The sequence below is a fragment of the Mya arenaria genome, chromosome 7 (genome assembly GCF_026914265.1).
Source record: "Mya arenaria isolate MELC-2E11 chromosome 7, ASM2691426v1".
In the NCBI taxonomy this organism is placed as follows: Eukaryota; Metazoa; Mollusca; class Bivalvia; order Myida; family Myidae; genus Mya; species Mya arenaria.
The window spans coordinates 99,342-226,623 of record NC_069128.1 but is presented as its reverse complement, the minus strand read 5'-3'; the positions used below and the strand labels follow the sequence as shown (position 1 = coordinate 226,623).

Here is a 127,282-nt window from a genome sequence, read left to right as displayed (position 1 = left end):
ATATGGTCATTTGATAAACTACAGTGCTTTAGAATGTGTCCCCGAGCTATTACTACCAGTATAAAGATATATGGTCATTTGATAAACTACAGTGCTTTAGAATGTGTCCCCCAGCTATGATCACCAGTATAAAGATATATGGTCATTTGATAAACTACAGTGCTTTAGAATGTGTCCCCGAGCTATGACTACCTGTATAAAGATATATGGTCATTTGATAAACTACAGTGCTTTAGAACGTGTCCCCCAGCTATGACCACCTGTATAAAGATATATGGTCATTTGATAAACTACAGTGCTTTAGAACGTGTCCCCGAGCTATGACTACCTGTATAAAGATATATGGTCATTTGATAAACTACAGTGCTTTAGAACGTGTCCCCCAGCTATGATCACCAGCATAAAGATATATGGTCATTTGATAAACTACAGTGCTTTAGAACGTGTAACCCAGCTATGATCACCAGCATAAAGATATATGGTCATTTGATAAACTACAGTGCTTTAGAACGTGTCCCCCAGCTATGACCACCAGCATACAGATATATGGTCATTTGATAAACTACAGTGCTTTAGAACGTGTCCCCCAGCTATGACTACCAGTATAAAGATATATGGTCATTTGATAAACTACAGTGCTTTAGAACGTGTCCCCCAGCTATGACCACCAGCATAGAGATATATGGTCATTTGATAAACTACAGTGCTTTAGAACGTGTCCCCGAGCTATGACCACCAGTATAGAGATATATGGTCATTTGATAAACTACAGTGCTTTAGAACGTGTCCCCCAGATATGACCACCTGTATAGAGATATATGGTCATTTGATAAACTACAGTGCTTTAGAACGTGTCCCCCAGCTATGACCACCTGTATAAAGATATATGGTCATTTGATAAACTACAGTGCTTTAGAACGTGTCCCGTAGCTATGACTACCTGTATAAAGATATATGGTCATTTGATAAACTACAGTGCTTTAGAACGTGTCCCCCAGCTATGATCACCAGAATAAAGATATATGGTCATTTGATAAACTACAGTGCTTTAGAACGTGTCCCCCAGCTATGATCACCAGCATAAAGATATATGGTCATTTGATAAACTACAGTGCTTTAGAATGTGTCCCCCAGATATGATCACCAGTATAAAGATATATGGTCATTTGATAAACTACAGTGCTTTAGAATGTGTCCCCGAGCTATGACTACCTGTATAAAGATATATGGTCATTTGATAAACTACAGTGCTTTAGAATGTGTCCCCCAGCTATGACCACCTGTATAAAGATATATGGTCATTTGATAAACTACAGTGCTTTAGAACGTGTCCCCGAGCTATGACTACCTGTATAAAGATATATGGTCATTTGATAAACTACAGTGCTTTAGAACGTGTCCCCCAGCTATGATCACCAGCATAAAGATATATGGTCATTTGATAAACTACAGTGCTTTAGAACGTGTAACCCAGCTATGATCACCAGCATAAAGATATATGGTCATTTGATAAACTACAGTGCTTTAGAACGTGTCCCCCAGCTATGACCACCAGCATAGAGATATATGGTCATTTGATAAACTACAGTGCTTTAGAACGTGTCCCCCAGCTATGACTACCAGTATAAAGATATATGGTCATTTGATAAACTACAGTGCTTTAGAACGTGTCCCCCAGCTATGACCACCAGCATAGAGATATATGGTCATTTGATAAACTACAGTGCTTTAGAACGTGTCCCAAAGCTATTACTACCAGTATAAAGATATATGGTCATTTGATAAACTACAGTGCTTTAGAACGTGTTCCCCAGCTATGACTACCTGTATAAAGATATATGGTCATTTGATAAACTACAGTGCTTTAGAACGTGTCCCCGAGCTATTACTACCAGTATAAAGATATATGGTCATTTGATAAACTACAGTGCTTTAGAATGTGTCCCCAGCTATGATCACCAGTATAAAGATATATGGTCATTTGATAAACTACAGTGCTTTAGAATGTGTCCCCGAGCTATGACTACCTGTATAAAGATATATGGTCATTTGATAAACTACAGTGCTTTAGAACGTGTCCACCAGCTATGATCACCTGTATAAAGATATATGGTCATTTGATAAACTACAGTGCTTTAGAACGTGTCCCCCAGCTATGATCACCAGTATAAAGATATATGGTCATTTGATAAACTACAGTGCTTTAGAACGTGTAACCCAGCTATGATCACCAGCATAAAGATATATAATGGTCATTTGATAAACTACAGTGCTTTAGAACGTGTCCCCCAGCTATGACCACCAGCATAGAGATATATGGTCATTTGATAAACTACAGTGCTTTAGAATGTGTCCCCCAGCTATGACTACCAGTATAAAGATATATGGTCATTTGATAAACTACAGTGCTTTAGAACGTGTCCCAAAGCTATTACTACCAGTATAAAGATATATGGTCATTTGATAAACTACAGTGCTTTAGAACGTGTTCCCCAGCTATGATCACCAGTATAGAGATATATGGTCATTTGATAAACTACAGTGCTTTAGAATGTGTCCCCGAGCTATTACTACCAGTATAAAGATATATGGTCATTTGATAAACTACAGTGCTTTAGAATGTGTCCCCCAGCTATGATCACCAGTATAAAGATATATGGTCATTTGATAAACTACAGTGCTTTAGAATGTGTCCCCGAGCTATGACTACCTGTATAAAGATATATGGTCATTTGATAAACTACAGTGCTTTAGAACGTGTCCCCCAGCTATGACCACCTGTATAAAGATATATGGTCATTTGATAAACTACAGTGCTTTAGAACGTGTCCCCGGGCTATGACTACCTGTATAAAGATATATGGTCATTTGATAAACTACAGTGCTTTAGAACGTGTCCCCCAGCTATGATCACCAGCATAAAGATATATGGTCATTTGATAAACTACAGTGCTTTAGAACGTGTAACCCAGCTATGATCACCAGCATAAAGATATATGGTCATTTGATAAACTACAGTGCTTAAGAACGTGTCCCCCAGCTATGACCACCAGCATAGAGATATATGGTCATTTGATAAACTACAGTGCTTTAGAATGTGTCCCCCAGCTATGACTACCAGCATAAAGATATATGGTCATTTGATAAACTACAGTGCTTTAGAACGTGTCCCCCAGCTATGACCACCAGCATAGAGATATATGGTCATTTGATAAACTACAGTGCTTTAGAACGTGTCCCCGAGCTATGACCACCAGTATAGAGATATATGGTCATTTGATAAACTACAGTGCTTTAGAACGTGTCCCCCAGATATGACCACCTGTATAGAGATATATGGTCATTTGATAAACTACAGTGCTTTAGAACGTGTCCCCCAGCTATGACCACCTGTATAAAGATATATGGTCATTTGATAAACTACAGTGCTTTAGAACGTGTCCCCGAGCTATGACTACCTGTATAAAGATATATGGTCATTTGATAAACTACAGTGCTTTAGAACGTGTCCCCCAGCTTTGATCACCAGCATAAAGATATATGGTCATTTGATAAACTACAGTGCTTTAGAACGTGTCCCCCAGCTATGATCACCAGCATAGAGATATATGGTCATTTGATAAACTACAGTGCTTTAGAATGTGTCCCCCAGCTATGATCACCAGTATAAAGATATATGGTCATTTGATAAACTACAGTGCTTTAGAATGTGTCCCCGAGCTATGACTACCTGTATAAAGATATATGGTCATTTGATAAACTACAGTGCTTTAGAACGTGTCCCCCAGCTATGACCACCTGTATAAAGATATATGGTCATTTGATAAACTACAGTGCTTTAGAACGTGTCCCCGAGCTATGACTACCTGTATAAAGATATATGGTCATTTGATAAACTACAGTGCTTTAGAACGTGTCCCCCAGCTATGATCACCAGCATAAAGATATATGGTCATTTGATAAACTACAGTGCTTTAAAACGTGTAACCCAGCTATGATCACCAGCATAAAGATATATGGTCATTTGATAAACTACAGTGCTTTAGAACGTGTCCCCCAGCTATGACCACCAGCAAAGAGATATATGGTCATTTGATAAACTACAGTGCTTTAGAATGTGTCCCCCAGCTATGACTACCAGTATAAAGATATATGGTCATTTGATAAACTACAGTGCTTTAGAACGTGTCCCCCAGCTATGACCACCAGCATAGAGATATATGGTCATTTGATAAACTACAGTGCTCTAGAACGTGTCCAAAAGCTATTACTACCAGTATAAAGATATATGGTCATTTGATAAACTACAGTGCTTTAGAACGTGTTCCCCAGCTATGATCACCAGTATAGAGATATATGGTCATTTGATAAACTACAGTGCTTTAGAACGTGTCCCCGAGCTATTACTACCAGTATAAAGATATATGGTCATTTGATAAACTACAGTGCTTTAGAATGTGTCCCCCAGCTATGATCACCAGTATAAAGATATATGGTCATTTGATAAACTACAGTGCTTTAGAATGTGTCCCCGAGCTATGACTACCTGTATAAAGATATATGGTCATTTGATAAACTACAGTGCTTTAGAACGTGTCCACCAGCTATGATCACCTGTATAAAGATATATGGTCATTTGATAAACTACAGTGCTTTAGAACGTGTCCCCCAGCTATGACCACCAGTATAAAGATATATGTTCATTTGATAAACTACAGTGCTTTAGAACGTGTCCCCCAGCTATGACCACCAGTATAAAGACATATGGTCATTTGATAAACTACAGTGCTTTAGAACGTGTCCCCCAGCTATGACCACCAGTATAAAGATATATGGTCAACTGTTAAACTACAGTGCTTTAGAACGTGTCCCCCAGCTATGACCACCAGCATAGAGATATATGGTCATTTGATAAACTACAGTGCTTTTGAACGTGTTCCAAAGCAATGATTGCTACAGTCATATGATTTACAGTCAAAACACTTCAAAACGTAATGGATGTCTTAAATTTCAGTGTCAAAGTTGGATGCTTTTCATGATGAACATAAATAAAGGATTGATAGGTATTAAAATTAAAGGCATGGACCTTTGTTTACACCTTCTAAAATACTAGGCACAATAATGCGATTATAGGGAACTTTCGCCTATTCAAAAACCGTTAAAGACTCAGAAGCAGCTGTTTATATGGAGTACTAAAATACTAAATTATACTGTATTAGCTAAATCTAAATCAAAGATAAAGTACAGACTACAGTGTAGATCTTCCTTTATTTCTTAATTGTTTGATTTACCCAAATTATTTCATAAAATAATCATGGGAAAATGTGGCAACTACTTACATTATTATTTTATATAAACACAATCAAAATTGAGTTCATTTTGACAAGAGAAATTTATGATAAACATTGTCAACCTTAAAACATTGTCAACCTTAATACTTTGCTGCAAAGGCAAATTTTTCTATTTACACAAATATCTATGACGTAAATAGACCATCCAAGCACCTGCTGAAATCCGTACTGTCGTTTATCTGGCAATACTACAATCCGTACTGTACCTTAGGCTGAAAGTCGCTATCGCCAGTATCGGTTGTTTACATACGGGCGCTTCATTCATGTATTATGCAAATGATCGATTCCGAAGCTGGCTACGAACGGCTACGAACTGTGGCGGGTAATTCGAAAGTTGATATCTTTGATCTCCAAAATATCAACAAATGCGAGTTTTCTTTATAAAAAATTGAAATGTAACATCAAATGAATATGATATGAACTAGTATATCATAAAATTTTAATTTTATTTATGCTCACGTATTTTTCTAATTACCGCTGAACGTATAACTTTAAGGACCACCTAAAATCGGCGTAACTACATATGCATTTAAATATGAGTGTAGGGTCCTGCATTCTAACAAACTCATAAGTGATTGCATATTCAGTCATATAAAGTGAGTGAATGGAATCAAATCTATGTGACTAAAAAATGTACTAACACCTTTGTATAAAAAGGTCTTCAACAAAGCTACGATTATATAAACTAAAGACAACCGTTCTAAGTCTCTGTAAAACTGGAAATAAAGATTAATGACCGGGGACCAGTGATTATACAATGGAAATATCTAGATCTGTTGGGGGGAATTTGGATCATTGGCATCAAAGTCTGGATCTAAGAAGTCTTAGAGGAATGACCTGCCCGACCTGCCCTCTCCCGATGAAATCAACAAAGAATAAAGTTGACTGCTTAAATAATACTAACTGTTACATAAACGAACAGCACTACTAATATAATTCCATACAAATACATTTAATGTTGTTATTTTATTTGTTAAATATATGCAATTTTATGCCAAACAAAATTCCTTATGTCTTTGCACATTTTTCAATCTTTATGACGGTACGTTCGTGACACGAGAGAGACACAATCTCTTGGGAATTAGCAGCACTCATAAATTATCCCAAAAGCCAATCAACGCCCCTTGTTCGTGTGTCGCGACGCTACACGCCAATCAGAAGGCGAAGTGCTCGGCAATTCTCTTAAGTTATTTAAACTACCACCTCCACACCTCCTGTAATTTTATGATTTTTATGTCTGATCTCTTAATTCGTTCATTTTTGCATTCTTTGGATGGGAGATTATGTCCATCCACATATGTTCTTTCAAGAAATCCTTTTTTTTTTATACATAACAACATTTATGGCATTTTAAACAAAATGCCAGTTTTTCATTCAACCTGTGCTTTTTTCTATCACTCAATACTAGTTCGACTATGCCTGTGTATATGTAAGGACCGTGACCTTGGACAAAACATTAATTAATTTACAAATTGTCAAATAATTCAAAATCATTCTTCAAATACAGAGGCACAAGATAACAACGATTATAAAATATCCACAACTTCAAAATCAGTAAAACGATAAACAACTTATTACCGATATTTACTTCAGAATTTGTTTTAACATACACATGGGTTTTTTTATCAAAAAAGATATGATATCGAACTCTAGCTGTACAATAAATATATACTACATCTTGGACTTCTTTTCCTGGACCCTCTTCATCGTCACTTGTTGGATTTTATTTTCTGGTTTACACCTAATGGCCCTGGAGTTTCTGGATCAGGGATGCTATGGAAATAAACATCGGTAGTGTTCTTGCAGGAAACTTGCAATGTGCAGTTATTCTGCACTACCGACTAGTATCAAATAAAATATTACACTGAGATCGGATGGAACAAATTCAGCTACCATGTGTTCGTTGGAGGAGTTGCTATGGAAGCTTAGCAGTTTTCTACATGCATAAATGAAAATGGAAAATAATCTTAAAATAGAGATACAAATTAGAGGAGAGTATTCGATTTGACGTCACTGGCAGCATTCCTTGAGGTAGTGAGTAACTAAGTGTGACCATCTCTTCTCCCAGAAATAAAAAATAGGCTTTACATTTGATATTTGGTATACCGTGTACCCCATCTTCCTTAGTAAATGTGGTTATATCAGTTTAAAATGGTGGATTTGTTTTGGTAAATTCTGTACATAATCTTATTTCATATTGCTATTTAGCGGGGAAGGGTTTTGAAAGAGTCCCACGCCCTTATCCGCTAGTGCCAGTAAAAGGATATTAAACATATATGAAAACAGATCAGAGAACGTTTGATCAATTTAAAGATCTAGCAGTATGTAGTCCTCAACATGGCATCAGCAACAGGTATACGCTGCCTTTGTGCATTTGATGCTGTCGTTTTGGTACGGTAATTTAAATTCTCAAGAAGAATTCGGAAACATTTGCAAAAAGTCGTGAAAAGATGCTTAATAGTGTTCTAACAATATTTCACCCCATAGTCACATAAAAATGTCAGAATTACTCATATAATCAATTCTTACACATTAAAAAAACTACAATTTTCTTTTGTTTGAAAAATCTCCAAGATAGTTCTCAAACAGTCGTCCAAAGAGAATGGGGAAGCGACAAAAACGACCTGTGGGGTAATGCTGTATTAAGCAGAAAGTCTTCAGTTTGAGATATCACCAGGTTTGGAATTAATACAACATGTATCACATTAATGACTTTCTCCAGCCTTGAAATTGTCCAAGTGAGTATTTCATGTAAGTATGGTAGAGAAGTTATGCATAAAATACAGACAAATGCACCGTTTCAGCCTACATTAGGCAGTATTTTGGCGAAATATTCACCCGAAGACGCACATTTAATGTTATCAATCGTCCAGACTGTTCGCCTACGTTAATTTTCTTATCTTTAAACCGTTTGTCCGCTTTTTTAAGTAGTTTTTTTTCCCGTGCACTTTCTGTTGGTTTCTTTCTCGGCATTTTGAAAGCATGGAATACCGAATGTATCGCCTGTATCTGCACATGCGAAAAGTTTTCAAGTTCAAAAAAATAAGAAATATAACGTTAACAACATTACATGGGCCTATCCATTTCTTTTTCAAACCGACTTGTATTCGTTTTACATATATGGCATTTTATTACTACCAAAATCGCTTGGGTAACTCTTCAAAATCTCCGATTTGAATAAATATCAACTTTTGTGAAGGCTGCAAGCTATTGACTTAGTTATAGCACATCAAACGGTTTTTCATAATTTATTTTAGATAGGGAAATGTTTTCCTTAAAACGTGCAATTAAACATACCGTGAACGAGTATGTATACCCATTGTATATAAATAGATATGTACGTATTGTAAAATACTGGTTCAAACTTAAGAAAAATGACAATATAATTACTCAATCTGTCATAGAAGACGCAATGTTAGATATTGATAACAATCAGGATTATTGGTTCAATAAGGTTAAGAACCTTCTCACCAGATATGGCTTTTATTATGTATGGTGTAATGATACACAGCTAAACGAAAACCAGTTCATTTGTATTTTTAAACAGCGTCTAATAGACGAATATTTAAACGTGCATGCAGATAACCAAAAATGGTTATTATTTCAATGATAATATTTTGTTTTATGTTGGGTGTACATATGCTCGAAGGACATTATGGTTAATAATATTGTTACAATAGTTTAAGCCCGGAATTATAGATATTCTGTTTTTCCCCAAGCTAATCCTCGGAGTCCGGTTAAAACTAGATTATAACAAAAATGTACATACGCTTCTTCGGATGAAATAGAGTCAATGGTCTAATACATAGATTTCAATAGCATGAAATTCACCTTTTATTTGTAATGGCATGTTATGTGAATTCCTTGCTTTATATTTTGTATAAGTTTGTGTAACACATTTCACTCATATGAGTATATAGAACGGGGAAAAATACTATACATCAAAGGGGAATTATCTGGAGTTCATTCTTTCGAATGACATTTTCAAAACAAACAATTAAGCTTAAGGTTAATTTTTCAAAACTCGGCATTTTTGTTGTCATCAAGGGAGATTACTGCGTAGGAGGTTTACAAACATAAAGGATATTTTAATAGTACCGTGTAGCCTTCATCTATTTGATATCAATCGGAACACCTCGGCCTGTATCTATCTCGGAGATGGCCGAGTTGTTATGATTGAGTTTGTATTTAAAATCAAAATTTTCAAAATGATAAGCAGGGCTATTATAATTTAAGGTTTCATTATCAATTAAAGTGTAAAATTTTATAAAACAAACTAAACTTCATATTTTATCATGCAACGTGGAAACTATTGAAAGCATTGATCTGCAATTTATGAACTAGTCCCTAAGTTGGAATATTTCTAAAGTAATATCAAATATAGTCGGTGCCCTTCTGGGCGCCGACTAATGAAATCAAATTACAATCGACTATCAAATAATCAAAGCTTCATTTAACATGAAACCTGCTGATAAATAACAAACTCGAAAGCACGTGGCAGTAACCAAGCAACTACCTCGGCCGAAGTAACTATCAAATTCGCGAGGTGTTTATGTGGTATTCATCATGAGTTTTATGACGTAAAATGAGTTGATTAGCTTTGATTATAACATTATAAATTATTAAGACTGAGCAAAAATGAATGAAAAAGTGAAGTTGCCATATGACGAATTATATATTAAGTGGACAATTATGTCAAATAACAGAAGGTGGGTGACATATAATAGGAAATTTACATATTATGAAAACAGTTTGATACGACTATTCGGATATTATTCGAATACTTGATACGAATATCCGGATACCGATTTGGTATCCGGTTTCCATCCCTAGTTCGTATGTTAAATGTGAAATCTACCCAAGGTTACCGATGTGGCAGCATGTACCTTTTTGCTTTTACAGCCAATACTTGTATTTAAGTGATCAAATGACATTGACATGAAATCTATTTATATGACGAATATTTTAAATTTAGGTCACTTTTGTATAAATTCTGCACAAATAGCTGCGCAATGCGACGTGTTAACGATATATTTGCTAGTGCGCATGTGCAAGCGGTTTCAAAGCGTAACAACGAACCGTTTGACATTTTTGTGTTTTCTGCTGCGGATAGGAGATGGCTTTTTCGTGAACATAACCTGACTCCAGATTGGAAAGGTATTGTGATAGTTAGATAAAACGTTGTGAAACTTTGTTTTCAGTTATGTTATAGTACAAGGTCATTTTTGGAAATCATATGCACTGTTGTTGTTTTACATTGAAGTTGCAAACGTATAACATACTGGCATTGCTAAAATTGACCTTGACCTAGTAGAAGTGAAGCCCGTTACCCATTTTAAGTTGAAAATGTGGAAAAATGGTGTATGTATCTTTTCTGTAAAATAAGTTTATAGAGAAGTCAAATCCGTGTACCTTATTAAGAACGTAGATAGGTCTGTATTTACCACTAATTGCAAAACATTGTATGAGCATGGAATCATGTTTCATATTATAATTTGTATGTATCTATTTTGTGTCTTACAATATATACTTTGATGTGTAAGGTGATTAGTTTTAAATGTTTAAATCAAATATTATACAAACATTATCGGAAATATTTGGCTATAATTGGAAGCTCAACAAGAATTTTAACCATTAAATTTCGGCCATACAAACATACAGATTCATTTTAACACGTTATGAATGTTCTTTTTCCTAACAATGGTTAACGGTGGCCAAGCGTACATTTAATAATGATTAATTTATATATTCAATTCTTGTACATGCTTATTTCTCGATATTATGTACACTTAACGCATGTAGGTAAAATTGTTCAGCAGTTGTAATATCAGTATGAGACATTACTGACATTTATGATTTATGCAGGTGTTTTCGAACGCAGAATCTATTGAACTTTACATTAGGTATAATAATATAGTTTTTACTACATCATAACATTCTATCTCATCCCGAAACCTACCTCTAGTCCATAAAGGACCACATGCCTCTTTCCTGACCCTCTCTGTTTTTACATCGAAAATGATCCAACTTAAATAGGATAAATATGACAGCTTTAATACCCAAAGCATACACGTATTAGTAATTAACATGACAATTTATGAATAACTGTGCATTTGTACCAGGTCGGCTGTCAACCACTTCCTCATTCATTGACAATCAAATATGCCCTACAATATTTACTAAAGGTTCAGTATGAAGATATAGATATCCATTTAATAAAAGCTAATTTTACCCTAACTAATATAATTATATTACACACATATTTGTATGTGGAGCATTCTGTAGCTAACAGCATGTAGAGCAGATCTGACGGTAAAAAACAAACAATCTAGTACATATACTAGAAGCCTAAAAATCGTGCTATACAAAAGGAGTGATTGTGTACATTCAAGATTTAAAATCTTCAATTGCAAATATATTACTGATAAATATTTCAGTTCTGTAAATGATTCAATTTAGCAACAGGATATGGAAAAATGTTACAAAGTTGTTTTTGTTATTGAAATATGACATTAAATTTACTAAAACACATGTAATACAACACTAGTAAAATTGATCTAAAAACAGGAAAAAAGCTTTTTAACATAATTGTTTCGTTGTCAGTATATGCCTTAATTGTGTCCAAGCTATTTAGAAATGACACTTAATAGCTAAAACATGATATACAGCTTATAATTCGAACAACAAAATCGGTAATAAGGTAACAAAAGAGTTAGCATAAACAGTAGAAAATCGAGCAAGTAATGTTGTACGATTTAGATTAGGATATATCTGTATATGTATAATTTGGTGTACATGTTTTGAGAAATGATATTATGATATGATAAATAATATAAAATACAACATATTTATTAAAACTTGATAATGGTCCCTTTAACACACCGCGTTAATCATATAGTAAATAATAGTAATATGATATTTTCGGTCTAATGATTTGTGTGTACAAACTGCTGTCATCGGTGCAGCAATACTTCTTCACAAAAGTTAGTATGATAGTGTTAGCGATTCTGCTGAGGCCAAGGTAGTTCTAGCCAGTGTTCATAGTCCTGAAATTCAACGTGCGTAATAGTATCGTCGTGGCGTCGGAATAATATACGGCCATTCCTGGTCCAGATGGACTTAATCTTGAGATCGTCACTGATACATATATTCCTTTGTCCAAGTGTCTTTTGTGTCGCATCACACTATATTTGGTTAATCTCGGCACAAGTTTTGCTTGGCCTTTCGTATTCATTATCAGCTGTTTAATGTTTAATGAACGCTTTCTATTATGTTAAGTATACTTAATTTCGTCAGCTAATTGAAATTTGGTCAAGGACGAGGTTTTTATGATTCAATGTCAATTGTAATATATATGTATCCTACTGTAGAATATATATTAGTAAGTCTACTTGAAAACTCAGTGGCAATATTTTTATGGAACTGTGACATACTTTATTTACATTCTGTTACATTTTTATTGTCGGTTAGCATACCTCGTTTAGCGGAAGTTATTAATGATAGTAATCGCAGCTCTGTTCCTGGTCAATACTTGGGAAATTGCAATAAAAATGATACATTCAACATTTTTCCACACAAGATACAAATGAAAATCTGCAATATTGAAATGTTAAGGCAATAACTCGGACCAAGAAATAAATTATTGTATTTCTTGGTGTTCTGCTGTTTTACTTGAATCAGCTGAACCAATTAAAGTCGTATAAGCGTAAGTCTTTTGTACAGTAGACAAACATCGCTTTAAAAAAATACTGTCTTCGTGACACTAATTTTCGAAGTTCTGTATTCTTGGACTGCCATTCCTTGTAAAGCTATACTATACTTTTTATGTCTGGTTGAAATCTTTTTTGATGATAATGCAACAAATGATAGACACACGTCGTTTTACCGAATGCTTACATAGATAAAGTAGTTTTAATTATACTAAGCTTTGATAGATGCTGTTACCATATCACATGCGCCTTCTATACTAAACCCTGTGCTGGTCTTGGTGGAGGTGGTGGTGGCGGCGGTGATTTAAGAAAACCTTTTACTAATCCTTTCTTACCCATTCTGTAAATATAACGACCCGACTATAACCGGAAACATTTTTTTCAAATGACCTCACAATAACGCGGGAAAAGATCGACCACTTGAAATCACTTCTAATGTAAAAATTAAACACTTATGGCAACACTAGATTTAAAATATATAAATTAACACTTTCTAAAATGTTGATTTATATTTACAAACAATAACAAGATCAACAGATTTCAAGTAATATATTGTTATGCGATGAATTCCGATCCGAACATATCCGAAGATGTTGCGTTTGCAGATTGATAAACGCAATTGCCGTGTATCATGCAATGATTGCATACTATATTTTAATCATTGTATCAATGTTAGTTTCAAATGTGTAAACTGGGGCATTTAAAAAAAAGAGAACCATACAGCAAATAACAACAACGCTTGCCTGTATATTTTCATTCGAATAAGAGGTATGTATAACTGAGTTTTTTACACAAGCCAGGACCTTGCTGAACTTAAACATATAACCTCTGGGTTTTTTAGTTATGGTCAGGAGTAAAGTTGTACAGGCCGACAACGATGCTAAGGCTTTAACAAAACGAATTTATTATTTGAAAGTATTCTTTGACAACTAATAATCAGCTAAAGACATCTCCACTAGTTTGAAATTTGTTTGCAAGTGTTGTCAAATCAGTAAGATTCCAGTGAAGTAGTGCATTTGTGGTGAACTGTGAACACCTTTTGAAGCTTGATATTTTCAATCTGGCGTAAATCATGGATTGTGTGGTAGAATTATTAACTCTGAATGATTACTGCATCTTGAAACTTAAATGTAGAACTCTGTACCCTGAAACACCCATGAAGAATTTTGCAGACGGAAACATGAATGTAGATTTTGCACTCTGCGTCATTAGTGTAGAATTTTGTAACTAGACACGTTGATGAAGAAAATTGCACCCTTCATCATTAGGGTAGAAATTTTTACCCTGCATGTAGAAATTTGCACCCTGAATGATCAGTGTAGAATGTTGCACCCTGCATCATTAGTGTAGAAGTTTGCACCTTGCATCATTAGTGTAGAATTTACACCCTGCATCATTAGTGAAGAAGTTTCACCCTGCATCAATAGTGTAAAAGTTTACACCCTGCATTATTAGTGTAGAAGTTTGCACCCTGCATCATGAGTGTTAAAGTTTGCACCTTTATTTATTAGTGTAGAATGTTGCAACCTGCATCATTAGTGTAGAAGTTTGCACTCTGCATTATTAGTGTATAAGTTTGCACCCTGCATCATTAGTGTAGACGTTTGTACCCTGCATTATAAGTGTTGAAGTTTGCGCCCTGCATTGTTAGTGAAGAACTTTGCATGTAGAATTTACACCCTGCATGTAGAAGTTTGCACCATGCATGAAGAAGTTTGCACCATACATTATTAGTGTAGAAGTTTGCACCCTGCATGTAGAAGTTTGCACCATGCATGTAGAAGTTTGCACCCTGCATTATAAGTGTAGAATTTTTCACCCTGCATTATTAGTGTAAAAGTTTGCACACGGACACAATAATGTAAAATATTAGACCCTGACACATCAGTGTAGAATATTGTGCTCTGACACATTTATGTAGACTTTTGCACTCTCAAATATGTATGTATAATTTTGCACCGTGACACATTAATGTAGACTAATGTGCTCTGACATATATAAGTAGAATTATGCACACAGACATATTAATTTAGAATATTGCGCCCTGCATCATTAGTGTATATTGCACCCTGATACATCAATGTAGAAACTTGCGCCCTGTATCATTTATGTAGAATTTTGCACCCTGACATATTAATGTAGAATATTGCGCCCTGCATGAATATTGCATATTGCACCCTGACATATTAACGTAGAAGCTTGCGTCCTGCATCTTAAGTCTATAATTTATCACCGTGACGCATTAAAGTAGAATTTTACATCCTGAAATATAATGAAGAAATTGTACGCTGTATCATTTTTTTAGAATTGTGCCCGCTAAAACTTAGATGTGGGAGTTTGCACCGGATAACATAAATGTAGAATTTGCATTCTGAAACATTTATTTAGCAACTTCAACATGAGCATAGCAAGCGGATACCAACATAACTTTAATGAAAAACGAAGTGACATCAATCAACACATACTTTGACCAGAATGACAAAGTTATGCACATGACTCTAACCACTATCACCAGTAAGACTTATAACGAATACGTGAAAAGCTTCTAAGGCGCGCATTGACCTTGACGTGAAAGAAAGAAACCTAGGGCTTTGGCCACATTAATATCTTAATTCGATCACTTATCCAAACTAATTTCAAAATCCCAATATGAATTACAAAGGTATGGACAGGAAACAGCTTATACATACAAACCTTAACACATATATAATGAACTTCACTTTGTGATGTGTGAGTATAACAAAACTCTGCCCAATTATAGTCTTTCGAACTACAAGTGCACACAAGTATTAGAATTGCATTATATATTTCATCATCAAATATTAATGCCTTGCATATATAGTAAAAAGAATCATGATAATGCGTACTATAATTACTGCATTACCAGTAAGTGTCCTTGCATAAAAACCTTTTATGCAAATCAAATATCCTACAGCACGACCACTAGAACCTTTGGCAACGTTGTTAACATCCTGTACTGAAATAGGAGATGACAATTTACAACTTGTAACTTATAACTCGTTATGATTGGACATTTTGTTTAGAAAATTTAACCGTTTCGTTCTTACAGTACAGAGCACCTGCAGCTTTTGTACAATACAACTTTTAATTGACGAAGGGCCACAAATAGACTTGATTAAATCTTAACGAAAAGAATGAAAAGACAAAAAAAGGTCTATGTTGCCTTCAATTTATTGTTTTGTGCCTACGTCTTAATGATACTATTTAAAATTGAAATGACATCAGGATTGGAATTTCAAGTTTCTGTACACTTTGCTTATTGATCTTGTTTTGTAAAAGTGAATAATATACAATTGTTACTCAATTTAATAAAAAAAAGATTAAACCAAACAAAAAATGTTGTTGTTTGTAATATTGATACGAAAAATTACACCTGATGTTTTGCAAATTTTAAGGAAAGTCGGCGGCTACAGATAGATAACTTTTTTTAAAAACAGTTTCATTACTATTATCTTATTTGAATAATTGATTGGATATGGAGTATTGATTAAATTCAGAGAGCATATATGTTATTTTTTTATTGGTCTTAACATAAACGTTTAAATGAAATTAAATACGCATGTTGCCAGAGGCCAAAAGACTATTTCTTTTACATTGCCAAAGTATGTTCTTTGATAAAGTTGGCATTCACTCCATGACGCTCTTGCATTAAAGTTCAGCCTATATTGTAAATGAGTCATGTTTTTAATAGGTTAATTGGGCTTACCTACGATTTTGATAAGCTGTTTATATTTCAGAAGCCTTTCCATGTAACAAGAGAGATATCAAACAGAGCGCCGCTTTGTAAGGTACATGTGCAATGTTAAATAATGATGTTTTATATAATTTATTTATTTATCAAAGGCTGCAATAAGTGTTCAATGATGTTGAGATAAACTATTGAACTGCGGACTTATTTTTAATATATTGATAAGACTGTTGACCTGAAGTGCCTCGGTCATAGGGCAAACCATTCTTAAGTAACGTTGCAGACAAAGTATTGACCTTGACCTACCGACATAAAAATATGGGTTATTTACTGGTCAAGGGCAATTTTCCAATGCTGACAAGACATGGGCACAAAGCAGCATTTGGCACACTCTTCTCCAAAATAGATAAGATTGCTTAAACTATTAGAACATTCTCATGGAAAATGAATATTCTAAAGACAGCGAATCGCGATATAAAAATGAATATGGTGCTTAACTCTGTTTTTCGCGACTTGGACGCGTAGCCTATAGGGTATATTTCGTGATTAAGAACATAAATTCCCATATCAAAATGCGTTTTATCATTTTAACATTTAAATTCCACTAAGACTCTGTTTCTGTAGTTTTTAGGCTGTAGGCCGCTAAGCCTGCAGATTTTTATAACCGTATCTCGGAAATCGCATCGGCAGATCGACATAACATTTTTAACTTTTAGCGAAATAATGCGCGCAGGGCGTATCATCCCCAGCGCGGTTAGAACTGAGTGAGTCAACGACCTTATTTACATTAACATTTACATCAAAAATACCTAGTAAGCAATCTGCTCTAATTGCTACGGACTGCGTTCTGCATATTGATCAGCTTGCCAGGAGTAGCGCCGTAATAAGTCTTCTGTCTATGTTATCCCGTTAATATAGTTTGGAAACGCTTCGTTTTTCGTCATATAACGCACTCGATATATATTTTGATATCGGCGAGTTACAGAACGCAATATAGAAAAGCAGAATCCGCAAAAAGTTGCAAAATTAACGCGTACTGAATCCAGTAAATACATGTATTGTATGCCTGAGTTTAGATTTTGCTTCGGCCGGGGACCGATAATATCTACATGTACAATGTAGATAAGAATCGAATGTGGGTCATCGCATTCAGACAGGTTTATTCCCCGGAAATAACCTCTGAGAAGTTGTTAAAAGACGGAAAAATATGGATCGTATTATGATGCTACAAACGCTAATTAGGCGTAAGATATCAAACCATAATGTTTTAAATGAAATTATGATAATTCATTTTATCCTACAATCAGTTTTTTTAAGTATAATTTCTTCGTTTTAAATTGCCTAATCGGCTATTACTTGACATTTTTATTGAGATTGTTAGTTTTTAATTGTGTTTTTTAAAATGTGTGTCGCATAAAACCATTCTCTTGTGTAAGTACATACTAACAACCTTTTAAACATTTACTAAATACATATTATACACTTTTACAATTCAAATCAAACCGCGTAAAGCGTTGACAGGCTATCGACCTGCTACAATTTTTGTCATAGTCATGTAATGCCGAATGAAACGGAAAGTATGTGAATATTTCTAAGTTTATCTCAGTAATTTCAGTCCAATATCTTGAGCATGTAGCATAATGCATATGCATATTTAAAACAAAACTGATATAACTCTGTTCAATTTGTCCACGAGTGACATATGTTGAAGGCATTATTAAGATACATGTACATAAAGCATACATGGAAGAAATAGTATGTGGGTGATTCGATCCAGAGGTATTAGGCGTTGTAGAAAGAAGCCTTAAACATAAACCTAATTAATATGTCCAATGCATTTTGTTGGGATGCATTTGGTAAAGCCTGAATACCCTGTTAGTAAATTTAATACGCCTCAAGTCAAGTTTGAAGTGTAGAGTATATTTGACTAAAAATTCCTTAATGCTTTATCCGTGGCAGTGCATTGTTTATGAAACTAAAGCTCCAGATAAGGTTTTATTTGATTTTGAGTATAACTCCATATCTTATTAGTAACTACTTGGCGTATTCCACATTTCAAGTAACTTATACTTCATGATCTTATTGAGAATCAATATTAAACATAAAAGTTTTTGCGAAGGAAATTATGAGCGAGTATATACTATCATTAGATGTTTATGTTGATACACATGTTTTACAATTACATGACTTTACTCACAAAATGTTGCAGGCCGAAAGCCATTCAACGCTTTAAGCGCTTTTATTCACATAAGTATTAGTATTTATATACAACCTCAGCATTTCCCCATTAGAGTGAAAAAAAGCACACGACCTATTTTTGAATATAATATCAACACAAAAACAGTGAAACGAAAATCGGAAATTTGTGTAATTGAGCACTAACATTGTTCCTAACATTACATTCATAATTAAAGCTTACCCGAAGAAAAATTGAACTACATCTGCTAAAACACGTACAAAACACTGTTCTGTAATGGTAAACATGCTACTGTTAGGTAAAACCCCTTATGTTAGTGCAGAGCAACAACTGCTAAACGCAGGAAATATGCTGTATTGAAATGGTTAACATGTTCGCGTTTGAAATATCTCATATATTAAGGAAGCTTAGCTGAAGCCATTACTGAGTCAAACTACTAAAGCGCAGGGAATACACTGTGTTAGAATAGTCTCTCATTTGGGCCAACATAATCCATTTAGAAATCTCCCATAAGCAACTGGTGCCATCCATACCTGTCAACAAATAAGAGCAACTGCTTCATATACAATATATTTACATTACTAATTACACGCATACGTGGCACATTAATGTAAAATTTTGCACACTAAAACTCTAATGTAGAATTTGCATCCTGAAACATGAGTATATCATTATGCACACATAAATGTAGAATTTTGCACGCTTGAAACCTTACTATAAAATTTTGCTTCCTGGATCATTAATTAAGCAACTTCAACAAGAGCACAGCAAGTGCTTGCCAACATACATACCCCTTTTTAGAAAAAAACAAATGGGCATTAATCAAAAATTACTTTGATCTGCATTACTAAGTTATGGACCTGACTTGAGCCACTATCATCACACAACAACTAATAGTCAGTAAATAAATAGTATATAACACGAAGTAAAATGAACCCTTACGAAACAATTCCAGCGCCATAAGAAAACCCGTTGACCCGGTAGTTGATATATTATGCCCCGGGTGTCATTGTTTCTAAAGACTAATGACCGGGAGGTGGGATTGTGATTCTATAAGGTTCAAACTACTTCCGAATGATTTCGACCCCCAACGAAAGCGACTTCTCGAGTTGATTTTACTTTGTTCAGGGGTCGTAATGTCATGACCCGGGAGTCGATATATAATGGCCCGGGAGCACGTTTCGCTGGGGACGTGTTTCTATGGAATTTTGACACCCTTGTTTCTGTAGTTGTTCGCATTAATACCCATCGGAAATCGACTACACGGTCCAAATTCTATAAAGAAAACAGCCGGTCATAATTTTGTATACAATACTGAATATTCTTCTGATACTGGAAGTCAGTTTTTTGTCTTTAAAGAGGAGTTAATGAAATCTTATTTTTTCATTATTTGTGAACCGATATCTATCTCTTTCACCTATCTGAGAACTGTTAAAGTGTTATTAAAAATACGCCACTTTTTCTTATATAAATAAGGCTAGTATATGATTGCTGCCATGATAATCACGATAATAATGACGATAATATAAAAGATAGCCTTAACCCCACATGAATGTGTTGCAATGATTACTGTTGAATACTTTTTGAAAGTCCACCATACTTGCACAATTGAGATCTGCTGGGGGACAAGTTGGCGTCGAAGTCTTGGTCGTAGAAGTCTCTTAGGACAGATCTACCTCTACCCCTTGCAATAAACAAAGCTTAATTTAGTACTAGTATTAGTACTTACATTTACATAACATAGCAGCACCATTAATAATACATCGTACAAATATATTGAATTTTTTTTTAAAAGTTTGGAAATGTTTGGTCATGTTGTTAGTTTTTTTGTCAAACATGTTAATTTACAAATTGTAAAATGATTCCAAAATATTCTTCATATACAAAGAAACAACATAATCATTATTAAAATGTCTCTACAACTGTAAATACAAATACCATAAAATCCTAAATGTTTAGGCAACATCATACCAAATGAGTTGAAATGAGTTTATCAAATAAACGATAAACAACTTATTACCAATTTTAACTTCAGACATTGTTTAAACATACATATGTCCATTTTGATATAAAATAAACAAGATGATATAAAATCGAACTCTAAATGTAAAGTAAATATATACTAGATCTTGAAATTATTTTCTGGACCCTTTACATCGTCACTGTTTTCTTTTCTGGTTTACAGCTGATGGCCATTGAGTTTCTTGAACAAAGATGCTATGGAAATAAGCATCAATAAATGTTCTTGCAGGAAACTTGCAATGTGCAGCTTATAAACACTACCAACCAAGTGTCAAAGTATCCAGACCGGTGTCTGATAGAACTGTTACACTCAGGTCTGATAGGATCGAAATTCGTTGATTAATCTAGTTTCCTTGTGTTCGTTGGAGAAATTCCTGTTGACGCTTAGCCGTTTTCTACAGGCAATATATAAATTTTAAAACATATTGTTAAAGGGTTCAAATAAGGGGCGGGTACACAACTTAGTAAAATGGGGCCACACCAGTTTAAAATGGTGTATTTGTAATATATACATATTCCTATTATCATATTGTCCTTAAAATTTCACTCGGATATTTAAGCGGGTGAGGGGTTGGTGAAAGTGCCCCCACACCCTGATTCGCTAGTGCAAGGAAGGGATTTTAAACAAATATGAAAACAGATCAGAAAACGTTCAAATCAATTTCCATTTCTATCAGTATTAAGACCTCAACATGGCATCTGCAACAGGGATACTTTGCCTTTGTGCATGTTGGTGTTGTCGTCTTTGTAAGGTAGTTTAAATAAAGAAAGAAGAAATCGGCAAGATTTGGTTTATGCCACTTTATTTAAGCTCGATTGTGACGAAAGCTGATAGCTTATAAAATCACTCTCGAGATCGTTTCCTGGCAGTCACCAGTACTCTGTCCTTTTAGCGACCATGTTATTGTTTGTATTGTGTCAGCAGGTCCCGTAAAACATAAATCAACATTTTAGAAAGTGTTAATTTATTATATTTTAAATATATTGTTGCCATAGGTGTTTCATTTTTACATTTAAAAGTGATTTCAAATGGTTGATCCTCTCCCGCGTTATTGTGACGTCATTTGAAAACATGTTTCCGGTTACAGTCGGGTCGTTCTATTTACAGAATGGGTAAGAAAAGATTAGTGAAATGTTTTCTTAAATGAAATGAAGTATTTTTTTTAAAATTCTTGAATGAAATTAAGAACAATTGGTGTAAATATAAGGAATGAATTGCTTCGGACTCCACACACTTTGACCAGCCCAATTGCGTTCATACCCCGATAATGACATCAACCCCGCATTTCATTCCTTAAATAAAGTGGTGTCAACATATTCAAAGCATTTTCGAATCGTTCCAAATGAGTTAATTTCTTCAGCCATTTTTTCAAATCATTAGACAAAACTATAAAAAAAAATCGAAACTTAAACACCATTCTCTATTGAAACACATACCTAAACCAATAGCCCATGTTAAGGTTATACATATACGACAATTGAATAAAATCAGTGAAAACGAAATCGACAATGATTTGAGTGTAAACTCTGTTGAAAACATCGACTGCAGTGCAAACGGAACCACATTTGAAGATATTATACAAAATATTCCATCTCTGTTGGACACTCCTAAACCGGAAAATCTTATTGAAATGCATTTCAAATTCACAATCCTTCTAGCGAAGATCAAGTTGCCAGTGTCTAATATTACATATTTACTGTTTGATGATGTTGTAGAGTAATTAAATAATGGTGTCTCCTAGATAGCACTGAAGGTATGTTTTTATCTGATCATGTGAAGCGATTTGGGCGAATAGGGCTTAGTCTTTTTACGGAGAAATTTCTCAGGTTCATGTCTGGATGAAAAACTCACGGTCACGACAAAAAAGAAACGTCTAATCCTGATAAAGATTCTGACGGTAACTGCAGTGCCATGCAGACAGAATCAGAACTCAGAAAATATTATAGAGTCATCCCGGTGGTTTTGAACATACGATACAGTTAATTCATGAGTATAATAATGGCCAATTGAAGCTAATGATCTGATATATAACCAATTGCAAACGCAACCTGATTGTTTTAACACTAGAACTCATGCATTGTGGAATTGTGGACACGTACGTTGTACAAGATTTATTATATTAATTAAATACACAAGCGAATCCGGGGAGGGGGGCATCCGGGTCAGCCCCCCCCCCTCCCCACACACGCACACTTCCTTTAGTTAACATGTCATGTCAGTATGGTTTATGCAAAACTATTCATTGATCAGACATTGACCTTGTCGCATCATTCAGATATTGACCTTGTCTCGTCATTCAGATTCATTTTTAATGAAATATCGATTGTGCTGTGAGCATAAATACACACTCCTTTAAATAAAATATTGTATGATGTAATTTCTTAAGCATTTATCGCTTTGTCAATTTGCTTTTTCATATAAAGTCCTTTATAAGGACGAGTGAAATATCAATTAAACACTGGAGCTGAATTTGATATTGCTTCAACAAAAACGATATTTAGGTAAAGTTAAGATTGTAAAGATTGTTTAACGCCGCAATGGTTTACAAGGAACATAATGTATGTGAACCTTTTCTAGCATCTCACGTATAATTAGTTTTAAAATCTGCTTTGTACATATCCAGAGTCAGAGTTCACAGCTAGGCCATCGCCACCGATAACCGAATGTCATGATGTAAAATATAACATTTTCTTATACCATGGTTATTGTTTATTTTCACATGTAATGATCTGTATAACCTATCGTGTAACACAACTTATAAAAAATATTTCAAAGAATGAAAGTGAATGTTTTTAACCATACGTGGTTGAATAGAAAATGACCATATGTTCGTATTTTCCACTTTAACCGATGTCACAGCATGAATCTTTAAGATATTCTATTTATATTTAAGAGATCAAACGACCTTAACTTGAACAATATGTATGACCTTATTTCAAATTGATGAGCACTGTAACTATATCCCAAGCGCGTTAGTAATGATTCAATTCTGCACAAAAAGCTGCGCAATGCATCGTTTTTACGATATTTTTGCCAGTGCGCATGTGCGTACGGGTTTAATGCTGAACAACTAGCCGGTTTGCATTTTGTGGTTTCTGCTGTGTGAAGGAAGTAGCTTTTATGAGAACAGAGCTTCCAGAGAGGTATTGTGAATCTTAGATGAAACGATATTTTTACATTGGAGCGAAAATAATAGAAATTTTGATTTGAGTATCACAATGTCATTTGGGGAAGCATATGAACTTTTTTGTATTCATTTAAGTTGCGAAAGTTTGAGATGCCGCCATTGCTAAAATTTATATTGACTTAATATGTAAAGTCCATTACCCTTGTGAATTTGAAAGGAAAATGTAAATAAGACGGGGTTTTTTTATAAAATGTAAAAATTATCAGTTCAAATAAAGTAGGCACTTTTGATACATATATCTCATAAAGAACGAAGAAATGTCTTATTAATGTATAGCTCAGCTTTTTGTGAAACATAAATGAGTATACTTGGTTCCCGAACTCTTTTTCTGAGGGAATTGACCCATTCAGGAAAATAGTTGATTTGGTATGAATATTCCAAGCAACACAATTTGTTTAACAAAACTTTCAGAATAATGACAGGATTACATGCTTTATTTATCACTAATGATTAACATTGCATAATGCTCCCAGACCTTTGTTAAAAATGTGTAGACTGGTAGCATTTAGATCTCGTTTTGCTCCCACTGCGGTGCAAAACAGATTTCAAATTTTTTACACAATGGACAATTGAGCCGGCATATTCACGAAGGTATTGAAAAACTTGTTTTGATTTTAACAAATTGGAGGAGTACAATGCATGAACTGACAGTCAAAAAAATGTTTTTGTGTGTTTCCGGTTTCATCCCCCATTTATTTTCTTGATAGTTTTTACTATAGGTTTAATGCTTTAAACTACGGAACACTCCTTATAAGTATCGCTGGTATTGTTAAAAGCCGGAAAAAATAATAAATTACAATCAAACAAATAAAAACCAAAACTCAAAGCAATAATAACGTCTAGAATCGGTGCAAAAATGGTAGCTCAGGAAACGGGAACAAATTTATTTTAACGCCTAATGTCAAAAATCACCGCAACAAAAAGTTACAGGTTTGAGGGGTCTAATAATGCAGTGAACTAGTTAAGTCGCCAAGTTGCGCGCAATAGTTTGGAATTCCATGGTCATTTTCTACATGTCATTTTAAGTCATTGTTTTAAATAATGTGTGACTGATCGAACTATACAGACGAAGATATGTCATTGAACATAATAGTCTCACATGTATCCATCCCGTCGTCTTAAATACCTGTTGCCTAAAATGAAAGGTAAGATTTTATTTAAAGTCGACAAGACAGTTATACAGTTTACATAAGCTCTGATGAACTTTTATAACCGACTATTTAACAAATGTATATGGATAACATATAAAAAGCAGCTACCAGCTACAAAACAATGCAAAGTAAGGCAGGACTACAGAGCAACACAAACAACACAGTAAAACAATGCAAGTAAACAGAAAAAGAACAAATCCTGCAATTAACATACATGTTTGTAGTTTACTAACAAGAACTACAGATCAGAAAAAGCTATATCTGTACTATGTTGTTTAAGCTCCTGAACAAGCAACATAGTTACATGCTTTACCATTCCAATGTGTCTAGATCATTGCCAAAATGGCCGATCAATGTAATGACTTAAAATAAATCTAAAACAAAGCAATGATAAAATCTAAATCTAACATAACTCACCTGTTTATCCGCCATAAAACGTGTTAACACCAGAATTAATGCATAAAAAACAAACATAAATTACTGGTTTGTTCACTTCTTTGTTCTACCTCCGTCATAGATGAACACTAATATAATTAGTGATAAATTTTTTATTTAAACTGTTTAGGTCACTAATAGATAAGGTTTAACAATAATGCTATCTGTATTGTATTTGTTCAATAATCACACACATGTCATCTCCATTTACAAATGTGTTCTTTAACATCCCAACACACGCAAAAAAGTAATATTAAGTCACAACAGGGCTTCAGACCATAAATGGTTAAATCCAGACAAAGCATTACTCACATTAAGTCACAACCAATTAGGTTACTCCAATTTCGTCCAATACGTTTGGGTATACAGGTCGCTTTAGCATTATAAGTGTATGAAGGCAATGTAAACCACATCGAATACCTCCGATACACAACTTCGCTTTTTATGAATTACAACGAAGTAAATACAGTGGTTGTCGACCATGCATTTACCATAATCGTTTATTGAATGTGTTGACAGGAATCATTGGTTTTACGACATAACTCAATTGCGATATTTTGAACGGAATCGTGACACATTATATTTGAATTCGGTAGTTATTTTCATTGTCATTAAGATAACCTCGTTCAGAAGATATGATATTAGTTGCAGCTCTGGAATGATCAATACACAAGCCGAGCGTATCGATACGAAAACACGTGTTCGGCAAAAACGTTTACCGAAACAGCCGATCAGTAAAACGCTCGCTGATTGGATGCTATAAACGGTGTAACCAATCAACTTGCGTAAAACAGATCGATGTTCGTCGTGAGTCGCAACATGGCGGACGGTGAATAAGCATTTGTTGCGTTAATTAAACCAACTACAGTAACTTAAAAGATTTGGGACTATTTTGGAAATCCAGCGTACGACAGAAATGGTAAACGGTCGGTAGACAGGGAAAATGCTGTTTGTAGGCTATGTAGAAAGATGGTTAAGAACTGTAGAGGAACACAAAACATGTGGTTCCACTTTGAAAGACACCACAAGGCTGAACATGCAAAAATAAGTAAACCAAATGTGCCACAAAATCCTGAAATAAGCACTAAGCCCATTGTTAAAAATGAACCAGACAACATGCCTACTAAAAGTCAGAAAACTGTTCCTGAAATGTATGCAAAAAAACAACATTATCCACAAAAGTCGGAAAGGTCAACAGAAATCACACAAGCTGTGGCAAAGTTCATCGCCGGTGACCTACAGCCATTATCCGTAGTCGGAAAGGCATACTTTAAGAACCTTTTGTCTGTGATGGACCCCAAAAAAGAACTACCATCTCGGAGATATTTCACAATGAATGTGATACCAGAGATGTACACATTAGTTCGTACCAATGTTGAACTGGAACTTAAAGAATGTGAAAGTTTAGCTATCACAACAGATGGTTGGACATCCCGTGCCTGTCAAAGCTATCTTACAGTAACTGCACATGGCCTTGATTCTAACTGGAAGCAGCATAATTAACATTATGACTTATAAAGTTATGGCAATGGTATGCCATTATGTGTTAGACTCTTGTAAAACAGAAGCATTTTAAGTGTTGTGACTTTTATTATAAAGTAACATGCCATGTTGAATTGTTGACAGTTAAACTAATGTATATAAGTTAATGTGCTAGATTGCTAGTAGCCTAGTACCAGTAAATGAGACAGTGTACTGTGTAGTGTTTGCAAACTTTGCATAAAATTTACATTTTAATTGATTAACCTAACAAAGATGTGCCACACTCTTAATGTGTTTTGTCTAGTCACTTGTAAGTTGATGTTTTCTAGTCATTTGTTTAAGTTTCTTACCTAATTAATATATTTGACAGTTAAAATAAATATAAACCCAAACAGTTGGCTTAGTAGTAGTGTAAAATTAACTTTATTCAATATCACATTATGTATCGTATCGTATCGGAAAATATCGTATCGGGCACTCTTCGTATCGACACGTATCGTATCGCGTGATGGCCGTATCGGTGCAACCCTAATTTTAAGGCATACCCATAGCAATGAGTTAACATAAAATAGATAAATATTTTTCAAAAATATTTACTACAAGCTATGATTTTCATCCACATGACTTATTTCACTGACGACGTCAGATATAACCTTATTTCCTGAGTGAACAAAGGTGTTAACCAAACGGACATTTACTTCATCTTTTTCAGATTCCATCATGGGTGTTGATATTCAAACCTACCGAGCTCGAATAGGAACAAACAAGTTTGCATTTGGCTCCGATGTTGTAACTTCAAGTATATCAGTCAACTTTAGCCTTTTCTTGAAAAGCACGACGATTCCTCTATTCATGGTTGTTATGTGCCTTGTGTTGTGGTCAGGCGCCTACGATTTCAGTCCTATAGATGCCGGTGAGTTTATGCATCCACTGTATTTACGCATATTATCTGTGCATTGCTACGAACATTGTTTAAAATTAATTATTCACGTGGTCTGTTGGACCAGTAATCTTAATACTTTCAAGCAGTGTTGCTACGCATTTGAAGAGAACATCGATAGTAAAATAAAACTATACCAGAAATATGTGTAAATATTGCTCCGATAAGGAAGTTTGCAGAAGGTAGTTGATTGCACCAGGTGTATTTCATGAAATACGATTTTTTTTATTAAATGTGCATTTTCTACCCGTATATTTAAGTGTTAGGAATACAAAATTAAATGTTAAGAAATATATAGAAGAGACAGCGCACATTTAATATATATGCAATAATGCCTTTGTAGTTGATGTAGCTAACCAGAATAAGGCAGAACAGACTTTGGAGTTGCAATTGCCAGGTATCGATGCAGTCCGATATAAACCTGCCATTTAGGGTCCTTTGTGGAACTGTATGGTTTTAAAACAGAGAGTTTCAGGGTTGACGGGAGCCCTTTTATTTATTGGTTTACTATTACTGAGAGCGGGAATAGAACCAAACCCAGGCCCTAAACCAGGTAAACTAATACTCATCATATTGCGTTGCTAAGTTGGTAAATTATAAATTATGTAATTCATTGATATATTTGTTATGAAATCATTTGCTCAAAGTCAAAGTATCTTTGAGACGTCGATTGCCAGGAAACGTCCAGAGAAACAGAACAATTGATTAAAACTCAACTCCAACAATTATTTCATCTGTTATATGCTTTCCGATGTTTTGTAGAGATTTATCATTGAAATATAATTAACTTCTCACTGTTTCAACATTGAAGTTATTTATTTGATATACTTCTCTATTTTGCAATTGAAGCGATAGCCTGTTTTTACGTCCAAATCAAATTCATGCGAACAATTTCAACGACGTCATTATGTAAATTTCGCATACGATTAAGTAGAAAAATACTAATGTAGATATTTGAGGAATTGCAATGTCGAATTTATAAACTGAGGATGTTTTAAAACAAAGCATGTTGATACTTGAACGCAAAATTAAACTAGTGCAATGCTGTTTTGTTGTTTTTGTTGTTGTTTTATTATCGGAACTGATTAAAAAATTATTATGGTAGTTAAGTTTTCCATATCAAATATAGCAAAAGAAACAGTGATATTATATGCCTGATATGCTTACAAAAAGAGCTAGAGTGTGGTGTGATGTTTAATGCAGTGAATGTTTTCTAAAGCATGAGTGTGGAGGCAGATGTTAGTTTCTACAAATCAACATAATTGCAAATCAGCAAACGGTTATGTTTTTATCCCTGTTGCATCGCCGCGCCTACATTGCAAGCTGAGAATCAACTCGAACTCGGTGCAAGAGTTTTTGTTTTTTTTCAGAGAAAATAACTAGCGAGACACAAAAACCACTTAACCGGTTAAATTAGGTGTGGGAAGGTTATTTCATGTAAAAAAGACTATCAATATATTGTTTGATAAAGATGCTCCACGGATTGTGCGTTTATGTAACATTTCAGAATTCCCTACGATGATTGCACTTACGGACAAGCTGAAACTGACAGTTAAGTGTGGCAAGTTGCATGAAGTACAGAACGCGTGCTTGTTAGTGGATAATGGATTTGTTACGCAAAATCAAAATCTATTAAGGGTCACTTTTCCAGTTTGGGATGAGTATAAACCATATTCGGCGGTAAGTATAGCCCAAAATGACATATTATAAGAAATAGGTGATATGTCTTTGTTTCCATGCAAGATAAAAAAAAATCACCGACTGAAAACAAAAAGTGGGGCTTTTTTCCGATTTCAACGACCAGTATGCAATGACTTTGTTTACTTGTTATTTTTTGTTCGTTCGCCCTAATAATGAAACATATCGATGACTATGACATCATCCTCTAGTTGCATATTGAATGACAGATTAAGTGAATGTATGTAGTGAAGGAACGTAAATGGGATACGCATTGCGTTTTATTAAACTTAATAATATAGCAATTTTGAAGAAGTCTGAGGTTGAATCCACTAAGTCACCTCGTCTAATAAACGAAATAGAGGTCATGTCAAACAAGGAGACCGATTGACTATGATTTTTGTTTCAAGATTTTACCAACACTGAGCAATGAATAAATAGTATCAAAATGTTTTGAAACACTAAGTTCATTAACGAGATGCCTCCATTAACTAAGAAGGAACTTTGACGAAAACCGCTAACGCTGCCAAAAGGTTTTTTGGAAGGTTTTCAGAAAACTGTGATTTAAAGTAAAAATGTTCTCTTTGTCGCAGTTCACGGAGAATAAAGTTTTCGTTGTTATCCAAATAACGCGATCCATAGTTCTTAAAATAATTTTATTTTAATATTTCTGAAAAGCCTTCATTTATTGAAAGGAGATGTGAACTTCGATTTCCTTTTTTCTCGCTTTTTCGATGAGTCAAGTATGGTGAAATACTACTGCCATAAAATGAACTAACGTAAACCGTATGTGAAATGTTTCGTGTTTATCACTTTAATTTCGAGTTAATTATTCAGCTTTTTAGTTTATACTCGTATAACCTTTTCGGTAAGAGAAAAACATAATACTAAAACGAGGCTAGAATGTTTTACCACTAATTTATTAATGCATATCCGGCTTAACAGTTATCAAGTCATGATTCGCGAATTACTTAGTAAGAAACATAATAACTGCTTTACTAGATATGATTTTGTTACCAGTTATCTATAAATAAATCTATACAAATGGTTATCTTCTTATGATTTGCTAGTTGTACGTATCAAGTGTAGTCTAAAATGATAGACGTGTTATACAGATTCTTCCAATCCCTAACTACGTGAAGGATTTTCCATATCAAAAATCGTAAAAAAATCCTTCAACGTACAATTATTTGGACAAGTAGTAAGTGGTAACATGAATGATTTTAGATTCGAGAATATTAACTAGATAGCTAGATAATAATTGCGCAAATTAAGTGGTTGACACAAAACAATTCGAAACAAATCTTCCGGCAGTTTTTTGCCACCATAGTTAAGCCATTTGTGGATTTTATACACTAAATCAACGTTTACGAGATTCATACTGTACCAAGACTGTTCCCAAAAGAAAGCATTTGTAAAATAGGAAGATGCGCCCATTATTATTTCATTTTTATGCATAGCTTTTAATAAGAGTTATACGCTGCTATCATCACTGATTGTAAACAAATGAATGTACGTAAATAAATTGTAGATAAAGGATTATTATGGCATGTATTCTTTTTCTTGAATTTTGCATGACGACAAAATGTACAATTATTGTTAACAGATCAACGTCGAAACATTTGGAAATAATTTAAAGAAAGCCCTTGTTCAAGGTTTCACGCAGTGCGAAGAAAGCCCTTTTTCCACAGTTGCATTTTCACCTATCCTAGCAGGTACTATAACTTTATTACGCGGATTGAAACCGTATGTTTGTAACTAATATATGTATTCAAACGATTTGCAGGTGACCTGCTTTTTACAGATCTAAATCGGATGTCTTGCACGCCTCCTTCAGATTTTAGTATGTTTATTTTTTAAACGAGGTTAATTCCATGACCAAGTGGTCTGTATTCTGTATGTATTAAACCTATGTACAAGGATCGGCAAAAATAAATAGTTCATAATTACATATCATGAATATATAAATTGCTTACTAATGATGTTGATCATGTGTTTCCCGTCCGGATTTATAATACATAACATGTGTTTACAGTCACCCGTTAACGATCCGGACAGGAAATACATCATTGTCGTTTTTCTTGTATGCTTTAAGTTATTCAATTGTGTAAAACGTATAAATCGCATGCTTTTACATTTCACGAAAAGACTTGAGTTACGGTGTCCACTGAGGTAATGACGAGTAGTAATTTCAGTTCAATGTTGCTGTCAATAGTTCCACGAAAAGTCGCGTTTTTAGACATTTTTTTTTCTTTTTTTATTAAGATCTGTGTCAAAATATTTATTTAATCGCACTCTATTGAAATGTCATAATTTCATTTTCGTTAACTATGTAATAAATGATTTTGGGCGTCGTTGCGCTTTACTCATCTGGCAAAAGGGGTGCCAGATGGAATGTTTCGAAACGGCCAAGTATAACGGAAATGCTTGTCCGCTGAGCAAGAAAATAAAGGATTAGGAACATATATCTGTATAATTTGAACAAACGTTGCTCAACGCTACTAATAAATGATCTGGATATTGAGCATTTGAATATGGAAATACAAATTGTTTCCATTTAGGCATAGGGAAATAGTCCTGCATGATTACTTACCAATCCTCTAATTGATGGGTAGACTAAATATCGACGCCCGTAATTTCCTGGTGCCGTTGGTTTTCTCGTTGAATGACTGTTAAACTTTGTTGTTTGCGACTTTTAAAGTTTTAGACTACAGAAGTATGCATTGTATTGTCACTACCTTTAAAATCAAACTCAGTATGTTCTATGTTCTAAATAGGTAAAAGTTGTCAAGAATTGTCAGAAGTTTATATTGGATTTGGAATCCTTCAATTTCGCAAAAAGACAAAAGGCACATTACAAGAGATTCAAATTGTCGGCGAGGATGAGAAGATTTTATTTGATATACACCATTGTTTGGCATACATGGTGCAATCAAATACACAGCCTCCTTGGTTTGACATCTCCATTTTCATGACAACGGATGTTGCAATTGCTGCCAACATTAAATTAACTGGGAGAGCAAGACACAGTTCCATCACTGCAGGTTGGATGCTTTAATTATGTTGAATTAATTCTACTAACGAAAATATAATATATTGGTATCAACAAATAAAAATATCATTCAAGTAAAAAAGGAACAAAGTAACAACGCCACTATGCGAAGAAACCAGGCGTTTAATGTGTGCAATATTTTGTTTTGAGAATTAATATACCGATCGTGACCTTCTAACCTCAAATAATATATACAGCTTGTTGAACAACTACACCTCTTAGCAAAAATAATTGATTTAAAACTGAGTTCATATTTAAAGCAAATAACATCCAACCGAAGGGTATGTTTCACACGAGAATGCTGAATATTTTTCATATATTTATTATTAATGAGCTTGACCTTGACCCCAATAACCCAAGACGTAATCCAAAAGTACAACCCCGTACGAATTTGTTATATACTAGGTTGCATAGCCATGATTGCTAACAGAAAGCATGTTTTAAGCTTTGTCAACAGCTACCTTTACGTTCATATTACTGACTCCAAAAGTTATTACAAGATGTGTCTATATATGACCTACATATAACCTTTGGCACAACAAGTTTAACCAGCCTCAATCAGTTCTAATTGAAATTATTGAGAATAAACCATTATGGACTTTGTTCAACTACTACCTTGACGTTGATCAATAGCAATCTAAAAGTATGCAATGGTAAAACAATGATTTAGGTGAAATTAATTTTCTTCTTTTAGTTATAGTCACCTTGACCTTGATCCCACTGATACCAAATACAATCATAATATATGTTAACATTAGCTTGCTCTATATATACAAAGTGTCAACACTATAAGTTATTCCTTTCTTAAGTTATTGAATAGAGTCCTTTTTTTCTAGTTTTGGTAACAGCGACGTTAACCCCACCGACCAAAAAAGCGACCCAAAGCTACCTCTTCACATACAACAAGTTTCATCACTTGACGCCAATTATTGCAATAGTTATTCAGCGGAATCAATATTTGTTACCTTGATCATAAAGATCCAAACTGTTATACAACTCGCTTGATCAGCAAAGAATTCCCGTTACTATGCAGAAACAGTTTTTTTTTCAAATTTTAGTTATACCATGAAATTAACCCAACAATCCCGTGCTACGTATTTACCTTGCTACATAAAACACCAAGAATCATCACTATCTATTAATGCTAACTGAGTTAATTGTGCTGAAACCACTTTTCTACTGTTCGTTTCAGCGACTTTTAACTTGACCCCACAAATCAATCAAAAGATACGTCGTCACATAATGATACCCACACACCAAGTTTCACACTATCGATTGATGCTTAATAAGTTGTTGAGCGGGACAATATCTGTTATAGCAGTCTCATCCGCTCGCCCTCAAACGCAGTACTTGGAAATCCACGAAAAGCCTGTTTGTACTATCAAATATTGAGTTTATATGGCTTATGTTTAAATTTTTGGCTAATAAGCTTGTTTCTGTACTCTTCACATATGTTTCACATATGTCTTGTTTAAAAAGACTATTTGTGAACGTTATTTTCTTTCATTCGCTTCATGAACTAAAACGAAGCGGAGTACACAGTGTTTGCTTTATGTTTTCCTGTAAATTATACGTTCACTAGATTTTCTGGCCACTTTTTATAAACATTTTCCAAACCAAACCATGACCGCTTTTGATCTGCGTTTGCTTAAATCGCTCACAGACTGATTCTTTACGGATGCGTATGCGCATTAGGACACATGAAATAGACTCATCATTATGTAACTGGTTCGGTTGAAACATGTACGCGGACTACGGATGCGGACAAGGGAACGGGGTCAGCATGCACTTGAATACCTATACAATTGGATATCACACAAATATTGAAAGCTATTTAAATGTTGATAAGCATGGGTGAATGGAAGAGCAATAAAATAATACATAATTTTACCGTTTTTCTTCACAGCAGAAGTGAAAGCAGTTTTCGAGGAGCTCAGTCTGACTGAAAGACTTATTAATAAAATTACACTGAACGAAGCATTGGCTATAGACACTTCGAAGTCCGAAAGTCCGAAATCTGACAGGGGACTATCAAATACGCCGTGGGCACTTCTCCACGAACTTCTTCACGGCAATTGGGAAGGCAGAGATAACGTACCTGACACACAGCAGGATGATATGGGCGATGATTGGTGTGAAGAGAATAGTGAACATGACTCCCAAACGGTAACTGAAATGAGTGCCATGGACATATTTATGGCCACATTTCATTCATGCGATGGACTTTTGAAACAAGCGCTTTTTAAGAAGATGTATCTGTGCAAACTTGCCATGCCCTTTTTGTACCATTCAGTTAACACGAATGCGCTTCAAGTTTCATTATGGCCTTTACAACAGTTTCGGATTTCAGATGATAATTTAGAGCGTTGCGCTTTGACCATGAAAACCAATGTTATAACCTTTGTTCGCCTTGGTAGGCCTCAATTTTCGAAATCATTGTTTCTTAATCGCTTGATCCAAAATAGGAATGACGCATTCTCAATCTTTTTCAACAGGGAATGCAAGTCTGGCCTGTTAAGTCGCGTTCTTTTAAAAAGAGTCGTCGAGATATTTTGGGATACTTCTGTAAATGAAATCAAACCAATAAGAACATATTTAAATGTCAGAAGCGACTTTGTGGAAGAATTCAATTCTCAAACTGATATTTGGAAATGTTTAATTAAAACAACAGATTTGTTTGTTGTTATCATTGAGCTTAACGAAATGGTGAGCAATTTTGAGAATTACAGCAAACTACTCATTGAAATACCAAAATGCGTAATATTTTTTTCTGAACACAATAATATCGGTAAAGAAACTAAAAGCAGTATACAAGAAAAAATAAAGAAGTTACGCAAAAGTCACGAAGATAAATTTAAAGTTATTTCGACACATGAAAAGGGAACAGAAAAGGAAACTGAAAAACTATTGAAAAACATGTTGAGTAACATAGCAGAACATTTGAAAACATGTCAGGCTGTGCTGACGTTAGAAGAAAGGATCAACAAATTTAACGAAAACAATGGTCACGTATTAGAAGAGGACGAAAACGAAGACTTAAGTTTAGGAAAGGAATTAGCAAAATATCTGATGTCAGAGATGACTACTGAAATTGGACAAACGAAAGACAAAAACAGCTTTCAAAACTGCATTAGTCGTTTGACACCAGTGTCATATTTTGAATCTCCAAAATTGATTAAAACGTTGAGATTACAAAACCAGGCAGTAGATCGAAATGAAATAGAACAGCATAACAACGTTATTTATAACACTCGGAAAGAATGCCTTTCAAATATTTCAAACTCCGTCCGACTTCTAGCAAAATATCTTGTTAATACGCGACCACTAAACATGAGGCAAAAGTACTTCATTGGGTGGCTTAGAATTCTTATTGAACAAAAATTATCTCATTTCTTATGCCAAAAGGCCAAGGACAAAGTCAAATTATTAGACACGATTGCTGAAAGCAAGAACGATCATACAAGTCAAACATCGGATAAGGAAAATAAAGTTCGCTTCTCAGAATTAGATGGGATCATAAATCTTTCATCTCTTACAGTTGAGCATCTTTTTCGTGAAATCAGTCACGTTTATGATTCGATCATTGAATTAGAAGAAGACCCTATGAAATATCGTTTGCCAAGTATAAACGACTGTGTGGACACATTTTCTAATTTAATCATTGAGGGCGAGACAGTTGAACTAATGACGGAGTCCTTTTTCATGCCACGAAGATGGTTGCAATGTGTTTTTAAATCACTGGACGGAAGGCTGCCTGTGTATAAAATAAAAACTATTTCCGTCTTAGGGCTACAAAGCTCTGGTAAGTCTACAGTTTTTAATACAATGTTTGGAGTGCAGTTTGCTGTAAGGTCGGGTCGCTGTACCACAGGAATACAAGCAAGGTTGCTGCCTGTGGGGCAACACAACTCAGACAATGAAGAGTCGAATTACGTTATGATTTTAGACACAGAAGGCCTTAGATCACCGTTGTTATCCGATGTCTGGAGGCCTACTTCTCTAGATAATGAACTTGCTACATTTGCTACTGGTTTAGGAAACTTGTCAATAATCAATGTTATGGGTGAAAAATTAGCAGATATGAAAGACATCTTGCAAATTGTTATACACGCTCTTATCAAAATTAAATCGTCACAAAGTCGAATCGCTCTAGGTCATAAATGTTTCTTTATTCATCACAACGTAACAGTCGGTTTTACAGATGTCTACATGAAAGAAGTATACAGGGATTTCGACTCAACATTAGATTCAGTGGCTCAAGAGGCTGTCAAAAATGAAGGGATTCCAGATATTCATAATGCTAAACATGTCCTTAAGTTTGACGCGGGAAAGGATGTACACCCTGTTCAAAATTTATGGCAAGGTGGTCATTCTTTGAGGCGAATTAGCCCTGATTACAGTAAGCGTATATTGGAATTGAAAGATAAAGTTATGACACATTTAACCGATTATGGCATTAAATCTTTCTCAGATTTATCTCAGCTTGCGTTTGACGTGTGGGATGGTATAAATTCGGAAAAATTTATATTCACCTTTCGAAGTAGCATAGAAATGAAAGCATATTTTCAGACTGAAGACCATTTCAAACTCTTAGTCAGAAACAATGGCTTTCTGGTGAGAGACGAACATGCAAATCACTGTTTCAAATATATGTCTGACTGTCAGAATGAAGACGAATTAAAAAAGAACAGACAAGAAGTAGTTTCTTTGATAAATGCATTCATCTTGAGGAATACAGCTGAAATAAAAAAAGAATTCATTAAGTTTTTGGAAGAAAACCAAATGGGAAAATTGGACTCATTGTATATAGAAAGATTCGAAAACGAATTTCAGGAATTGAAAAGACGCACAGAAAATGACACAAATAGGTATTTTGATGAACAGTTGGTGAAAATGGAAACATCTACAATAAATTCATCTAGAAGAGATCAACTACGGGACAAAACTGCTGAGATAGTTTCATCCTCAAAAAGTAAAGACGAAAAAAAGGCTGAGTTTGATAAAATATGGAGTGACTTTGAGAATGAAATTAAAGCAAAGACTTTTTCTATTCAAAATGATTGTTTGTACAATGATTTCGCTGGACAGTTTAGTCAGACATGTTCCGCTGTTTTCCACCAGCGGAAAGATGGAAAAGGAAGTTTTTATGAACGTCTGTCTGGTATAAATGGTATAACTAAACACGATTTTAACCTCTCAAAGACGAACTATTGCACTAAATTATTATTTGGGAAAGATTTTTTTCATGATATAGTTTATCCGTGGTTGAGAATGATAGTTGGGGAATTTGAAAGCCTGATTTCTAATTACAAGGAAAAAAGGCGGCTTCTTTTAAAAAGCGATGTAGTAGGCTTTGCTGAAAGCTTTAAACAGTGTCATGACCAATATGTAACAGACTTAAAGGAAATTGGAATATACGCTAAACCGAGTTTTTCATCAAAACTGTTGGCGGATGGGTACCATATAGCTTCAGGAGAATTTTTAGATCATAATGTAAAGTATGATTTAAATACAGGTGTAACATACCAACTTAAGAAATATAAACAAGAAATGTATGCAATCTTTGAGGAAGAACTTAAGGATCGATATAAAGAAAGAACAGCGTGCATTTTATTTTTTCTTGAACTCGAAAAATGTCTTAAAGGAGTTATAGAATCAAAACTACCAACGTCGCTATGCAAAAGGTTTCTAATCCTAATACCAAACACGAAACGAAAGCTCATTGCTAGCGTATGTGAATATATTGCTACAGTTGATCCTTGTGAGGTTTTTGAATATACCCGGGATCCGAAGCAATTTGCATTAGAATGGTCCAAGCGTAACTGTTTAGGCTTATTTGATAAAACACTAGAAGACGAATTGGAATGTCATTTAACAGATATTGAAAAAGATATTAAAAATGCGCTTAAACATTGCGAACAACAATGCAAGCAACATAATGAACTTTCGACTAATGAGTGGTTAGAACATTTTAAAAATGAATTCAAAAATGTACCAATTGATCCTAAACGATTCCCAGGATTTCTAAACAGAAATAAGTTCAAGACTGCAGTGCCTTTTGCCACAACACTATTGGATGAAAATCAATTAAAAAATATGTTAAGTATCTTGAAGGATGAACTGAAACGAAGTGTTACAGATAATGATTTCACTGATTCTAATGATTTTCGTAGTATGTTCGATGATATTTGGGGCTGTCCTAAATTATGTCCGTTTTGCCACGAACCCTGTATTAAAGGCAAGGATCACACACCTGATTCAAAACACGAATGTTTACAACATAAACCTCCAAGTTTTAAAGGCGTTCGCGACAAATATAAGAATTATTGTTTTGATGTTTGTAATTATGAAGTAGGTTTAAGAACAAGTGCGTATCGCTGTTCTGATATTAATGGGGCGTGTGGCTGTACAAAAAGTAAATTACCAGATATCTTTGCGATTATGTTTTCATTCTTTGGAGTTCAGTCTGGTCAGTTCCACTTGTACAATAATTACACTGAACTCTTCGAAGATTGGGACATAAAGGTTTCGAAAGCTACAGAAGAGTGTTCAAGGTTTTGGGCGTGGTTTTCTTCTCATTATTACAACGAAATTTGTACACACTTCGATGGTAAACATGAAAATATTCAAGAACGATGGGAGAAAATATCAAAGGATAAAGCAATAGCAAGTTTATATGAACCTTTCACGTAAGTCTTCACACAATCAAACGAATACTTTCTTTTTACATGCATGGTCCATTGATGTTCGAAAGGAAGATTAACAAATCGAGCAAACCACATGAAATTATTCTTGCAACGGAAATATATATTAAGTATGATATATTGTGAACATTTTAATTACAAAATGGGGCTTACGTGTATGGATATTGGTGAACTCGTTTTTTTTATCCGAGATGTGTGGCCTTTTCAATTATTGCATTGTAACATAATTAAAGATGCACTCTTACTCCCAAATAAGGTTTAATAGAAAGCAATAGTTTTATGTAGGATACGAAGTTTAATGGAAAGAAATAAGCATAAAACACGGTATTTCTACCTGAGACTAAAGTAGACCACGGTATTTCTTTTAACATTCACCAATCATTTAATATTTTTGCGCTTTCTACTATTAAACACACGGCTACAATCTTGTTATCAGTAATCAATATTTTCAATAAATGCATTGTTTAGTAAGCAGTTAAAGGTTTATCAGTCAAAATTTATGTTTGTTATACAAGAGAATGTATTGATTTTGAATAAGAGTGTCACTTTAAATAGGTTTAAAGCGTAGAAGTATATGGCCACTATCTCTATTGAACAAAACTTTCAATAGAAAGAAGAGAATGTAGCGCAAAATAAATTGAAAAATAACATATTGGAGTCTAACAATCGCAACCGGAAGCTTTAAAAGACAGACCGAGTTGTTCTATTTCCTTAAAAATTGAAATCAGCTCAAAACACGTTTATTATTTCGACAAGTTTCCATAGATTGCAGTAACATGATTAAACCACATAAAGACACGTTGCTTTGAATTAACATTACAAACCAAACAAGGATTTAAACACTCCTTAAAATTGTCTTTTCATTTTGATTTAAGGGCAATCATCCTTTAAAACGTTAGTTTATGGAGGTCCTTTTTTCTTCATTATTGATTCATCAAGATCAATAACAATGTTATAATTGTATATGGTTATGTGACTTTACATTGTATGTAATATAAATGTGCTATGATAATATGCATAGCATTATTAAAGGGGCTGTCTCACAGATGGTAAAATAGCGAAAAAAAAGAAGAAAATTAACGAAAAATGACCTAAACTTGGCATCGATTTGAACAATGCATTGAAACTTACTAACTGAAGTACCAGATAGTTTACAATTTATTTAAGTTTAGCTGTTATTTCGTATTTTTCCATTAAAAAAGATTACTGGGTATGTCTACCAGGTAGAATTAATTCCTTATGCGTGATTGGCTAGTCGGTGATATCACGTGATATTACCGAGGTAGGTGTATAGCTTAATTTTGTCACACGATTAGAATAAGTTTAAATAGTTCAGTGAGTAAGACGCTGGACTTCAATTTTGGCGACACGGGTTCGAACCCTGTCTCCGACTCATTTTTTTTACATTTTGGTACTTATTTTACCATTATGATATCAAAGCGTAACACATTCTATTAGATAATTGTCCTGAGATTCGTTACAGAAAAAACTTTTTTTGGTGCCAATCTGTGACACAGTCCCTTTAAGAATAATAGAAAATTATATGAGTGTTTTTTTGTTTTGTTTTTAAATCATTGATTATTATAACTATATTATTTTTATGATAACAAAGCTAACATATTGTATAACAGGCTCACCATTATATTTCTTATTGTCATTTACATGTATATGTACAAATTAATGTTTCATGTATTTTCAATTGTTTGTCATAATTTATTAATTACACATGTATATTTGCAACTATTGTTAAGCGAGGCTCATATTTTGTAAAAATGTCCTCAATCCCATGTATAAGGGATAACAGAAAAATATTTGTTTCAAAACCGTACGTGTGACCAATTCACTAAAATATTTCATTATTTTTATTAAAAATGATTATAAAATGTATATTACTTTTATGATAAAAAGCTTGCATAATGTAAACTTGGTTTACGATTTCTTGTAGACATTTATGTTATGGTAGATACTATAACGATTTTTAATATTTAATATAATTCTTCGGATGGTGTGTATTCCACTGAGTGCACATGGTAGGCTTTGATTTTTTTGCTATTGTGCATTTTGATTGTAAGGTTCTGCGTTATTTTGATAGGAATACTACATTTAATGTATAAAAGTGTCTTTAAAAAATGGTATAACAATAAACATAATAGAAATCATTTTGACCAGTTTTGAAAATTTGCAGGAAATGCATTTTGTTTAAAAATTGCATTGTTAAATGCATGTACAATTTTGAATTGTATAGTAGTTTTACCATGGTTACAAGCAATCATTGAATATACGGATGTTTCTTTCTTTTTGCTTTTTAAACTTAAATTATTGTTTCTTTTTGTTGGACTGTTTAAATATACTGAAAACATTTTGTGCTGTGATTCAATAAAATTGCCTTATTCATATGTGTTTTCTTCTGCTATTGGTTGGAAACAAATGTGCCCAAATATTAAACTGAGCACAGCACACTTCGGTTACTAATTGAATATCTATCTATGTCAGTTGAAAAACATTGAGTTACATCACAGTCTTTATATGTATTTTTGCATTTGGAAAAATAATACATACATACAAATCTCGTATATTAATATCCACATATAATTCATTAAGACTTGCACAACTTGTATCAATACATAATCAGACATTACAGCTGTCCAAATGAATGCTTCCTTCCAACTTGGCAACTTGAATGCATCCTATTTTTCAGTTAGAAGACAATAGTTATAATAGTAACATGATCATGAACGCACATCTATAGTAACGTTGTAACATGCTGGAAATCACACCCTATTTTCTCAACAAGAGCATCACAAGTGGTTGTCAATTCTCGTAAAACTGATAATCCATAACACAAGTAAAAGGCAACATGTTCTGGTACAATATACACTGAATTGCACTTGTTATGTACAAGAACAGGTTCATGATATTAAACTTTCAACAAAACAAGTATCTTTCATAGCACATGTGGCTCTCTCAATTTATTATAACACATCGAGTTCGGCACTATACTAATCTTTGAGCTGTCATTTGAGTCTTTTAAAACCGTTATATTGTAATGAGTATGCCAAGTTTCATGACACTTTACTGGGTCCAGCTGCCAGCAGCAAGTTTTTCCGTGTAAAGTGAATGTTGAGAACTGGGTGCCTTTGTCGCCAACGAACCTATGAGGAGATTCGGAGATTCATTCTCATTTGGGCTAGCATAAATCCCGTTTGAAATGTTCCATATATAAAGGAAACTTACCTGAAATAAAAGAGAGAAAGTTTTACTTGATTTTATAAACAATGGCGCCAACTGTCACAAAATACATCTGTCATATTTAAGGACATCAAGTTCAGTGATAATTGGTTTTATGTTAGCACAATTTAGAGACCTAACACTGTTAGTAAAGCTTTTGCCAATTCGAGGGTCATAACTCTAGAGTGATGAAGACAATGCGGTTGGTTATCGAAGTTGACCAGGATCTTCTGCCCCTAATTATAATTGTCTTAAGTTGTTGATTGGACTAAGGCTTCTCAAGTTATTGACAGACAAGACCGATTTTAGGTAATTTCTATTTTTGAAAACTGTTTATTGAACTTGTCCAAAATATTACGCCTAAACACATTCTGATAAAATTTGGTCATGATTGGACAATGAATGCTAAAGTTATTGATCGGACAATACCTGATTTAATGTTATTTTTATAAATAAAGGGTGATAAATCTTGAGTGACTGACTAGAGCGATATAGCTGCTCTGACTTGTCCGAGATATTATGCCTATACACATTCGGACCAAATGCTTCAAATGTTATTGATCGGACAACATTAGACATTATTCTACTCAAACCGGAACGTTCAGTATCAACATTTCTAACTGGATTAAAGTCATGCTAGATTTTACTGCCAGTTTGAATTTAGCAGTTTGCCACATAATTCACATATTTCTAGCCGTATTTTGAAGTTCATCAAACTTAAATCAATCAAATGTCAATTGTGAATTTTGGTACTTTTATTTCATGTTTCTAGTGGTTTATTAAAATATAACAGTGGATTATATCTCGATAAACTCACTGTTTGAAATATTAGGTTTAATGAAATAATGTATCACTGTTTTCTCATATTTTACCCTTTTCATTGTTAAAATGGACACATAAACGCATATAATGCCGGAAAGCAAATACAATGAAGTCACTTAATTTCATTTCCAGTATGACGTCATTTGGATACAATTTCAGGCGGTTTACAAGTTAAATTCTGTTTTTATTAAATAAAAGCATGAAATGAAAAGAAAGATGTTTGTTTTTGTGAAAGATTGCACTTTATCACCATGTGAACACAAACAGTAAATATTTCACTTGTGGCATAACCGCTCGTGCAATGGGTATTTTTGTGTGCACAAGGTGATATGTATTGCATATCTTAAAATGAAAAACAAACAAGTATTGTCTATATAATCACCACCATTATTCACTGCTTTAAAACCTCTTAATCAAAACATTATTGCAACAAATCATTATCTGCTTCAAGTTAATGAGTTAATTCACTATTGTGACAAAATGCTAAATTGTTTTACGAATAGTACTATAAATTTTGAAAACCAGACAGGCCTAAATGTTACATATCAATAAGATAAACATTTGAAAAAAAAAAGATTTAAACAGACAATAATAATTTTAATTATTAAATAATTCATATTTGAAGTATTTTTAAGTACTCACACAGATAATGGAATAGGTATGTTTGCATCCATGACATCTGTTTCCTTGATGACTTTAGTGACGTCCCTTTCACGGTGTTGTCTAGACCCCCTGTAAGAATGATATGCATTTTAATACATTTATTCGTTAGAATTGATTTCGCAATTAATTTATCATTTTTTAAGTCTTATAGATAGGAGATCTTAAATTTTAAAGATACAAAGGTTGTTTAAGCAATCCAATCATCATATTTTAATCAAGTATTTTTCTGTAGTTCTGTTAAGATAGACAAAACCCTAAATAAAGGTTACCTGAAACCAGTACTGAACCACATCTGCACAAGCACAGTGAATACACTGTTTCTAAATCCTGTTAGAAATGCCCCGTATATAATGGAATCTTACTTGAAACCAGAACTGAACCACATCTACTTAAATACAGGAAATACACTGTGTTAGTATGGTTAACCTTAAAAATACCCATGTATAAAGGAAGCTTACCTGATACAAGTGCAAAGCCACATCAGCTTAAGCACAGAGTATACAATATATTTGAATAGTATCTCATTTGGGTTACCATGTTTGCAATTGAAATTCCCAAAGCTTTAAAACTTAATAGTTTACCTGATCCAATATTTGACCACATCTACTAAAACACAGGGAACACACTGTGTTAGTATGGACTCTTATTTGGGCTAGCATAGATCCCGTTAGAAATGTTCCATATATAAAGGAAACTTACCTGATCCAGGACTGAACCACATAAACTAAAACACAGGGAATACACTGTGTTAGAATGGTCTTTCATTTGGGCTAGCATAAATCCCATTAGAAATGTTCCATATATAAAGGACACTTACCTGAAGCCCGTACTAAACCACATCTACTAAAACACAGGGATTACATTGTGCTAATATGGTCTCTCATTTGGGCTAGCATAAATCCCGTTAGAAATATTCCATATATAAAGGAAACTTACCTGATCCAGGATTGAGCCACATATACTTAAACACAGGAAACACACTGTGTTAGTATGGTCTCTCATTTGGGCTAGCATAAATCCCGTTAGAAATGTTTCATATACAAAGGAAACTTACCTGATCCAGGACTGAACCACATATACTAAAACACAGGGAATACACTGTGTAGAATGGTCTCTCATTTGGGCTAGCATAAATCCCGTTAGAAATGTTCCATATATAAATGAAACTTACCTGAAGCCCGTACTAAACCACATCTACTTAACTCAGGCAATTCCCAAAGCTTTAAAGCTTTATAGATTACCTGATCCAGCACTGAACCACATATACTAAAACACAGGGAATACACTGACTGTGTTAATATGGTCTCTCATTTGGGCTAGCATAAATCCCGTTAGAAATATTCCATATATAAAGTAAACTTACCTGATCCAGGACTGAACCACATATACTAAAGCACAGGGAATACACTGTGTTAGTATGGTCCCTTATTTGGGCTACCATAAATCCCGTAAGAAATATTCCATATATGAAGGAAACTTACCTTATCCAGCACTGAACCACATATACTAAAACACAGGGAATACGCTGTGTTATTATGGTATCTCATTTGGGCTGACATAAACCCTCTTAGAAATGTCCATACATGAAGGAAACTTACCTGAAGCCAGTACTGAACCACATCTACTAAAACACAAGAAATACATTGTGTTAGATTGGTTACACAATTAGGCTAGAATAAATCCGGCTTGAAATGTCCCATACATAAAGGAAGCTTACCTGAAGCTAGAATTAAACCACATCTACTGAAACACAGGGAATACAATTGGTAACTCAATTAGGCTAGATTTAATCCAACTAGAAATGTCCCATACATAAAAGAAGCTTAGCGAAGCCAGTTCTGAACCACATCTACTGAAACACAGGGAATACACCGCGTTAGTATGGTCTCTCATTTGGGCTGCATAAATTCCATTACAAGTCCTCCATGCATAAAGGAAGCTTAGACAATACCACATTGAGAAATGTCCCACAGGCATATGGTGGCATCAAGACCTGTCAACAAATAAGATCAACTGCTTCTTATACAATGTTTATATTCCTAATAACATGCATACGTGGCACATTAACTCTGCACACTAAAATAAAACTTGCACCATGAAACATTAATTACCGTGAAGTCCAACTATGGACAAGACACGAATTAAACCACCAAGTAATTGCCAAATGTTAGCTCAAAATTGGCCTTTCAACTGAAAAATTAGCAAATTAGCATTTTTAGAGGCTTAGTACCACCAAAAGAAATAAGACACAATTGAGATCCCCACTTGACAGGTACCACGTTTTAAATGTTTCCTACTACCATTGTGGTTCTTCAGAGATCCAATCAACGCGGCTCATCTGACGCTACTAAGAAATCCGATAGACGTATTAGAATAGCCACATCGAGTATTCTTGTTAAATTGCACAAAAAAAAATTGTCCTGCTGTTCAACCTAAATGAACGAGTTTTAACAGTAAGAAATAACAAAAAAAGTAATGCACTGTGTGGCATGGGCAAACGATGCACACCAGTTTGTGTTAAACGAAATCAGGAAGTCTTGAATAATTGAATGAAGCTATGATGCCTTAAATATCAATATCCCTCCATTAAAGGACAAAATACTTAACACGTGACAAATTATCAATTATAAAACAATGCTAACCGTATTAACTTATATGTTGAGTATGTGTTATAAACGATTATAAGTTTCAATAGTAAAATCGTTTAACAAACACTTGAAATTATCATTCAATGATACCTTATCGGATCGTACACAACTAACCTTCGCCGTGTGTATAAAGGCGCGGAAATCTAACGTGTTTTTTTTTTCAGCCAACACCACAACTTAAAGTCATGAAAAATTAGCATACAACACGAAGTAAATTGAACCCTTACAAGAAATTTCGACCCCCATAGAAAAACAAAATTACGGTATCACTTAACTTCTCGTACGGATGTCGTAATAGTATGACCCGGAAGTTGATATATTATGACCCAGGGACACTTTTTCTATAACATAATGACCGAGGAGTGGGAATGTAATTATATAAGGGGCAAAATACTGCCGAAGAATTTTAATTTCAATCCCTATAGAAAACCGACAACCAGTATTAGTTTACTTTGTTTAGGAGTCGTAATGTGACACCCATAGAAAAAGGCCCTCACGGTCGATAATCTATAAAGAAAAGAGGCCGTTCATTATTTTGTATACACCGAATTTTCCTCTGATACTTAAGGAAGTGTCTCTCTCCCTCCCCCCCACGCATCTCTCTCCGTTTTTCTTTCTCTCTCTATGACTTAATTCTACGTTGCTTAAGTAATTAATAAGAAATTAACCCCAAAGCTGGAAAGCATCAACGTTATGATTGTATTTTTCCTTTTATTGAGCAGGTAATATTATTTAAACAACAATGAAAACACAATTATGTCTTACTGCTTATGTTCAGAACCGTTTCTAAAAGCACAATCACTTTTTCTTCACTGTTTAAGGATTTCGAAAGATGTAGTCACTTCTACTTACATAATGCTTTCATCTGATTTCAGTAATGATAATCACGGTATGATTTGACGATAGTATAAACCCTGCATGAATATATTATTTCATTATTCTTAAATGCTGTTTGAAAGTCTACAATATTTACACAATGGAAATATCCAGATCCGTTGGGGGAAGTTTGCGTCGAAGTCTGGGTAGTAGAAGTTACTTAGTGGGGAAATGCTGTTTTAAACAGAGTGCCTTCAGATTTTGATTCCCGAGCTGATGCAATATACCATTAGACATCAAAGTGTATAAGGGAGACTTTACGTATCCAATTTTTAATTCGAAGTATGCCTCTTTTGATACGTTCTTTGTAATTGAAATGCTGCCAATAAGGCATATTCAAATATAACACGCAAACTTCCTTAAATTCCTTAATTTTTTTTTAACTATTTGGATTTTGTTTATATCATATATTGCATTGAAAGTGTAGCTTATTCACACTATCTATTTGTATGATAATATATTAATTGGCAAATTTTATTATTAATTTGTAAGTCATTGTATAATACTTGAGTTTACCTTGTATTTTGGGGTGTTCAGGTAAAAACGGAGTAATTTGTATGCATTAACTGCTATAATTATAATTCAATAAGCATCACAACACAAAGACATGAATCTGAAAATTAAAGTATGCAAGTATTCGAAAAAATAACTGATGTCATTATAGTCAAAGGATTTTTGAGTCGTCCCAATGAATTATTATCATCAGCCATTTAATTCGAAATCATGACACAAAAACTATTAAAATATCGAAAGTTGAACACCTTTTTCTATTGACAAAACATCCTAAAACAGCCCATGTAATGATTATACACATCGGACAATTGAACGAAATCAATGAAAACAAAATCGACGATGATTTGAGGGTCAACTCTGTTAAAAACATCGACTGCGGTGCAAACGGAACCATATGTGAAGATATAATTCAGAAAATTCCATCTGTGATAGACACTTTTTACCCGGAAAATCAAATAGAAATGAATGTCAAATTCACATGCCTTCTAGCGAAGATCAAGTTGCCACTGTCTGCTTTTACATATTTGTTCTTTGATGATGTTGTTGAGTTATTGAATAATGTTGTTTCCTAGATAGAACTTAAGGTATGTGTTATTCTAAACATGTGAAGCGATTTGGGCGAAAAGGGCCTAGACTTTTTACGGAGAAATTTATCATGTCTGGATGAAAAATCCACGGTCAAGACAGAAAGGTAGCGTTCAATCCTGATAAAGATTCTGACGATAACTACAGTGCAATCGAGAAAGAATCAGAACTCAGAAAATAAAAGAGAGTCGTCCCGATGGTTTTGATAAAGTTAATTCATGATTCATGAAGATTATACTGGCAAATTGAAGCTAATGATCTGATATATAGCCAAATGAGAACGCAACCTGGTTGTTTTAACACACTCATGCATTTTGGACATTGTGGACACGTAATTTTATTATATTGAATACACAAGCGAATCTCGGGGGGGGGGGGAGGAGGGGCTACCTCCTACCACCATTGTCCAAGTTAACATTTTATGTCAGAATGGTCGAGAAAGTATGCTTAAAATACACCCAAATGCACCCTTTATCATAAAATTAGCATTTTTTTTTGGAGCGATATCATCTTCTTTAGACGCTTATATAGTATTTCTTATCGTTCGGATGGTTCGCCCACATTAACTTGCTTGTGAAGTTGGTTGGTTTCATTCTTGAGATTTTGAAGACATAAAGTATGTATCAATGCGTATGCGATGAAAGTGTTACGGGTTATGAAAATAATAATAATAACGTAACCGGCTTCACGTGTACTTATTTATTTTTTCCACCCGGATTCTCTTCATTGGGTATATGTTTAGCATTGTATTTATATCCCAAGCGCGTTAGTAATGCCTAAGTAATACTTCTACCGATTTTCTATATTTTAATTGGGACAGGGAAATACAATGTCAATAAAACTTATTAAAACTTATTATATAAACATTACAATTTATCATACCGAACACAAGTAGTTTCAACTGCAATATAATTCATTGATAAACATTGACTTTGTCGCGTCATTTAGATTGGTATTGCATGAAATTTCGATTGTGCTGTGAGAATAAATACACATTGTTTTGAATAGCATATTGCAGGAGGTAATTTAATCAGCATGTATCGCTTTGTCAAACACAGTAGTCCAATATTGCTCTTTAGAGACAATGCCTATTCATATAAAGTCCTTTGTAAAGGTCAGTGAAATATCGTCTTAAACCTAGACTGTTATTTGATATGTCTTTGACAAAAAAGAACTTAAGGCAAAGGTAAGATTGTTTTACGCCGCAATGATTAACAAGAAACTTAATTTATGTAAACCTTTTCTAGAAACGCACGTATGATCAGTTGTAGAATCTGGATTCGCTACTCTTTGATCCAGAGTCAGAGTTTACAGCTAGACCATCGCCACCGAAAACCGAATGGCGTGCTCTAAAATATAACATTCTCCTTTACCATGGTTATTGTTTATTTTCACATGTAATGATCTGTATAACCTATCGTGTCACACAACGTATAAAAAAAAGATTTCAAAAAATGAAAGTGAATGTTTTTTAACCATGCGTGGTTGAATAAAAAATGACCATATATGCGTATGTAAAATGCGGAACATTTAATCATTTTAACCGATGTCACAGCATGAATCTTTAAGATATTCCATTTATATTTAAGAGATCAAACGACCTTAACTTGAAAAATATGTATGACCTTATTTCAAATTGATGAGCATTGTAAGTATATCCCAAGCACGTAGGTATTGATTCAATTCTGCACAAAAAGCTGCGCAATGCGTTGTTTTTACGATCTTTTTGCCAGTGCGCATGTGCGTACGGGTTTAATGCTGAACAACTGGCCGGTTTTCATTTTGTGGTTTCTGCTGTGTAGAGGAAGTAGCTTATATGAGAACAGGGCCTGATTTCAGAAAGGTATTGTGAATTTTAGATGAAACGATATTTTTACATTAGAGCGAAAGTAATAGAAATTTTGATTTGAGTATTACAATGTCATTTTGGAAAGCACGTGAATTTTGTTGTATTCATTTAAGTTCCGAAAGTTTGAGATGCCGCCATTGCTAAAACTTATATTGACTTAATACGTGTAAAGTCCATTACCCTTGTGAATTTGAAAGGAAAATGAAAATAAGACATTATCTCATAAAGAAAGAAGAAATGTCTTATTAATGTATAGCTCAGCTTTTTGTGAAACATAAATGAGTATACTCGGTTCCCGAACTCTTCTTCTGAGGGAATTGACCCATTCAGGAAAAGAGTTGATTTGGCATGAATATTTTAAGCAACACATATTTTTTACCAAAACTTGCAGAATAATTAAAGGATTTCATGCTTTATTTTTCACTAATGATTAACATTATATTATGCTTCCAGACCTTTGTTAAAATGTGTAGTCCGGGAGCATTTAGATCTCATTCTGCTCCCACTGCGGTACAAAACAGATTACAAACACAATGGACAATTGAACCGTCATATTAACGAACGTATTGAAAACGTTATTTGGATCTTAACAATTTGGAGGAGTACACTGCATGAACTGACAGTCAAACAACTTTCTTTGGCGTGTTTCCGGTTTCATCCTCCCCCCCCCATTAAAGGTAGGTTGGTCGAAAGTTTATTTCGTCATATGCTTTTATTAGCCATTTATTTTCTTGATATTTTGACTATAGGTTTAATGCTTTAAAACTACGAAACACTCTGTATAAGTATCGGTAGTATTATTAAAAGCCGAAAAAAACTTTAGCTAGATTACAATCAAACAAAAAAAAAAGTTAAAGCAATAATAACGTCTAGAATTGGTGCAAAAAAGGTAGCTCAGGAAACGGGAATTAAACATATTTTAACGCCTAATGACAAAACTCACCGCAACAAAATGTTACAGGTTTGAGGGGTTTAATAATGCGGTTAGCTAGTTAACGTCGCCAAGTTGTGCACAATAGTTTGGAATTCCATGGTCATTTTCTACATTTCATTATAAGACTTTTTTTTAAATAATGTTTGACTGATCGAACTATACAGACGAAGATATGCCATTTAACATAATAGTGTCACATGTATCCATCCCGTCGTCTTAAATAACTGTTGACTAGAGATGTAAGATAAGATTTTATTTAAAGACGGCAAGACAGATATACAGTTTACATAAGCTCTGATGAACTTTAATAACCGACTATTTAACAAATGTATATAGATAACATATATAAAGCAGCTACCAGAGAGTAAAACTTACATAAATACAGCATAGAAACTATGGGAGACATGCTAATCTTACCAAAAGAGGTTTAAAAGAGCATAAAAATATAAGTACAAGACAAAAAAATGTAAATGACACAAGTGTGTTTGTTTTAAAAAATGGCATAAGATATGAATATATCAGCTCAAATCAGATTTAACGTGCCCTGATTAGCATGTTACACATGAAAATAAAATTAAATCATTTGGTATAAATTATTAAATAGTATATTATTACTGACATGGCACACAGAAAATCACAATAATGCTAAGTTACAGGTATCCAGGTTATACAAGATAAACAGACATGCATGATATTTTCTAAAACAGCTAACCAAAAGACACAGAAAATCACAATAATGCTAGGTTACAGGTATCCAGGTGATACAAGATAAGCAGACATGCATGATTTTTTCTAAAACAGCTAACCAAAAGACACAGAAAATCACAATAATGCTAGGTTACTGGTATCCAGGTGATACAAGATAAGCAGACATGCATGATATTTTCTAAAGCAGCTTACCAAAAGACAAAATAATGCAAGCAACACAATGCAAAATAAGGCATGAATACTAAAGTATAGCTATGCAAAATAATATAAGAATACAAAACAATGCAAAGTAAGGCAAGACTACAGAGCAATACAAACAACACAGTAAAACGATGTAAGTAAACAGAAAAAGAACAGATCATGCAATTAACATACATGTATGTAGGTTGCTAACAACAACTACAGATCAGAAAAAAGCTATACATGTGCTATGTTGTTTAAGCCCATGAACAAGCAACACATTTACATTCTTTACTATTCCAATGTGTCTAGATCATTGCCAAAATGGCCGATCAATGTAATGATTTAAATAAAATCTATACAAAGCAATGATAAAATCTAAATCTAACATAACTCACCAGTTTATCCGCCATAAAATGTGTTTAAACCAGAATTAATGCATCAAAAACAAACATTAATTACTGGTATGTTCACTTCTTTATTCTACATCCGTCATAGATGAACACTAATTGATAAATATTTCAATTAAACTGTTAAGGTCATTAATAGATAAAGATTAGCAATAATGCTATCTGTATTGTATTTGTTAAAAAATTACACATATGTCATCTCCATTTACAAATGTGTTCTTCAACATCCCAACACACGCAAAAAGTAATATTAAGTCACAACAGGGCTTCAGATCATAAATGGTTAAATCCAGACAAAGCATTACTCACATTAAGTCACAACCAATTAGGTTACTCCAATTACGTCCAATACGTTTGGGTATACAGGTCGCTTTGGCATTATAAGTGTATGAAGGCAATGTAAACCACATCGAATCCCTCCGATACACTACCTCGCTATTTATGAAGTGCAACGAAGTAAATACGGTGGTTGTCGAACATGCATTAACCATAATCGTTTATTGAATGTGTTGACAGTAACCATTAGTTTTACGACATAATTCAATGGCGATATTTTGAACGGAATCGTGACACACTATATTTGAATGCGGTAATTATTTTCATTGTCATTAAAAATACCTCGTTTAGAAGATACGATATTTAGTTGCAGCTCTATTAATGATCAATACTTGCGGGATGGTAATAAAAATGATACATTTATGCAACACGTATCAAGTCAAGATACACATGGTATATGCAATAATCAGGCGATAACTCGAAGCAAGAAATTCTTGTATTCTAAGGTGTTTTGAATCAGCAGAACCATTAATCGTGTGCTTTGCTTTGAAGGACAACAATCGCTTTGATTAAACTTAACGCTTGGCGACACTTGACTTTGTAGGTCTGTATTCATAGACTGTCATCTCTTGTAAAGCCTTTATATCCTGTTTTAATTCGTTTTATGCCGTATCATTATTGTATCGTGTGCCTGTGGATATTTTTAAGCAATGACGCTTTTGACGATCCTGAAAAATCATGTTAAGACAGGGATTGGAGCATTAAAACGGCGGCTACGAAAAGATTCGAATACAACTGATGGCAAAAATCAAAAGTTCGGTAAATACGATGTGTTCATGCATTCCTGCGATACTAAGAGAGTTACTGAAATGAAGATTGATAATTTCAAAACGATGAAAACATATTATAAGTAATTCTTTAATGACTAAGATGCCACAGGACTACCAAAATTATGAAAACATTTTTTTCACTCAGTCGACGACAATACAACGGATGAAATAGCCTCGGACTAAGTTTGCTTCTCTCTGGACAATCCGGAGATGAATGTTCCTAGTTAGCTACCGTATATGCATAGATCAGCAGTAACTAAAATTTGAACGTTATTGAAGTTATGTCAATATAGTTTGTATTTTAAGAACAATTAGGAATACATTGGTAAATATGTGTTTGCCATAGGGCAGTGGTTTCAAACGAATGCATACTGCGCTTGAGCCGTTTTCATAGCGTCTGGAAAGGGAACCTGAGTGGGAGAATTTTCGTCATGGAATATGATAGATACACGGACAAACAAATATGCGGCTTTGTGGATGAGGCATTGATGAAATCAAAAGGGTTCAAGTGATATTACAAATTTATCAAATCCCTAAATAATTGTTATTGCAAATAATATTTAAACGTTATTATTCACGAAGGACTAAAGGTGATCTACCCATTAATCTGAACAGTCATGGCGGCGATTTCGATTCATAAAAAGATCTCATTTTTGCTCTTCACAAAAAGACAAATAACTTTGGCTATTCGATCTGTGGGATTGATCTTGAATGCAAAGATTGTGACAAACCATCAATACCAGAAAGCACAAAAACGTACATCAGTTGGGTTAAATTACTTTAAAACTTGCAATACATGCATTACAGGAACGAGGATGCTATATACAACCTGTTTAGACTGACGACATCCATCCATTGAAACAGACTTATATTTTCTAAATAATCTCTGAGATTGAATGCACCCATGTAATGATGTCCGACTGCAATATGGATATGGACTCATGCCTAGAAGTTACAAAAAGGCAAATGCGTTTATTACAAAACGGCAAGTTTGATATTATGAATATATATAGTTTGCCTTAAATATGTGTTTTGGCATGGGTAAAACTCAAAGAAATTTGAAAGAATATAAAGCTTAAAATGCAAAGTCATACCATCGAGTTAGCTCTGCATACCAGTGCTGCCCAAACTATGTTACGGCATCTGCTGTATCGTATTAACACCGAAACACACGACCAACACCTTGCACTCTCAAGGATAAACAGCAAACTATTATCGGCACATGAATAACATATGAAAAACAATATGACTTTTACTGTTCCTGATTTGCTCATAATTCAATTTGTGATCATTAACTAAGTTCTCTGCAATGGATGGCGTTTTTGGTTTTCTGTTGTTTCATCTTCGGATTAAACTTCTTTTCTTAAGCTAGGTGATCCTTTTGAGAGGCCATGAGAAAGAACCCCGGAGGGTAGGTGTCGAACCAACATCTCTTGGCCGTTGAGAGACGGACATCTGTTCTAGATGACCACTATCATCCTGATTTGTGCACTATAAGGTTCATTAACTTATGCCATTTATGTAATGTTATGTCGTCTGCGAAAACTAGTCCTGTTTAGGTATTCCCGTTTTCAACAAAAACGAGTTAACAAACGGTGTTAACTAAACGGACATTTACTTCATCTTTTTCAGATTTCACCATGGGTGTTGATATTCAAACCTACCGAGCTAGAATAGGAACGAACAAGTTTGCATTCGGCTCTGATGTGCTAACTTCAAACATATCAGTCAACTTCAGCCTTTTCTTGAAAAGCACTACGGTTTCTTTCTTCTTGGTTGGTATGTGCATTGTGCTGTGGTCAGGCGCCTACGATTTCAGTCTTATAGATGCCGGTGAGTTTATGCATCCACTGTATGTATATGCTCTGTACATTGCCACGAATATTCTTCAAAATTAATTATTCACGTGTTCTGATGGCCCAGTAATTAAATCTCAATACTATCAAGCAGAGTTGATAAGCTTTTGAAGTGAACACCGATGGTAAAATAAAAGTAAACACGCAAATATGTGTAAATATTGCTCCGATAAGAAGGCTTGCAGAGGGTTCTTAATTGCACCAGGGGTATTTTATCAAAATCGATTTTTTTTATTAAATGTGCATTTTCTACCCGTATATTAAAGTGTAAGGAATACAAAATTAAATGTTAAGAAAGATATAGAAGAGACAGAGCACATTTAATATATATGCAGTAATGCCTTTATAGTTGATGCAGCTAACGAGAAGAAGGCAGAACAGAATTTGGAGTTGCAATTGCCAAGTATAGATGCAGTCCGATATATACCAGCTTTATTGGGTCCTTTGTGGAACTGTTTGGTATTAAAACAGAGAATCGCAGGGATTACGGGAGCAGTTCTTTTTATTGGTTTACTCTTGCTCAGAGGGGGAATAGAACCAAACCCAGGACCTATACCAGGTAAACTAATACTTATTATATTGGCTTGGTAAATTATAAATTATTTTATTCGTTGATATATTTGTAATGAAATCATTTGCTCAAAGTCAAAGTATCTTTGAGACGTCGATTGCCAGGAAGCGTCCAGAGAAACAGAACAATTGATCAAAATTCAACCCCATCTAATATTTCATTTGTTGTATGCTTTCCGATGTTTTATAGAGATTTATCATTGAAATATAATTGACCTTTAACTGTTTCAACATTGAAATTATTTATTTGATATTTTCACTATTTTGCAATTTTAGCTATAGCCTGTTTTACGTCCAAATCAAATTCATTCGAAAAATTTCAACGACGTCATTACGTAACGTTCGCATAAAATTTAGTAGACAAATAGTAATGTAGATATTTAATGAATTGCGATGTCAATTTTATGAACTATGGATGTTAAAAAACAAAGCATTTTCACACTTGAACGCAAAATTAAACTAGTACAATGCTGTATTGTTGTTTTTGTAACCGACTGTGAAATTGTAGATTAGCGCTTAACATCATGTTTGTTGTTTTATGTTGTTTCTTTTCTATCGGAACTGATTAATAATTTATGAAGGTAGTTAAGTTTTTCATATTAAATAATGTAAAAGAAACAGTGATCTTATATGTCTGATATGCTTTCAAACGCGCATGGAGTGGTGTAAATTTTATTGCAGTTGATGTGTTCTAAAGTGTTTAAGGTCGAGTGTGGAGGCAGATGTTCGTTCATATAAATCAACATTACTCCCTATTAGCAAACTGTAAGGCTTTTTTTCGGTAACATCGCTGCGCATACAGTGCAAGAGGGGAACCAACTCAAACTTGGTGCATGTGTCTATTTTTAGAGACAATGACGTGTCAGACACAAAAACACTTAACCAGTTAATTCATGTCAGAAAATGTTAATTTTATGTAAAGAACAATATGTATCAAATTTTGTTTTTATAAAGAAGCTTCACTGAATGTGCGTTTATTTAACATTTCAGAATTCCCTATGATGATCGGACTTACAGACAAGCTAAAACTGACAGTAAAGTGTGGCAAATTGCGTAAAATTCAGGACGCGTGCTTGTTGGTGGATGATGCATTTGTAACGCACAATCGAGAGGTTTTAAGGGTCCCTTTTCCAGTTTGGGATGAGTATAAACCATATTCGGCGGTAAGTTTAGCATATAAAGGCACAAGAAATAGAGGATAATTATATATTTCAAAGTAAAAAAGAAAAATACGCCGCGTCGTTCTTGTGCGCGTTATTTAAAGCATTGGTTGAATTGAAAACAATATTTATGTAAAAAGCTACAGAAACAAGCTCAGTAGCAAAAAGTTTAAACATAAGCCCGGTTTAGTGGCACTGGGTAAACGCCAAAGACATATAACATAAAATCACAAACAAGAAACATAGAAGACCAGCACAAACCTCCACAAACAGCACAGTGCTTACATACTATATGTATATATATATATATATATATATATATATATATATATATATATATATATATATATATATATATATATATATATATATATATATATAGGTATGTTTATCAAGAATTGTTAGGTACCGCGTTGGAACGGTCAGTAAAATGTAAATTTACTGGGGGTTTACAAACAGTAAATGCATGACTAGTTTGTATGAGTGATGCTTAAACGTATACACTCGATGTCGGTTTCAGCTATGTTTCAAGTGATTCAACAGGCTTTCATAGATGTTACACTTAATTCATTTGATAGTCTTGGGCGCTGTTTAAGTCTCGACAATTCAAAATTTCAAAAAATTGAAACGCTAAGTTCATTTGCAAACTGAAGAAAAACACGATGCCTTCTTAACTTTTAAACAAACTTTGAAGAAAACCGCTAACGCTTTCCGAAGGTATTTTCGGAAGGTTTTCAGAAAACTGTAATTTAAAATAAAAATGTTCACGGAAAATACATTTTGCGTTGTCATTACAATAACGCGATTCATACAACTTAACACAAATTTATTTATATATTCCGGAAATACCTTCATTTATTGAGAGGATATATTTACCCTTAACTCCTTTTCACGCTGTTTTATGAGTACAACCCTTTTGTGAATTTTATACACTTTATCAACTTTAACGACAGTCTTATTTTGCAACAAAGGAATGCATTTACAAAATAGGAAGCTGGGCCCATTACCATTTAATTATCATGTGTTGCCTTCAACTAGAGTTAGACGCAGCAGTCATCACTGATTGTTTTAAATACATGTACGTATATATACTAATGATAAACAAATTGTATGGCATATATCGTACTTTTTAATTTTCGCATGTCGACAAAATGTACTATTTTTGTTTACAGACAAAATTTGGAAATGACTTGAAGAATATCCTTGTTAAAGGTCTCACGCAGTGCGAAGAAAGGCGTTGTTCCACAGTTGCATTTTCAGCTATCGTTGCAGGTACTATCACTTTGTAACGCTGATTGAAATCATGTATTTTACAGAGTTTAATTTCATAATGAAGTTGTCTCTATTCTGTGTGCCAACGACTCAGTTGCTTTCACGCTTATTCAACGTGAGTAGAAAGCATACTAAAAGAAGAACACGTAAATTGCCGAACTGCTTATATAAAAAGATAAAGATGATTTATAGATAGATAATGCTTTTTTCCTCCTATAAGAGGGATTATAATTTAATTAATATATGTGAATGAAAATAATAAACAAAATCGGCAAAAAAATAGTTTATAATTACATAGCATGTGAAAATAACGTGCTTACTAATGATGTATATAATGTGTTTCCCGTCCGGATTAATACTATATAGCATGTGTTGGCAATCCCCCGTTTCGAGAGCTCGGATTTTTTTTATCCGGACCGGAAACACATGGTTGATCTTTTTCTTGCATGCCTTACGTTATCCAGTTGTGAAAAAAGACGAATAACTCGTACGTTTTTGAATGTAACGAAAAAGCTTGACTGATGGTTTTTACTGAGGTACATGACGTTTTTAAACCGTCAAACGTGCCTTTAAAATAGAGTTTTCAAACATTTATTTTCTTTTTAATATTAAAGTTTTTGTTAAGATATTTATTAAATCGCACTCTATTGAAATGTAATAATTCTATATTCGCAAACTTTGTTGTAAAATAATGTTTGCGTTGTTGCGCTTGGCTCATCTGGGAGGCAATTCTCCAAACGACCAAGTTTAATGTAAAAAAGCTTGTCCTTGAGCAAGAAAATAAAGGATTAGGAACATTTATCAGTATATTCTGCACTTACGTTGCTCGTCGATATTGATAAATAATCTGGATATTAAGAATTTGAATATGGAAATACAAATCGTTTACATTTACAGGCATAGGGAAATAGTCTTGCATGATTACTTTCCCATCCTTTATTTGAAGGGTTATTTAAATATCAACGCCCGTTATTGCCTGGTGCCGTTGGTTGTCTCGTTGAATGTCTGTTGAACTTTGATGTTTGTGACTTAAAATATTTAGACTCCAGTAGTATTCATTGTATTGTCACTACCTTAAAAATCAAATTCAATTTATGTTATGTTCCAAATAGGTAACATATGTCAAGAATTGTCGGAAGTTTATATTGGATTTGGAATTCTTGAATTTCTCAAAGAGACGAAAGGGGTTTTACAAGAGATTCAAATTGTTGACGAGGACGAGAAGATTTTATTTGATATACACCATTGTTTGGCATACATGGTGCAATTAAATACACAGCCTCCTTGGTTCGACATCTCCATTTTCATGACAACGGATGTTGCAACCCCTGTAGATGCCAGTTCCTTCAGTGCAGGTAAGGTGCTTTTAATTATGATGGATTAATTCTACTAACGAAAATATAATATATTGGTACAACAAATATATCATCCAAGTAAACAAGGAACAAAGTAGCAATGCCGCAATGCGAGGAAACAAGGTTTTGGATTTTTTGCAATTAGGAACAATGTCAAATTTAAGTTTTGATAATTAGGATAAGTTACTACTAGCTTGTTAAACCACTGCACATCATAACGAAAATCATTGATCCAAAACTTATTTCATATTTTCTGCAAATTACCTCAATCCAAACAAGGGGTATCTTTATCACGAGTCTGCTTGATATAAGTTTCATTTATTTAAACGATATAATGTAAAATGGCATATTACTGCCGTAAATTAGCCAGATAACGTTCGTGTGTTTCGTGCTAGCCACTTAATTCTCGCGCTTTATATTCGCGAAGTGTGTGACCACTTACCTATAAATGCATGCACGATTCAGGCACTAAGACGTTATCTAGTTATGGTTGCGAATTCCACAATGTAAGTAACATTAACAAATGTTTGATATGCAATCATAAAATAGGCTTTTCTTAACATGATTCATTTCTACATAGAAAAACGTCGACATCGAACAAAGACATTTATAGCAGTTATATTGTTCGGATGTTTTGCTTTATGAAAATATTTTCCTGTAAATCATTCGCACACTAGTATTTTTTTGCCACGTATATATACGTGTTCCAAACCAAACTGTTACCGCTTTAGATCTGCATCTTTTAAAACGCTAAATGAGCAACTCTTGCGGATACGTATGTGCATGCGGACACGATAGACTGAAAATTGTGTCATGATGCGGACATTGGTACGCGGACAGCGTGTACATGGTATACCGGCCCTATACAAATGGGTATCGCTCACTTTGAGAGTTATTTAAATGTTAACAAGCGAGTTGTGTCGATGTGTCAGCCCTAAAAAGTAAATATACCATTTTTCTTTTACGGCAGCGGTTCAAGCAACCTTCGAGCAGCTCAGTCTGACTGAAAGACTTCGTAAGAAAATAACGCTGAACGAAGCACTGACTGTAGACATTTCAAGTCCGGATTCTGATAGGGGACCATCAGACATGCCGTGGACACTTCTCCACGAACTTCTTCACGGCAATTGGGAAGGCAGAGATAACGTACCTGACACACAGCAGGATGAGACGGGAGATTGGTTTGCAGAGAATGATGACTCACAAGCGGTAACTGAAATGTGTGCCATGGACGTTTTTATGGCCACATTTCATTCATGCGATGGACTTTTGAAACAAGCGCTTTTTAAGAAGATGTATCTGTGTAAAATTGCCATGCCTTTTTTGTACCATTCAATTGAAACAAATGCGCTTCAAATTTCCTTATGGCCTTTACAACAGTTTCCAATTTCAAATGATAATAATTTAGAGCATTGCGCTTTAACCATGGAAACAAAATTGATAACATTTGTTCGCCTTGGCAGGCCACAATTTTCAAAATCAACGTTACTCAATCGCTTGATCCATGATAGGAATGATGCATTCTCAATCTTTTTCAACAAGGAATGCAAGTCTGGTCTGTTAAGTCGAGTTCTTTTTAAAAGAGTCGTCGAGATATTTTGGGACTCACCCGCAAATGAAAACAAACCGATAAGAACATATTTGAATGTCAGAGGCGACTTTGCTGAGGAATTCGAACCCAAAACCACTATTTGGAATTGTTTAATTCAAACAACAGACTTGTTTGTTGTTATAATTGACCTAAATGAAATGGTGAGCAATTTTGAGAAGTATAGCAAACTGCTCATTGAAATACCGAAATGCGTTATATTGTTCTCTGAGCACACTAAAGTCGAAAGAGAAACTAAAAAAGATATCCAAGACAAAATGATAAAGCTATGTAATAATCACAAAGATAAATTTAAAGTAATTTCCACGCATGAAAAGAAAACAGAAAAGGAAACTAAAAACCTTTTGAAAAACATCCGCAGTAACATAGACAAACATTTCGAAACATTTCAGACTGTGCTTCCGTTAGAAGTAAGAATGAACACTTTTAACGAAAACAATGGTCACATTTTGGAAGAGGAAGAAAAGGAAGACTTAATTTTGGGAAAGAAATTAGCAAAATGGCTGATGTCTGAGATGGCTACTGAAGTAAGTATGCAAAAGCATGAACAAACAGATGATGAAAACAGTTTTCAAAACTGCATTAGTATTTTAACACCATTGTCTTATTTTCATTCTCCAAAATTGATGGAAAAATTGAGACAAAAGAACAGGGCAGAGGATCGACATGAAACAGAAAAGTATAACGACGAAATTTATTTCACACGGAAAGAAAACCTTTCAAATATTTCAAACACAGTCCGACTTTTTGCAAAATATCTGGTGAATACAAGACAACTAAACATTAGGCAAAAGTACTTCATTGGGTGGCTTAGACTTTTTGTGGAACAAAAATTATCTAATTTTTTATGCAAAATGGCAAAGAAAAAAAACAAGATATTAGACTTAATTGCTGAAAGCAAGACAGATCATACAAGGCACGGATCGGATACGGACAATGAAAAACAGCGCTTGAACATAGATAACATTATACAGCTTTCATCCCTAACAATTGAGCATCTTTTTCGCGAAATAAGTCACGTATATGATTCTATCATTGAATTAGAAGAAGACCCTATGAAGTATCGTTTGCCAAGTGTAAACGACTGTGTGGACACATTTTCAAACTTAATCAAAGAGGGCGAAACAGTCGAACTGATGACGGAGTCTTTTTTCATGCCTCGAAGATGGTTGCAACACATTTTTAAATCAGTAGACAAAAGGCTGAGTGTGCATAACATCAATACTATTTCCGTCTCAGGGCTGCAAAGTTCTGGAAAGTCTACTGCTTTAAATACAATGTTTGGCGTGCAGTTTGCTGTTAGATCAGGTCGCTGCACCACAGGAATTCAAGCAAAGTTGCTTCCTGTGAGGCAACACAACACAGATAATCAAGTGTCAGATTACGTTATGATTTTAGACACAGAAGGTCTTAGATCACCGTTGTCGTCTGATGTCTGGAAGCCTAAATATTTAGATAATGAACTTGCTACATTTGTTATTGGGTTAGGAAACCTGTCGTTAATTAACATTATGGGTGAAAAAATAGCAGATATGAAAGACATCATGCAAGTTGTTATAAACGCTCTTCTCAAAATAAAATCATCACAAAAACGCATCGCACTAGGCCATAAATGTTGCTTTATTCACCACAACGTAACATTCAATTTTACTGATGTTTACATGAAAGACGTGTACAGGGATTTCGACTCAACATTAGATGACGTGGCTCGAGAGGCTGCCGCATCTGAAGCGATTCCAGATATTAATAACGCTAAAGATGTTCTAATGTTTGACGCAGGAAAAGATATACACCCTGTCCATCATCTTTGGCAAGGTGATAAGTCTTTGATGCGAATTAGTCCTGATTACAGTAAGCGAATAATGGAAATAAAAATTAAAGCTATGAAATTATTACCAAACTATGGCTTTAAATCCTTGTCAGAATTAAATCAGCTTGCTTCCGATCTTTGGGATGGTATAAATTCGGAAAGATTCATATTCACCTTTCGAAGTAGCTTAGCAATGAAAGCTTTTTTTAGAGCTGAAGACCATTTTAAAAGTTTAATCAGGAATATTGGGTTTCAGGCGAGAGACGAGCAAGTTAATCAATGTTTCAAATATATGTCTGACTGTCAAAATGAAGAAGAACTTAAAAAGAACAAAAACAATGTAGCTTCATCCATGGACGATTTCATCTCGGAAAAAAAAGTTGGAATAAAAAAGGAATTCGAGGAGTTTTTAGAAAAGGAACGGCATATGGACGATGTATATAGCTGGAAATCATTTTATTCACCAAGATTCGAAAACGAGTTAAAGGAACTGAAAAGACGTATAGTAAATGAAATCAATAAGTATTTTGATGAACAGTTGGTGAAAATGAGAACATGTGCAGTAAGTTCATCTAGCAGAAATGAACTAAGGAAAAAATCTGCTGAAATATTTTCATCCTCACAAAGTACTAGCGAAAAAAAGGCTGAATTTGATAAAATATGGAAAGATTTCGAGGATAATATTAAAACACAGACTCTTTCAATGGAAGATGACAGTATATACAACGATTTTGTTAAACAGTATGAACATAAATTTCCGAAATATCAATCCGCTTACACTGATGCTAATATGGAACGGCTAGAATGTGACGATGGAGACGAAAGCTATTATAAACGTCTGTGTGGTATAAACGGTATAACTAAAGCCGATTTTAACCTGTCAGTGAAAAGCCATTACACTCAGTTCCGTTGGAATAAAGATTTTCTTCATGACATTGTTCATCCGGGGCTGAACAGGTTTGTCTGGGAAATTGAAGGCCTGGTTTCTAGTTACAAAAATTAAGGACGGCTACTTTTATCAAACGATGTTGTTGACTTTTCCGGAGACTTTGAAAAGTGTCAGATCAAATTTGTAGAAGAATTAAAAAATATGGGAATACATGCAAAAACAAGTTTTTCACAAAAACTATTCGCGTATGGGTTTAATTTTGCTTCTAAGGAGTTTACACAGCATAATGTGCAGTACGATTTAAATAAAGGTGTAACATACCAACTTAAGAAATGTAAACGTGAAATGTATGCAATCTTTGAAGAAGAACTTCAGGATAGATCGGATGAATACGAAGCGTGCGTTTTATTATTTCATGAACTCGGAAATTGTCTTAAAGAAGTTATAGAATCAAAATTACCGACGTCGTTATGCAAAACGTTTTTAATCATAATTCCAACCTCAAAACGAAAGCTCATTGCTAGCGTATGTAAATCGATTGCTAACACTGATGATATCACGAAGGTTTTTGAATATACCACGGATCCGAAACAATTCGCATTTGAAGTGTTTAAGCATGAATGTTCAGGTAAATTTGACGAAACACTAAACGACGTACTGACATATTATAAAACAGATATTGAAAAAGATATGAAAAACGCACTTAAACAATGCAAAAACCAATATAAGCAAAAGAAAGAACTAAAGACTTATGAATGGTTAGAACATTTTGGAAAGGAATTCAAGAATATACCAATTGAACCTCAAAACTTCTCCGGATTTCTGAATAAATACATATTGAAGAACGTAGTCCATTTTACTACAGAAGTCTTGGAAGAAAAACATTTAGCAAAAATGTTAACAAGTTTGAATAGAGAACTTAAGAGCAATGTTACAGGAACAGTTTTTACTGAATCTAATGACTTCCGTAACATGTTCAATGATATTTGGGGTTGTCCTGAATTGTGTCCGTTTTGCCGCGAACCATGCATTAAAGGCAAGGACCATGCACCTGTATCAAAACACGAGTGTCTGCAACACAAACCTCCAAGTTTTAAAGGCATTCATAACAAATTCAACAAAAACTGTTTTGATGTTTGTAATTACGAAGTATGTTTAAGAACAAGTACGTACCGTTGTTCCGATGTTAATGGGGCATGTGAATGCACAAAAAGTAAATTACCAGATTTCATTGCGATTATGTTTTCATATTTAGGAGTTCAATCTGGCGAGTTTCATTTTTACAAGAAATACAATGAACTCTTCAAACTATGGGACATAAAGCCTTCTAACAATACTGAAGAGTGCTCAAAATTCTGGGCGTGGTTTTCTGGTTCTAAATATAACAAGATTTGTGAAAAACTCGTAGGCAAATGTGAAGCAATTCCAGAGCGATGGACGAAAATATCACCGGAAAAAGCATTTGCAAGTTTAAATGAACCTTTCACGTAAGTCTTGACACGATCCGACGACTTTCTTTCTACGTGCATAGTCCAGTGATGTAAGAAAGGAACATAAATATGCTGAGCAAATAAGCAGATGAAATGAATATAGTAACGGAAATATATCAAGTATCAAAAATTTACAAGACCACTGGTAATTACTATGAATAGTTAAGTTACAAAGTGGGGCTTACGTTAATAGATAAAGGTAGTCGCGTTTTGTTCCGTGATGTGTGACCTTTTGAAGTATTGTATTGTAAAAGAACTAAACAAGGCAACAGTGTATTTTTCTTATTCATCTTAAATCAAAATGCGCTCTTTCAACAAAACAAAATAATACAAGTTATATTCAACCGAAAGAGAGACCGTGTAATTTTTAACATCCAGAGTTAGTGTTAGAAATAATCACTTTTCACTGCAAAATTAACCTTTTTTATTTATTGAAAGCGTGTGTTATGACAAGACTAGATTTGTATGAAAATGTCAAAATTTGGTTGCAAACTTAAGTTGTAATGTAGACGAATTTAACTATAATAATATATTCTGTCTATGTATTTTGTTAAACCCGTTACACTGAAGCACTTCGTCTGCCGAGCAGCATTGAACTTTTAAGCCAGTACTTATGTGAAAAACTAGGCCATGGACTCGAATCCCATTGTTAGTTCTCTTTTTACCTCCGTTACCATTTTTGTTGTCCTTAAGATTAATTTGTATATATACTTTTTAACGTCAAAATGGTTATTTTGAGGACTTGAAAACCGTAATTAATAAGTAATATCAGAATTATCGTAATTTTTATATGTCGAGCAATAATATATTATCAATATGTCAACTCAGTTTAGAATCTTAATATAAAATTAGGTAACTTACGATATGAAAGGTCGTTATACGCTTATACAAGTTCGTGAAACAACACTGAATGCGGTGTTCAAATATATGTATAGTGGGATCTTTTTGTTCCATGTATATCGAAAATGTTGTTGTATAAATTGTGTTTAGTTCATGAAAATATATTGTACACAATATAAAGAAGACTGAGTGGTACAAAACATATAGCATAGACTAGGCATTGAGGTTGTATATGAACGTTAATATTAAAACCTCTCTCCTAATTAAGAGGTGTTTTTCATTGGTTGCTGCTCGCCACTATTTATCTCTACATCATTCAGTAGCTACGTCTTTAAAAAGGAGATTACTTTTTTGCATTGTACTGGTTTTCCTTTCATATCGCCTTAATGTAAAACATTCTTTCAAATGTATGAGTTAGGTTATGAATGCTTTCAATTTCCATCACATTTTCTCATCCAGATGTATAATAGATTCATAAACGTTTATAATGATGTTTTGATTGTATATAGTATGGTGGTTTTCTATTGTTATTAATATGAAAGTACTTTTAATATTTATAAATTTTATAAAGGACCACAGAAAATAATTCGTTTGAAGTAACTGCTTTGTGAGGTTTGGTAACAGAGAAGACAGACTTGCAATCTAAACATTGATTACAGTTTGTGTGTGTTTTTAGTGTTGTTTTTTGGAGGGAGTGGGTGGGTTTTGATCATTAACATCACTCGTTGATAATTAAACTTCCTTAAAGTATATTAAGCTCACACCTCTTTTTTATATAGACATTTAGGTTAAAACGATAGTACAAATGGGTATTTTCTGTTGCTAGATTGTTTGAGATGACATGTAATTATATGTTTAATTTTGCTCTTACTGTTATGGGAGGTTGGGATTTCGTAAAATATTTTGATTTTTCAATATGTTGTTATTATTGTGAGGGTGTGTATTTCGCTGAATGCATGTTGGGCACTGATGCTTTAGACTGTTGTTAGTTCTGATTGCAATGCTCTGTATAATTGTGAAAAGAATATTGAACTAAACGTATAATAACGTTAAAATTAATAACATAAATAAATCTGAATTGGCAGCGATGCCAGTTTTAAGAAAAAGTCCCACTAATTAAGCTGAAAACGTTACACAGTTGGAAAATGCCCAGTTAAATGCCTGTATATTTTTTAAATATTAATTTTACCATGGTCGTACGCAATTGTTGATTACATGTTTGTATATATATCTTGTTTTTTTCCTTTTTGAAACTAAACATTTTTTATAATTGTTGTGCTGCATACTTATATAGAATAATTTGTGCTGTGAATCAATAAAAATTCTTATTCAAATGTGTTACCTTCTTCAATTGACCAGAAACAAGCCAGACCAAAACTCTAATTGAGCGCAGCACACCTGCAGAACCCTTTGAATATCCTTCTAAATGAGAGGAAATATATTGAGGCACTTAAAGCTTTGTACTGGTAGTTTGCTTGCATTTGGAAAAAGAAAACATACATATAATTTCATCTATTTATATCCACATATAATCTTTAAAACTTTACAACATGTACAAAAGCATAATCTTCAGAAGTTACAGCTGTCCAAATGAATGCTTTCCACTCGGCATCTTAAATGCATTCTATTTCAAACACAGAAATAACATGACAATAGTTATAATAGTAACATGATCATGAACGCATGTCTATAGTAACGTTCGAACATGCTGTAAGTCACACCCCCTTTTTCTCAACAAGAGCATCACAAGTGGTTGTCAATTCTTGTAAAACTGATAATCCATAACAAAAAATAAAACTGAACTATTTCTGGTACAATATACACTGAGTTGCGTTTGTTATGTTCAAGAACAGGTTCATGATCTTAAACTTTCAACAAAACAAGAATCTTTAATAGCACAATCATGTGTCTCTCTCAAGTTATTATAACACATCAAGTTTGGCACTATACCAATCTTTCAACTGTCACTTGAGTCTTTTAAAACCATTATAGGGACATGTGTATGCCAAATTTCATGATACTTTCATGGGTCCAGCTGCCAGCAGCAGGTTTTTCCGTGTAAAATGAATGTTGAGCACTGGGGTGGCCTTTGTTGCAAACGACCCTATGAGGAGATTGGGAGATTCATTTCTGAAATAAAAGCGAGAAAGTTTTACTTTTTATAACAAACAAAAGCGCCAACCTTCACAAAATACGTCTGTCCTTTTTTTAGGACACAAAGTATGGTGATAATTGGTTGAATGTTAGCCAAATTTAAAGAGTGGACGCTGTTTTTACAGCTTTTTGCTAATTCGAGGGTCATAACTCTTGAGTGACTAAGACGATGTGGTTGGTTATCAAACCTGACCAGTATACTGTGCCCCTAAACATATTGTCTAAAGTTGCTGATGATTGTGCTCAAGCTTTTTAAGTTACTGACGGACAAGACCGATTTTAGGTAATTTCTATTATTGAAGGTTGTTTACGCTTGAGTGACTCGAGCAATATCCCTGGCTATTGAACATTATGCCTATACACATTCTGATATGGACAATGGCTTCTGAAGTTATATTTAAAGGACAATATTTGATTTTAGGTTATTTCAATTATGAAAGGGTGAAAAATCTTGAGGTTAACAAACTTGTCCGAGATATTATGCCAATACACATTCTGACCAAATTTGATTGAACAAATGCTTCAAATGTTATTGATCGGACAACATACTGGTCGTACTGGACGTTCTTCTGCCCAAACCAGAATAGTCAGTATCAACATTACTAAGTGGTTTGAAGTCAAGTTATATTCTGCTGCCAGTTTGAATTGAGCAGTTCCTTCACATGATTCATCCAATTCTAGTAAGTGGTCTTTTGATGTTCATCAAAATTAAATCGATCAACTGTCAATTGTGGATTAGAGTAGTTTTATTTCATGCTTTCCAGTGGTTTATCAAAATATAACAGTGGATTATGTCTCAATAAAGCCAACGTTTGAAATTGTCAGTTTATTGAAAAAAAAATATCACTGTTTTCTCAGATTTTACCAATTTCATTGTAGAAATGGTAACATAAACGCATACAATGTCAGAAAGAAAATGCAATGACGTCATTTAATTTCATTTCCAGTATAACATTTCATTTGGATGAAGTTTCAGGTGATTTTCCAATTAATTTTTTGTGTTCACCAGGTGATATATATTGCTTATCTTAAACTGAAAGAAACAAGTATCCTCTATAACCACCACCATTGCTCCCTGCTTTAACACCTCATAATCATAACATTAATGCAAGAAATCATTATCTGCTTCAATTTCTATTTGAAATTATTGAGTTATTGCGCAAGGGTGACAAAACGCTAAATTGTTTTACAAACATTTATAGTAACTTTGAAAACAAGACAGGCTGAAATGCGATGAAATATATTTTATATTAGATTTACATATGAAAAAAGAATTGTTACCAAATGATGTATATTTTCAAGTATGTTTATATACTCACACAGACAATGAACTAGGTATGCTGGCATCCATGTCCTTATCTGTTTCCTTGATGACTTTAGTGACGTCCCACAGTTTCACCGTGTTGTCAAGACCCCCTGGAAAAATGACATGCATTTGAATACTACCATTTATTAGACAGAATTGATTTCAGAATTATTTAATAATATTTTAGTCTTTTATTGGAATAAAATAGGAAATCTAGAATTTCATAGAAAAAAAGGTTGTTAAAGCAATCCAATCATCATAGTTTTAATCATGTATTTGTCTGTAGTTCTGTAGGATAGACAAAATCCTAAATATAGGTTACCTGAAACCAGTATTGAACCAGAAATGTCCCATATATTATGGAATCTTACCTGAGGCCAAAACTGAACCACAACAGCTAAAGCACAGTGTATACACTGAATCTAAATCCTGTTAAAAAAATGTCCCGTATATAATGGAATCTTACCTGAGGCCAAAACTGAACCACAACAGCTAAAGCACAGTGAATACACTGTTTCTAAAAACTGTTAGAAATCAATGTCTTATATTAAAAGCTTATTTGAAACCAGAACTAAACCACATTTGCTATACTACAGGGAATACAGTGTAGGTATGGTCATAATGTAACATAAGAAATACCCATGTATTAAGTAAGCTTACCTGATGCAAGTACAGAGCCACATAAGCTTAAGCACAGAGAATACAATGTATTTGAATAGTCTCTCATTTGGGTTACCATGTTTGCAATAGAAATTCCCATGTTTAAAAGCTTACCTGATCCTGTATTTAACAAAACACAGGGAATACACTGTGTTGGTATGGTCTCTTATTTGGGCTAGCATAAATACCATTAGAATTGTTCCATATAGCTTACCTGAAGCCAGTACTGAACCACATCTACCATAACACAGGGAATACACTGTGTTAGGATGGTCTCATATTTGTGCTTGCATAAATCCTATTAGAAATGTTCCATACATAAAGGACACTTACCTGAAGCCAGAACTGAACCACATCTACTAAAACACAGAGAATACACTGTGTTTGTATGGTCTCTCATTTGTGCCAACATATTCCCATTAGAAATGTCCCAAAGGCATATGGTAGCATCCAGACCTGTCAACAAATAGCAAACACTTCAAATATAGTGAATTCTCAGCACATATTCCAAATGACATGCATTAATGTAAAACATTTCAATAACAAATTATAGAAACAAAGCATGAATGTCTAATTTGATATCTACTTACTTATAACTTGAAAAACATCTTTCAAAAGAGATTGTGTATCATGCACAGTGATTGCATTATAATTTTGTCTCTTTCTATTAAAATAAGTGTCGGATGAACCAAGCGCGCCACAGAGCATACCACATTAATATAACGGTTATAACTAAGCAATTATTAAAGGCCATAGTTATGGGCCTAGCTGACATGTGTGTATTGCCTCTAGCAACATGTTTACCAAGTTTCAGCTGAATATTTTGAAATGCTTTTTTACTAATTGTCCAGGGTTTTACATGCCGTTGAAGACAACAATGTTGAGGCTTTGGCAATACAACTTTTTTTCTTTGAATGAAGATAAATTTCAGTCAACTAAAGATATGTCCAATAGTTTGAGTTTGTCAGTAAGTGGTGTCAAATCACCTTGTATTGTTCTGATTAAGTACATACATGGTGAAATACAAACATACCTGTTGAAGCTAGATATTTTCCATCTGGGGAGAAACATAGGCTGTGTATTGCACCCTGAAAAAAATGTAAAAGTTTGATCCTTGTAGCATAAAAGAAGAATTTTGTACCCTGAAATCTTAATGTAGAATTTTACATTAATGAAAAAATTTGCACCCTAAAACATAAATGTATAGTTTTGCACAACGAAACATTAATGTAGAATTTTGCACCCTGAAACATCAATGTAGAAATGTTCAGCTGAAACAAGAATGTATATTTTCAATTTCAGTTGAGAAAGGGGCATAACTCAACAAACACTTTGACCACAGTAATAAAGTTATAGAACTGACATGAACCACATAAAGGTGTACATAGCAAACCTGACAAAGTTCTAGGAACACAGTGACCTTGGCATTGAGTTAAGGACCTGGGTTTTGGACATAAAAAATCATCAGCTTATGGTGGCCAATTCAAGGTCAATTATGAATGCCTCATAAATAAAGCAAACAAATTATCATAGGGGATTCTTACCTTATGACCGGTAAGTGTCCTAACACAGGACCCGTTCAGCACATCAAATATCCTGACAGCACGATCACTGGAACCTGTGGCAACGTAGTTTCCATTCGGATGAAACTGTACGCACTGAAATAGGAGATGACATTTTACACCTTTAAACAGGATTGACCAATCACAGGACCTATTGGAAACATTGAACAAATCTTGAAGGTGTGATTACTAAAATGTAGGACCAAAGTTTCCATTCAGGTGCAGCTACACACACTTCAGTAAGAATACACAAAAAAAATCGTTTAGGATTGTCTTATGACACCTCAATCCTTCTTTTATTTCTTTACTTTTTATACCAATGAATGTAACTGAAAATAAAATGAGATATAATTTCTTCCCAGCCATAACCATCATTAAAGCAACACCTTCTGATATGGCAAGTATATTTGTTTATATTCATAAATAAAAAAATTTAATATGCCCACCTTCGGGGGCATAAAAATAACTAGCACCTTGAAAGCCTCCCATTACCCTACTACCTGACAGTTACAACTATCGATGAAATGATGGCTTTGTTTTAAATGTTCCAATAACCTTAACAATCACAATAAGCATCATTCAAATGTTGACAACTTGTTTGTTTCAATGTTGACAAATTACACCACAATTTAAAATGTTCATACAACCATCTAGTTGTATCTACAGTGGTATTATGCATATGTTCCCTGACTTTAGATCTAGAGTTTATTTTCTGATTTGTTTTTTACCATTCCATTTATGAATTAATTTCATTCTAAGCTAATCATATGATTTAAAAAATATCAGAAAAGTTTTGTTTTTCATTACATCAAAACATCTGCTAATGGGCCTTTAATATCTACACTGAAGCCTCACTTTGGTATCTAAACTTGTACACAAAATCTAATTTACCTCAACTTATTATTCTAATGAAGTTCAAATAATTTTCAATACTAAGCAAAAATGAAGACAATGATATGTCACCCTTAAATTATTTTTTTCAAATACAGAGCTTCTTACATCAACATCAGCGTAATGTCCAGCAAATATCCTGACAGGCTGGTAGTGGTCTGTTGTCCACAGTCTGGCCACCCTGTCATGACCACCAGACACAAAATAGTGACCATGGGGGCTGAAATTGGTAAAAGGACAATTGTCCAGTGGCCAGCAGGTCTGATAAATAACCTAAGTATTTTACCTTAAAAATGGTCCTGACATGGTATAAAGCATGTGAGGATGAATGGCTAGCTAAATTAGAATCTTAAATGTTCTGACAGTATGTCAACAATAGAAAAGTCTAACACACAGAACAATTTACTGACATGATTAAACATTATGATACATTACTACAGTTTTCTTCATAAGCCAAAAGAGATATTGGTATATAAGTACACCTTATTTCAACTTGGGTTTTAGATCAAGATTTATAGGAAGGTGCTGCACTCTGTCCATTGTTGGTATCACCCTTTTCCCCACTTGTGGACAAGCATGTGCACTCTTCTGCCTTCAGAGAATTGAACTTGTTAGGTAATCAAAAAAATTCTTCTTTGTTTTGTTTAAAGGCTTATTTCATAATTATAAAATAGATACAAACTTAATATATCTGGCAGTCAAAACCTAAAACTACTTCAATCAATTACATTTCTAACAAAGTTCTGATACAATGAAACAATTTGCCTTTTCACTCTTTTAAGCACCCTGTCCCTTTTTGCAGCATCCAGCTGTTTCCAAAACCTAGTTTCAACTTAATACCTTCTTAGACTACCGGTACATGTTTAAAGAATGAAAATGCCTGTGCCCATGGGGTTCTGCATAATGGAAGCCATGATGTTTGACTCTCACCTGAATTTCACATCCCACACAGGGGTATTATGGCCTTTATAGGATACAAGATTGGTCCATGTATGGAGACTCCAGAGTCGAACTGAAACAATAATTAATTCAAGTGTGACGAACAGAAGCCAAATAAGGAAAAAGCATTTATTCACTGATTTTGCACTTAAGACTTATTAAGACATAATACTTGAAACATGTTCATACAGTAAAGAATATGAAGAAATAATAAGTTTAAATTAAATTATGTCAGTAGAAGTTTACTTGTTTTTGACAAGCAGAAGTCCTCAGAATGACTTCACTTGTTTATTCTGAGTAAGATCTGTTTTAGTTAATTATATTTTGTAAATCAGTACCAGTCTGTGCTAAAAACTTCCTTTTTGCTCTCACTTATCTAGGCGCCAGACTCATTGGCATTCTTTGTAAAATATCCTTTTCCAAGTTTAATCCAACAATAAAGTTTTAGCATGAAATGTGAGGAAAGGTACATAACAAGACAGTTGTTTTTGGTTATCAAAGACAGATGTCTCCCACCATGTTTGTAGTGGACAAGACACATCATTTCAATATTGTGAACATTTGTGCCAAATAATTTCAAAATCTTTAAGCCAGTTAATAGATATGGAGCGAACACAAAATAAAGACATATGACATCTGCCCTCTAAGTGTGACCATGACTTTGACCCGTCATCGTTGTTGCATGCACTCTGCATGTGACTTCTCAATATTTGTGAAAATTTCTGACAACTTAATTCAAAATCCTTTAAGTGGTTCAAGAATTATGGAGTGGACATGATCTATGATGGACAGACAGATAAGCCGAGCAAATACAAAATGTCTTCCCATTTATGGAGGGAGACAAAATATGGCACATTCATGTATGATCATTGAAAAAGTAATTACCGGTGCCATCCTCGGAACATGATGTGAGGCTGCTTTTATCAGGAGAGAAGCTGGTGTTAAACACTGGGCCACTGTGACCTGTCAGCATTTTACAGTCTTCAGCTGTCCGTTCATCCATCATGCGTTCTAAGACATCATCTGTATAGGATAATAATGATAAATGAAATCAATGATATGTCGGGCAATAGTTATGATATTATAACAATGCTGCTGTCAAGGATAACTTCTATCTGGCAAGAAGCTTCAATTAAACATATAATGACAAATGAAATCATGATATATCTTTTGGAAACAATAATGTTATTTTAACAGTGCAGCTATCTATGGTAATTTTTATCTGGCAAAAAGCATCAATTAAACACATGTGATTTGTCAACAATTTGGCCTGATCGATGGAACTTGCAAGATGTATGCATTTCTACCAAGTTTCATATTTTTTTTTTAACAGTTTTCTACCTGCTTTTCAACATACCGGTAAAATAAGTCACAATTGCTTCAAATAACCCATCCATCACCAGAACCTTAACCACTTCACAAGCTGCGTTCGAACTGGTGAAAGATTGCAAATTGCATAAATGCCAAATAGAATTTGGTTGATCATGTTATTGGCTGGAAAATTCCACTGTTTTCTGACCTTAAACAAGTTAGTTAAACACAGTTTCATCACCGATAAAAGGTTTAAACAGTATCTCAACTTCTTCTGTCTTAAGAACAGACAATATGACATATAAACATATCATTGTTACAAACACTTACCAGCATCTTTGTCAATGAGTTCCAGCTCGTCCATTTGTTTCATGACGCGCAGTTTGTTCGGAGTGAGGGACCAGATTTTGATGTTTGAGTCACCAAAACATGTACACATCAGGCTGGAGTCTTCTGATATGTCTATACCCGTGATTCTGTAATAATGAAAATAAAATGTTAAAAGTGCAAATAAAAAGTCAAATATCTGTTATTGTTAAATATGAGAAAACAGATGTAGATGTTAAAGTCTGATATTCACTGAAACATGTACAGTAAAACTGCGTTCCCTCAAACAAGTGGTCGTTAGAGAACCAGCGTTCCCTCGAGGTCGGAGCTTGGTCCCGAACTTTTTTCCTTCTATTTTTATATAAAATATACCCACGCTGCATGGAAACCTAATAATGTCGAGCAGTCGAGCAATATCCTCGGTCCCAAGTACACAAATCGTGCACAAAACCTTATGGCTCCCTCGAGGACAAAATTTCACACTTTTTCCAGAACGCGTGTTCCAAAATAAACAATCAATTACTAGGTGTTAAAATTTTCACAAGTTGTAAATATTGCAATGACAGTTGAAAGGCAATTTGATAAGGTGTGAAAAAACGTTTTTTACTGTTAACGCATGACCGATATTAGTTGATATGGGCATTTGAGACGATAATTATGAGAAGTTAATGACGAGAAGTTAACGCTTTAGATGTGGTCAGAAGAAGGTTCTTTGAATTCACTGCCGATGCTGACCGTGATCTTCAGACGCTCTGTACGCTGTCACGTCACATTACGATTGAACAGTTTTGCGAAACCGACAAGATGCGTCAATAAAAAATCCTTGATTTTGCGAAACTTTAATCTGACTAATGCCACAATATGGACTGTCATTCAAATGTTGCTTGTTACGAAAATGTGCTTTTTTGTTAAAATAAACATTTCTATTTATTGTTTTATCTTTTACGTTTTACATTTAGTTTACATCAACCTTTGAACATATTAGCGATTTCCACAACGCAACACATAATCGGTGTCTTAGTAAACAGTCTGTTTGACGACTTCAAACTTAAAAAACAATGAAAGATATTTCATATCAAACTGGAAAATTGAAAATCGGGTAGTTCGAAACATCGGTTCCCTCGAGGTTTTGGCTCGGTCCCTGGCGACCTCGAGCGATCGCAGTTTTACTGTACATATTAACAGGTGATAATTGTAAATCCTAAAAGATAGCAAGGTGTGTCTATTTGGTTTTATTTCACGTCCCACTAGTTTCTGACCTTTTCATTAGATAAGAAAAGTCACATGGTGACCAACTATTTTTCTATAGCTAGTTATGTCAATAGTCAACAAAAATGGCCGCCATTCATCCATTCTTATATTATAGTTTTAACATTTTTGCTCGCGAGAGGTGGTCATTGAAATAAATCAGTTATAAGGTCTGTTACTGATCCGCTACAGAAACATGGCTAAACTAACGCCCCCCCCCCCCCCATAAATTTCACAGACCCCCCCCCCCCCATGTTTCCGTAGTGGGTCAGTAACAAACCAAATGACTAATAATAAGGGATTCATGCCTAAAGCAGGGTAAAGAGGCTTGGACACCTTTTAAAAGTTCCAGCTATTATATTCATATCTAAAAATACTTCATACAGTTTTTGTTGCAAATATCAAGACATAGCACAATCTTTACAACTGCACAATAGTCGGAAGTTAAAAGCTCTCAGTCCTGATTTTTAGGATAATCCTGAAGTGTAAAACCATGAATATCAATCTAGAATCTACTGATATGTCTATACCTGGGATCATGTTATTTGGAAAATTGCTTACAATGTACAAAATCCAAATAAAATATGCTAGCAACATGTCTTAAAAAAAGTCTGTGATTATCACTACTATAAAATTTGCCTTGTACCAGAATGCACCATTCTTGGCTTGGAGCATTGAGTAATAATTTGATTTTGTTACTTTTTTTTCGAAAATAATCACTTAATACTACATAGAGTTAAAACTAATTGTACATCGTAATAGAAAAGAGCGCAGCTGAGCAAAATTTAATGCCAATATTTGTTTCTGTGTTGTTGTTTTTTTTAGTTGAAAAGGGGGCATTACTCACTCGACCCAATGTTATGGGTCTTGAATATCATCTCTAAAACATGTGTAATAAGTTTCATGTAAATATCTTGAACAGTTTTTGAGTAACGATCAAGGTTCAAGTTTTTGCAGGATGACGGTAACAATGAAACCACGATTATGACAATGCTTAACATTTTTTCTTACCATATGAAGAAAAGAAAAAAAAAAGTGTTGACATACTAATATACATTTTAACATTTCTCAGTCATACAGTAAACTGTTATTGGGAAATATCATTGTAAGTTTATCATTATGCCTACCCCTGAATGGCATTATGGAAGGTATAGAAGCAGATGGATGGCAGGGAGGTGGGCCCCATCTTGACCCTCTTAAGGGCCTCTCTGTAGGCATTCACTCGCTCTAGCTTGTCTTGGTCCTTCCTGAAATATGGGCAAACATTATGCAAGCTATAAATGGTGAGTAGGTGGGCCCCATCTTGACCCTTTTAAGGGACTCTGTAGGCATTCACTCTCTCAAGCTTGTCATGGTCCTTCCTGAAATATGGGCAAACATTATGCAAGCTTTACATGGTAGGGAGGTGGGCCCCATCTTGACCGTCTTAAGGGTCTCTCTGTAGGAATTCACTTTCTCAAACTTCTCATGGGTCTTCCTGAAACATGGGCACACCAAAAACAGTGATATATCATTTAATATGAAAGGTGTAGACAGTAAGATTTGGCCTCTTCCTTTTCTCCATCACAAAGACTAAAACTTCTGATTTCAGATTAAGGATTATTTGTTTCAAGTTATAAGTTTAAGATCATTGTGCATAAATAAGATTCAAGCTATTTTTACTCACAGTTCTGGCATGGGTATCCGGTTTGTAGCTGGTGCGTTTGGGTCATTCTTTGATTTCTTTGTAAGCAATGGATCTTTTTTCTGCTTCTTTTTCTAAAAACACAAAGTATTGTTTAAATAACTGCTTGCAAACAACTTAGCAAAACATGCTCTGCAAACAGTTTAACAAAACATTGTAGCAGCTCAATCGACAACTTGAACAACAGCTCCGGGGGGTCAGTTTCAACTCTTCAAAGAGTTTTGTTTGTAACCATGCTGTTCTTTTTGTAATTCAATAAGCCAGCTGAAATACAACAAGCGCAAACGTTCATGTATGGATGTTTTACAAACGTCCTTAGTAATAGGTTCCTGGTGATATGTAAAAGAATGGCATTATTAATAGTAACAACACTTAGTATTCAAATGGTATACAATTCTTTTTATAAAGAGGATGAATGCCTTTTTGCAGATATCGGATATTTCAGCTCCTGATTAACAAAAAATTGAAATTGCTATTCAAACTATTTAGAAATGGATATTCTTTGTAGCAATTTCAGTGCGAAACCCAGTTTAAAATATTAGTATCTGTTAAAAGGACTCTTACATAGGTGGTCATTCAATATGGAAATTATTTCTTAAATTGAAAAATTTTAGTTAATAAGTTAACATTTTGCATGACCCTAAATGTTATTTTCTGTTTATATCATATAAAAAGTATCTTTATATTGCATACAATTTCTAATGCTATTCATGTATGATGTCACATCAAAAGTATAGAATGATGTTTTTTCATGATGGCGACGAAATTTAGGATATAAATGGACTCACAAAAAATCAAGTGTACAAAGGTAGTGATCTTTTTCCTAGGATAAAAATTACTTAATGTTATATGCAAGTACAAAGAATGTACATGCTTCAGCTCAGACAGTTTCCATGTCAGGGAAAAGAGGAATTTGGTCAAAACTTGGCAAACACATTCATGAAAAAATAATGACTGTAGTGTAGAAAATGGTAGACTCAAAGTAATGGGGATCTTACACCTTCACCGTAAGTAATAACCTTTCTACATTCATGTTCTATTTTACTATAACATGGGGCTGACATGATGTGCAGCACGGACGAACCATGTATTTTAAAGAGTTTTAACTGTCACTCATTAACAAACATGCATCTTATTTTCATTTTACATCTCACCAGTAAATGAACTTAATAATCAAGATCAGTATCATTTTCTATTGCTTTTATTTCCAGTATTGTTCAACATTTCTCTTAAACTCAAAGGACAATTCATTAAAACAGGCAAGACCAAAACAGCCAATATAACAAACAACAGAAAAGCCAAAGAGTATCCAAATGTGTCGGCAAATGAACCAATCAGAACGGAGAATGTCAGTTTGCCCAGGACTTCTGCGGTTGCCATGGTAGTGTAATGGCTGGCCTGAATTGCACTTGGTGACCTTTGTGAACAGTACATCATCAAGGTGAAGGTCGTTGTTGTGACTACACCACTGCCTAGCAACATGGTACACATTAGTAGCACCACAATTCCTGCAAAAGTATAAAACAGGTACGAAATCATAAGATGGTTGATTGATATAGTTACTTTCTTTCTAAACGATCTGCAAAAGAAATTGTACATGCATGATACTAATGTAAATTTCTTCATCATTAACCAATTTCATGTCCATACATTTCCCAACATTTTCTATTTTACAACTAACAAGGTCAACTATTTTCAAACCAGATTACATATAAACAAGTCTATTTAAGGCAACAAGGCAAGCCTAATAAGTATTCCATGCAATTTTCTCAAAATATACAATACTATTTTTTGTATTTTTCTATTTTTGAATAAGAGAATAAATAATGGGGGAAAATCTTATAGAGTACCAAGTACTTTTAAAATGTATAAAGTTTTGACACCTAATGGCTCAACCTAATAGAGTAAACCAAACATACCAAACATGAGCTTATTTTCGCCATGAATATCTCCCACTGGCCATGAGATAATGGTAGCACTCAACAGTAATAGCCAGAGTATTCTGACCAATGAAAATCCAAGAATGGCTCTGTATGGACTTATTCTGAAAACATAAAGATGCATTGAAGATTTAAACTAAATCGAGAAAATATCAAATCAAATGAATTTAGAAGCTATAATGTAACATTACCGTTTTGCCTCGTAAGTTGTTCTTATCATTTTGATTTGTGAAATATAAACTTTCATCTTTAATGCAAAATATTTTTCTCATATGTGCTGGAATTGACCACTGAATTGCCTTTTTATTGGAATTCTAATTCAAACCTAATTGAAAAGAAAAGTGCAATGCATATGCAACCTATAAAATATGATTTCATTTCCCTATACATGTGCATACATTTGTACATTTACAGTTCATTTTTAACAATATTTCATACTTCTTTTTTCTCTTAATAATTGTAGGACAAATTAGAATTTGAAAAGCAATTAAGCTCACAATTGTTTCTGTTACTGACAAAATACTTGATCTTTTATCGAACCTTTTAAATACTGAACCTTTATCAACCATTTCACAACCATAATTAATTAACTATACTTACTTAAACCACGAGACTAGCCAACCACCAAGTAGCGAGCCAAATATAGACGTGGCCTGTCCTACTATGCCTGTCCAGAACTCCACAGTTGAAGCTGAATTTCCATGATCCACCAGGAATAATGGTACCATTGACAATGAACCCTGCTCTCCTGGAAAAATAATGAATCAATTTATGCATGATTTTAATCAATAAAGACACTTGCCTTAGATACAAGTTCAAAAGAACACGATTCTCAAGTAAGTATTTCAAGTACTGCTTTCATTCAAAGATTTTTATGTTCAAATGTCAATACATGGCACACCGTGACATGGGGAAATGACTTCATGCTTGCCACAATCACAGCATACTGGTACAGACTGTATTTTTTTTTACTTAAATTGACAAATTTTACTAACAAAAATGACAAAAAAGCAAGCTGGAAATAACATAAAATATTTGTTTACTAAAACATAACATGTAGTAATAATGTTAAAAGAATACATAAAAATATATAACAGTGGTCGAAATTAACACAAGCCCGCAAGCCCTGCACTAGTAAAATGTCTTCTGGGCTTGCTCAAATTCTGAATTTTATATAGCAGGGCTTGTTAAAAAATTTGATGCCAAGCAATAGTATAAGAATTCGGGCTTGTTCATCCAAAACTCTAATTTCAATGATTGTATAATGAATTAAAACTGTTCCATGTTTAGGTACTCCGAGGACAAAAATTGCAGTCCTTGAAAGTGCGGTTAGTAAATTACTTTTCATGCAGATTGGTGGTATCTTGAAAAATGTAATTTATATTAACCAATTGGTCTTGAATCCTAGTATGCTGATGGAAAATTGTGGTGCAAGTCTAACTAAAAATATTTCAAAAATAGTGCAGAAAGTGTTCCGATTTAGGTACTCACTCAGTAAGCATTAGAGTACCGTATTAATGATGCAATGAACGACAAAAACTCCCATTTAATTCGATACAGGCCATCCCTTCGCATTTTCTATCGCATTTTACGAACTTTCATCATTGAATGAACGAATTCTCAATGTATATTCTGATTGGCTGACATTCAATAGCTCCGCCTCCTGCCGATGTTTCCCTATTTGGCTCTGCTTAATTATTGGATTAAAAGATGACCGATTATGAATACACAGGTCGTCTGCTCACTACACAAATACATAATTAGCTGTCATATGACTTGGACAAGGCACATTGGAAGATGAAAGGGCAGTGCGGCATATTTTAAGCAGTCAATGTGGGCATGGTGACACCTAGCGGGAACACTGAATTGTCATAAGTATTACGTAATTTGTCTCAATTATAACAGCGGATTAAGGGCTGCCAATCTTTTGCAATGATTTCAATAGTAAAAAGGGCACTAACAGGATAATTGGTGCTATTAGAGCATTTGTGAAAAGGGCACTACTCAAAAAAGGGCAGGGCGGTCAGAAAAGGGGCACGGGCGCTGCGCCATTGAAAAACGGGCTAGCTGGAGCACTGATGTAATTTTTCAAACTTTTCAATAACCAAATGAAATTTTCTACATGTATACATCTGGGAGTAGGATTGTTATTAGTCCCAGTATATATACACGTTGAGTCCTTTAAGCCTTAGCGCCCTTTTTTAACCAATTTATCCTGTGATTTTTTTTATCTTATTTCTTTTACAGAATGACCCTATAACAGCTAATAACTAGAGCACAACAGTCAACTTCTTTTACTATGTCATAAAATATTTTTTAAGACAAACTTACCTAATTTGTAAATCAAAACATATCCAAGAGTCCATCTCGTTTCTTTTGAGCTGAACACAGCTTTAAAGTGTTCAAGTAACCAATGTCTCTCATTTTTTGGCTTTGAAGATCCTTTTTCTTGCTTCGATGTAGGAATATTTTCTTCTTTGTTTTCTTCATTCTTGACGGGCATGATTTCCATCTCAAGTTGACTAAATTTCACGGAAGGTACTACTTTTGTTACAAACACAAAGGCACAAAAGTAAAATATTCCTACATTTAAGAAAATAGTTCCCCAACGCAGTTTAAATGTCTCTGTCAGCCAAATTAATAGTCCACCACTAAAAACTGCACCAATTTTATACCACACAACCTGAGCAATATTCCCTGCGGCAAGTTCTGAAGTTGCTAAAATTTGTACAGCTAATCCATCGACAGCGATGTCTTGAGTCGCGGTTAGAAAATTAAACAGAAATAACACCAGCGCTAATCCATACAAATGATCAGGTGTAGAAAACATTCCAAATAAACATGTCGTAAATAGTCCAAACATACTGTACATTAACCATTTCTTCTTTGTTCCGTATTTGTCGACAAATGGCGCCCATAGCGCTTTTAACATCCATGGTATGAGAAGCAGTTTAAAGAATGAAATATTTGATAATGACATTCCATGAGTTCTTAAGTAAAGCGGTAAAAATCTTGCCTGTAAACCATAAGGCAATCCTTGCAAAAAGTACAAGAATGCAAAATATGATATATTTCTTGAAATCATTTTTAATTATCCCTTAAAAATGTCTCAGTCTCTTGTTCAGAAAAACTACCTTCAAATCATCATTTTAAAACTTTAAAACACTGTGTGACGGTTAAAATTATGGATCTTTTAGGTCATAAATAACACATCATGTACATCATGTATACAAAGAAAATGTCACTCTAATCTACTGTTCATTTTTATTTACAGTTGTTCCCCTTTACAAAAAAAGGTTACACACAACTAAATGTACTGCCAATGAGTTTCAGCTATCTTTGCCATTTTAAACTATAAATACTGCACATGAAAAGAACTTGATAACATTAAAACAAGTCAACAATGGAAATGAACAAGGCCACTGCCAGCTGGCTTATGGTTGAATGTTATTTAACTTTGTTATGTTCACTTTTCCATGACAAGAATAAAACTGCCCTTTTCCTGGTTTAGATGAGCCTGTATCATAAATAACTTAAGGTGCAATCTGGCACAGTATTCAAAGACAAAACAGTACATATAAAGTATTGTATTTTGGATACAAACGTCAGTGGAAATGAAAAAAATCTTAGTGAAACATCTTTTTGTACATACTGGTATCTGTATATCGTGTGTAATTGATATGTGATAGCTATCGAGTCTCACAGTTTCGCAATGAATCTCAAGATTTGGGCAATGACATTTCAGTGTAACGCTGACTATATAATTTCTCACGCATTTCAATCAATAATTATTGAAAATAAATATTATGATTTCATAAATAAATTGGTAAAAACATTGGTTTGTGTAATAGTTGTGTCTGACCTAATGAAAGCCGACGGAACCAGTGTAAGTATAAATTATACTAACATATGTATAATTATCACTACCTGATGTCAATGTTAACATCACGGCATTGTCTGCTAGTGCTAGTAGCAAATTTAATGATTTTTTTTGTATAATGATTGACTGAAACTGTTGTAGAAAACACTCTTCATTTGATACTTGACAGCCCTGGTAAATGCCAGCTTTGTTAATTGGACAGATAATAGATGATGGTTTTTCCATCTTAAAAAGGTATGTGAAAAGTATTAAACTAAATTAAAACATCTCCAATCTCACCTTAGGTTTATCTTCACCGTCCCCACCCCCATCATCATCATCATCCACGGGGATGTTAATGTCGGGCTCCTTCAATAGACCGTGTAGAATCTTAGTCTTGTTGGCATCTCTCGCAGCCTCCCCAAGTAGACCACCACTAGTCATATCAATCTGATGTTTGGTTCGGGGTACGCCATCAAATACTACAAATGTATATAATCAATACATTTTGCAAAAAGAACTAATTGTGTCAGTACCCAATGGAATACTACAAAAAAGAGGTAAATTTCAGCAAATATTTTCAAAGAATTGAAAAAAAATTGCAACTTTCAAAAGGTGAACATTGTACAAGTTTATAGCGTGAAGTCGATATACGTCATACAGGTATGGGTCGTTTCATGCAAGGTGACAGAAATGAGTCCAACAGATAATGATTATTTAGAGAGTCAGTGAGCATACCAGTTTATGTAAATACAGGATATCGCAAGCACTTTTTATGTGAAGCTTTAACTTGCATGGGTAACTACAGAAATAGAATTATCAGTAGTGTTACGCAACCTCTTTTTATTGAGATCAACCACAAAACACTTACCATCAATAAACAGGTGTTCTTGTATGATGTTGAGGAGAACATTCATGTGTTTTTCTTGAAGGAAACGTTTCAGATGGGTGTAAGAGTCTCTAGACATCTTTAACACAAACTTGCTCGATCTGTAAGACGAGTTATAACCACATTATGATCATAAAGAAATGTTTAAGATTGGTGTATAAGGTTCCTCACATTTTCAACTCAAATATGCTTGATCTTTAGGACAAATTTTAATCACACTAAAAAAGACAATTATTGAATTTAACACAAACACTGCAATGATAAAATGCTTTCTTGGCTTGCTCAAATTAAGGTTATTATATAGACTTTTTACATATCTTTATGCCAAACACCAGTGTAAGAATTCGGGCTTGTTCATTCAAAAGTCTAATTCCAATGAGTAACTATCACCAAAAGTAAATGTATACAGACTATTTTTATGGTGGCAGATAAATGTGAATGTTTTCAATTTTACAGATCAATGCACTAAGTTATATTTTGACTTGTCTGTATTGTTTTTATCATTCATTTCACATTGTATAATTAAATCAGTGGCAAATTTAAGAACTTTAGAGGGAGGACTAATTTTGGTAAAAAGATTGGAGGAAATCCTGAATTGAAAAAAAAGAGAAATGAGGTCAAAATGGTCTTTTAAATGAAAAGACAGCCCTAACATGTATATAATTCAATATTACAAAATGAATATCCATAGTCGCTGCCAGTATTGACCTCTCCAATCAATCTCTGATTACAACCAACCATCAAAACACACTGGCCGCTGCCAATCTTCACTTTTCCAATACATTTCTGATTACAGCCAATCATCAGAAAAATCACAATCAGATACAAGTTTCTACATACAAAAAAGACTTTGGGATTTCAATGTTTTGAAAACAAGCAAATCAAAGCCATCATTTTAATATTACTACGCATAATGCTTACTTAAAGTTTTCCATAATCTGACTGCCCTTCATATGTTCAGGCTTGGTAACAGTGGAGAGCTTGTTCAGATCTTCAGCGTAGTAGGGCTCCTGGTCCAAGGAGTACTTCAGGAAAAACTTCTTTGCTGAAAATAGAACGATTTACAGCTTTAAAAATAGTTATTTGACCTTTGAATGTAAAGAGAAATTGACAAATTCTGCACAAATTGATTACATATTTACATTAACGTTGCTTTTAGTTGTTCACTCATAGTTTCATGATGTCTGGCAAAAAAACACTAGAGCTGTCACAGGAGTGACGAATACCCCCAAATGCCGCCTGGACACAGGAATGGCAAACCATTCCTTTGAAAAGAGGCCATAACTCCAAGGTTACTGCACACTGCATCTTCTTTTATCATGCATGTATTGTTTGTCCGGAAACCGTTTTTCTATTTTCGTAACAGTGCACAAAAACCTTTACTCCACTGGCCTCATTTTCAATCACAAGCATTGTCTTCACAGAGGCTGCCTATACAGCAAGTTTCATCACAATATGTCATGCCCAATTAAAGTTATGAAGCAGAAACCATTTTTCTATTTTTAGTAACAGTGACCTTGACCTTGGTCCCACCAGCCCCAATATCGAACTTGACCTGTATCTTCTGATGTTACACCTGTGTACCAAAAAATGTTCAAATCTGTCAAGCCTTTCATGAGTTATCGTCCGGAAACCATTTTTCTATTTTTAGTAACAGTGACCTTGACCCCACCAGCCCCAATATCGAACTTGATCTGTATCTTCTGATGTTACACCTGTGTACCAAAAATTGTTCAAATCCGTTTAGCCTTTCATGAGTTATCGTCCAGAAACCATTTTTCTTTTTTTAGTAACAGTGACCTTGACCTTGGCCCCACCAGCCCCAATATCGAACTTGACCTGTATCTTCTGATGTTACACCTGTGTACCAAATTTTTTTCAAATCTGTCAAGCCTTTCATGAGTTATCGTCCGGAAACCGTTTTTTCTATTCTTAGTAACAGTGACCTTGACCTTGGCCCCACCAGCACCAATATCGAACTTGACCTGTATCTTCTGATGTTACACCTGTGTACCAAAAAATTTTCAAATCTGTCTAGCCTTTCATGAGTTATCGTCCGGAAACTGTTTTTCTATTTTTAGTAACAGTGACCTTGACCTTGGCCCCACCAGCCCCAATATCAAACTTGACCTGTATCTTCTGATGTTACACCTGTGTACCAAATTTTTTTAAATCTGTTAAGCTTTTCATGAGTTATCGTCCGGAAACTGTTTTTCTATTTTTAGCAACAGTGACCTTGACCTTGGCCCCACCAGCCCCAATATCGAACTTGACCTGTATCTTCTGATGTTACACCTGTGTACCAAAAAAATTTCAAATCTGTCTAGCCTTTCATGAGTTATCGTCCGGAAACCATAAAAACCAACAAACCGACCGACCAACCGACAAGACAGACCCACAAGACAGACCGACCGACAAGCTCACTCCTATATACCCCCTCAAACTTCGTTTGTGGTGGTATAATTATTCTAGCCTGAAGACTATACATGTGTTATTAATATCTATTTGAAGGATACTAGGAATAATACTTTAATTTCTTTCATACTTGACTCCAAAAGAACATGTTATTAACACTCCTGTTTTATTCACTAAAGTGAAAACGTCAATTTTTATATTTCACTGCCTCCATTTTGTCAAACAAAAGTAACGTAGACTTCATGTACTACTGTAGGTTTAAAATGACATCACGCTATGAATGTGAAGCAATTTTCAAATAAACGCCAATTTCATTGAGATTTTTCATTAAGTATCTTACAATTGTTGCCATTTAATACAAAATTTTATGAAACTTGTGACGTAAAAGTTATCAAGATCTCCAAAGACTTTCGAAATTTTCTGAAATTAATTCAATAAATCTTTGTTTTTAATGTAATATTCTATAAATATTTATTTATGTACAGTACTGAAGTTTTCAGGACAAACTTGAATTGCTTTGCACAAGACTGCGGAAATATTATTCTCTTCATAATAAAATTTATGTACTAATTAGTCTAATTTCCACTTTAATAAAATGAAAAGCGGAACAAATAATCTTTTTTTAAAAACACAAAAACATGCTTGAAATAGAAGTATTCACACTACATTAATTTACCATGGTGCTCATGTCCATTGTAGACCAACTCCAGATACATGTGCACGAACACTGGATATAGGATTGTCATCAGCTCCACCTTAAATATAAAAGACAAACATAATAATAAAGTATACAATGAACATTGAATGTTAATTAACTATCTAATTTGACTAGTCGCCAGGATTGTATTTTATCAATAAATAAAAGCACATGGTTGCATTGCCTAATGGGTTAACATAAAAACCTTTCCAAATGATTTTCACAAGTTGCAGTAATTGCTTTGGTGACAGGTATTACTGCAAAGAATATAAGATATACAGCATGTAGTTTATGGTCTTGGAAACAAGTATTGAACAGTTCATTCCAAATGCATTGATTTGAAGCCTTCCTGTTTTGGTTTTTTTTTAGCAACCACACTATGACATTCTTACACAAAGCACTTGAAAAATCCAAAGCCCATGATGTAAATAAAAGTGTAAGTTGCCTTTATATCTGCTTCAAATTATAACAGCTTCAAATAATAATTTATCTATTACTTTACTTTTTTCTAGGTTTTTGTACGAATGTTCATGCACATGTACAGAAATTATTTCATTCAAAAGTAAAAAAACAGCTTACAGTTTGGCCAAAAAAATTATGGTTTGGTTATGGTCAAAAACAGTCAGAGTAGGTAGGCTTCTTTTTTATTAATATAAGGCTTTATATAAGAAAGTTACTGTCATCATTGGGGCATGGCATTTAAGTTGTCTTCTGTATAAAGCTTTAAAGATGTATAAACTACAAATTAAAACACACATTAAAAATTTCTTTTATTAATTTTAATAGCTGTCTTTTCAAAGCTAAACAATAGGTTCAGCACCTTATTCGTAGGTAGGGCTGGGTAACCGTAACCAAAAGTATTCATATTTTAGCCGTTTTACTAATTATATGGGTAAAGTAATACAACAGGGTACCAACCTTATGCACATCCAAACAAGACTCAATGAATGATTTGAAGTTAATGTAGTCTTCATCATAAAGAGATGGATCATCATCACTGAAAGAGATGTATATATATTATTATTTTATGTAAGAGATGAATACATATTATTCATTTTAATCGACTGTAATTTGAAGGCCAAAAATAGTTTTGGGCTTTTCAGAGGCTTAAAATACATCTCAGCAACACATTTTGTGTCTGGAATTTCAGATGAATCTATGATTTTAGAACCACTTATTAACTGATAAAACATATTTCTTTTAAAATCGCGGTTGTAATATGTAACTATTTCATCTCCTTATTGTGATACTTGTTTTATTATCTGTTGTCCTCCTTTGACTCAAAAGGTGTAGAATCACTGTGTTTCATCTCAATATATATAGATATAACATGTAAGTGAGAAAGTGTTTGTTTCTTTGAATGATAATGATTGATTTATTTTTAACTATGATGTAGTAGAGATTGAAACATGTCTAAAATACATTAACCAACAAATTACAATAACATTATTTTATTTCCAAATTCTTTGTCACAATAATCAAAAGTACCAGTCTTTTAGTGGATTGTTAGTATCAGGGTATTCATTCTGTTTCCAGAAACAGTATATTTTCAACAATAAGTTTATAACAAAATGCAGGGAAGGTGAAGGAATTATTACAACTGAAGGACTGATCTCAAAATATCTTTAGTTTATATCATCTAAAAGGTAAGTTAATTGATAGTTTGAAATATTGTCATATTAAATAGTAAAACGCAAATTGAAGGAATATAGATTAACTCAATATAAATGATCACCTTTTGTAGGCAGCGAGCGCATGTGAAACTTCTGAAGCAGTCTGTGCCGATGATTCAGGAGCAACATCTGTGTCTTTTATACCCGTCTCTTTCTTCAGCAGCTCTTCTGTTCCCTACAACATAATCATGTCTGGTTCTTGGAGGATATTTTGGGAATTTGATCAATACCCGATTGATTGGGAATTTTCATCTTGTTTTAGGCAAAATTGGGAATTTCCTCGTAAATAATTACATAGGATATAATATAAATAATACAACAATTAAAACTAAGTAATAATAAAAACTGTTCAACATCTGTATTTGCAATATTCTGTGCACATAGCATAATCCCTTTTAAAATCATTGAGATAGGCAATTGTTTGATCAGCAAAATCTAGACTCAAAGAATGGTGAACTTAATTATGAATGTATACAAGTTCTCATGCATGCATCCAAATTGCCAGATTTTTTTATCGCAAAATTTGGAAGAATATACTTTTTGCCATAACTAACACATCTTTATATTGGTTGTGAAAATTGCTTAATAAAACAGTGCTTGTTTTAAATAAATAGACTAATAGTAACAGTGTGAGCAATGTATCTATTTGTGTTTGGCTTTGCAGCTTGCGACTCTCTTAAGGGCCTCCAAGTAATTTGTTGTAATTTTGAATGACAAAACTGTGTCGTCCTTCAGATTTTTTCAAGCCTATGAATTTGATTTTTTCATGAGTTTAATGCATTCACAATAAAGACAAAAAAGAAGGTACATCATTATTGCATTTAGCCCTCAATTCCATTGACCAAATTGGTGCGTGTCATATATAAATGTACACAGAAAAATCATCTTTAAATGATCAAATCTCATTAAATGACATAAATGAGTGATCAAAACATTACCCGGTAGTCGTGAAAACGTATGACATTTGATTTTCTCACTGCAACTGCAAAGTTTTTACAAACCTTGAGATTATGCTTCTTTAGGAATTGAAGGACTGCAGCCAAGGTCTGCTTGTCAGAGACGCCTGTCATTCCTTCGGCCTTAATTTGAACATTCTGACCCGACATTTGTGGTAGGGACGCCATTGTCCTTTGCTTTACACTTATCCATTCGGAACTCCTCGGCCATTTTTGAAAAAATGGCCGAGGAGTTCCGAATGACACTTATCTTCTACTGACAAGCTGGGAACCAATCTGTCAAGAAGCTAAAGTTCGCAACGGATTTCCAAAATACGTAAACATATATTTACGACTGCCTCTCGATCGGTATGAAATGTTTATGGTATGACATTACATGCCTCAATATGAATACACTGTTTTAAAGTTAAACATGTGTACACGTACACATTCTTAACAAAAAGTGTAATAAAACAGACCTTTTCTACATATCTAGCCCAAAAAATGACCATCTATACTAAGATTTAGTGTAGTGATTTCAATAATTTAAAAGCGCAAAAAAATTACAAGTTTTAGAACACTTTAATAAGTGTAAGCATAGTTTATTGTGAAAGCACTGTATCATTTTTTTTTATCATTTATGTGGTAGAAATATTGCTCCAGATGTACCTATACGTGATGTGAGTAGGCAGCGCTTATCCGCAATCTAAATATATGAAACTGTCCAAGTGATAATAATTAAGGTCAACATCTGTTATATACTGTCATAAAATTCACAATTTCAAAAAAACCTGATCTCATGTAAACTAGACATATTAAAATTTCGGTTCTGTATGAGGGGCTGGAAGCACGTCCCAAGTTACGGTCCAAAGTTGCGCTTACAGTATCTTCAAATCATTGGTCATCCATACAGTGTATTATGATTATTTTTTATTGTAGCAAAACATATTTTTTCTCCCATAGTATGTAAAATGTGATTACCAATACGTATATCAAATTACAGGCACTGGCCAGCAGAAACAGAGCCCTAAGCCCGACATTTTCTCGGACACCAGAATGTATGATTCAGAGCCATTTTTTGTGTCTATAACAACTAAATATCCTCTAGGATTATAATACGAGGATAATTCGCTTTGCTTCTTTGTGGAACTATTGTAGTGAAATCATGATAAATGTTTGTATTATGTTCCATTAAAGTACGTGATAAACAGCTAAAATTGTGGCTCTGAATAATTGTGATATCTGAGTGCACTTCAACCAAACACGTTTTATGAGTACATGTAGGTGCCAAATTGATTTTGAGCCCTCAGTTAGACACTGCATGTGGTAACGTTTAGATCGACTATGGGACAGCTAGAAGTGTTAAGTAAGCATTTTCTCGTCACGTGATTGCATGATTTGTTTGCTCAAAGAAGGCTGGAATTACAATCAAATTTTACATTCAGTATTAATTGATTTATAAGCTTTTTGACGCAGTGTGTTGCGACACAAGTCGAATTCATGTATTTGTGCAAGCAGAGCTTATCAGCTATCGGTAGTCTCTGAAGTCAGATTGTCAGCTCAGACGGGCTAATTTGCGTTCTGAGCAGCTGAGGCGACTTTAAACTGAAACGCATCACCATTACAAAATCATATATGCATACATGTACATGTCAGCATTCGACTCCGTCTTATCGTTACCGTAGCACGTATCTGAACATTACATGACATATGAAAAATGTATGCATATGTAGACGATGTGCATTGTACAAGTCTGAATAAAATGTCTCTTCTGTTATGTTCTGTTCTTTTCACGTTATTTACTGTAAGAGTTCTGATATTATCCTATGTGAACTTGGGTTGCATGTTGACCCCGTAATTATTCGCATCATATAAGAGGGGTTCATGTTCAGAGAAAGAATTTGCAATAATTATACGGGAGAAATGTTGCCAGTATAATGTGTGAACCTTGACAGATTCCAAAATCAATCATTTTACGTCCGAGTTGAAATAACGACGAGAAATCTGAAAAATGTACAGATTTCAAGTATTTTCGAAGAAAAATGTTTGTGTGAATGTTTTTAATAAAACGTGATTGTTGAAACCTATGTGCCAGTGTTGTCTATTCTTTTGGAAATTGAGGCTGCAAATGATAAACAGGGAATCTTACAATGCGATTATTTGTGAACATTCATCTGTTGCTCGATTTATATTCAATATTGTAGATGTAGATTATCTAAACTTTCAATATACATGAATTTCTTATGAGACATTGTTTTCAAATGCTTTATCGATGAATCGAGTGTCAAATAACAGAAATATAATCTTGTACGAGATAGTCTGAAAGCCCTCTTAATCTCTTCATTTTGCCATGAAACTTAATTTACTACATTAAACGAGTATTTGTTTAGTAGCCAATGTAAGAAAGCACTCGAAAGTCAACCAATATTATTCCTATTGATACGATTGTTATCTTCGACGGGAAAGAATAGAAATTGTTTTCAGTTGACTAGATACATTTCATAAACTAATTGAATTTTCAGTGCGTTTAAATGCAAAGTTATTTTACGCCTCGTGGTCCTCTTTTGTATTATTGTTTTTCAAATTTATTATTACTGCAACATGTAATGCACATTATTTGAGATTTAAACGGACGTATCGAGATGGGTGATGATTTGGTAAATATTCAGCTTTTATATATGTTTGTTTCATTTCATATGGAAGTTTGTCATTTGACTTCAACAAAACATTTTATTCACATTTAACTTTAAGAATTGGTTAAAAGGACTCGTTTGCGTTTAAACAGTCAAAAATCGAAATAAATAAAGCAATATTGTTGATAAAAATTTTAAAATGTGGCGGAAAACGCACAATTTGGCCGCAAAGCGTTAGTCATTAAAATATTATTTATTTTAGGCTTTAAATTACAATATTATGTTCAAATGAATATATGCTAGTTGCTGTTTGGTGTTTGATTGTCAACGTTAATAAAAGTACTCAATATGTACAAAGTTCACAAAAATATCGTTGCCAACATATTTTTTTCGGACGTTTCCCTTTTACATAATTGCAAAACTTTAACAGAAAGTAAAAACAATGATTTTCATTATTTTAGCATTTGTTAAATTCATTATTTCGCAATCACACACTCAAACAATAAATGTTACTTATATTGTGACTGAATTCTATGTTGATTTCTGCCATTTCGTGTTTTCGCATTTTTGCGGTGAAGGGATGAAAATGCGAAAAAGAGAAACCCCAAAAAGTGGCGGGGCGAAAAAAACCCTAGTTACTGTGAAAATACAAAAGAGCTATTTGGTGTATTTTTGGGCCATCACTTCCACACTGCCACTGGGTTCGATTTCGCCCCATCATGTGACGGGAGAAAAAGCGAGAAAACAAAATGGCAGAAAAATAGCCACTTTATACCAGCTGGCCCCAATATTACGAAAATACTTAAGTCGAATCTCAATCTCAATCTCAGCCTCAACTCATTTTATTACATATAGTATCAAAATTTATTCAAAGTCATATTAATACATGCATGGTTGTGAAGTATACTATACTTTTAAGTGGTAAATTGAGCTGAGATCTATATTGGGATTTGACTTGAGAATTTGTGATATTGGGGCCTGGACATATATTTATTTTGTATTTTCTTTAAAATAACAGTTATCAATATAAACTATGTTAACAGGACGAGCATCACATCGAGCATATACCAGAACAAATCGTTGAAGGTATGAATGAGTTTGTCAAGGGTGAGGATGTAATTCTTGGCCGATTTTGTATTCCTTAACCCCACCCCCTCCCATTTTTTTCACTTAAAGTTTGCATAAAAACAAATTACGTCCTCCCCCTTGTTTGTAGGGGCATTATTTAGGGTGTTCGAGGATTTTTTTAACGAACAAATAACACATGATATTGCAAGTGTTTGCGAATTGGTTCATATCATGTCACATGCAATCTACATTTGTGCAAAAATGGAGCATTTTGGCAAACGCTTAATCTCCATTTTGGTACAGTTAATGATAGAACCATAATTTTGCAAGTTGATTTGTGTTAAAATGTGTGACGTAAGGGTCATGTGTTGACATAATTTCCTAAGATATTAAATATTCGTATACATCTTAAGCAGAAAACACATTATACACTCACTAGTAATTTATTCTCAGTGTATTATTACAATTAATACATATCTATATGTGACAAAAGTTATGATAAATGAAATATGCATGAAGATAATTAAAGATAAAATCATATAATGTGGCTAGAGGAAATATTTACAATGTTTCAAAATAACTAAATAATTCGATAACTAGTAGTTGTAAATGTATTACCTATGTGGTTTTCTTCACTTCTAGAGTTTCGAGAAGCGTTCGGCCTATTTGACCGAGACGGGGATGGAACAATAAGCGTTCAAGAGTTTGTCGATACTCTCCGATCTCTTGGGCAAGAGCCGTCACAGATGGAGATCGACGAAATGATTCATAAAATCGACAGAAACGGTACCAATGGTTAAAATGACTTGTTTCTTAATTAGAAAATCCTAGACAAACTAATTTCAATGAATCAATTTCTTGAAGGTAGGAGTGGTCTAGTGGTGCAAGTGTCCGTCTTTCACCCAAGAGGTTCGATTTCCACCAGCGGTATTTTCCCGTGGCCTCTAAAACGGGACACAGGACTGGGGTTTGTCCATGAAGCGGACATATCTTCACGATCGAGCTAAATTATATATTTGTATAAATCACTTTCTTGAATCATATGAAACAGCATGTATGGACCAACATATCAAAGCGAAAAACTAGCTATATAAAATGCGGAAATATGGTGTGTGGAAAATATATTTAAAAATATACGATCAGATTATAGGGTACCCTTCATATGCTTGTAAATATTTTATTACTGATCTATGTACAAGATATAGATTGATTTATTATGTTTCTTACAGGCGATGGAGTAATCGATTTTGAAGAATTTAAACGTCTTATGTACCACAAAATGAAGCACACGGACGGATCTGAAGAAATAAAAGATTTCTTCCTGGTATTAGATAGAGATAGTTCAGGTTATTTCACTGCAGATGATCTGTACAAGGTAAAGACTATTAACTATATATCTTTTAAAATAGGTTGATTCTGTGTCAGGCGTTAGCGTGTTGTATGACATACCATTTGGGTCAAAAGTCGCTTTAGACAGCATAGCCGACAAAAAGACGCACTTCTATAAATAAAGGTGCATCACTATCTATTTCTAAAGGATTACCCCCTTTATTTTATGAAAATGAAGTTGCACCCATATATTAAGACCTGCAACTGGTACAATACGACTTTTAATTCAATTGGTACGCCATATATCGTGCTGAGCGTTTTTACCTTCCCGCCATAGGATAAGTTGTTCCAATCTTAATGTTAAATTATTCATTGTACATGTATACTCTTCTAGATGGTACAATCTTCTTATGTGACATGTCGTGTATATATAAGTGTTAATTATTTGTTCTTGCGGGCATGGTTGTTTCGAACTAAATCGTACTTATTATATTATTATATTGCGGGAAAGATTCACTTAATTTGATACAACAAAAAAATGCTATTTCTTGGATTTTCTTCATTTTATTAGGTTATCACTGGTGTTGGTGAAATGATATCACTCGAGGAAACAATTGAGCTTGTAGCCGCGACGGGGACAAAAGATAAAGGACAAGTTAATTATGAAGGTACATGCATTATTTGGAATATTATATAAACAGTACACAGGGATGGGTCCAGGGTTTGATATTTTAGGGACGCACGTTAGGGCATGCGCTCTCTTCCACCAAACATAGGGTTTAAATATGAGTGAGTGTCCACGACCACGAACGTTATCTGAGATGGTGCCTATTTTGTCTGCAGTGATTTTTTTAAAATATTTTTACCGTCTGTGCCTTGCAAATTGGGAAAAAAATGTCGCCTTTTGGGGAAAAATACAAAGTCAGGCCAAAAGAGCTGATAGAATGGTTACTATACATGTTTTAACTTTTTTATGCATACATTATATTGTAATAGAGTAAGTATTGAAAAGATTTTGTTCATATTTCAAGAAATTCATTGCTTTTTATTAATGAACGTAATGTACATTTATCAAATTTTATTTTTACTTTTTGGGGAAAAATGGACAGTCTTTCGCAAGGCAGTAAATTGCACCAAAAACATCACTGACATATTGACATGAAAAATTCACTGTTCACTTCGGCAATTAACGGGGGTGGGGGTAGTAGTTGATCACACTATGACAGTTAACTCAGACTTTATCTCAGATGTATGTGTTGCATAATTTACAAAAAAGTGCATGAATACATAAAACAGTATAACAAACATATGACATGTACTATAAGTATAATGAAAACGTGTATGATATTGTTTCAAATAAATTAACTTTTTTCTTTGCAGAATTTTGTGACCTGGTGAAAATGATTATTACTAGATGAGTGTCGAGCGGTGGGTGTGATGGACAATCTTAGAGAAGTGATAAATTTGCTTAAATTTGTCTGGTTGTCTACCTTCTATAAAACGAATAGAAGTGCGCAAAAGGTAGGGGTAGGTCATCCAGTCCACGCTTATATATATATTTGACCGCAGAATTGTATGTTTTAATTATTTTATGTAAAGTCATAAGTACTTCGTTTGATTGGAATACATGTATTATTTATTTTATTTCCTTCTTTCAAGATATGAAGGTAATTCCATCAAGATTCATATGAGCATTTGTTGTATAGCGCTGTTTAAAGTCGCTCTAGTGATCTTGATGAGTGCCCCATGGCCCTAACATAGACATTGATACCAAGTTTGCTATATGGAAAACATACTTTAATAAGGGAGGAAGCGGGCTAAATTTTGTCCCATTTTAGGGTCAGAGCTTGCATTTTCTTGCGCAATTGTTATATTTGTATACTAGCTGTACTTTGTCAATCCAAACATAATTGTTAATGAGTTGTGTTCGTCTTTGCTTACTGTTAGTGCAATTAATAATTGAAAAATATATTTTTTGAGAAACTTAGTAACCACGTTCGAATCCCTCAGCACGCTTACTCTTTTTTATTCATATGTAAATAGCATATCAATTTTGCAATATCAATACAAAACATGGTTCATCATATACAGAAGAAGAAAAAAAATATTATCAAATACCATATGACTTAATGTTTTAACTATGTTAAGCTTATTTCTTGTCACGCCTTGCCATGTTAGATATTGAATTGTTGTGTTTAATTTTAATATAAAAGTTTGTGCGCATAAATATTTTTTCAAAGAGACAAACTTGTATTTCATGTTTAGTTGTTGTTGTTGTTTTTTTTGTTATTTTTTTCATAAGCACGTGAAATTAGGTTCTAATTTTCTTGATCATTGCAAATAAAGATCATAGAAGCCGTTGTTGTTGCTGTTGTTGTTGTTATTGTTCAAGCCATGAAGGTTGTTGTTGCTGCTGCTGTTGATGGTGTTATTGTTGTTGTTCTTGTCATACTTTGACAAAGGAAAGGTACATTTAAATCAGATCTTAAATGCGAGACGAATTAAAGTACATACTGTGTATCCCATTGTATTTGCAAACGGGGCAAGTTTCATTAAACTGATCTAATCGTTGCCAAAAGAGTAAAAACTTATATTGAATGTAATTGCAATTTTTTTCATGTGCACTACCCAAAACTCAATACTGATGAATGCTAATTTAGAAATACAACAAAATACCAACTTACGAAGGGTAACATGGTCATAGAATGGTAAATGTGGAATAACATGGGTTTTTAGTAAAGGACATAGTCTTGACGCTAATTGTTCTTACAATATGTTTGCAACGCAGTTCGAATTCATGCAAAACAAAAACGGGTTACGGCTTGAAATTTGCGACCTTAAGCTTTACCAAAAACTCCAGCAACAAGCCGCACATGTGTTTCAAGCCTAACAATTTTGGTCTTTAACTATCAGTGTGCATAGTTATGTCATATGATCGTTGAGCGTTGGCAACCGCTTTTTTCACATCCAACACCAACACTAGTATATGCAATTCGGTTCATGAGTGTACTTTGAACACCATTTAGAGTACACAGATAACGGACACTACACATACTGTACCGGACGACGCCAGAGAAATCCTGACATGCCGCTATGAATGGAGCATTGATATTGGTAAACGTTTAGCACCACCTATAAATACGCAATGAATGTATAAGCAAAAGGTATATAACATCCTGCCCTTTAAAGGCCTGGTTTAATCCTTCTATAAGTGACCCCCCCCCCCCCACCCACACACACACACACACACACTCAAATAAACGTGTCTCGTACACAACCTCTGCGTATTCTGCGATCCTAATCTAATTGCCTAAATGTCTTATTAGATGTCCGATCTGAATATCAGTTTTGGAGGTTTTATTATAGAAATGGACTCTAAATGGCCCTGAGCCAATAAACACACAAACAGGAAGTTGGCCACTACTGTGACATCAGTGTAATTAGCAGGAGATACACAGCAGGAGATTGTCATGCCAAACATTCCTTAAATAAGGCCTTTAAAGTCGTCGATCGATCCTTCACATGGGATAGCTATATAGTCTCAGTAAAAAACATGGCGGTGTGGTGCGATAGATGACCGTATCCGTACGCGTGCGCATGCGCAACGAAGAACCGACTCTTTACCAGATTCAGATAGTCAGTTCATTTCAAGGCAAAAATGGAATTCCCAATTTAAGTCAAAATGACGCATTTTCAGGAAACGACTAGGCCATATTCCTAAAAAGGTGAGAAAAAATAACAACAATTAAGAGTTATCAGAAAACGGAGCGCGCTTATTACTCAAGTGTTTTGCGTAGAATTCGGCAGATGGACATCTCGTCTCGCAAGGGTATTACGTATTACATCGCATATGTTGGTCAGCTGATGATGATGTCGCTGGACTTATGCTTTCCCGTTGGTTGAACTTTGTACCACTGACAAACGCGACATTTGAGATATGGATTTTTATTCATTGTGGTATGAGCGAAATAAATATCATTTTGAACTTATATAATATACAACGATTATCATAATATCAAATTAACATATGCTGTTGGTATTATGTTATACAAAAGTGTGGTCTTGTGTTGGTAGACGAGGGTGGCGGAAAACCAAACAATACCCGCTTTATAAGCTTTGTAATTTAGTTTGTTAAATTTTATTAGTCTTCCAATTATTGTTCAAATTATTCCGAACAAAACTGGTATAAAAATAGCTTTTAGCGCAGACGATTTTTTAATGACATATTTACCTAATTTATCGTTACGCTCTTTAGAAACATAATACTCTTCAAGACAATGTGTCTGTATATGTTTATTTTCACATCATATTATAAGGAACATAAAGTGAGAAACCTTAAAAATCACAGTTGAGGTGATAATTGATTCCTATTTGTCCATGGAAACAAAGTTAATTGGAAAAAAGTTTACCGCGGGGACAACCGGAAACGGAAGCATAGAGACTTTCTCTTTACCTCGTCCAGCTTGCTGGTAAGACGTGTTTTTTGACAACTCTTTCAATATCTGACTTAATCTGATGTTTATGTGCTGTATCCATAATAAAACAATTGCTTTAATATATCTCATTCTATTTCAGATTAATTAACGCAAGATGCGAGCCAAGGTAAGTTATGATATCTGTTATTTTAACAGTTAAAATAGTTGATGTCGGCACTTGCAGTTTAACATCGTTGCAACTTGATATATTTCTTATAACGCACGTATTCTTTGATGGTCAGACGTCCCATTTAAGAAGCATCATTGGTGCAGTTTATATTACCGTATTGCGAAAGTTGAATGTCATAAGAACCATCTATATTCATATGATTTTTTTGTTTGAAATCGTGCAAGTTGAGAAGGACATGTTGAAAAGGTCGTTTACATTTCTTACTATTTTCAGTGGCGAAAAAAGCGTATGCGCAGGCTGAAGCGTAAAAGGAGGAAGATGAGGGCGAGGTAAGTTGTGTTCTGTTGTTCAAGATTAATGGTGGCAAAAACCATGTGGCTGACACATGTATATTCAGGGTTCGAATTTAACTTTGAGGAGCACTTGCAAAATTTTGCAAGTGCTTTTTGAGGCAACTCGCAAAATGAAAAATCAACTTGCAATTTTATTATTTTCTTTATTACCTTATAATATTGTCTAATTAAAGTAGATATTTACACCTAAGACATATTATGAATGTAAAAAAAAAAGCATCGATCTAAAGTAACTCGACTACTAGAACTTGTTGATGGCTTAAATTCTCTTTGGGGGATACAGATGACTCGGCAGATGCTGGCCGCATTTGATAACAAAGCTGTCCAATAATTTGACTTTGTTAACTTTGAGGGAGGGTATATTTACCCTCGGCATCGCGTAAGACCCATTCGGTGAGCACGATACAGATTTCATTAACTGATCAAGTCTCTTAGTATTAAGAACAATAACATTATAAATTTAGAATAAATAAAAGCAACAGTAAATGTAGCGTGGATGCTTTGGACTATAAAATATATTGAAGTCTTATCACTTGGACAGTTGAGCAGATATATTCAAAAGGTTTTTGGGGTTTACATGTAGTGCACAAAAGCACTAAATTTAGCAAATGATTGAGCTAGGCGATTACGTCATTTGTATTCACTTTGTATTATGCAGGCCTTGGATCATCAAACTCGGCTTTTTCCGTATTTATTCCATTTTTGAAAACTTACTTGAGGGTGACTCTGTACTGCCTTCTCTTTACTGGTAGTGTAAACATGCCACTTATAGGATGTTTATACTCGATTACGTAGCGAAGTTACTTTTCATGTTTATTCTACTTTTAACATTCTGTGGTCTAGAAAAAGCCACTCGCAGAATTTTGCGAGCTTGAATTAGTCACTCGCAATTTGCAAATGTCGCTCCCATTTTGCTTGTATGCGAGCCTAAATTCGAACCCTGATATTCAAATGGCAGAAAGTATAGAGGTGCTTACAGGGTTAAAGATGCTGTTATTCATTTAATTTTATTAATTTTTTAAATTAGAATTAACAGTTATGCATTTCACTTATTATAATTTGAGGTCTTGTCGAAAAACAGTTGGACAGATGTTCTACATTTTTACAAAAAAAATATAGGCTGGGTTCTTGGTGTATGAATTATGATTCTAAGCATGGGGATGGCAAACAAGGCTTCAAAATAACATAATGGTTACAGAATTCTACTTGTCTATAGGAATTTCTGTCCATGCCGTGGACCTTTAGTCTGAATATGTGACCGACTGCCTGCAATGTAATTGCGAGTGGATTAGTTTTGCCATTCCATAAGATGTCTCTTGGACGCAAGCTCATGTGGCTGGTTTTCCATGTGCATGCTTTCTGAATGTTTTGTTATATGGCAATGTGTTTAGGCATTGTAGTTACAGGGCTATTTTACCTATCAATTCAATTCTACTGGTTTTTGGTAAACAAAACCAAATTCAATACTTTCCGGTTGATGGCGTCCAGCAACAGTCACCTCTAAGGTTGGCATTTATACTATCTACAAGGGGTGTCTGATTTTCTATGTTATGCATTGCCTCACTTTGAGATGGATTTTTATTTAATATAACTTGGGTGTATGGGGGGGTACCACAAATCTGGAGCTAGTACTTCTGTCTTCAGTTTTAAATTGTTTGATACGTAATGCAAGTCTGTAAAAATGTGATTATTTTTATCTCAACCCAGCACCGGTTGATGAACTGTCAATAGATTTTTTCAGCCAAACCTTGTCCACTTATGTCTGTCGGCTAAGATCTTTTGAAAGAATATATCCAACCGTTTTCAAATGGTCTATTTTAATGATCTTGGACAGAAGACGCATTGGGTGCTCGGGGAATACCAGTATGAGGCTCCAGTCTAATGCTGATGCTTTCGAAACTTCACCTAATTAAGCCTTGATCAAAATTTTAGTATTTGGGGGCATATTGTATTTTCTTTGCATTACTTAATAACATACTCGTCTTTCCAGTCAGGGTTGTTGTTGTTTTTTAAGAAAAATATGATGATCATTTGTTTTGATCTGGACAGGAGCTTTAAAAGCTTAAGGTCTGGAGTGGTAACTAGAACAGGTAATGATTGCAGTATTTCTGTAGAATTGTTCATGTTTATTTATTGTTTTTTGTATGTTACAGGTCCAAGTAGACATCTTCCCGTGACCAAGACAATACATTCCCACCATGCAAGGCATCTTCAGTTAGACCAGAGTTCGGGCAACCTCTCGTGACCCACCTGCAGCTTATTTCCTGCATGGTGTACCGAATTATGATGATGATAAGATGATGATGATTATATACAGTTTGCGTGTGCAGTAAATGCAAGTTTGGCTGTGCAGGCAGCTGTACCGAACTTTGTGACTGACTGGAGTGTTCTCATAGCAACGGGGTTTATTCATCATCATCAGCAACAACGACAGTAGTAGCAGACTACAACAACAGCAGCAGCAACAACACAGTCCATGTGGCAACCATCTACCTTGTAATTCTATGATGAAGAAGAGAAGAAAGACATGTGTTAGCGTAGCAACTGTTGCGGTAGTAACAGGTTGCTAGGTAACATTGTGAAAGATGGTTGGCAGTGGGCTTTAACGTCACCACCACCTCTGTTGCATTTTATGGGACATGCTTTGCTAATGGGATTTGTAGATGTATAGACAATATTGAGATGAATATGTAAAACATTTATGCGTTGTCATTGATGCTTATGTTTCTGCATGGAATTCTTGATAGTACTTCTGGGAATTTTTATTTGTTTTTCAAATGAATAAAGTATGTATTGTCTTGGGGAAAATATTTTGTTGTCATATTTTGCGAGGTATAAAATTTGTAGACATTCTGGACATTTAATTATTTTTTGTGGTCACAAGGTCAACTCGATGAAAGAAACTTGTATTGGGGATCTTAAAAAAAAAAATTTGTGTAAAATTGCTGTCACTTGCATTCTGTACTATTTATTGCCAGGGATGGTCAAGCATTGCAGTGCACTTCATACTTGAGAACTCTTGCCAGTGGTCAAAGTTAAAAATTAATTCATTGATTGGGTATTTCAATCACAATGCTTGAAAGGATTTGAGTACATTGGAACTGATAGATGAAGGTTGCAACTTTACTAGTATTTATGGGAATATGTCATGTGGAAGAAAGTTAGGAATTACATGATGCCGGGGCGAACCGCTGAATGTTTTTCATTGGAATCCAGATTTGTTCATTAAGTGACTGTTAAATTGAGTCATTGCAGATGTTGATATTAGACTGGATGTGCATATACAGGGTCATGCTGACGAACATTCCAGCATTTGAACACGGGACTCCGAAAAGCATCTTCATTTGTTGACTGAAATAATCGTTTATCTTTGAACAGTTAGTGATCGAAATTAACACAAGCCTACAAGCCCTGGACTTGTTCAAAAATTTGATGCCAGGCAAGTAAAAATTCAGGCTTGTCCATCCCAGTCTCGCTATGATGACTAAGTTGAAACATTCAGTAAAACAACTTTAAAGAAAGTTAACATGAAATTGCAGAATAATAACTTGTGTCTCAAGTTTGTAATGGTAGCCCCAGTATTGAATACGATATCCAGAACACAATTGTAGAAATCATTTACACTCACTCGTGCAATGGACTTTTCTAGTTTACACAGTAGCATGGCGCAAAATGAAACCTGATTCACTCCGCATAATAATTCTTTTGTAGATTATATTTGTATAATTTTATGTTCATTGTCGTTAAACCTCGTTTCCACAAAACACCCTATGCTCGGGTCGGCATCAACCTATTCTGCAAAACACCCTACGCTTGGGTCAGGATAAACCTATCATGCACTCTCTGCCATGGCAGATACTTATAATCTTGAATATAATGCAAACTATTGCCCTTTATTATTCGACTTAAAAGTTCTGGTTAAGGTTTAGCATGTCGGCACTCAAAAGGTAATATGTCAGCAACTACTTGATGTATTGTTTTGAGGCTTAATCCAACCTACTTGTATTACCAAGTTAGATAACTCTATTTTGCATAAAATGCTAATTATGGCCGTTTATTTTTCGACTTAGAAATTCTGGTTAAGGTTTTGCATGTTGCCACATTTAAGTCAATCTCTCAGCAAATATAGCATGTATTGCATTGAAACTTTAGACAGGTGTTAACAACTATCCCAACATACTTCATTAATCAAGTTAGATAACTCTATCAAGCATCTACTGCAAATAATGGTTAAGGTTTTGCATGTAAGCACACATAGGTTAATATCTCCGCAACTGCTTTATGTTTTGCATTGAGATTTTATACACTACGCTTAAATGAACTGCTGAAGATAGCGATATGATAAACATGCAGTGACCATGGTTTAGCTAGGCCCCCGCAACTATGTCTTTGAAAACTGATAAGTAACATACAGTCTTAGGTATTCAGATTCTTCTAGGATTTTGCCCCGTCATTCTTTCCGGGATAAGGGAAATAAATCATACCGCTAACTGCGTCGTTTTGTAGGGAATAGTTATTCCTCTTTGACCAGCTGGATACGCCGTTTCATTCGGAGCTCCTCGGCCATTTTTTTCAGAAACAACAACCTCGGATGTATGCCGGTACATCAGTTGAAGTAGTTCGTAAATTTTTAATTAAGATTCTCAAGGGTTTAGTCATGAAGTTTAACTTCTAAATAAGATTACTACGCGATCTATTTGCAGCGGACTTAAACGTACCACTTTTTGAGTATGTAAACCGTCCAAATATGCTGACGAGAAAAAGAAACGCCTCATTCAAACTGTTTGTACTATATCTTATTAAGTATGATTAAAAATTAGAAAAGAAAGGTGGCATTTACAATATTTATCACTTAAGAGAATTGATGATTGATTATACAGCATTTCATGGTCACATTAGGCTGAAAATATTGAAAATTCAATGTATGGTCAGAGCAAATTCACTGACATGCTTAGTAGCGCGTGTGACCTCCTCTACTGGCAATTACAGCAGCAAGACGACGTGCCATCGAACCGCACAAGTTACGTAACAAATACCGAGGCATTCTGGCCCACCCCTGATGGAGCGCTGCTGTAAGTTCCTGGACGTTGGCAGGCTGACGTTGACGTAACCGTCGTACAAGGTAATCACATGCGTGTTCAATCGGATTGCAGTCTGGTGAACACGCCGGCCAAGGCAAGACGGCAATGTTATTGTCCTGTAAAAAGTACATGGTGACACGTGCTACGTGGGGTCGCGCGTTGTCTTGCTGGAATACCAGGCCCTGACGTTGGCTTAGCATAGGGACAACTACAGGACGTAATATCTCGTCAATGTAACGCCTGGCTGTGAGGTTACCTTTGCAAACGACGAGTTGGGACTTAAATCTACGGTTGATAGCTGCCCAGACCATAACTCCGCCACCACCGTAACGGTTGTGCTGCAGAACGCAATTGTTAGCGTAGCGTTCATGACGTCGCCTGTAGACACGAATACGTCCGTCGGCGTTCGACAAGTTGAAACGTGACTCGTCACTAAACACTCCATTTTGCCAGCGCTAACCGCAATGGTTGCGGGCCCAATTAACACGTTGTTGACGATGACGTCGCGTAAGCACTAGACCACGGTACGGCCTGTGGCATCTAATCCCCCGTTCTCGTAGTCGATTTATCACCGTACGTCGACTAACCGGGCGTCCATGGTTACCTACTATTACGTGTGACGTTGATTCAGCAGTCACAAATCTGTCACATAGATGGCGTTGACGTACGTAATTATCCTGCCGTACTGACGTTACACGGGGTCTGCCTGAACGTGGCCTATTGGCAAACGTTTCCGTGTCTCTGACACGTCGAATAAGACGTAATATTATCGAACGAGAGACGTTAAAACGTCTAGCGACTTGTTCTTGCGTTCGCCCACATTCAAGCATTGCCAAAACCCTAGCTCTCTCTTCACTATTTAGCTTCGGCATTATCAGAAACTGGGTAATTGTCAAAAAAGACACGGATATATGGTTGTATGTCGACTAGCACATGTATCGGTGTAGAATTTACTTGATAAAGCCACATGGTTAAAACGCACGGAGTGCACGAGGAAATCGTGAGCAGGTACGTGAATTTAACAATTGGCTGAATAAAATCGTGCGAGTTTCGGTTGGTTGGATTTGTTGGTCGGAATACATGACATTTTGGACGTTTGCATATAAATGTAAACTTAGCAACAAAATAAACGCCACTTTTCGATGAGGCGTTTCTTTTTCTCGTCATTATACATCCGAGGTTGTTTTTGGAAAAAATGGCCGAGGAGCTCCGAATGACGCCGTTTAAACATGCGATTTCCTGCCTATTACTCTAAACCGAGGTCCAAATTATCAGGTCAAGCTATTCACTTTACAAGTGATTTTCTAGTTTTACTCGCTCGCCTAGTAGCGAAATAAGCTGCATAATTTGTTCGTAGTAGTCTTGTTTGTTAAAAAGGATGCATTTTCATTGCATGACATGTAACACATAATATAAGTTCGCATTCCTGAAGGGGGGGGGGGTGTATTTTGTAAACTGTCTTTTCGTTAATTATGTATTAACCCGATTTCTTTAATATAAAAGATATATAATTAACTTCTTTTGAAATGCTTGATAAAAATAATGTATGGTCACGGTACAAAAATCAAAAATAGAATAAATTCATTTCCAATACATTTCAATTTACAAGAGCATCCATCCGCGTTAAATATTTATTAAAAACCGCGAGGGTTTCATTTAAATGATGTAGCGGGTAGATGGCTTAAAATTTGAATAACGTTTTGATGCAGCATATGTTTCCTAACGAGGATTGCCATACTAGAACACAAGGTATGTTGTTTACTTTTCATGTATTGCACTAATCTATTGTCAAGAAACTTAAAGAAAGCTTGTTACACTTTTTTATAAGTTATCTTAAATTCTGACTGTTTCTTGGATTATTAAAATATGGTTAATCTTGGAGTATTATGATGTCAAATAAGTTAACCACAGAAAAAAATCAAGACTATTGAATAACTTTTGTTGTCTGCTTTATGCTGAAAAGTAGTACAAGAAATCTCATTTTTTCAAACAAGTATTCGGGAAACCTAGGCCATTTTCCATCGTAGACAACCGCTGATGTATATGGAAGTGTTACAAAGTCAGAATTCTTTACATTTAACTACGCTTCAAGTAGATCGCGTAGTAATTTCAATTTAGCAGTTTAACTTAATAACTTTACTCTTTGGAATGCATTAAATTCAATTCAATTTTCATTATTTCCACCAATAATTGATGCTTATTAAACATGAAACATATGCCAAAAACAGAGGATTAATCAAACATATATATATGGATTAGCAATTAGACACCATCCAAAATATTTAAAGTTAACAGAGATAATAATAAAAAAAAACAAATATTGTTTTATACGTCCAGTACGCACAATGTATTTTATGTTCGAAGTACACAAGCCTCAAATATCCTTTATTTTGTAGTCGAATGAAGTTTTATATTAATTTCAATAGCATGCTTGAATAGATAACATTTCGTCAACACACCGTGCAATGATTTATAGTCGAACTAGTTCGATTAGACATTGTTTATGCATTTCCTACACAAAAGGGAGGGATATTTTCATGAAATTCGTGTGTAAATTTCTTGCCATGTTTTTTTCACAAGGAGCACCAACTAAGCTGTGGTAAAACCTCCCGGCGTCCATTTACAACAGCGTTCTGTAACACGTAGTCCTATTTCTGCTACCTCGTCGAGGACCTTCCACCTGATTCGATCGGTTGTATTGCAATCATACACGAGGTGCACTTCTTCACCATGCACACAAATTTGTGAAGCCTTTGTGCAATGGTAAGCTTCTTTATATAACCTAGTTCATAGTTTTGCCACAAAAAAAGTTCAATGTTCCTTTCTATTTTTTTGTCGAAAACTAAACCCTAAAGAACACTATTTTGATCAAGTTAAATTTGACGTAACATTTTATGAACAGATTTCTGCTGTTACCGCAATTTAAGTTTACGTTTAAGAACAGTAGTTTATGTAGGAATATCATTTTTTTAATAATAATAACATTTGAAAACAGGTTGAACCCGCCAAGCATGGATTCACGCATGTCAGATCTTGTCCTTTATATGAAACCATTGCATCTTATAAATTTACAATAAAATGCTGTTCAAAGTTTATTGAAAGAAAAAACATCATTGTTATTGATATTATTCCACAGTTCATTGCCATATTATAACGCTATACATATATGCATGATAATCTTCTTGCACAAATCAAAAGACACGATTGGATTTAAACCATAAAGATGTAAGTCTTGTGCAGACATAAAAAATAATGTAAAAAAGAATGCGTTTTGGGCTTTTTGGCAGCGTCCTTGAAGTACGTACGTTACAACTTAAGTTCGAATCCTGTCTAATTCCCAAATGGTTTGCGTTTGGATATTGGACTGCTGATGAAATATTTGCCCGTATAAGATACCACCAGGCGGTGCATTTCGCTTCGTGCTGAATAATACGGTCGGTTTCTTAACGTTAATTTTCCACACCGTGCTTTGGTGATACACTTCGTCAAGCATGCGTTACAAATTCAAGGGAGATAATGACACGGGTAAAATATCATCAGCTTATGAAGAATTACCTACCTTTGTTTAAAAAAACATGGAGCATCCTAGACTACTTTTTTCCAGTTAATGTAACAATTTACATATAAATACATCTTTGTCCACGACATTATATAAAGTTGAATAATAAGCCTCATTGTCTCACTGATTTGAGGACTGGCATTCCTTCGGAATACTTTCCGTTCAGCATCACTACACATAATCTCAATACCATATAAGCAGATACCAACACACGTAACAATTTTCCTGCAATTCCTAGTCGACCTAGCTTGAGACAGAGCCCTTTGTGCCACACCCCATCAAATGCAGATTTCTGATCGAGCATATCATTATACACATTACAGTCCAACCCTATGGTACAGAGTTTCTTGGAGGTTAAAAGCGGCAGTGACACAGCTTTAGTGTGTGTTTTTTTTCTGAAAGCCTTAAAGGGAAAAGTGGTTGTTTTACAGATAACAAGTCATTGAGTCTTTTGAGTAGGACTCTTTCAAAAAAAAAATACTGAAACGTGGCATCAGGGATACAGGTCTATAGCTGCTTTATTTTTCGAGGCAATTTAATTTTAATTTTACGTAATAATAGTTTACCTGTTACTGCAGTCCAGATGTATTCTCATAAGGTCGTGGTCGTCAAGCCATTGCTGAAAATATTTTGGCTTGGAAGAGATCAGTGTTTTAAGTTTAATGATATTTATCTTACCAAAAACGTATCACGAATATTAACTAGATAGCTAGATAAATATCGCAAAAAATAAGTGGTTAACACGAATCAAACAATTCGCGAACGTTAACAGGTTATCCTACCGCAGTTATATGCCCCATAGAAATGCGATCTATATTCTAGTAACAACCTTTTTGCTTTCAACTAGTGTATTAATTGTGAGTATTGAAAGGCTTCAGAAATCCAGACGTCTCATATTGATAAGACTGGTACTGCTTGTGTCGCGTCTGTCAATCTACTCTAGATATCTGAATCACGCACGTGTGGTGTGTCGATCGTGCTTTTATATTCTTCATTAAGTTCATTTGGAACGGGATGGCTATTCATTGGTATGTGTGTTGTTGTGTTTTAATATTTTGATGAGTTTATAAAAAATGTAATGGTTTCATTCATACTGGTCGAAACACAAGTTATGCTTCTATTTGTGAAATTTTCAATTCGCCGATACGCAAAGATAGAAAAACTCTTGAGTTCATTTGTTTAATTTAGTTTAGTAAGAATCTGTTGGCTCACTATTTATTTGAATAAATTATTAAATATTAATAATTATTGAATTATTTGAGACCTTAGGCCTTAAAAATAAGCGATATCTAAAACTGTTTCAATGACAATACATTACAAATTTTAAATCACACGGTCAAAGGCCATTCTTTTATGTTGTTGGTATTAAATATATAAATGTTGTGGGAAATCGGTGAAATAAAAGACAAAAACTGCGTCCGTCCTTAACGACATCTCCACTGAAGCCACCGAGCCACTTTTGATGAAAATTGTCAGAAATAATTTATCTCTAGGTGAGCGGCTACACAATTGATAAAACAAAGTTATAGCATGCATAACAACTCTGGCTGCTATGACAAAATGATGACTCTTTGGGCAACAAAGCCTTAACATTTCCAGATGGTTATCGCGAATATTCAAACAACCAACCATTTTGTAGTTGGGCTTTCAGATAATGTCTATTTATATGGTCTAAAAGTTCATATATGAAGAAGTCACACGCCTACTGTATGTGTGTACATGCATAAAATACTTCAGGGTGTAATTTATTCATATGTGTACCTTTCAACCATAAAAAATGTCAAATTCTGTGTCCCAAAGTACCAACTGGTTGGTAATTGGATATTCGCGAATAACCAACTGGAAATGTTCGAATAACCAACAGGCTAATGTACGAAAAACAGTGAAATAAAACATTGTGTGTAACGAAGACACATATTTGCTTATGGGTTTAAAGAAAAAAAATACGTGATATTTCATTTTATTAGCAACTTTAGACTAGAGAATATGGTACAATCGGAATCCCGGTAGTTTGAAATCGCGAATAATCAACTGGAAATGTTCGAATAAGCAACTGTCAAGCGTACGAATACTACTGTGATTTAAAACAGTGTTTTTTAACGAATATATAAATGTACATGAACAAAAATACATAAACTGTTTGATTTCTATTTATGCGTACCTGTACCTAAAATATGAATCCCCCAAAAATTGGTTGGTAGTTGGATATTCGAGAATAACCAACTGGAAATGTTCGAATATCCAACTGGCGAATGTAGAAAACATACTTAAATAAGACAGTGTTTGTCACGAACATACATCTGTGTACATGCATAAGAATACACTTGGTGTGTGAATTATTCACATGTGTACCATTCAACCATAACCTGGACAAAATCTGAATCCCAAACTTCCGACTGGTTGGTATTCGCAAATAACCTGGAAATGGTCGAGTAGCTAAATATCAACATCAACATGTAGTTGAATATTCGAATCCCCAACTGGCAACTAGCAGATAGTTGAATATTCGAATCCCCAACTGGCAACTAGCAGATAGTTGAATATTCGAATCCCCAACTGGCAACTAGCAGATAGTTGAATATTCGAATCCCCAACTGGCAACTAGCAGATAGTTGAATATTCGAATCCCCAACTGGCAACTAGCAGATAGTTGAATATTCGAATCCCCAACTGGCAACTAGCAGATAGTTGAATATTCGAATCCCCAACTGGCAACTAGCAGATAGTTGAATATTCTAATCCCCAACTGGCAACTAGCAGTTAGTTGAATATTCTAATCCCCAACTGGCAACTAGCAGATAGTTGAATATTTGAATCCCCAACTGGCAACTAGCAGATAGTTGAATATTCGAATCCCCAACTGGCAACTAGCAACTAGCAGATAGTTGAATATTCGAATCCCCAACTGGCAACTAGCAACTAGCAGATAGTTGAATATTCGAATCCCCAACTGACAACTAGCAGATAGTTGAATATTCGAATCCCCAACTGGCAACTAGCAGTTAGTTGAATATTCTAATCCCCAACTGGCAACTAGCAGATAGTTGAATATTCTAATCCCCAACTGGCAACTAGCAGATAGTTGAATATTCGAATCCCCAACTGGCAACTAGCAGATAGTTGAATATTCGAATTAGTAGGTAATTCACTGGTACCGATTTCAATGCTGTATTGAAACTTAACAATGGAATTTTGACATTGCGTCCAGTTTTGAAAAAGAATGTAAATAGTTTCGTGGGTGGTTTCATTGACCGTGGTTTGGACCACTTTCTTTTTTTATGGTAAAGCTTTAAAATATTGATAATCAATACAGGTTTTAGAACAAATTTCAATAATGTCTTTGGATGACTTTGACCATAAACTCTTGACGTTCTCTTCTTTTTTTTAAATGCAGCAATTAACTGCGATGCCACTTCAAGGGGTATCAACTGGTGAAAACATCACTACAGCAGGCACCAAAATGTTTATAAAAAATAAACAAACTACATGAAACTTTACCGCTTTCCCTTTTAAATGTAAACTTGAAAGGCCGTTTAATATATCAATTTGATCAATATCAAGTTGGCAGGAACCCACACCACCATGAATAGTATCAAACAATATTAGAGATAACATGCTTTAGTAATTAACGTTTTCCGCGTTGATATTTTTTTTTGTGTTTCCTTTTTCAATTCATTCAAAAGAAATCTGAACTTGTACTTCACTCGTAGTCAGAAAAATAATACGTTTATCGACTCATGGCGGCGCTACGTCTTACAATGAAATCAACAAATATTCTTTAGTTCTTTCATGTTTTTCGATGAAATAAGAGTATTAATTTGATAGGAGTGAAAATATCAACGTATGCGAATCAGACTGATCTCTGTAGGAAACATGTTTTAATCCAAATATTATCCGCAATGTATTGTTTAGCTTACACGTTCGACCTTACAAATTTTCATTTAATAAATTGCGGCGTTGTAATTCGGTATGTATTCATGTTCTGCTATATAAACTCGCTTTCGAACATTAATTTATAGACCGGTCCGTCTCCGTGGCCCAGTGGTTAAGGCGTCCGCCTACGGAGCGGGAGGTCGTGGGTTCGATACCGGGCCGCTTAATACCAAAAGACGTTAAAAGTTGGTACACGTACTTGGAAAAGTGGTGTACTCAGTACAAGTTCAACCCAGGAAAGTTGTATCATGTGTATCGGTGCTTTACACCTAGCACGTTAAAGAACCAAGAGGTCTCTTCGGAAAGAGCTAGGGTATCGCACCCGGATCTCTTGTATCTCAATCTGTTTCTTCAAGTCTTCCAATATCTGGATTTGACTGCGAATTGCTGTCACTTCTATCTCATGTCACTTATGGCATTTAAACACAATTCAAGTCGTGATGGCGTCACGGCGGGGTCAAGCCATAATGAAGCCAAAGGGCGCGGGCAGACTGCGATAAACTCAAATAAAACTCAAATAAACAAAACATTAATTTATAGTAAAGTGCGACGTCAAAGATGCACATATCCCTTCAGAGAAAAGCCCACTCAACCCTGAAAGGGTCCACTGGTCTTAATATACAGTCAATTCTCAATCCACACGGATCCCGGGCTTTGCTAATTTGCATATTACCAACCAAGTAAACATACGTACTATGAACGTACTTCCGTTTATAACGGAATGTTATACTATGAACGCACATCCGCCTACAGCGGACCGTTACATTATTTGGAACATATATGCATAAATGAAAGGTCATTGAAAGGTTCATTAAATGTTGCACTAAAAAGCTAGTTAATACTTAATAACATTAAAAAAATATCGAGAACTTTTTATCCAAGAACCAGAAATTAAAAATTGACAGCTACGTCATCAGTTATAATTTTGCGTAAGGGGCGTCCCACGGGAAGTGGAGTGGAAATCTCCCTTTTCAAACAATGGACTCGTGATCACATATGACACTCGTGAAATAAAATACGATCTTACACTGAAATCAACAAATATTCTCTATATCATGTAGTGTTTTTAACTTTATATAGTTGCAGCATGCCAAGCTGATTTTATCAGCAACTAAGCACGTGCACGAATACACGGCAAACCGGAACCGGAAGTGATGGACGTTATTAAATACCGGATGCATCGGAAGATTCCTGTGCTGTGGGCATTGTGTCTCGTGCTTTGCATTCTTGTGCTAATTGAGTTTTGCCTCGTAATAGTTACAAAGCGGACAGAGCCTCAAGTTACCCCGCCATTACCCAAATTGAGTGAGTAGGTACTATCTTGATGTAGCTTCAGAGTAGAAAAGTTTGAAAATGTACTACAACGAAATATTATACAATATGATATAAATGGTACAACACCTCCGAAAATGACAAGAACGGTTAGGGGGGGGGGGATTTAGTCCCAATTGATTGAGTTTAATATATTATTTTTTACCCGAATGCGAATGTAAATATCTTCATACATAATGTTAACTTCTTCATCTCTGTGCATTGCAAAAAATGAGATCAGTTCAATCAAAGACCCTGTATTTCCCAATTCGCCGCGACATAAAACATACATGACTACATAATCCGAAATTAGTTTTCGCGAGTACCTTTTTACAGTATATGACAATTTAAGTGAAATGATGTTTGTTTTCAATTCAGGAAATGTTTCTGCTATCGACAGTAAGGAAGCTGAGGTAAGCATTTTCATAAATTTGAATGTAGAGCAAGTGACAGTTCTGTATAAAAATACCAAACAGTTATATAAATTATATTGTCCACATATATATTTTATACTTTTTATATTATATATTATAATGTAAAGTTTGTTCGTTGATTTTCGTTTGAATGAACATTCATCTCGGCAAACATCTTCATCATCATAATCATCATTATCATCATCGTCGTCGTCGTCGTCATCATCGTCGTCGTCGTCGTCATCATCATCATCATCATCATCATCATCATCATCATCATCATCATCAACTTCATCATGTAATCATCGGCAATGAAAATCATTATCACGCATTATCACGCATTTTTGATAAATCATCAGTATGCAAAAGAAGGATGAAATATCGCTTACACGAATGGCTGTTATCCCACAAAAGAGAGATTGTTATTGTCGAAAATATTATATAATAGCAAACTTGTATCTATGCAGTAAAAGGCGAAGCCATACATGAGCTTTCATCACAGCATGATTTTTAGCCATTTTAAGATTCCAAAATTTGTTTATTAAATTTCTAGCGACTGTACCGTGCAGCCAAGCGAAACGAACAAAGACTGTCTAGGGTGAGGAACGTTTGCACTAAGCGACCGGAATTATCAAACGCCACCTCCAGGGCGGAATTCTGGGTGTCCCCGAGAACATCTTTAGCCTTTTGTGTCGTCCCAAAGGTCGGCTGTACCTCATGGAAGCGCACGATTAGGTTTGTGAAAACAGCTTGAGTTTTTAACATATTAGCTAAAGTAAGAAGAGGGCTTGAAGCTTGGGTTGACAGCAGTAATGGTGTCGTATTTTGAGAGGCTAAAGAACGTTCTACAAGTTGGAGACGAACTCATAACCTGTTGGGTAAGAGGAGGTAATTACTAGTACTTATTGTTAACTCTCACCTAAACTTTGATAAGACAACTTAGTATAACAGCACACTACCGTGACAAAGTCAGCTTTGATGAGACGGCAGTTCTACTCACATACATGTATCATACGTCGGATCATAAACTCTGCTCGACCTATTAATCTTAATCGATGTTTCCACACACCTAAGGTAACACGAGAATACTGTAAACCCCCCAATTGTGATCAAGAGCATATTAACTCAACAATTGTTCCAGCAATAGTATTGGGCCCTGCATTACCTCAACTATTGTTTCAGCAATAGTTCTAGGCCCTCCATTAACTCAACACTTGTTCCAGAAATAGTACTGGGCCCTGCATTACCTCAACTATTGTTCCAGCAATAGTTCTAGGCCCTGCATTAACTCAACACTTGTTCCAGATATAGTACTGGGCCCTATATTAACTCAACAATTGTTCCAACAATAGTATTGGGCCCTGCATTACCTCAACTATTGTTTCAGCAAAAGTTCTAGGCCCTCCATTAACTCAACACTTGTTCCAGAAATAGTACTGGGTCCTGCATTACCTCAACATTTTTTCCAGCAATAGTTCTAGGCCCTCCATTAACTCAACACTTGTTCCAGAAATAGTACTGGGCCCTGCATTAACTCAACAATTGTTCCAGCAATAGTACTGGGCCCTGAATGGCTACACGCATGCGTATAATAATTTTAAAATTTGTACGTTCCCATCATATTTATTGTTTTCAATTGCTTCCGAGTCAACAAGTTACGACAGAATTGCATATTTCCAACGAAGCTAAAGACGACACAACAAAAGCTACTTTTCTTTGTCAAAAACCCTTTAAACTGTACAATGTATCGGAACTGTTAACACATTGCTGAACACAATGCTTTCTCTGCACACGATATTCTGTTATCCGATTTTATGATTTCCACTACAGGTTCATCGAGCACGATCCTCAAACTTTCGAATACCCGAGTGACATTAGTCGGTTTATGGTCCATTATGGTGACTTCAAAACCATCCATAAACTGAAACTAACGGAGGGAGGACAAGGCAAATGGATTGACCCCGCCCTCAAGTTCATGTTCTCCCGGGATCCATATACTAGACTGTGGTCGGCGTATCTTGACAAATTCGTATTGCCAGATTTCTGGCACACTGCTCGCAACGCTATTCCAGTCGTTCGCCAGAACGTGACCAAGAGAGCGCTAAAATGTGGGCATGACATGACTTTTGAGGAATTTGTTAGGTACAATTACGATCATAGCGGTTTTAAAGCGGATCCGAAGTTGAATGAACATTTTCAAACTGTGTTGTATAACTGTAACCCTTGTAAACACGACTTTGACGTCATAGGCGCTGCAGAGACGTTCGATGAAGATACTAACCTCGTTTTGGCGAGCGCGCAAACATTAGGAGTTATTCCCAAAAATCCGAAAGACAGCCGTCTTGAGAGGGAAATCACAGATTTAGTAGACTATAACCTTGATATTGTAAAGCAAACACATTTGCATGGTAATATTTCTGTTGACTGCGTTGGCCTGGATGCTGTAGGCCGTCGGTTGTGGGAGGTATTTCAGTACAATGGTTACCTTGGTGATTATGTTCCATTCCCTGAGGCATATTTGAAGAAAGTTACAGACAAGAAATATCATAATGAATACAAGCTCTTCTTAAAAACGGTGATATTTGATACAAGAAAATCAGTCACGACGAAAACATTGGACAATTGGAAGGAACAAAGAACCAAGTCCATGAGGAACGCATTTCGGTCACTGCCCAAGAGGATAATGAAACAGTTTCAGGAAATGTACGATGTAGACTTTGACTTGTTTCGCTATGAAAAGTATCCAGTGTGGCTAGAGTCTCGAGATAAAAACTGACTGACTTTATTTATGTGACATGTTTTGTTTGTGGTATTTGTGAAATAAGCAGTTCATTATCAAATGTGAACACGGTTTGAAAGAATTGAATATACACATAGTATATACTCTTCCTGTAGACCAAATTTGGTCAAGATATGTCAACTAACAAAGTTATTCAGTTTCAACCGTTTTTCTATTTTTAGTAACAGTGACATTGACCTTGACCCTAGGGACCCCAAACGCAATCCCATAAAATGTATTCATAAACTCTTCATATAGACCAAGTTTGGTCAAGATATATCAACTAACTAAGTTATTCGGTTTCAATCGTTTTTCCTGTTTTAGAAGCAGTGACCTTAACCTTGACCCTAGGGACTCCAAACGCAAATCCATGAATGGTATTCATAAACATTTCCTATAGACCAAGTTTGGTCAAGATATATCAACCCTTACTGAAGATATTCAGTATCATAGGTGAGTATGACGCCCCCCGGCCGCCCTTCACGTTGTGAAAACCTGGTTAAAAATTTAACAAATCAGGTTATCTAGAGTCTGCGTTTCGATCACTCTGCCACGATGTAATCGGAGCACTTCGACCATTTTCCTCCGAAAACAACATCTGATGTATGTGGACGGTATACAATGATATAATTCTTTAAAGTTCTACGCTGTAGGTAGATCGCGTACGGAGTAATTGTAATTTAGCAGTTTAGCCTGAGAACTTTATTCGTAGGAGTCATAATAGTGATGTAATAATACACTTCATTGCGAATCAATTTGATCTTCGTGATAGACATTTAACCTTAAAACACTATACACGGCATACATACGAGGTACGTCGTGTGGCGGAGCTGGTCGAGGTGTTCCGACTGGCAAGAGGGCTCTTGCGCAATGAATTTTGTGTATTGCGTGGAAATATTGTCCACAAAACAACCCGAGTATACGACATAGGACAGTAAAGTTTAGTTGTAGGTTGTATTCGACCAGCATCCGCCACCTGTTTTCGAGGTCAGACGGCCAACGGTCACGGATATAATTATTATCTAAAAAAATTGGTCTGGAACCATGAAACGTCACTGGTAGGTTGTACTTAATCATAAAATGAATGCAATAAGGTAGAAATAAAGGGAACGGCCAACTTTGTGTGTTTTGTGTTAAATTTCGTCCACACAAAAACATCCACTACAGCGCAGCGCCAAAAGTTATTGCACTTTTTTAATGGAGGCTCATTAATAAAACAAACAAAAACAACGAGTAAGAGCTAATGGAACTTCTTGCTTGCAAACTAACTGACGGGTGGCTTATATGTATGTCATGCTGTCTATTAGATCACAGATGTCAAATATAATCATCTCTGCAAATTGTTTATAGGTATTTTAAACCTAGTCTGGTTCCCTGCTTACTGATATTTCATACAGTACCGATAACGATAGTGTTAGGGGAAGGAACTCCAGACTATTTTAAACCTTGCACCCCATAATTGGATAAATATGTGGTGTTGTTACGGATGTTAATTGTTAGATTTTACTTTATTTTTCGCAAGCAACCTACTGCCTTCAATTGGGATAAATCAGAGAACTGCTGTCTATAAAATTAATAAAGTTGAAACAGGTCTTAATTTGGTGTTTTGTTCTCGTAATTTACAGTAGTGTGCCTTATATACTAGAGACGCACATTTTGTCAATGTCATATTAATGAATTTTTAAGTTTGGCTATAGGTAGCCAACTAAACTGTTCACCTGTCTAAATATTGTTTTAACATTGTAAATATTTCAATAAACCAATGCACCAAAAAAGTAAAAAGGCATCCACAGACAATACGTTCGATGTATTTTCCTGATTTCAGTTTGCCTTCTGGCAAATGCTGATATAGTAATACTTAATGCTGTTTGGAAAACCTCGAGTTTGATTCGGAAACTATAAAACAATAAAACTAACAATCACACGTACAGTGATTGCTAATTTAACTAATTAATGATTAAGTATTTATGTTTGGCTATAGGTAGCCAACTATACTGTTCACCTGTCTAAATGTTTTTATACATTGTTATATTTCAATAAACCAATGCCTAAATGCACAAAATCCGGACCTGGGGGGGGGGCGTGGTTACAATTGACTGGTGCATAACTCGATAACTATGCAGCCATGAATTATGGGCCTTGCTTTTCAAGTGTATTGCATCTAAATATTTTGTGCTATTTTTAAGTTATATGGCCATAGATAAAGTGTTTGCATGACGATGAGGATACCATCGTGGTGGTGATTAATTGACTGGTTCAATGTCATGCTGATTTCATGGACTGATAAGCCCTTTTCTCAAGATGAAGGGTGTGGGAGGCAATTTCCCTGGACTGTTAAAACAAGAATAAATGGGAAATTTAACGCGTTAGTCCACTGTCAGGGTCATAAATACATGGAATACCCCCAATGCGAGGGACAAACATACAAGGAGTTAGTCCAATGTCTGGGTCATACATTCATGGAATAAGTCCACTGTCAGGGTCATACATACAAAAAATAATTCCACTGCGAGAGTCATACATACACGAAATAAGTCCACTGTCAAGAGAGTAAGTCCATTGTCAGAGTAATTAATACAAGGAATAAGTCCACTGTCAGGGTCATACATACAGGGAATAGGTCTCCTGTCAGGGTCATAAATTCATGGATAATTCCACGGTCAGGGTCATACATACGAGGAATAACTCCACTGTCACGGTCATACATTCAGGGAATAACTCCACTGTCGGGGTCATACATACAAGGAATGAGTCCACTGTCAGGGTCATACTTTCAGGGAATAATTCCACTATCTGGGTCATACATACAAGCAATAAGTCCACTGTCAGGATCATACATACAATGAATAAGTCCAGTGTCAGGGTAAGACATTCATGGAATAATTCAACTGTCAGGGTCATACATACCAGGAATAAGTCAACTGTCAGGGTCATACATTCAGGGAATAAGTTCACTGTCAGGGTCATACATTAGGGAATAGGTCCACTTTCAGGGTCATACATACAAGGATAAGTCCACTGTCAGGGTCATACATACAAGTAAAAATTCCACTGTCTGGGTCTTACATTCATGGAATGAGTTCACTGTAAGGGTTATACATAATGGATTATTTCCACTGTAAGGGTCATACATACAAGGAATAAGTCTACTATTAGGGTAATACATACAAGGAATAATTCCACAGTCAGAGTCATACATACATGGAATAATTCCACTGTCACGGTATAACATACAATGACTCATTCCACAGTCAGGGTCATACATTCATGGAATAAATTCACTGACAGGGTCATATATACAAGGACTCATTCCACAGTCAGGGTCATACATTCATGGAATAAGTCCACTGACAGGGTCATATATACAAGGAATAATTTCACTGTCAGGGTCATACATTCAGGAAATAAGTCCACTGTCAGGGTCATATATACAGGGAATAATTCCACAGTCAGGGTCATACATTCAGGGAATAATTCCAGTGTCAGGGTCATACATACAAGGAATAAGTCCACTGTCAAGGTAATACATTCATAATAATAAGTCCGCCTGTCCGGGTCATACATACAGGAAATAAGTACACTGTCAGGATCATACATACAAGGAATAATTCGACTGTCAGGGTCAAACATACAAAGCATACGTCCACTTTGAGGATCATTCATACATACAAAGAATACGTCCACTGTCAGTGTCATTCATGCCAGGAATACGCCCATTATATGGGTCATACATACAGGAATAATTCCACTGTAAGGGTCATACACACAAGGAATAATTCCACTGTCATTGTCATACATACAAAGAATACATCCACTGTCAGGGTCATACATACAAGAAATAATTCTACTGTAAGGGTTATACATTCATGGAATAATTTAACTGTAAGCGCCAAACATACAAGGAATACATCCATTGTCAGAGTCATACATACAGGGAATAATTCCACAGTCCGGGTCATACATTCAGGGAATAAGTCCAGAGTTATGGCCATACATTCATGGAATAATTCCATTGTCTTGGTCATACATTCATGGATTAAGTCCACAGTCAGGGTCATACATTTAGGGATTAGGTTCACTGTCAGTGTCATACATACAAGGAATACTTCTACTGTTAGGTCATACATTCATGGTATAATTCCACTGTCAGGGTCATACATAAAAGAAATTAGCCTACTGTCAGGGTCATACATTCAGGGAATAAGTCCACTGTCAGGGTCGTATATGAAAGGAATAATTCCACTGTCAGGGTCATACATACAAGGAATAGTTTCAGTACCAGGGTCATACATACAAGTAATAATTCTAGTGTCAGGGTCATACATCCAAGGAATAAGTCCACTGTCAGGGTCATACATACAAGGAATAAGTCCACTGTCAGGGTCATACATAAAGGGAATAAGTCCACTGTCAGGGTCATACATACAAGGAATAAGTCCACTGTCAGGGTCATACATTCAAGGAATACGTCCACTCTCAGGGTCATACATAAAGGGAATAAGTCCACTGTCTGGGTCATACATACAAGAAATAGGTCCACTGTCAGGGTCATACATACAAGGAATAAGTCCACTGTCAGGGTCATACATAAAAGGAATTAGTCCACTGTCAGGGTCATACATACAAGGTATAAGTCCACTGTCAGGGTCATACACACAAGGAATAAGTCCACTATCAGGGTCAAACAAACAAGGAATAAGTCTACAGTTAGAGTCATACATACAAGTGTAAGGCCACTGTCAGGGTAATACATACAAGGAATAAGTCCACTGTCAGGGTCATACATACAGGGAATAAGTCCACTGTCAGGGTCACACATAAAGGGAATAAGTCCACTGTCAGGGTCATACATACAAGGAATAAGTCCACTGTCAGGGTCATACATTCAAGGAATACGTCCACTCTCAGGGTCATACATAAAGGGAATAAATCCACTGTCTGGGTCATACATACAAGAAATAGGTCCACTGTCAGGGTCATACATACAAGGAATAAGTCCACTGTCAGGGTCATACATAAAAGGAATAAGTCCACTGTCAGGGTCATACATACAAGGTATAAGTCCACTGTCAGGGTCATACACACAAGGAATAAGTCCACTATCATGGTCAAACACACAAGGAATAAGTCTACAGTTAAAGTCATACATACAAGTGTAAGGCCACTGTCAGGGTAATACATACAAGGAATAACTCCACTCTCAGGGTCATACATGCAGGGAATAAGTCTACTGTCGGGGTCATACATGCAAGGAATACGTCCACTGTCAGGGTCATTTATACAAGGAATAAGTCCACGGTCAGGGTCATACTTACAAGGAATTAGTCCACTGTCAGGGTCATACATACAAGGAATACGTCCACTGTCAGGGTCATTCATTGTCAGAGAATAAGTACACTGTCAGGGTCATACATACAAGGAATAAGTCCACTGTCAGGGTCATACATACAAGGAATAAGTCCACTGTCAGGGTCATACATTCAGGGAATAAGTCCACTGTCAGGGTCATACATACAAGGAATAATTCCACTGTCAGGGTCATACATACAAGGAAAAGGTCCACTGTCAGGGTCATACCTACAAGAAATAAGTCCACTGTCAGGGTCATACATACAGGAAATAAGTCCACTGTCAGGGTCATACATACAAGGATTAATTCCAATATCAGGGTCATACATACAAGGAATAGGTCCACTGTTAGGGTCATACATACAAGGAATAAGTCCACTCTCAGGGTCATACATACAAGAAATAAGTCCACTGTCAGGGTCATACATACAGGAAATAAGTCCAGTGTCAGGGTCATACATTCAAGGAATAAGTCCACTGTCAGGGTCATACATACAAGGAATAAGTCCACTTTCAGGGTCATACTTGAAAGGAATAAATCCACTGTCAGGTCATACATGAAAGGAATAAGTCCACTGTCAGGGTCATACATACAAGGAATAATTCCACTGTCAGGATCATACATACAAGGAATAATTCCAGTGTCAGGGTCATACATACAAGGAATAGGTCCACTGTCTGGGTCATACATACAAGGAATAGGTCCACTGTCAGGGTCATACATACAAGGAATAAGTCCACTGTCAGGGTCATACATACAAGGAATAAGTCCACTGTCAGGGTCATACATAAAAGGAATAAGTCCACTGTCTGGGCCATACATACAAGAAAAAGGTCCACTGTCAGGGTCATACATACAAGGAATAAGTCCACTGTCAGGGTCATACATACAAGGAATAAGTCCACTGTCAGGGTCATACATAAAAGGAATAAGTCCACTGTCTGGGTCATACATACAAGAAAAAGGTCCACTGTCAGGGTCATACATACAAGGAATAAGTCCACTGTCAGGGTCATACATACAAGGAATAAGTCCACTGTCAGGGTCATACATAAAAGGAATAAGTCCACTGTCTGGGTCATACATACAAGAAAAAGGTCCACTGTCAGGGTCATACATACAAGGAATAAGTCCACTGTTAGGGTCATACATAAAAGGAATAAGTCCATTGTCAGGGTCATACACACAAGGAATAAGTCCACTCTCAGGGTCATATATACAAGGAATAGGTCAACTGTCAGGGCCATACACACAAGGAATAAGTCCACTGTCAGGGTCAAACACACAAGGAATAAATCTACTGTTAGGGTCATACACACAAGGAATAAGTCCACTGTCAGGGTCAAACACACAAGGAATAAGTCTACGGTTAGGGTCATACAAACAAGAAATAAGTCCACTGTCAGGGTCATACATACAAGGAATAAGTCCACTGTCAGGGTCATACATACAAGGAATAAGTCCACTGACAGGGTAATACATACAACGAATAAGTCCACTGTCAGGGTCATACATACAAGGAATAAGTCCACTGTCAGGGTCATACATACAAGGAATAAGTCCACTGTCAGGGTCATACATACAAGGAATGTGTCCACTGTCAGGGTCATACATACAAGGAATAAGTCCACTATCAGGGTCATACATACAAGGAATAAGTCCACTGTCACAGTCATACATACAAGGAATGTGTCCACTGTCAGGGTCATACATACAAGGAATAAGTCCACTGTCAGGGTCATACATACAAGGAATATGTCCACTGTCAGATTCATACATACAAGGAATAAGTCCACTGTCAGGGTCATACATACAAGGAATAAGTCCACTGTCAGGGTCATGCATACAAGGAATAAGTCCACTGTCAGGGTCATACATACAAGGAATAAGTCCACCGTCAGGGCCATACATACAAGGAATAAGTCCACTGTCAGATTCATACATACAAGGAATAAGTCCACTGTCAGGGTCATACATACAAGGAATAAGTCCACTGTCAGATTCATACATACAAGGAATAAGTCCACTGTTAGGGTCATCCATAAAAGAAATAGGTCCACTGTCAGGGTCATACATACAGGGAATAGGTCCACTGTCAGATTCATACATACAAGGAATAAGTCCACTGTCATGGTAATACATACAAGGAATATGTCCACTATCAGGGTCATACATACAATGAATAAGTCCACTGTCAGGGTCATACATACAAGGAATAAGTCCACTGTCAGGGTAATACATACAAGGAATAAGTCCACTGTCAGGGTCATACATACAAGGAATAAGTCCACTGTCAGGGTCATACATACAAGGAATAAGTCCACTGTCAAGGTCATACATACAAGGAATAAGTCCACTGTCAGATTCATTAATACAAGGAAGAAGTCCACTGTCTGGGTCATACATACAAGGAATAAGTCCACTGTCAGGGTCATACATACAAGGAATAAGTCCACTGTCAGGGTCATACATACAAGGAATAAGTCCACTGTCAGGGTCATACATACAAGGAATAAGTCCACTGTCAGGGTCATACATACAAGGAATAAGTCCACTGTCAGGGTCATACATACAAGGAATAAGTCCACTGTCAGGGTCACAAATACAAGGAATAATTCCACTGTTAGGGTCATACATACAAGGAATAAGTCCACTGTCAAGGTCATACATACAGGGAATAAGTCCACTGTCAGGGTCATACATACAAGGAATAAGTCCACTGTCAAGGTCATACATACAGGAAATAAGTCTACTGACAGGGTAATACATACAAGGAATAAGTCCACTGTCAGGGTCATACATACAAGGAATAAGTCCACTGTCAGATTCATACATACAAGGAATAAGTCCACTGTCAGGGTCATACATACAAGGAATAAGTCCACTGTCAGATTCATACATACAAGGAATAAGTCCACTGTTAGGGTCATACATAAAAGGAATAGGTCCACTGTCAGGGTCATACATACAGGGAATAGGTCCACTGTCAGATTCATACATACAAGGAATAAGTCCACTGTCATGGTAATACATACAAGGAATATGTCCACTATCAGGGTCATACATACAAGGAATAAGTCCACTGTCAGGGTCATACATACAAGGAATAAGTCCACTGTCAAGGTAATACATACAAGGAATAAGTCCACTGTCAGGGTCATACATACAAGGAATAAGTCCACTGTCAGGGTCATACATACAAGGAATAAGTCCACTGTCAGGGTAATACATACAAGGAATAAGTCCACTGTCAGATTCATTAATACAAGGAATAAGTCCACTGTCTGGGTCATACATACAAGGAATAAGTCCACTGTCAGGGTCATACATACAAGGAATAAGTCCACTGTCAGGGTCATACATACAAGGAATAAGTCTACTGTCAGGG

The 127,282-nt window shown here is 35.0% G+C and overlaps 6 protein-coding genes and 1 long non-coding RNA gene across 16 annotated transcripts; 5 read left to right on the top strand and 2 right to left on the bottom strand.

Annotated features, from left to right (window-relative positions):
* Positions 1 to 10,406: 10,406 nt before the first annotated feature.
* LOC128240754 (interferon-induced very large GTPase 1-like) lies at positions 10,407 to 42,011 on the top strand. Of its 5 annotated transcripts, XM_052957574.1 has the most exons (8): positions 10,423 to 10,508; positions 16,819 to 16,869; positions 27,957 to 28,157; positions 28,528 to 28,737; positions 29,692 to 29,864; positions 31,468 to 31,576; positions 32,639 to 32,905; positions 34,820 to 42,011. In XM_052957574.1, the coding sequence occupies exons 4-8, from the start codon at positions 28,635 to 28,637 to the stop codon at positions 39,604 to 39,606; spliced, it is 5,439 nt and encodes a 1,812-aa protein (XP_052813534.1). In that variant the 5' UTR covers positions 10,423 to 10,508; positions 16,819 to 16,869; positions 27,957 to 28,157; positions 28,528 to 28,634; the 3' UTR covers positions 39,607 to 42,011. The 5 variants fall into 5 exon arrangements, with proteins under 5 accessions (XP_052813535.1, XP_052813534.1, XP_052813537.1 ...); XM_052957575.1 differs by lacking the exon at positions 16,819 to 16,869 and having other exon boundaries at positions 10,407 to 10,508; XM_052957577.1 differs by lacking the exons at positions 10,423 to 10,508; positions 16,819 to 16,869; positions 31,468 to 31,576 and adding exons at positions 24,057 to 24,132; positions 31,648 to 31,704.
* An 8,698-nt stretch (positions 42,012 to 50,709) lies between these two features.
* On the top strand, positions 50,710 to 67,344 carry LOC128239781 (interferon-induced very large GTPase 1-like). 5 transcript variants are annotated; one of them, XM_052956210.1, is made up of 10 exons: positions 50,710 to 50,795; positions 51,255 to 51,478; positions 54,947 to 55,124; positions 55,772 to 55,972; positions 56,345 to 56,554; positions 57,556 to 57,728; positions 58,898 to 58,997; positions 60,110 to 60,352; positions 61,323 to 61,561; positions 64,028 to 67,344. In XM_052956210.1, the coding sequence occupies exons 3-10, from the start codon at positions 55,049 to 55,051 to the stop codon at positions 64,772 to 64,774; spliced, it is 1,989 nt and encodes a 662-aa protein (XP_052812170.1). In that variant the 5' UTR covers positions 50,710 to 50,795; positions 51,255 to 51,478; positions 54,947 to 55,048; the 3' UTR covers positions 64,775 to 67,344. The 5 variants fall into 5 exon arrangements, with proteins under 5 accessions (XP_052812170.1, XP_052812169.1, XP_052812168.1 ...); XM_052956209.1 differs by having other exon boundaries at positions 62,354 to 67,344; XM_052956208.1 differs by lacking the exon at positions 54,947 to 55,124 and adding an exon at positions 55,508 to 55,637 and having other exon boundaries at positions 61,323 to 67,344.
* Positions 67,345 to 68,491: 1,147 nt separating this feature from the next.
* Positions 68,492 to 91,694, bottom strand: LOC128239794 (transcription initiation factor TFIID subunit 5-like). Its single transcript, XM_052956228.1, has 18 exons — positions 91,547 to 91,694; positions 90,608 to 90,720; positions 89,791 to 89,869; positions 88,852 to 88,930; positions 86,682 to 86,805; positions 85,743 to 85,861; positions 85,172 to 85,353; positions 79,055 to 79,146; positions 78,516 to 78,635; positions 76,144 to 76,289; positions 75,388 to 75,525; positions 74,494 to 74,575; positions 73,672 to 73,783; positions 72,655 to 72,768; positions 72,144 to 72,198; positions 71,444 to 71,566; positions 70,464 to 70,560; positions 68,492 to 69,120 (listed from the first exon to the last, which is right to left on the bottom strand). Exons 1-18 carry the CDS (start codon positions 91,667 to 91,669, stop codon positions 69,003 to 69,005), a joined length of 2,016 nt encoding a protein of 671 aa, XP_052812188.1. The 5' UTR covers positions 91,670 to 91,694; the 3' UTR covers positions 68,492 to 69,002.
* Positions 79,174 to 85,071, bottom strand: LOC128239795 (major facilitator superfamily domain-containing protein 3-like). Its single transcript, XM_052956229.1, has 4 exons — positions 83,344 to 85,071; positions 81,613 to 81,760; positions 80,992 to 81,116; positions 79,174 to 80,580 (listed from the first exon to the last, which is right to left on the bottom strand). The coding sequence occupies exons 1-4, from the start codon at positions 84,095 to 84,097 to the stop codon at positions 80,258 to 80,260; spliced, it is 1,350 nt and encodes a 449-aa protein (XP_052812189.1). The 5' UTR covers positions 84,098 to 85,071; the 3' UTR covers positions 79,174 to 80,257.
* Positions 91,695 to 94,018: 2,324 nt separating the features above from the next.
* Positions 94,019 to 98,867, top strand: LOC128241704 (neo-calmodulin-like). Of its 2 annotated transcripts, XM_052958746.1 has the most exons (7): positions 94,019 to 94,137; positions 95,157 to 95,199; positions 95,824 to 95,967; positions 96,411 to 96,556; positions 97,082 to 97,178; positions 97,891 to 97,956; positions 98,282 to 98,867. In XM_052958746.1, exons 1-6 carry the CDS (start codon positions 94,123 to 94,125, stop codon positions 97,926 to 97,928), a joined length of 483 nt encoding a protein of 160 aa, XP_052814706.1. In that variant the 5' UTR covers positions 94,019 to 94,122; the 3' UTR covers positions 97,929 to 97,956; positions 98,282 to 98,867. The 2 variants fall into 2 exon arrangements, with proteins under 2 accessions (XP_052814706.1, XP_052814705.1); XM_052958745.1 differs by having other exon boundaries at positions 97,891 to 98,867.
* Positions 98,868 to 100,948: 2,081 nt separating this feature from the next.
* On the top strand, positions 100,949 to 104,276 carry LOC128239872 (uncharacterized). The gene is made up of 4 exons (XR_008261954.1): positions 100,949 to 100,979; positions 101,086 to 101,112; positions 101,389 to 101,444; positions 103,622 to 104,276. It is a non-coding gene; the product is annotated as an uncharacterized LOC128239872 (long non-coding RNA).
* A 6,779-nt stretch (positions 104,277 to 111,055) lies between these two features.
* On the top strand, positions 111,056 to 118,708 carry LOC128239843 (carbohydrate sulfotransferase 11-like). The gene is made up of 5 exons (XM_052956284.1): positions 111,056 to 111,136; positions 115,122 to 115,346; positions 115,731 to 115,765; positions 116,319 to 116,500; positions 117,596 to 118,708. Exons 2-5 carry the CDS (start codon positions 115,196 to 115,198, stop codon positions 118,539 to 118,541), a joined length of 1,314 nt encoding a protein of 437 aa, XP_052812244.1. The 5' UTR covers positions 111,056 to 111,136; positions 115,122 to 115,195; the 3' UTR covers positions 118,542 to 118,708.
* The last annotated feature ends 8,574 nt before the right edge of the window (positions 118,709 to 127,282 follow it).

What these genes read in the sequence shown, in the direction of transcription:
- LOC128240754 (XM_052957575.1), top strand. Translation starts at nt 28,635, where the DNA reads ATGGTTTTAAAACAGAGAGTTTCAGGGTTGACGGGAGCCCTTTTATTT. An exon ending in ATTTTCACCTATCCTAGCAG is followed by an intron (nt 31,577 to 32,638) that starts GTACTATAACTT and finishes TGTTCTAAATAG; the next exon opens with GTAAAAGTTGTCAAGAATTG. An exon ending in ACACAGTTCCATCACTGCAG is followed by an intron (nt 32,906 to 34,819) that starts GTTGGATGCTTT and finishes TTTTCTTCACAG; the next exon opens with CAGAAGTGAAAGCAGTTTTC.
- LOC128241704 (XM_052958746.1), top strand. An exon ending in CTGCAGATGATCTGTACAAG is followed by an intron (nt 96,557 to 97,081) that starts GTAAAGACTATT and finishes TCATTTTATTAG; the next exon opens with GTTATCACTGGTGTTGGTGA. An exon ending in AGGACAAGTTAATTATGAAG is followed by an intron (nt 97,179 to 97,890) that starts GTACATGCATTA and finishes TTTTCTTTGCAG; the next exon opens with AATTTTGTGACCTGGTGAAA.
- LOC128239795 (XM_052956229.1), bottom strand. Translation starts at nt 84,097, where the DNA reads ATGATTTCAAGAAATATATCATATTTTGCATTCTTGTACTTTTTGCAA. An exon ending in TGGCTAGTCTCGTGGTTTAA is followed by an intron (nt 81,117 to 81,612) that starts GTAAGTATAGTT and finishes TTATGTTTTCAG; the next exon opens with AATAAGTCCATACAGAGCCA. An exon ending in CGAAAATAAGCTCATGTTTG is followed by an intron (nt 80,581 to 80,991) that starts GTATGTTTGGTT and finishes ATACTTTTGCAG; the next exon opens with GAATTGTGGTGCTACTAATG.
- LOC128239843 (XM_052956284.1), top strand. Translation starts at nt 115,196, where the DNA reads ATGGACGTTATTAAATACCGGATGCATCGGAAGATTCCTGTGCTGTGG. An exon ending in CCCGCCATTACCCAAATTGA is followed by an intron (nt 115,347 to 115,730) that starts GTGAGTAGGTAC and finishes TTTTCAATTCAG; the next exon opens with GAAATGTTTCTGCTATCGAC. An exon ending in TCATGGAAGCGCACGATTAG is followed by an intron (nt 116,501 to 117,595) that starts GTTTGTGAAAAC and finishes TTTCCACTACAG; the next exon opens with GTTCATCGAGCACGATCCTC.
- LOC128239794 (XM_052956228.1), bottom strand. Translation starts at nt 91,669, where the DNA reads ATGGCGTCCCTACCACAAATGTCGGGTCAGAATGTTCAAATTAAGGCC. An exon ending in ACGGTGAAGATAAACCTAAG is followed by an intron (nt 79,147 to 85,171) that starts GTGAGATTGGAG and finishes TTGTGTTTTTAG; the next exon opens with AAAAAGAAGCAGAAAAAAGA. An exon ending in ATGTTCCGAGGATGGCACCG is followed by an intron (nt 74,576 to 75,387) that starts GTAATTACTTTT and finishes TTATTGTTTCAG; the next exon opens with TTCGACTCTGGAGTCTCCAT.
- LOC128239781 (XM_052956206.1), top strand. Translation starts at nt 55,049, where the DNA reads ATGATGTCCGACTGCAATATGGATATGGACTCATGCCTAGAAGTTACA. An exon ending in AATGCGTTTATTACAAAACG is followed by an intron (nt 55,125 to 55,771) that starts GCAAGTTTGATA and finishes CATCTTTTTCAG; the next exon opens with ATTTCACCATGGGTGTTGAT. An exon ending in TGCCAGTTCCTTCAGTGCAG is followed by an intron (nt 60,353 to 61,322) that starts GTAAGGTGCTTT and finishes CTTTTACGGCAG; the next exon opens with CGGTTCAAGCAACCTTCGAG.